Source organism: Telopea speciosissima, chromosome 5, assembly GCF_018873765.1.
Source record: "Telopea speciosissima isolate NSW1024214 ecotype Mountain lineage chromosome 5, Tspe_v1, whole genome shotgun sequence".
Lineage (NCBI taxonomy): Eukaryota > Viridiplantae > Streptophyta > Magnoliopsida > Proteales > Proteaceae > Telopea > Telopea speciosissima.
The window spans coordinates 18,319,244-18,442,773 of NC_057920.1; the positions used below are offsets into that span (position 1 = coordinate 18,319,244).

The 123,530-nt window shown below is 40.1% G+C and overlaps 3 protein-coding genes, 1 non-coding gene and 1 pseudogene across 5 annotated transcripts; 2 read left to right on the forward strand and 3 right to left on the reverse strand.

The window, feature by feature from the left end:
* Positions 1-9,441: 9,441 nt before the first annotated feature.
* Positions 9,442-11,683, forward strand: LOC122660943 (NEP1-interacting protein 1-like). 2 transcript variants are annotated; one of them, XM_043856207.1, is made up of 5 exons: positions 9,442-9,797; positions 10,480-10,658; positions 10,878-10,961; positions 11,056-11,223; positions 11,343-11,683. In XM_043856207.1, the coding sequence occupies exons 1-5, from the start codon at positions 9,563-9,565 to the stop codon at positions 11,463-11,465; spliced, it is 789 nt and encodes a 262-aa protein (XP_043712142.1). In that variant the 5' UTR covers positions 9,442-9,562; the 3' UTR covers positions 11,466-11,683. The 2 variants fall into 2 exon arrangements, with proteins under 2 accessions (XP_043712142.1, XP_043712143.1); XM_043856208.1 differs by having other exon boundaries at positions 11,056-11,217; positions 11,337-11,683.
* A 7,426-nt stretch (positions 11,684-19,109) lies between these two features.
* On the reverse strand, positions 19,110-32,957 carry LOC122662036 (V-type proton ATPase subunit B 2). Its single transcript, XM_043857585.1, has 15 exons — positions 32,915-32,957; positions 31,982-32,046; positions 27,252-27,307; positions 27,053-27,151; positions 24,271-24,330; positions 23,492-23,603; positions 23,178-23,386; positions 22,567-22,695; positions 22,279-22,416; positions 21,163-21,313; positions 20,987-21,069; positions 20,325-20,372; positions 20,139-20,192; positions 19,838-19,921; positions 19,110-19,647 (listed from the first exon to the last, which is right to left on the reverse strand). The coding sequence occupies exons 2-15, from the start codon at positions 32,037-32,039 to the stop codon at positions 19,462-19,464; spliced, it is 1,467 nt and encodes a 488-aa protein (XP_043713520.1). The 5' UTR covers positions 32,040-32,046; positions 32,915-32,957; the 3' UTR covers positions 19,110-19,461.
* Positions 32,958-43,273: 10,316 nt separating this feature from the next.
* TRNAL-CAA lies at positions 43,274-43,357 on the forward strand. The gene has a single exon. It is a non-coding gene; the product is annotated as a tRNA-Leu (tRNA).
* Positions 43,358-44,117: 760 nt separating this feature from the next.
* LOC122661656 (probable nucleoredoxin 2) lies at positions 44,118-67,227 on the reverse strand. The gene is made up of 3 exons (XM_043857129.1): positions 67,032-67,227; positions 45,260-45,754; positions 44,118-44,940 (listed from the first exon to the last, which is right to left on the reverse strand). The coding sequence occupies exons 1-3, from the start codon at positions 67,206-67,208 to the stop codon at positions 44,314-44,316; spliced, it is 1,299 nt and encodes a 432-aa protein (XP_043713064.1). The 5' UTR covers positions 67,209-67,227; the 3' UTR covers positions 44,118-44,313.
* Positions 67,228-95,151: 27,924 nt separating this feature from the next.
* Positions 95,152-105,535, reverse strand: LOC122662407 (annotated as a pseudogene).
* Between the last annotated feature and the right edge of the window lie 17,995 nt (positions 105,536-123,530).

The window sequence follows — 123,530 nt, forward strand, 5'->3', positions numbered from 1 at the left end:
CATTGGTCAGAAGACACCCCTACCCCCCTGAAATTATGATCGTGCCACTTTCGGCTGAGTTCAAGCCACCTCCCTTCGACTTGTATGACGGAACCACTGACCCGATGGATCACATCAACTATTTCAATACGATGATGACCATGTACGGGGGAATAGAAATCATCTCCTGCCGAGCTTTCCCTTTGTCTCTTAAAGGCGCGACGACCTCGTGGTTCTCTTGGTTGCCACCGAACTCCATAACAAGCTTCGCTCAGTTCTGCCGAGCCTTCGTCAAGCATTTTCAGAGCAGTATGAAGCACAAAAAGACGACGGTCAACCTCCTGAGAGTGAAGCAAAGGCTTGACGAGTCGATTCGAGCATTCGTGTCACGTTTTAACAAGGAATCTTTGGACATCAAGGATTTGGATGAGGCTATGGCACACACAGCGATGAGCAATGGTCTTACAGATATGGACCTCATTAAGGACTTGGCTTGGAAACCAACCAAGAACATGGCTAAACTCTTAGAGAGGTGCAACAAGTTCACCAATATGGCAGAGGTGCTCCAGGCATGGAAGGCGAGTGAAGGCAAGATCGAGAAGAAAAGGCCAACAAGCGATGATCGCAGATATGAAAAGCGGACCAAGACTGACCGTCGAGCGAAGAAGACAGACCGAGCTCAGAGCCCTGAGTACTCTCCCCTGAATACCTCATAGAAGGAGATTCTAATGCAAATTCAAGACGACGGGGACATTCGCCGGTCTCGATCGATGCAAGTTGGGTCATCTCGGAACCCCAACAAGTACTGTCAATTCCATAAAGACATAGGTCACAATACCGAAGACTGCTACCAGTTGAAAAGAGAGATTGAAGAGCTGATCAAAGTGGGACACCTGAAGTGGTACGTGAAAGGGAGCCGAGGTGGTATGTGAAAGGGAGCCAAGATGAGCGTGGAGGCCGACAATCAGAAGACCGTGACAAGAAGAAGGCCGAGCCGAAGGGTCGAACACGATGAAAGTAAAGCCTGAGCCAAAAAGAAAGATGATGGAGCCGGGCTGAGCAATGACAAAGGAGCACCTATATACACCATCTTTGGAGGACCCAGACAAGAATCCACCCGGAAACCCAGGGCAAACGCTCGGTTCATCACAATCACGGAGATATCGAGTAAAAGGCCGAAGTCTGAGGCAACGATCTCCTTTATCGAGGTTGACCTTGAAGGTATAAGTTTACCTCATGATGATGCTTTGGTAGTGCAGGTGGAGATCACAAGGAGACCGATTCACAGGGTATTGATCGACAAGGGAGCATCAGTGGATCTCATGTCACTCGACGCGTATCGACAGTTTAGCTTCTGCGATGATGCACTCAAGCCTGAAGGAACCTCCCTCCACGAATTCTTAGGAGCCTCAACGACGATTAAAGGGTCGATAGACCTACTGGTTATGTTTAGATAAGCCCCATGTCAAACGACAATCCAAGTAAAATTCATGGTGGTGCCGTCGGTGGCTTGGTTGCTCATTACTTACCGCCCTCCAAGCCATCATCTCACCGATGCATATAAAGATGAAGTTTTCCACCGAGAATAGGATAGGAGAAGTCCGAGGTGACCAAAAGAATGCTCAGAAATGTTACGCAATATTTGTCAAGCAAAACAAAGGAAATGTCCGAGGAATGGCCATGTGCCTCGAACACCTCCCTGAAGACCAATAAGATGAGCTCACAGAGAGGCGTGGGATGCCTGTGGAAGACCTCATCCCGTTCTCCTTTAGTGATGAAGATCCTGCTCAGACGGTACAGCTTGAATCATTGTTGAGCGAGGAATAAAGCAATCGGCTCAGAAATTTCTTGAAGATGAACAGCGATGTCTTCGCTTGGTTGACCATCGACATGCCCGGTATACTGAGGCACATAACCGAGCATCGACTCCACGTGGATCCGAGCTGAAAGCCTATCCAACAAAAGAGAGGAAATTATGCCCTCAATCGGCAAGCTGCGATCAAAGAAGAGGTAGAGAAGCTTCGACCATCAGGGTTCATCCGAGAGGAAAAATTCCCAACTTGGCTGGCGAACGTCGTAATGGTTCCCAAGCCAAATGGGAAATAGAGAATGTGCGTCGACTACACCAACCTCAACAAGGCATGCCCGAAAGATGAGTATCCGCTACCTTGGATTGACCTGTTGATAGACGTCACCGCTCAGCATGAGATGCTGAGCTTCATGGATGCGTACTCCGGATATAACCAAATCCTAATGCATGAAGAGGATGAGACTTACACGGCCTTCCAAACCGACCAAGAAATTTTTTGCTACAAGGTCATGCCTTTCGGATTGAAGAACGTTAGAGCGCGTACCAACAAATGGTGAACCACATGTTCCGCGAGTAAATTGATAGAAACATGGAAGTCTATGTGGATGACATGTTAGTGAAGAGCTTGAAGGCCGAGCATCACTTGGCCGACCTCGAGGAAGCCTTCGGAGTACTAAGGAAGAACCAAATGAAGCTGAATCCCGCCAAATTCGCTTTTGACGTAACTTCGGGAAAGTTCCTTGGCTTCATGGTTTTCATTCAGGGCATTGAGGCCAACCCAACAAAAATCAAGGCCATCCAAAAGATGAGCCCTCCGAAGATGATCCGAGAAGTACAAAGGCTGAACGGAAGAGTTGCGATGCTAGCACTGTTCATGTCAAGGTCGGGTGACAAATGCCTACCGTTCTTTAAAACTTTGAAGAACATTCGAACCCCGAAAGATTTTGTGTGGACGGACGAATGCCAATGAGCTTTTGAAGAATTGGAGAAGTACTTGGAGAATTCGCCTCTCCTCTCCCGACCCAAGCCTAAAGAAGAGCTCCAAATCTACCTAGCTGCAACCCCGGTGGCGATCAGTGCGGTACTAATAAGGGAGGAGGGTCGAGCACAAAAGCCCATATACTACATTAGCCACGTTCTCGTCGACGCCGAGATAAGATACTCTAAGTTCGAGAAAGCAGCGTTCACCCTTCTCACGGTCGCTAGAAAGCTAAGACCCTATTTTTAAGCTCATCCAATTACAGTGTTAACTGATCAACCCCTCAAGAAGATACTACACAAGCCGGATGTATCGGGTCGGTTGATCGCATAGACGGTGGAGCTGATGAGTACGATATATACTATCACCCGAGGACAGCGATAAAGGGGCAAGCCCTGGCCGATTTTGTCACCGAATGTACTATACCAGATCCCAGGATCTGAGGTGATGGATCAGTGGAAGAGGCCGAGGCCAAGGTCGAGCAGTCATGGACCATAAACGTAGATGGCTCAAGCAACCCCGTCGGAAGTGGAGCGGGACTAATCTTAGTCAGCCCCGAGGGGTTTCGCATTCAGTACGCCTTGAGATTTAAATTCCCAGCCTTCAATAATGAGGCTGAGTATGAAGCCCTCCTAGCCGTACTCCAAGTCAACAAGGCCATAGGCATCAACCGATTGAAAGTGCAAAGCGACTCATAGCTCATGGTCAACCAAGTAAACGGAGATTACTAGGCCAAGGATTAAATAATGACAGCCTACCTGAGCCGAGCCCGAGCACTGATCTCCGAGCTCAAGCATTTTGAGATGGTCCAAGGGCCAAAAGAAGATAATGTTGTAGCCGACTCCCTCTCAAAGCTGGCCTAAGCCGACTTCCCAAATCTGAGCCGATCAGTGTACATAGAAATTCTGGAAAAACCCTCTTTGCAAGAAGAAAGCGTCTTACACATTGAGGAAGACGGGCCGACCTGGATGGACCTAATCGTCAACTATCTGGAAAATGACCAACTCCCAAAAAACTGAGACGAGGCAAGAAAGGTCAAGATCTGAGCCGCAAAGTATACGATGATTGACGGGGTCTTATACAAGAGAGCTCTCTCGGCTCCCCTCCTCTGATGTCTAGGGCCGAAAGGGGTCGAGTACGCCATGGCGGAAGTACACGAAGGGATATGCGAAAGCCATATGGAAGGCCGAGCACTAACTTATAAGATACTTCGACAAGGATTCTACTGGCCGAGAATGCAAGAAGAGGCCATAAAGTACGTAAAGACGTGCAAAAAGTACCAACTGTTCGGACCCATTCCGAGCCGACCTGCAACGAAGCTGACCACGATGCTGAGCCCGATACCATTCGCCATGTGGGGGATGGATATTCTAGGAGATTTTGTCCCGACTTTCTGAAATCGAAAGTACTTGGTCGTAGCTATCAACTACTTCACTAAGTGGGTGGAGGTTGAGCCCTTGGCCACCATAACAGAAAAGAACATGGAGAAGTTTTTTTGAGACAAAATCATCTACCGATTCAGGCTACCCAAAGTGCTCATCATGGACAATGGAACTCAATTCAAAAACCTGGACTTTCGAGAATTTTGCAAGCACTTTTACATAGACTTCCGCCCGGTAGCAGTTGCTCATCCAAGAGCAAATGGACAAGTAGAAGCGTCCAACCGAACACTACTAGCGGGGATCAAGAGGAGGTTGGACGAAGCGAAAGGAAAATGGGTGGAAGAGCTACCAAGCGTGCTATGGGCATATCGGACTACGGTGAGAATGCCCACGGGAGAAAGTCCATTTCGGTTGGCATACGGAATCGAAGCGCCCACCCCCGTGGAAGTCAAAGCCTCGTCATATAGAGTGCTCAACTTTAATGAGAAGACCTATGAAGACGGACTAAGAGCAAATCTTGACTTCCTTGATGAAGTAAGAGAGAATGCTTTGCTTTGAAATACGGCATACCAGTAAAAGACGGCAAGATACTACAACTCGAGAGTAAAGGAAAGACACTTTCGCCAAGGAGACCACGTCTTTAAGAAGGTTAGCGCATCTCAGCCGAGACAACAAGGAAAGTTAGTACCCAACTGGGAATGACTGTACATAGTCTCCAAGCAAATTCACCCAGGGACGTATCTCTTGTAGACTCCGGGGGACAAGAAGATACCGAGGTCATGGAATTCTGAGAATTTGAAGAAATTTTTTCAGTAAAAATGACAAGTATTCAGTTCAGCTCAGCTCAGACCTTGCCTATTTGTGTTCATCTACGCCCACGGCCTCGGCCTCGGCCTCGACATTCATGTTAAGCTAAAATTCAATAAAATGTTGATTCTTCTCTACTCCCAAGTTTATTTTAAGCCTACAACATACCAAGTCATAAGACCAATCCTCATAGATTGGTCGACGCCGAAAATCGACCCTCATAGGTCGGCAACTAAGTCATAAGACCAATCATCATAGATTGGTCGACGCCGAAGACCGACCCCCATAGGTCGGCAACTAAGTCATAAGACCCATCCTCATAGATTGGACAACGCCGAAGACCGACCCTCATAGGTCGGCAACTAAGTCATAAGACCAATCCTCATAGATTGGCTGATACCGAAGATCGACCCTCATAGGACGGCAACCAAGTCATAAGACCAGTCCTCATAGATTGGTCGACGTCAAATATCGACCCTTATAGGTCGGCAACAAAGTCGTAAGGCCAACCCTCATAGGCTGGTTGACTCTAAAGACTAGCCCTCATAAGTTAACTATGACTAACGCTAAAGCCAAGCACGACGATCGAGCCGATGGCTAAAGTGAGAATGAAAAGTTAACCAAGGCATAGAGCTCGGCTGAAAGATTAGGCTCGGTGAAACGTTCCTACACTAAAGCCGAGCAATAGGACCGAGCCGACGTCTAGGTCTTAAATTTGCTAAGGCTTGGAGCTCGATCGAAGCAGTCAGACTAGGCATTCGATCTCGGCCTTCGGACGCGAGAATAGAGTCGTTAAAATGATAAAAGGAAACAACTGAACACAACACTTAGACAATTTGGAAGAAAGTAGTCATTTCATTAATTGAAAGCCGAAAAGCTCGGTACATTATGTACAAAAGCCGATGGATCGGCACACCAAAAAAAAAAAAAAAAAAACTATTCTTAAAACCCCCAGCACGGGGACATATACATCATGAACAGAAAAAGAAAAAAGGAGAAGCTTCAGAGAGCAGGGCCGTCAGCTGGATCCTTGGCGGGGTCCTCGACAAGGGGGCCCTTCGGGTCTACTGCGTGGGTGGACGGCTCAGCTGGCGGGATGACCTCGGTAGAGACGGCCTGGAGTACCTCAACCCCATCTCCTCGCCCAAGTCCTCGACCACAGTGGCTGCGTCCTCGTCAAACTGAGAGAGGTTGAGGTCAGGATAGGCTGCCTTGACCTCGGCCAACAGGTCGGCTCGACCCTCGTCATAGCCAGCCAAGTACGAAGGCTTCCTTAAACTGTGGCACAACTCATCAAAGTCCTTCGACTGAAGGTACTCCTCCACGGTCCCGGTCTGAGCATAGGCTAGGTCAGCCTCGGCTTTCTTCCTCTCCTGCTCGAGCTTGGCCTTCAAGGCCCGCACCTCCTTCTCATTTTGGACTCAGAGAGAATCCATTTCGTCACGAAGGGCCTTGAGGTCGGACTCAGCTTTCTCTCTCTTTGCCTCCTCCTCCCGACGCTGCTGGATGGCCTTCCGAGCCTCCTTCTCTGTCGTCTTGGTCTGAGCCTCGAGGGAGACGTTGTCCAAGATCGCGCCCTCGAGCCGAAGAGCAACCTTGACCGCCTTGGAGAAACCCTGAGACAAATGAGCAGAGCAGACATCAGAGCGCCGAACACGGAAAGCGAAATGGATAATTGCATAAAGAAGGAAAAACTCACCATAGCCACGTCCTGAAACAAAGTGGACAAGAGCTCGACATCACTCAGATCCGAGAGCATCGCCTTGTCGATAGGGAGGCGACCGGTGTCGAGCCACTCCTTGGCATGAGCGGCCAACGTCAGAGTCGAGTTCCCTTGAAAGAGACACCAGAGGGGTCGAATTGGGATGTTGCTCGCCGAGGCCCTCCCCAATGCCAACCCAACCATGCTTGGGCCCGTGGACACCCCAGGAGGGTTTGTGCCCATGACGTTGAAGGACAGCTTGGGGCGCTTGTCCCTCTTCGACGGGCTCAGATCGCCCTTCTCTCTCTTCTTCTCCTTCCTCGACGGGCTCAGCTCACCCTTATTTTTCTCAGCCTCAAGGCTGACCAACATGTCCTTAGGGCTTGGCACGACTGACGCCTTGCCCTGGCCTTCTTAGTCGCCTTCTTCCTCCTCTCCTCCGCGAGCTCGGCCTTCAACCGAGCCGAGTCGAGCTGGGGAACGTTGTCGACCACTACAAGAAAAAGAAGAGAAGTTAGACTACAAAAGGGAGAAAAATCACAAAGTGCTGAGCTCGGCTCGGACGTCCTACCTGGAGTCAACCTCCATAACTGGAAGAACTCCTCGTTCTAGAGCTGTAAAACTTCGAAGGGTGCCTGCAAAACAATTTGGTCGTACGAGGCCTGCTCGTACTCATTCAGAGGCGACACCCGATTGACGTAGATCAGCTTTATCTCCTTCCACTTGGTTCGGAAGGGACAGTCGGGGATGGTGGCAAAGAAAAACCTAGGTTTCCAGTGCTTGTTAGAGGTCGACACTTGGGCGAGGTACTTGTAGGAATTCATAGTCGAACACTTATGTGCTTGGCAGGTGAAATAGTACCAACCGTTGTCTCGCTATCTCTTCAAGTACTAGAGCCTAGCAAAAAGATTGACGGTGGCGGGCCGACCCATCCTAGCAAAGAAGACGTGGAAGCCGTACATGAGCAGCCACGTGTTCGGGGTCAGTTGACCCAAAGACAGGTGTTAAGGCCAACTATACATAACTGCAATGAGTTTCCATGATAAAACGTGACATATAGGCATATGGTTGCTCCATCTCCATCTATAAGATCATTGAGATATTCAAATCTTATTATCCAAACCAAGATTGAATTGGACTTCATTGATTTCATAAGGATCAATATGGAGTATCAAGGTTATGGGATGATTGATCGAGTCCCCCCTTTTTTTTTTTGAATGATTCATTGAGTGGTTTTGTTGATCGATTGTTCTTTATGATCATGACACATAATGGATTGAGATCTAGGTTGGATTTGGAACTCCCAAATAAATATAATCAATGGATAAATATTTGTAATAGTCAATACAATAAATTTGATGATGAGACTGCACACACTCATAACCTGTGGGTGTCAAATAAAAAATCGTTGGGAAGACATTGATCAAACGATTCAAAATGGTACATTCTTGTGCATTAAATGGACTTCTCATATTGCATATTGGGAAGAGTTCTTCGTATTTACACGTTTCATGTATGTTGAAAGTCTGAATATTTCTTTCTGTTCCAAATTCCCATCCAAGTGTAATAATAATCATAGACTGAAGCAAGTGAGTGAAGGAAAACTCGATCCTTGCATATTTATATTCATTTTTTTTTTTATACATTGCGTTTGTGATGTGTTTATTTTGATCATTGTACTCACGATATCAAAAATTGGGAATCAATTTTGATGAATTGGCTAATTTGGATCAAAATAGACTGTGATCAATTTCGATATGATTGAAAGATGAGGTCAAGAAAACGTTATAAAATCAAGCTGAAACCGAATCGAACTATTTAAATAAATGGTTCGATTATGATTTTAAAATTGAGACCGTTATATTATACCTCCAGAATCAGAATTTCTTGTTTCAGAGGATGAATCTATCAACCTTGATCAACCATTAACTAGTAATCCCACTGTGGGTGGATTTGGTCAGGGAGATGCCAGGGTCAGGTACCTAGCCAACCTTCATAATTAAATGCCATTATTGGATAATTCATGGGTAGAGCCAAAGGGTGTGAACTGTACTAGTTACCAATAATATTCATTAAAGATCGTTGAGCCACGCAGGTTCGCCGTAATAATTATGACCCATCCCTTTAGCCAATTTAGCTCTTAATATAGGATCATTCAAGTCAGGTTTCTTTGTTATTAAAACGGTTTAATCCAAATCATACCGTTTAAAGCCCTTAGATATACATAAGGATGCCAAATTAAACAGAAATTTTTTACCAAAACTGAATCATAAAATCGTTTAATATATGATTTGATTATGATTTTAAAATTGAGATCGTTTAATTAAACGATTTAATCAAAATCAAACTATTTAATTGAAACGGGACCGTTTAACACTCTTACCGAAAACCCTATAGTCATTTCATTTTCAAGAACCGGAGGATCTATAAATGGTGCTCCCATCTTTAACGTTCACATAAAATCTTTTTCTCACCTTCTCTCTCTCCCCATCCATGAAAACGAGTGATTTTGCTAAAGCACAAAAAACCGAAGGTTATTGGATTACTTGTGAACGACTAAGAGAGAGGTCGACCCCGTAAGGCAATCGAACTTGTCCAAAGAAGCTTCCTCTCTCTCTCTCTCTCTCTCTCTCTCTCTCTCGTGTCTTTGACAAAAAAAAAAACGAAGAAGAAAATTAAAAAGAGAGGTCACGATTTTCCTTTCCTACCAGTGTCTAAGAAGAAGAGAAGAAAGAGAGAGATTTGAACGGAAGGAGAAGCTTTAAATGCTAGTTGGGTTTTCTGATTTCTTCTTCAATCTTCTCTTAACGACTAAGTATCTCTCTCTTTGGGTTATTATATATATGGGTTCGATCAACAAATGCCTTTTATGAACCATATATTTGATTATTGGAGAAACAAAAATGGAGTTTTACCCCTACCCATCTCCTTCGCCTCACAGATCTTCCCCTTCGTCTCCTTCTTCTTCTTCTTCTTCCTCTTCTTCCTCTTCTTCTTCTCCTTCTTCTTCATCTCCGTCTTCTTCGTTATCATCATTTGGGATCTGGGTTGAAAGAGTAAGAGGGGTTTGTCGCTCTGTGGCTTCTGCGATTCTTAGCAACCTTCTTTCTGCAATTTTCACCTTCTTTTTCGCATTAGGTAAGCTCCGGTCTTTGATTATTTCTGCTAGGTTATTATTCTTTTTTTCTTCGTTGCTCGTCTGGCTTGTCATGAAAAGATAAATTTTAAGTGTCTATTGAAGTTAGAAACAGATAAACGAGACAGCCATTGTGATCTTTTGTTTAATTATGGCAAGATTTTGTATACAATAAATGCCGTAAAAATTTGGATGAGTTGGGTTTAAAATTTGGATCTTCCCTTTGTTTTCCATTGTGACTGTTATTGTTTCTTTTATTAAATTTTATGTGGATTCATGTATCAGTGGTGCACTGCAGTCTCTGAAACCCTCTGAAATTCTACAATTTCTTTCTCCTTTTGTTACAATTTTATAAGAAAAATGATCCTCCTAAGGAGCAAACCATCTGGGTATCCTTGAATTGTTGAATTTAACACATAACCGAGAGATATGGTGAAAAGCAGATTCCCAAATTAAGAAAGGGATTTTGGGTTTCCCCCATCCTCTATGGTCTGTGTAATTTTTTACTACTTGAAGCCAGATTTTGTCTGAGTAATCCTGTTTATAATGGTAGACTACTTCTAATATTAAGGGTCTAGCTACATATCCAAAAAAAAAATTAAGGGTCTAGCTTGGTGGAATGGAACAGTATTCTTAAGATTTGTAATAATGAAGTTGGTTCGCTCTGCTTCTGTTTGTTTGCAGTGGGTTCCTTGTTAGGAGCAGTGACCGGAGCTTTAATAGGTCAAGAAACTGAGAGTGGATTCTTCCGGGGAGCCGCGGTTGGTGCCATCTCTGGAGCTGTTTTCTCAATTGAGGTCTTTGAATCTTCTCTTCTTCTTTGGCAGTCTGACGATTCAGGAATTGGGTGTCTCCTCTACTTGGTGAGTAACTTTGCTGCTCAGACTCGTTGAAAGATAGAATAGCTGTTTATTTGTTTGTTTGCTGGATGTAATTAATTGCACTTCCAAGTAGTGATTCAACAGACATACAGTTACTAGTTCCCCAAAATCAATGGTAGAATCTTGAATTCATTCTTGAAACTCGATTTTTTCAGCAATTTCATAACTTGCACTGTATTAATATCTTAATTGGATTGCCAGATTGATGTTATTGCAAGCCTTCTGAGCGGAAGACTTGTTCGTGAGCGGATTGGCCCAGCAATGCTAAGTGCAGTTCAGAGTCAGGTAATTAAAAAGAAACCTTCAATTATGGCTGTTGAAATGGCAAAGAGATGTGCCTTGGTGGTTTGCTCACAAGTTGGATTTGTTTTTTTATCAGATGGGTTCTGGTGAAACTAGCTTTGAAGAAATCACAAGCATCTTCGAAACAGGTGGAACCAAAGGATTGTCAGGAGATTCAGTCGAGAAAATTCCAAAGGTCAAAATCACAAGCATGAACAATGAGGATGAATCTGGGGATAGGCTCTCCTGTTCAGTATGCCTTCAGGTATTAGCCTTTATACTTTGTTAACTAACCTAACCTGTCATCTTCTGAAGTACACCAATTGGATAAAATTACAAAAACTGGATCAGATATTCATGCTTGAAATTTCTTCCACTCTTCAGGATTTTCAGCTTGGGGAGACAGTTCGAAGTTTGCCTCACTGTCACCACATGTTCCATCTACCTTGCATCGATGAGTGGCTTGTCAGGCATGGTTCTTGCCCATTATGCAGAAGGGATATGTAATGCTCCTACGGTGAATTACAATATGAAGAGTTTCTGTATTTTTTTGTTTCATTTGTTTTGTATTCTTATGTAGGTTTACACTTATACAATTTTACCACTTCACCAACTTCATTGTAACATTACCACCTCAGTTTATAAGAAAGCTTCAGAATAGCAAACATGAACAACCACAGTTGTTGCCATATATGTGTAGATATTGTTATGTTCTTCCCATTTCACTGCCCTTTTTCTTCTACATTGAGAATTATATAAATACTTCTCTTATTTTCTGCTTTATGACTTTTAAAATTGGCCTTTCTATTCTTTACAAATTGCAATTGATAAACAAATGGATGATTAAGCTGAGAAGAAAAGACTTGGTAATTTAACACACTAATATCTCTAGCTATTACTTACTTAAAGAAGTTTAATCTTTAGATGGTGTATCTACCCTTTGATTCTTTCAATATACTCACACCAGAAGATTCAGTAAAGTGCTGGAATCATTGGATTTTATTTACATTGACTTAGTCATCAATGGTTTTTGGTTAGTGTTTCTTCTTAACCAAGATTTCAAGATTGCCAAAGACTAAATCTATTCAAATGTGGAATAACATGAAATGGTCCTTACTAGACTTTTAATAGGTTTACAAGTGAAGTTCCCATGAAATTTCTTAGAAATTATTTTGAAACCACAAACATGAGTGAACCTAATGGAGACTTTTATAAGTTGGTCTTCAGTTGTTTCTTAATCTGTTGTTTCCCTCTGCAAGTATGAATGGTATACACCCATGCTTACATGTCAATCTGTGTAAGCTCTCATTCATGGAAGTATGATGATATTTTATAGAGCCTTCTTAAGTTATAAATACTTGGAACGAACACAGCACATTTAAGTCATAGGTGGGATTACTTGGTCAGAGAAAACAGAGTAGATGGACTACTCCATCCATGTGTATTATTTACATATTTATGAAATGGTTGGATGAAGTCAATGAATGGCTATTAACAATATCAGAAAATATCTACCCTGAGAGGTCCCTACCACTTGTCTGAAACTCAAATCTGTCAATCCCCTTACCATTGGGATATCTAGAAAATAGTTTGGATTGACTTATATGTATAATTTGAGACTTAAATTATATACACTTCCATATATTTATATAGGGCAAGAGAACGCTAATGGTTAACCGGTCGTGTAGCCCTTGCACCAGGGGGGCCAATTAGAGCACGTGCAAGAGCATTTAAGTGAATGTGAATTTTTAATTTATTGGGGGTTGAGTGGTAATTTCGCACGGTCTTGTGTCTAGGCATAGGAACCACACGACCGGTTAATTTTTTTTTTTCCCATTTGCATAATTTCTCTGAATTTTCTAGCTGTCCATTTCTTTTTATTAAATTTTATTTCTCAAGAATATTGAAAGCTTTATTTTACCAGTTGGCCACTTCTATTTAGGATGAATCTTTTTGACTTGTGAACAGCTAGGGCTGCAACAGGGTCGGGTTGGGCCGGGCTTTATAGAATCCTAGCCCAACCCTGGGTCCCCATAGCTGGGCCCGGGCCCTACCCGACCCTAACTCAGGGCCAGAAAAATCCAACCCTGATCCGCCCTCAAGGTCGGGCCAGGCTGACTCTGATTGGCCCTGATCATGAGGAGGGAGAAGAAAATGCATGGGCTGGAATGGGTCGGAGAGAAAATTATCAATTTTACGTAAAATAACATTATAATAAAATGTATTATGTCACTTATTATCTTCATATATAATATATTATATAACAAAATGTAGGTGACTTTTAAAGTTTATAATATATATATTATATCAATAGATATTTTATAGTATAACTTAAAACAGGGTCGGGCCAAGTTGGGCCAGGATTAGCCTGAGGCCTCAAACCTGGCTGGACCCTACCTTGACTTAAGGCCAGAAATTTTAGACCCAGACCCACCCTCAGGGCCAAATATCTCAGCCCAAATCCTGTTCGGGTTCAGGGTGGGTTTGGGCCGACAGGGCCAAACTTGCACCCCTGCAGAACAGGTGACTTTGGGATTTATCTTTGTCCACAAAATTTTAAACCCATTAGTGATTTCAAGAATCAGGAATCAGTTAAGTGAATCGGTTGTGACGGATCCCAATGTGACCGATTCACGCAAAGAAAACCCTAGAATCGGTGGGTTGGAGATTTGAGGGGCGATTTTAGGATTCTTGAGACTAATTCTAGTTAATTCCGATCCGAACCCTGATTTGGCTGAAACTGATATTATCCCTGATTCCTTGTTTTAAAATGGTAACTCCATATGATCTGTCGTCACTGGACTAGATCAATATTGGTCTCTGCCAATCTCAATCCAGATGAACGTTTCGGTCAAGATTGGTTAGGTTGAACCCTGTTTTTTTTCATCAAAAAATTAGATTTTATTTACATTTTTACCCTGGTCAGCACCGATCCACCAATATGACATTGGCCAGGAATCGGTATCGATCTCCACCGATATCGATATGAATCGGTCAATCCGGATGCCTCAAACCTTGTCATTCAGGGACCAAGATCCTCTCTGGCCTCTGTTTAAGGGTGTCAAACGGTGCGGTTCTAGTTATTCGGTTCGGTTGCGATGCGGTTTACATTTTGATAAGGTGAAATCAAAACCGAACCAGATAGGAATCAGCCAAAATCAGAATCATTTTGCATACGGTTCGGTTTCATCGGTTTCCATCGGTTTTCGTTATCCGATTCACAGTCGGTTTACATGTGGTTTGTGTAGTGTCGTTTTGGAAATCAGTAATGAAGACAACCTTGGTTTTCAAGGCCTCCCTCACTCATCATATTTCCTATGCCTATGTGATAAAAATAAAAAACTTCTCTTCCTCACCCGTTATTTTCCTTTCCTATTCTCTGTTTTTTCCATTTTTTTTTCTTATCCACTCTCACATGATTAACAAACTAGTTCTTCTATTAAAAAGTAGAATTTTGTTAATTCATTTTAACATCATCCATAATTTTCAATTCATACTTGAACAAATATAATATATAGTTAACCCATGGCATTTTACTTATTTTATGTTTCATGCTGATGTAATAATTATATTTATTAAATTAATTATATGTTATTAATTAATCCAATTGATGCATGGGTTAGTATCAAAGTAAGAGGTATCGGTTTCTATTCCATTTTTTCCGGTTTCTTATTCGATTTAGAATCTCGTGGTTTTGCAGTGAAAATAAAAAACGAACCGGAAAGAGAACCTATAAAATCAAAACCGGATCATTTTCTGTGATGTGGTTCGGTTCGATCGTAAATGATCGGTTCCAGTTTCGATATTCGATTTCGATTCTATTTTGACATTCTTACCTCTGTTATGCCACCGGATATGCACCGTCGCCCCATCGGTACAACAAAGGATTTTAATATGTCATTCAGTGGTTCCCACATTTTTTTTATGGGTCAAGTTTTTAGCTCTTCGTTTGGTGGTAGAAAAAAGCTTGCAGAACCGGACAGGGAACACTCCCCATAAAGTAATGGGACAATATTTTCTGTCCGGGGTTGTACCCTACCCCTAGACTCCTGTATCTATCTCTTTCCTGTTTTTTTAAATGATCAATCTACCCTTTGGGAATGATTTTTTTTCAGGGACAATGGTTGGGCATTTTAAAAAACAAAAAATCAAAGTAGGCTACATTACCCGATAGGAAACACTCCCTTGTAAGTAATAAACAAATCATCTATTATTATTATGGCCAAATGTTCTCTGTGCTCGGAGACGTAGGTTGTGCCCAGATACATGAGAGTGGGTAAAATGACCATCCTGCCCCTAAATGGCAGACCCATATGTCTAGCAAAAACTGCAGCACACAGAACATCCGCCCTATTATTATTTGGTTTCAGGGCGAATAATTGAATATGAGAAAATTCGTGCTTTGTTGGGTCCCTATTGGTGTGAGATATTTTTTTGTTGTCGGGGCTATGAACACACCTGCACCCCTCATGTTTTTTTTGAGAAATGCTCCCACCTACTTAGTTTTCCTACATATTCTTTATTAATGATAGATATTTAATGAAAAAAAGAATGTTGATCAGTTGCGTGGTTTCTGTTCCCAAACATAAGAAAATTGATCGGACGCGTGGTTTCTCTACCTAAACATAGGATCATGCGAAATTATCGTTCAACCTCCAATGAATTAAAAATTTTCATTCAGTCAAATACTCCTACACGCTACATGACTTGACACAAATCTCTTGCCTATATTTAATTTAGAAGGCATTTTATTGTCATCAAAGCAATGAAGTGAGAAGTTGTAACCTTCTTTTGATTTTCTCTTATTTTATTTTTAAATTTTATTTAATGTAAGGATAAAAAATTAGTTTTCGAAATAATTTGAAAGTAATTTGGCACTATGTTATTATTAAAAAAATTTGCATATTTTTTTAGTAGACCATAGACATGAAATGAAAAGATTTATCCTCATTGAAAACAAGTATGGGCCACAATAAAAGAGCAAAAAAGTAAAATTATGTTTTTTTTTCACCAACTTTGATTACAACAAGATTTTTCCTATCTAATATGGATCGAGAAATTGTGAGGGTTATAGAGGCGGGATCCCATTATGATATGAGAACGTACGAGAATGGGTGTGAGCCGCCAAGTTGGCATCCACCATGAGTGGGTACCGCATGGTGGATGCCAATTTGGACGGCTCACACCGAACGTACGAGAATGGGAACCCAGCTCAAGGTTATACAGGATAACAAGACTATATTGATTGTGAGAAAAAGAGTGAAAGAAGAGATTATATAGCAAAACCATATTTAGAAGGCGTAAACTATATAAGAAAACATAAATCATAATAGTGGATCATTTTCTACTTTTTTCTACATAAATCATAGCGAAGGGTTTTTCTCACTTCTTGTCCCTTAATAAAGAACTAAACATTTTTAGAGGCATAAAAATTGCACGATCTCCCCCTGAGATGTCCCATTTACTTTTTGCAAAAGATACTTTTGTTTTCTGTTGGGCCACTTTAGAATATACCTTTACTTTTAGGCTATCCAGGCTATTTTAAACCTATTTCAAAATTTTTCGGGTCAACAAGTTAACATTAGTAAGAGTGAGTGTATTTTACTAAAAAATAAAAATACCCCTTTCAACCACAGAACCAAAATTTGCAGTCAGATGGGCATGAATGATCTTTATCCTCTCAGGTTCCTCACCTGATACAGTTCATTCGGCTCCTCTCATAAAAAGGTGGAAATGACCGCCTTACTCCCTGCCTGAACACACTGGTCAGGTGAGGTCCATCCCCCTCTTATTAGAAGCACTAGGGAACTGTACCGGATAAAGAACCTGAGAGGATTAATTTCCATGAAGGAAATACCCTCTTCTTCCCTTTACTTAGGCTCACCCTTATTGGGTACAAAAATAAGCTAGAGTAGATTTTTCTCTTCTATTGGTAGTAGAGTGCAATCTAAACTTACAAACTGGAAAATACATTTATTTTCCCAAGCTGACCGATCCATACTCATTAAATCTGTTTTGAGTTTTGTTCCTACTTATCTAATGTCTTGTTTCCTTTTGCCTAAGAATATTTAATTCAAATTGGATACTATTAATGCAAAATTTTGGCATGGTTAAAGTACCACCAAGAAGAAAATGACCTTAATCTCTTGAAAGGATTGTTGTAAGCCCCGATCACTAGGGTTCATAATGAAAGCCTCTTAATCTATCTGGGATTTACTAAAATACCCCTTCCTACCTCGAAAGGATATCTCAAGTTCAGATTTTAATCCCAAAAAAGGTTCTTAGTTTTGGAATGGTTGTTTTCAAATTCTTCCTTCAAGAAAACTTGCTTCTTTTTTTTTTTTTTTGATGAAAATGTAATCACACAAACCACACACCAATCCCAAAAGATTAACCAAAAACTTGCTTGTTGGACAATAGAATTTGGAACTTCAGTCAATATTTGGACTGACCCATGGTTACCTAAATGGTTGGAGGTCTATATTTGACCTGAGGGTGGATTTCCCTTCCCCTGTACCTAACGTTTCTGAGTTGATAAATGGTCGATATTGGAATCTTCCTCTTATTAATTCTCTTTTTTCCTCAATATATCTGAAATTTGATTTTAAAAATCTCTCTGGCTCTCTCTAAGCATGGTGATTTCACTTTTTGTTCCAACGCAAAGAATGAAATTTTGACCACCAGAATTCTTGCTCAATTTCTGACTTCACATCATCACTTACATAGTGGAACCATTACGGGTAATGATCCTTCTACCTGCAAATATATTTGGAAACTTGTCTGATCTTCGAAAGTTCATCCAAAGTTAAATTAATTTTTTTTGGAAACTTTGCATGAAGCATTGCTCACTAAGATAAACTGTGTTGGTTACTTTCAATTGAAGATTCTTGTGTTTTTTTGTGGTACACATAAAGAAACCATTTGGCATGTCTTGTTTTTTTTTTTTCTTGATCTTCCTCGCATACTGGTTTGAGTGGTTGTTCAAGTTCCACCTTCGGTTACTGGTTGCAGCAACCTATGCTGCCTATCTACTACCTCTTGCCCTAATTCATGAAGAAACGAAGCTAAACTAAGGCCACCTCTCATCTATACCCGGTTGAAAATATCGATTTCTATGTCCTTAATGGTAAACTTGACAAATATTATATTGAACAATTGACATCATTTGCATTCATATGTAAAGAGAGTTCCAAATGCGAACAGTATGAGGGGAATCTCCTATGCCACATCAATCACAACATGCAAAATAGTTACATAACACCAGACATTTGTGTAGAGACCATGTGACCAAGTAGGGATCTCTTGCCCCCCAAAATAATTAGGGAGTAAAGAGAAAGTGAGTAGAAAACCTACATAGTAAAGATGTGAGAGAATGTGGGAAAGCATGCACATTGTCGAAGCACGAAATTCTTTGGGGGCACAGTTAAGAAAATACTAACCAGAGAATGTCAATATGATTAACCGTCTAGTACAGATGTATGAGAATCTGGAAAAGCATCCCCACACTATGGAATCACAAACTCTGTAGGGTACAGTGAAGAAAAAAAGAACCACTCATAAATCTGTCTTCCAAACCACTATACCATCTCATAAATGTCAGTATGCCGACCAAGGGCCAAAGGCTGGCATCCCAACTCAAAGAAGGGCGGCCAGGGTGGGGGGTGAGAGGGGGAGGGAAATAACAGGATGTCAAGCCATCTGACTGGTGGGGGGGGGGGGGGGGAGGAGCCTCAGCCATGTTTGAGATACAAAATCCGAGCCCCGAGTTTTTTTACTGCAAGAGTAAGATCCCACAACAAACGTTCAACTCCACAACCTGCACTGAGTTGTGTTCCTGCCATAGTTCCCACGAAATTTCATCGTAGAAATTGCGACCATAAGGATCCCCACCAAAAAAGAAACCATTCATATGAGACAATGCTTGAACAGACACACACACACACCCACTCAATTTTCTCCAAGATGCTTTTTCTTGTCCCATTATTCATTCAACCCCAACAACGCTCCAAACCAGATGTCAGGTTTAGGTTACAGAAATAGAAAAGGAACTTGAAACAAATTCAAACACATGCCAAGGCAAATCAAACAGTCTGTAACTTCCCTAGTTCAAGGCCAAATACATGCTAGAGATTAAGAGAGGGATGGAGGTGGAAATACAGTACGACTTCTACATCATAAAATCCAATTATACCTTATACCTGACATTAGCCACTTTTAAGCCGTACCCATGTCTACCTGGGTAACACAAAAATAAATTGAAATACATATAGATATTACAGAAGCTTTATGGTTCTCAATAAAAGAATATCGACGGCTAGAACACCTAGACAAACAGCTTTAATGAAGGGCCATGAAGATAACCACACATTTATTTTTGCCGCACCCATTGAGCTATTCAGCCTAAGCAGGGAAAATATTCAAGGCAAAAGAACAAACTGAGAAGCTTGTGTTAAGCAATGGATTGAGCTACAAGACCGGGGCTTATGACCTTTGTTTGCTGTCCTCAATTAGCTGCATCTCGACTGTAGAACTGGTCTAGGGTCTTTGCTGGTATACGGTGAAGAAGCTCACGGGGGAATATACGAAGTAGTGTCCATGCCAAATCAAGTGATTGGAAAATATTGCGGGTGTCATAGGCTCCTTGGCTTACAAATTTCCTCTCGAACTTGTCCAGAAATTCAAGATAAAGCTGTTTATGCAATAGTCATATAGTTAACGATGCTTACAAACTAAAGAGGGATGATTCAGAGACAGAAAAAGGCTTTCATCTAGGCACAATGTAATACATGCATGTATTGTATGCGTATGTATGCATGTATATATATATATATATATATATATATATATAGAGAGAGAGAGAGAGAGAGAGAGAGAGAGACCAGGTCCTCAGACGAAAGCGCTTCTTCTCCAACCACAGCTTTCATTGCCTGAACATCCTTCCCAATAGCATAATTTGCATATAGCTGAACATAATGTATCACCAGCATAAGTAATGAGGTTTTGACTCTCACATGTACCACTATCAATCATGGCCAAAATAAATACTGCAGTCAGTTTCGAGTTTCACTTAAAATTTGTATAAGACATGAGCCAAATGGGTCAAATTTATCAAATATATCAAATTGGGAGGTAAGTCATAAGAATGCAGGATTTGTACCGGTATTAATTACTCATGCATACCTGGTTGGACACATCTGCATGATCTCGGCGAGTCATCCCCTCACCAATGGCACTCTGCAGGATATATCAAGGCACATTCCAACAAAAAAATCACTTTATTTCACCCTTCTTTAAATGACTAGGCATCCCACTAGTCAACCGAGAGTGCAAAGTAAATCCAAGTTTCATCCAATACAAAACACTCACCTTCATTAATCGTGATAGAGAAGGAAGAACGTTGATTGGAGGGTATATCTGTTCAATAAAGAAAATAAAACAGTGTTCAGTTCTCAAATTAATTATTATCCTTTACAAAAAATACCTAAGAGGCAGAAAAAGCGTAAAACAGTAATAGATAGCACAGCAAGTGCCTGGGCCAATGCTGAATCAACCCAGCTCAACTCAAAGCCGCTACCAATATTGCATACTTTCTCTGTTCCATTTTCCTCTTCTTTTTTTAATTTTGTTTTGGGTTCATCACTATACCACTTTGCGTAGTCAACTAACCTGCACAATTAGATCTATTCCATCCACTTAAACATTGAGAATTTCCTCCTTTTATTTATTTTTTTCTTTCTTTATCTTTTTTACCCATGCTAAATCACATGGAACACGGACAAGTAGGGTGGGCAAGTTTGTAGAGTGTATTCAGTTAAAAATGTTTGGTCCAGGCAGCAGGAAATCAGCTGGTTTTGCAGTGGGCAAATGGCCGATGCAAATGAACCTGTAATCTGGTCAGTGCTTTCAGCCCCACCCTTGATTGCCAACATGCTTGACTGAAACATTCCTCCATCCTTGAGTAGTGGTTAGAATATTTTTCTCCAGTACTCTGGATGATACGAAATAAATTCTGAGTATATAACACCTACCTGTCGATTGTGGAGCTGTCTGTCAATGTATATCTGCCCCTCAGTAATGTACCCTGTAAGGTCCGGAGTGGGGTGTGTGATATCTGGCCAGCACAAAAACTTGGCAATGGTTAGTGACTGAGTACCCCATCACTCACTGAAGCAATTATAACAGTACCGATCTAATGTTAACATACCATCATTAGGCATAGTTAAAATAGGGATTTGAGTGATGGAGCCTTTCCTTCCTTCAATACGGCCAGCACGTTCGTAGATTGTGGCCAGATCAGTGTACATATATCCAGGATAACCACGTCTTCCTGGCACTTCCTCTCGTGCAGCAGACACCTGTAGCCAAAATCAATGACTTGCTTGTAAAGTAGTGGTGGAGGCATAAAAAAATTGCTAAGGACTTGCTTGGGAGTCCATGAAGACCTTGAAACTTGTTAAATATTAAAACATCTTTGCAATTTTGTGAATAGTTTGCAAACTTTCTACATCTCTATAGGCTTGGATCTCACAAGATAAAGATAATGAGACATTTTGATGTTATTGTTTCGTTGTTTGGTAAGTCTGCCATTAGAACACAACCACATAGCATTATGTGTGTGTGTAGTTAATGTGTGATATATAGCAAAATTAAATGAATGGTTTAAGCTCATACTACATACTTCCGCATTTTATATGAGAATACAAGACATTTTTGCATTATATATGAGCATATGAGACATTACAAAGTCTGAGGAAGGGAATCCACCAACTCACATGTAGCTCATCCAAGCCCACAATAAGTTTCACATCCAAATTCAAAATCATGAGTGCATGGGGGCCACTGAGAACCTCAAATCAAAACTAAAAGACAATGGATGAATAGTAAGTAAATTGGGTAAACTCATACTCCACTGATACTGTAACTCTCCTTTGCCTCCAACTTACAGGGGGCATAAAATGTGCAAATCTATACAGTAATATACTTATACGGGAAAAAAAAAGAAACATGTTAGGCATAGCAACTTAACAGGACTCCAGAAGGAATACCAAAACAGTTAACAAGTTTCTGGCTGGATCGCAATTCACAACAAGCGAATACAATAATACCAATCTACCATAACTCAGCAATCATCTTCTCATACTCAAACCAAAACACACGAACACACCGGTTGGGGGGGGGGGGGGGGAGGGGAAGAGGAAGTCAATAAGAAGAAGCTAGATGCGAGGGATTGTAGAAGTTACTGCTGCCAACTTCACCCAGATCAGATGAGACTCAGAGAAAATAGTAGGGAACTGATTAGAAAAAATAGAGGATTTATTACCTCACGAAGCGCATCCGCATACGAACTCATATCTGTCAGTATAACAAGAACATGCTTTCCACATTCATAAGCCAAATATTCTGCAGTGGTGAGAGCAATTCGAGGAGTAATAATGCGTTCAATGGTGGGGTCATTGGCCTGTGTAAAAGCATATCAGAAATACCATCAATGAAACCAGACTTGAATATCAAAATGTACCATAAAACTCTATTTAAACAGAATGACCATAAAAATTTTATAAAAAAAATTGTACAAAAACAAAGTTTCAGATAAATTTGATGGAGGTACCAGGTTTAGGAAAAGGGTCACTCTCTCCATGGATCCATTTTCCTCAAAATCACGTTTGAAAAACTGTGCTGTTTCCATGTTTACTCCCATAGCCGCAAATACAATAGCAAAATTGTCCTCTTCCCCACCCTGTTGCATGCAAAAGGTCAGATAGCAGAATAATATTACAGTGACTTTTAATGCTCTAAAAAAGAAATAATATAACAAATCGGACAATCAACAAAGATCCTTAACTCCAATATGGAAACAAGGAAAATATTGCTGAACATATACAAAGAAGTTATCTTTTCCAACCTCACAATTAGTCCCAAACCAATTAGCAGTCGTACAACTGATTTAAAATTCCAAATTGACCCGAGGACTTAACCCACGTATCAATATAAACCATCACACTTCAGAATATTAACGAAACTAGTTTAATTTGTGGTCCCCATCATCCAATGACAGACAAATTGGTTGACAAACATTTTAAATTACTCTTACGTTTTCTATGAAATGAGCTCCCATAAAAACCCTGGTAAAAATGAAATTGAATTGCCATATTCATTTAATGTCAAGGATATCAAAAAGCTAATTACACCTAATTTTGTAGTATTGGTAGGCCAATATACCTCAATGAGACTTTCGGACTTCTCCAACCTCTTTACAAGACCAGCCTGACGACAGATCTGAGCAGCTATTTCATTATGTGGAAGACCAGCAGCAGAGAAAAGAGGAATCTTTTGTCCTCGAGCAATAGAGTTCATGACATCAATTGTAGAAATCCCAGTCTGAATCATCTCTTCTGGATAGGTTCTTTCACTGGGATTGATAGAACTCCCTGAAAGAGACAAAACAAGTGTTTACAGAACAGAAATGACACTGTTACAAACCTAAAAGCTAATTAGTGATGATCACGAAATAACATCTCCCTGAATTGACTCACCAGAAATATCTAAATAAGCCTCGGGCAAGATAGGAGGGCCATTATCAATAGGTTTTCCCGATCCATTAAAAATCCGCCCAAGCATATCCATTGAGACAGGAGTTTTCAAAACCTGAAAAGATGAAAATGTGAGAATACAAGGAAAATAGAAAAACGACTGAAGTTCTTTTTTCTCTTTTCCTTAGGGAGTGGTGGGATTAATTACTTTGTCCTGGGGGTCCAAAATGCCTGAGGCTAACAGCTGAGTTTGATATTAAAAGTTGGAACATATATAAAAACCATTGACAGCTACTGGAGAAGTTTCCACTCCAATCTTCCATCAGAAAATGAGACATTAAAAAATAAATTAACCAGATGATCTAGCAAAGTAAGGGGCATTAAACCAAGGATTTGTTTTGGGTCTAGCATTCCTAAAGGATATTAACATTACTTGCAGTTGTGGTTATCCTTTATTCTCTAGGTAGTCATGGCAGGTGGTCATGGGCGGCTGTTTGCCAGGAGCACCTGGGTATGTCATATCATTCTTCTTCTATTAAGTTATTCATTTATTGGATGAAAATAAATATTGAACTCCTACCCAAGATACTGAGAACATATTGAAATTTCCATGTCAGTTCTGTATCAAATGTTAGCAGATTGCAATGTTGTCTCAACAGCAATCCAACTGCATTGATTTTTTATTGGCATGTTTGCTATAAATAATTTTAGGAGAGCAAGGAAAGGTTAGTCTACACAACCCTGATACACTAGAGTTCAATCAGAGGAAGATCAAAAGGTACCTCCCCTGTGAATTGCACCGTTGTGTATTTGTTGTCAATTCCAGAAGTTCCTTCAAAAACCTGCCAAAATAACAAAAGATGAACAAAGCATATAGTTGAAAAAATGCGTCCACTAGGAAAACCTAATGATATCAATGACAGTCTATTTGAGGGTAAATAAGGTTTTAGTTAAATGTAGTACATAGGATGGGCCAGGCCCATTTAGAACCCATATGGATTGGAATCTGGATTCAATTTCCATTAACATGCTCTAAGTAAACCTAGTTCCATATCCAAGACAAAATCCACATGGGTCTTAAATATTAATTGGATTTGGATAGAGGTTTGCATTATTCGACTCTAAAAGTTAGATCATCAGTGGTTGAAAAGTCCTAGTAAGCATAGGATAAGTCTATATCTATCAATCAATTGCAGAATCTGAACTTCAGGACAAACAATGGTTATTGCTCATATTAACAGTAGAAATTGATGCATAATACAAACCCAGATCCATAGGCTTGAGGCACAAAATTAGAGATCAGAGTTGGTAAACAAAGGAACTTTAAACACTGGACTGACCTGTATTCCAGCAACAAGGAAACAAGAAGAAGATAGGAGAAGAGGGAGATATGACCAGGGGAATCACCACCAACCCTACTACTGTTGAATCGCTACAACAGGCTTGCTGAATCACCACAGCAACAGTAGAATTGCATCACCACAAAACTCATGCAAGCAAAAGCTTATTGAATAGTAAACCATGGGACTGTTTACGCATAATCCTTTATTTATAAAATTTTTTTTTTATAAGAGATCAATCATACTCCAAACATGAAAGATGGAGTTGTAACTGATCTAAACAAGGAATTAATAAAACCCAATCAAAACAGAAAACTCCCCTAACCGTACGACAAGAGGAAGAGTTTTAATTGTCCTAAAACTCTATTAAACAAAGATAAGATAGTGTCCCATTGAAGTGGAACTCATAAAGGCAATCCCAACTAATACAAAGACTGAAATAACGAAGAATTAAATAATATACTTCCTAAAAGTGTCCCACAATGGAAGAACTATTCCTTGTTCAAGTTTGAACCAGAACCACAAGGCTGATTATGGCTGACTTAACTCAGTTTCAGTTACTGAGTTGACTCTTGCGTTTTAACTCAGCTAAGCTACTGAGTTGACTCTGGTTCTTCTTCCTTATTTGGCACTTCTTTAAGTACCTTTGATCTGCATCACGTACATATGCAGGTCTTAAGCATCAAAGGTCCAGATCCAAGTCCAAATAAGATATGAACAGCCCAACCCAGATACAACCTGAATGGTTAATGAATTTGATAATAAGATCCAAACCCAATAAAAAGGGACATAGGCCAGAGCAGATCCCAGATCTGAACCCCATATCATGTCATAGTCAAATGCTCCCACCCAAGAAACAGTGAAAGGCCTCTTATATGAGCGTAAATAAGGCGTGTATGCCTTCGGGGCCTTCAGGCCAACCTGAAGCTTAAGATTCACAATTGCACAATCTCAACAAAAGAAATGTTGGCAGCCATATTTTTTTCCCATTTTGGATATTGGAGGCAATATGCTCCATATTCACATCACAATATTAAGACTTAAAAGTATCATTTAGAAAAATTAAATCATTTGGGAAATCCTCATTGATTGTGTGTTTCCTTTTACAATAATTCATTTCATCTTTAATTTTTTTGTATTCACATGAATGTGGCATGTACTTTACATCTTTTATAAAAAAAGTTAAAAGGGTGCAACACAAGGACTTCCCAGGAGGTCGTTGCATTTACCTTACATGTTTATTCAGTCATAAAAAATCTCTGCTCAGGAGGCTTAACATCAAGTTTTAGGCATATGGAGCATCTCATGTAATGCCTAATGTTTTTGAAACATTTATCTGTGATAGTTCCTTTTTGAAAAGGATACTTTCATGTTCAAATTTTGCAAGGCATCATCAAGGATAATGCCAGGCACATTTCATATAATGCAATCCCACAACCAAAATACCTCCTCCATCTAATTACAGGGCAATATAAATATTTTAGTTTGTATCATTAACAACACATTAAATAGGTTTGCACATAAAAGAGAACATTAGACTATAAAGAAGAACGCACCAGTCAAAAAAATCAGAATTTGGCTCTTAGCATACATATATAGATATTATTTCAGTAAAAATAAGTGAAATATTAGTTCCCCAAACCCCCCCCCAAAAAAAAAAAAAAAAAAAGGAAAAAGCTTCCAATATAAGAATGAATGGGAGATGTTACTATGGGCCATACAATGAGGAAACAGAAAGAAAACCAAAGAGCCTCAAAGCAAGATCCGGAGTAATATTTAGACTAGTAACGGAAGTACTTGTCTCTTAGGCTGATGCTCTGCCCACTATAAAAAATCCATGAAAAAAGGATAAATGTAGATTGATTGATTGAAGGTACATATCAACATGTCAACTCTGAAAAGGTTACACTGGAGAAGGTCCCAGGCATGCCAATAACCAAAGAGAATTACAGCTTATGAGTGAATTTCATCTCAAAAGATGTAACAACTGACGAACCTATGAGATAGAGTTGTGTCATTGCTGGGCAATGTAGGATTCTAGGAAAATATTCAGATAAGAAATTACTAATAACATGCACAGGTGCAAAGAAGAACAAGCAAAAGTAATTCCCCTCTAGATTAGATGCATTTGCGAAAACCATGTTTGAAGGCCCTCTGCACACAAGAACCTATTGGAGATTCAAAAATATGAGTAAATATACGAGGCAGCAAACAGCATGACAACCTGAACAACAGCTTTCTCTCCATCTACTTCTAGAACTTGACCCCTCCTGGTTGTTCCATCTCCCAAACGAATATTGACAATCTCCTGGTATTTGGGACCCTGAAACAGTTGAAAAATTATTACTTCCAGAAAAATATTACTATGGCTGTGACAAGAAAACAACTTAAGAAACAAACTGAAGGTCAGGATAACAATTTACCTTAACTTTCTCTAAGATAACCAGTGGCCCTGCAACTCCAGAGACAGTCCTATACTCTGCAAGATTAGCATAAAGGAATCAGTTTCAGTTCAATATTTTATAGACCCTTGAGGCGTAAATTGTGAGTTCAGGTGGCAATAAGCAAAGAGATAATGGTTGATTATTCAGCTGAGAGATAATGGTAGATTATTGAAGTAGTTATGCACATGGTTGCTTAGGGATATTTATGTAATTTACTTTTAAAATTTTATCTTGTTGGAGTAGATAACATAGGGAAGTTGATTTCAGAGTCAGTTTTAGAGTTTGATAAGGAAACCTCTTTCTTTGTTTCTTGTCCTTGTATATGTAAACACTCACCGAGAGAGAAGATTGGAATTTTTTGAATACAAGTTTTTATTGATGCTAGTTGCTCCCGTTGGAGGCCATCCTGCTATTCTACCTGATACGTCTCTCTCTGGTAATTCTTCTCAATCCTTCGCCTCAGGTCAATTCTCATTAATTCTTCCATTGTTCTTATGTCCTTTATTATCTTCTTCCTTTCCCTTAAGCTTCTACTTGTTCCTGGTATTCTGGATCCTATTCTCCTTTACTCTGGTTTTGGCGGCAATTGTAGTCGTACGGTCGTACCTCGATATCTTTTGTTCCTAGCCCTCTCAACTTGAGTATTGGCATATTGAAGACACTCCCTAGCTCGGTCAATATGTTGCATGATTCGTAAGAACCTTAGCCCAGTTCAGACTTCAGACCTGCATTGGAATTGTCTGTCTGAAACAAACTCAGCAATTTAATACCAATTCCTCCCTTCCTATTTTGGGTGTCCAGTGGTTGGATACACGAGGCTTGAGTGACTTCTTAGTCTGAAACATAGTTATCAAGGTGTCGCCATGGCATCCAGGCTCCTTGGACGCCTTGGGCGCCTTGCCGCCATGGCGGTGTCATATTGATTTTTGACTCTCTAAAACGCCATGGTCGCCTTCCCGCCTTGATAACTATGGTCTGAAATCTCTGGTTAACCGATGTTCATATGGATGAGTTTTCCTCACTTAAAATCGCATCATTCTTACGCTGGATGTGCTTGGTCGAAGGTTGAAGACAGCCTTCCCTTCGTAATTACATTTAAAGCCCTCTTTTCCTTGATGGACTAAACTGCGCTTGTCTTTTAAAAATCGTTCCTACCTTATCCCTAGGACGCATTAAATTCCTTATTGATCTTTTTATTAATTACTATTTAGCCCCAGGTCCAATTTGCTTATAAAATAGGGTCCTCATATTATGCTGAAAAATTACGAAATTGCCCCAGGTCCTATTGCTTACAAAATAGGGTCCTCATATTATGTTGTGTATTACAAAATTGCCACTATCAATGTAATTTGAGATATTTATCACTTTTGTGGGTACCTATAATCAAGGTTTTGAAGCCTGGGTTGCATCAATTATTCAATTGGGGCCCAACAGAGTTCAACCAGGATTTTGATTAGCCAACCCTTACATCTGCATAAAAGGTTGATTGGATGTTTAATCAAGTTGGGTTATAACATGGACAACATGGACCAGAACAGAGCCAAGCCGGTTGCTGGGTGATGTAGATAAGTCACTTAGGGCTTATTTTAGTGGAAATAAGCTTTGGGTTGGGTTATATATGTATAGGGACTTTGATCCCATGGGTTTACTTTGTAATTGGCCAATTTAACGAGCCTAAAATATGGGTAGAAAGTAGGAAAACGGGATTTACTTCATTAGTTTAGTTAAAAGTCCTATTTTGAGTCTGTTTTCTTTATTATTTCACTTTCTTAGTCAATTTAGGTTACCTTATTAGTTAAGGATAGGGTTAGGCCTTTCCTTTTTAGTGTCTAAATCTATTTTTGAGTCTTCTATATAAGTTTGTAAGGGAAGCCAGCATTGTAGACGATTTGATTAATGAAATATTGGCTTTAGCCTTTGTGAAAATCCTGAGATAGGGTGGGTGAGATGCCCAGGCTGAGATAGCCAACCCCACCTTTCCCCATCCCCTTCCATCGGTCCTTGATTCCAAACCCTAGTTTTGTTAAATTGAGTTCAATAGTGCTACAAGCTTCTAGGAGTTTCTTTACATCTACAATATCATTCAACTGCACCTCCAATGGCTTCAACAGGTTACTAATTTTGCGATACATTTCTTATCCATCCATAGGTGCTATATTGGATTTGAATTAGATTTCAGATCAATCTATATTGATTGACTTGTGGGATTCTTTCTTTGGTTGTCTTTTGAGATCTCATCATTCTTCTCCAACCAATTTTGAGATCCCATTGCTCTCTTTCTTGTTCTTTGGAATTTTTTTTTATCATTTGAGTTCCCATTGTTCTCTTGGTTTCCTCATATAATTTCTTGTTTATTGGAGAAACTTCGATTTGATCCTGCCTGGGATTAGACCTATTCAGCCTCTAGTCTTCCATTATTTGGTATCAGAGCTATGGGTAAACCACCAAGTACTAACCCTACAGGTGACCAAATAACTCTTCAACAACTGGCTTATATGGTCAAAGGTTTAACTGATGAGATGAAGTTGATGAAGCAACAAATAAATACAATGTCTCAGCAGTGTAATGCAAAAAGATTCACTCCACCGTTAGATGATGGTCACTACGCAAAATTCTGCCCGCAAAGAGGGAAGACGTCTAGTGATCACAGCCATTGAATCTATTCCGGAGATGGTGTGTGGACTGTGAACCCCAGCTTGGAGGTGAATGGGCTGTTAATGCTGCCCTTAAAGGAGAAGGGTGTGAAGACACCCTTGATGATAACACTGACATCTATGAGATTAATGTTGAAGTTCCAACAAATTTTGTCATCATGGAAGAGCCAGTCCTTCATGTTTCGAAAGTCAAGGCGTTCATTGAAGAGTTTGAAACAGAGAAGGTTGCAGACACAACTGCAGAAGACCCCATGGACATGACTGTTGATTTCGAAGGTGAGCACATAGAGTTCGTCATGCCACCAAAGTTATTTGAAGAGAAAGCTCCATGCCTTGTAGATTAAATTCCTAACATCCATGAGCTGTCTGAGTACTATTATGGGTTGAAGATAGATGTTCATCACATAGTTGATTACTCCATTTTGCAAAATTTGAGGACGAATTTTTTCAAGTAGGGGAGAATTGATGTAGATAAGTTACTTGGGGCTTATTTAGTGGAAATAAGCTTTGGGTTGGGTCATATATGAATTAAGACTTTGATCCCATGGGTTCACTTTGTAATTGGCCAATTTAATGAGCCTAAAATATGGGTGGAAAGTAAAAAAAGGGGATTTACTTTATTAGTTTAGTTAGAGTCCTATTTGGAGTCTGTTTTCTTTATTATTTCACTTTCTTAGTCAATTTAGGTTACCTTATTAGTTAAGGATAGGGTTAAGCCTTTTCTTTTTAGTGTCCAAGTCTACTTTCGAGTCTACTATATAAGTTTGTAAGGGAGGCCAGCATTGTAGACGAATATGATTAATGAAATATTGGCTTATGCTTTTGTGAAAATCCTGAGATAGAATGTGTGAGATGCTCCGGCTGAGATAGCCAATCCCACCTTTCGCCATCCTCTTCCATCGGTTCTTGATTCCAAACCCTAGTACTATTAAATTGAGTTCAAGAGTGCTACAAGCTTCTGGGAGTTCCTTTACATCTACAATATCATTCAACTGCAGCTCCATTGGCCTCAACAGGTTATTAATTTTGTGATACATTTCTTATATATCCATAGGTGCTATATTGGATTTGAATCAGATTTCAGATCAATCTATATTGATTGACTTGTGGGATTCTTTCTTTTGGTTGTCTTTTGAGATCTCATCATTCTTCTCCAACCAATTTTGAGATCTCATTTTCTCTTTGGGATCCCATTGCTCTCTTTCTTGTTCTTTGGAATTTTTTTATCATTTGAGTTCCCATTGCTCTATTTGATCTTGCATGGGATTGGACCTATTCAGGTTCTAGTCTTACATTACTGGGTCATGCCATAACTAACAAAAGCTACAGTGTAGCTGAACCGTGCATCTACTTCATACTGCTAAAAGTGTGATAAAATTTAGTTATGGGTATTTTGAAGAAATATAATTACGACACTGAACAACAAGACAGAATTCTTTGATCAATTCACTTGCTTAAATCATTCGAATCTATTCAATGCTGCAACTGCAAGACATATTCAAATTTCACTATAGGGCGCGTAGAGAAAATATTGCACTGAGCCACTGATAAGTAAACACAGAGATACAATAGAAGTTCAGTGGACAAGTCTTCCACATAAAAAGCTTGACATGACCTTGATTGAAGCCACATAGAGGGATAATGTGGCCATTCAAGACCATGTGGATTGGCCCATGTCAAGCCAGGCAACTCAACTGTGTGGCCAACCATGTATTAGACATTTTGCCTAGTAACTTCAGCCATCAAAATATTGAATATTTTAGGTCAAAGAGAGCCAAACATATAGAAGGCAAAACAATCATAACGGCAAGCTGATTTAAGTTCTACCAAAGCTAAACAATGCAACGGGGAAAAAATAAATTGGCAAAAGTATATAAACTTCAAACTGTAGTGTATCAGATTTATACATATAAAGAAATGCATAATCAATGCAACCTACAAGAATCTCAAAATTTTTCTTTTTTTCTTTATTTTTGGGTAAGACAAGAATCTCATTTCATGTGTCACAAACCTTGTGAACCTGAAACAAAGAAGTTGAGATAACGAAAAACTTACCCATGCCAATCTCCAGCTGTCTCTCCTCCATGTCAGAATTCTTTTGTGACACACCCATCTTTAAGCTGGTAAAACATGGAATATTCACCCATTAGTACAAGAACGGGGACTGAACACACACACACACACACAGCCATAACATAGACAATGCATGACAACTTCAGCAAATTAATGGAATGCTATAATCCAAGGGGCAAAAAGGAGAGGATAAAACTACGGCACGGTTACTAATTCTGCGCAATTCTTCAATTTTAAGACAAATAAATTCTTCCTGAAAAGGTCAAGCTAAACCAACCGGTTTGGGCTAACATTTTGAAGATAATAAAAGCATAAGTGACAGAATATGAATTTCAGACCTTCATTTCTTGCTCAAAAAAGTTCGATTAACTCGATCAAAACTTAAAAGGCGAGAGTTTTACTTGTATCGCACGGTTAAGGGAAAACCAATCACCGAATACGGGTAACTTTAAATGAATTATTTAGACACAGAACAAAAAACCAAAAAAAAAAAACGATTATTCTGAACTAGCTTCCTCACCAAGATCACACATTGAAAATCGAAAAGAAAAAATGAAGCGAAACCAATACTTTTTACAGTGATGAATCGACTTCACGACCGAATTTTAACCCTAATCTTCTCAAAACTTCTGAATATCATTCTCCTCTATTAAGTATAAACAGCTTAGCGAGGATTGGTACTGAAAAGTAGTCGCAGAGACACGTGTAGGACAGGGGATACCAAATTCAACTACTTGTTAGAATGAAAAGAAGCTTCGAAATGATCCGGTCTTTATTCCCAACTATTCGGAAGTTCTGATTCAGATACAGAATCAATCGAATAGTACAAATGCGTCAGAAATGAATGATTCAGATAGGAACAGAAAGTTTTCAAGGTTAAGCGTAACCAGGAAAGAGATCCGAGAATGAACTTACCTTTGATCTCTGTGTTAGATCCAGAGAGAGAGAGAGAGAGAGGTGGAGAGACAAAGAGAGCTAGAAATTTGATAAAGACGAAAAAAATATAAACGGAAATTTTCTACCAGTCCTTGTTTAACATGTATTTACTCAAAATGCCTTGAAACTAAAAGCTTCTATTATGATTCCCCACAAACCAAATTTTCACCTCTCTTTCTTTCCTATTAACTCTAAATCTCTAAATTACCCTTGCTCCCCTCCCCTCCCCTCCTCTCCCACAGCCCCTCTGGTGGCACCCCAATCTAAGGGTGTCAGTTTTGGACCAGAATCAAGAACCGGATCAGAACTGGCCCTCTAAGAACTGGAATTGAAATCGAAACCGGCCCACCCAATAGCTTATTGATCCGATTCCGGATCTACCGATAAGTTATTGGTCCTGTTCCAAATCTACCAATTAGGAATTGTTGTAACCGGTAGAACCGGAACAAATTCACATCCTAACCCTATATATTATATAATTCTTAAGACTCAAGGTCACGAGATCTTTCAATTTTGGCTGATACCACTAGTCTCATGTACTATTTTACCAATGATTTGGTTGTAAATTTAAAGGTCCATTTGGGAATGCTAATTTAAAAACATACCTTAAAATAATCCTAACTAATGAGAGCGATGGTGTTTCTAATTCTTAATTAGTACAAAACATAAGTAATATAGACTAGTTCTATGATTTGAAGAAAAAAATGAAGCATATCTCGTGATTAGAATTAGTGTCTTATTATAATATGGACTTGGTTTTCATGCACAGTCATGTATAAGAGGAATCTTTTACACTGGTTTTTAGTAACCGTTAGATTCAAGGGTTTTAATCTGAACCGTCCAAGGATAAAGTATGGTAGATACTCCTTTTATACGGTTACATTTTCAAATACATGTAAAAGACTGCCTTTTGTATTTATCAATAATGATTAAAATAAATGAAACTTTCTTTTTTTTTTGTGAGAAAAAAATGAAACAACTTTCGTTCTCTGCAACTCCCTTTTCTCTTGCCAAAATAAACTTTTCTTTCTTCCTCTCCCGCAAAATACGGCCATTTCTTCACCTCAATCGATCATGAGTTTTTTCACCCTTTTTTCTCTCATCTCACTGCTAGCCTGGATACTCTATCTCGTACTATCTTCTTGTTCTCTACAATTCTCATGGATTCATTGCTTAGGGCTTTATCATGGATTCACGATACAGGTAAGCTATCAAAGAGCAATACGGAGTGGAGAATGACAGCCTATCCTCATCCGGGTTTTTTCTCTCTTGTTCCCTCATCTTGCGGTTCTCTATCTCTCACTTCGATCAGCTGGTAACTCTCTCTCTCATTATTGCCATCGATGGTAGAGGAGAGCAAGGGTGGGTGGGATTCAAGATACAGACTTGTAATAGAGGTTGGGTGCTATTTGCATGGGAGATGGGTTCTGGGAGCGGGAGCGCAAGGGTTTGCAGCAGAGGGTGTGAGGCGCTTCGGCAATACGGGTTCCAGGAGGGCTTTCGGGAGGGGCTTTCGGCAACAAGGGTTTACAGAAGGTTTTGCACACGGTGGAGTTTCAGATGCTGGCGGTGGGGGAAAGTGCTTGGTGGTGCTAATGGTGGCTTGCGGGGTGAATTGGTGACACAATGACGATGGTTGTTGGGTTTTGATGATGAAGGTAGCAAGGAGAGTGTGGGGTTGCAGCGATGGAGCCTAATGCGATGCACAGGGGTTGCAGCGGCTGTTGGTGATAGGCTGGCAGTGATGCACAACGGCTGGGTATGGGTTGCGTGGGTACAAGGGTTGGGTTGCAGGGTAATGCACAGCGGCAGGTGCTTGCGGGTTGCAGATAACTAAAAATGGAAGTTCGTTTCGGGTTTTTTTTTTTGGGGGTAAAAGTTTAGTTTTCTTTTTAATCATTATTGATAAGTCTTTTACACATATTGGAAAATGTAACTATATAGGAGAAGTATCCATACTTTATCCTTGCACGGTTCAAATTAAAACCCTTGAATTTGATGGTTACTAAAAACCAGTGTAAAAGACTTGGATAATCGGAAATCTAAATTCGATCCGCATCCGTATCCGTTTAGGGGCATTCGTATTCATTTAGAGATATCCGAAAAAATATCCAAATACTCCGATAAAAATCCGAATCCAAATACTTAATTATAAAAAATTAAGTAAATAACGATCTTTGGGGTTTTTAAAGATTCAACAGGTTCTAGAATATGAGGAAAAATGAATCATGATCTAAAACTATGGATTGAGAGTGAATTGTATCCACTAGGGGGAGGAAGGTTTGGGTACACAAGGCAGAGGTGTAAACGGATGGTCGAAAATTCGAATTCGATCCGCTTCCGAATCCATCCTAATCCGTTTAAAGGTATCCGTATTCGGCCAAGAAATATCCGAATCCAATTACATCCGATCCGTATCCAAGCCGAATCCGATCCGTTTACAGGCCTAAATTGTCAATCATGTATGAAACTTTTTTCCTTATAATATTATTAAATATATGTAGCATGTGTTATGATTTTTTTTTATTTTTTAATTTGGACTACTTGGAACTGACGCACCCATTAGTTAATGGTCCTGAAACTCAAGTTTGGCACCGATTAACTTATTGGTTCAGTTCTGCTCCTGACACCTTGGGATTAGAACCGTTAAAAAACCAGAGTGATAGCCCAGAACTGGACCAATTGACACCCCTACCCCAATCCTACAGCGTCTCTACACCATCTCCTTCACCTTCTACCCGGCCACCATCTCTAAACTCCGCCTTCCCCTCTATTATGAGCCACTCCCTTTGCAACTCCTACCCCGCCCCACTCCCTCTCTATAACCCCTGTTCCACACCCTCTATGCAGCTCCTGCCATATCCCCCCTTTACATCAATCTAACCAAACCCTCTAAGGGTAAGATTTGGAATTAGTCCCATCACTGAAAAGAGCTGATGTTTCTCCACTTCATAGTTCATACAATCTTCAAGTTTTCAACTCATCTGTCATCTTTAAATATTAGAGGGTTATTTTTTTTTTTTTTTTCCTGCATTGAAAGTTTGAAACCGGTATATATAAAAAAAAAACTTTATTTGCAAATAAAGGAAGTATTGGCCTTAAAAAAGGAATTCCTCTTCAATTTGGCTCTAGGAGAGAAAGATGCGGGCAATTGACTATGTATGTCGTGGGATCATTATCACCTCCAATTCCTACCCGCTCCAATTCCCTTTAATTCCCTCCAATCCCTCACATATGAGTGGAAATGATACCCTACCCATTGCCCAAACACACTGCCGAAGGTGGGGTAGGGTGGTCATTTCTGCTCCTATGTGAGGGATTGGAGGGAATTGGAGGGGGCAACGAATTGGAGGTAATAAAAATTCGTATGTCGTGCTCACAATAATTGTGTTGTGTGTTAGCAAAACAACAAATAAAAATTTTCTTCATTAGAGTTCTTATATTTTTCTTTTTATTCTTTTTAATTGGTGTTGATATATATGGATCCAATGTTACAAGGATGTGATGATTCAATTCTTCTAAAAGACTTTGTTGTAGGTCATGTTAGAAAACTGAGATAAAAAAAAAGGAAGAGGACAAAGAGATGGCCTGAGTAGAACGAGGTCGTTCTGTCCTTAAGACAGTATTTGCACCCTATTACTACAATGGATTGCAACAAACCTACCTCTCAAGATAAAACAGGCTAAACTGATTACTGGTTGCAGAGACAGTAATCACATGAAACTATCAGAGCAAATTGTTATATCAGAGTGACTGAACTCGTGGGCTATATGTGGGTTTAGACTTGGCTGTTCATATGGGTACAACCATTGAGCTCATATGACTGTTCGGATGGGTCACCCCCTCCCTATTAGACCAGCCACCTATTCAACGGTCGGATCGTGCAAAGTGCAAAGTGCGTCATCAAAGCACCACATTGCACCTCACGTACGCGCTCAAACGGTCACCATCCGTGCTCGCAAGTGCACCATACAATCTTTTCTAAACATAACATGTGATAATAGATCACAAACATATATAAGTCAAAAGATTTCCTTCTCCATAACCGATGTAGGACTAAAGTCCCACACCATTATTTAGAAAATTCCAATAGGTCAGAATGAAATGGCGGTGAGGGATTGCAAAGGAGGATTGGGTTGCACAGAGGGGCTGGCTCGTGGTAGAGGGAAAGGTAGGGGTGAGAGATGGTGGTGGGGCAAAGGGTTGGGGGAGATACCAAACAGAGGTTATAGGCAGTGGGGTGCCACTGGAGGGGCTGCGGAAAGGAAGGGAAGAGGACTAGGGGTAATTTAACGATTTACAAATAGAAAGGGAGAAAGAGGTGAAAATTTGTTTTTCTTGGGGAATTTGAAAAGAATTTTTGAGTAGGGGAGTTGTAGTAAATATAAGACAAGTATAAGGGAGTGATAAAAAATTTTCTAAATATATATAAAAAAAAAAAAAGGGGACATTTTATATCTATTGAAGATAAGTGCCAGCTTAGCTCTTGGTAAGCAATTAGTTAGGATCCTAACAGGTCATGGGATCAATTTTCCTACTTCAATAGGTATATGGGAATTTTTTATTGACGGTGTCAAATAATTTGTAACCTTACATTTTTGCTTTTTAATATAATAAATTAGTTTTTAATGAGGATAATAATATAATTTCCCATGTATACCCAAAGAACGTGTACAAAAATGACATCTTTTGATAATGACTTGATTATATTCATTTTCAAATTATTTTTGAAAACTCTTTTGCACCTCTATCTTATAAAACTTTTGAGAATAAGACAAGGGGCAATTAAAGAGCATCGAGTTCCTCTCTAGGGAGCCTAGCCCATGGGGCATCCAACGGCTAGGTTGTGTCACACACATCCGACTGTTGACTGGCATGCATCGAAATGTGTGTGGCACACCTCAGCCGTTGGATGCCCCCTTGGCACTCCCTGGAGAGGAGCCGGATCCATTAAAAGAAGGTGTCAAGTTCCTTTTTTTTTCTTTTTGCTGCTACAATGCCCACTTGAGGGCCGGATTAGATAGTTGGGTTAAGGTTTTAAAAAACCCAGCCCAACCCGACCCTGTTTCACCCCTCTGTGTTGAAGTATACCTCCCAACATCTCACCTGTTTCAATTGAGCTACTGTCTCCTCAATTCTAACCCATCTTCGCAACAATCAAGGTGGGAATTATAAAGTTGAATTGCGACGCCTCTATGCAACTTGATAGCTCTATTGGGGGTATTGGTTTCATTCTTAGAGATAGTTTTGGAGCACAACTTTCAGCTATTTTAGAAAAAATGTTTTTCATATCTACCATGGTGGGTGAAGATTTGGCGGTACGGGCAGACTTACTCTATACTCAATCTTTGGGGTTGGACCAAATTCAGGTGGAATCTGATAATTCAGAGGTTATAGCATCTCTCAATAGGGTGATCAGTGATTATACTCGTCTTCAGATTGCTCCCATTATCCATGACATTGTTCGGATAACAGCATTTTTTGTGTCTGTTCATTCTCTTGTATTTCCAGGACGAGCAATGGTATTGCTGATAGCATGGCCAAGAAGGCCCTGTCAATCTCGTATAAGACAGAATGGTCAAATTCCACTCCTTAGCTCCATGAGCTTTGTGTTCAAGAAGCTTTAGGTTGCTCACGAGTTTATTCTCAATAAATCATTTTATTACAAAAAAAAAAAAAAAAAAAAACTTCCAAAGTCTAGAGGGTAGCCATCATGTCATTTGGTCACAGGGATTTGGAGAAGCCAGATTCGATCTTTTAATTCTACATGTGTATGTTTTAACCTTAAGGTTCAAGAAGGCTTATGTAGACTTTGATCCCATGTAATGCATTGTTCAAGGAACTGGAATCAACAATGGCATTGGCCTCCGTCAATTCCTATCCCATTTAGATCAGAATTGGCCGGAGTCAACCTATATTCTGAAAAGTTGAATTGGAAAAAAAGAAAAAAAGAAGAAGCAAATATTCCCTAAAAAACTGTAACTTTTTTGGAATTTTTTATTCAAAACTTGAGTTTCTTGCAACAAGAGGTAAGTTTTATTGATTTCCTGCTATTTTATCAACCGAGACTAATACAATTCTTTTTGCAAAGTGTGACTTTTACAATTCTTTTTGCAAGCTGCGTGTATTGTATGAAAAGAAGTTGGAGTCATGGAGACTCGCTCCCATGCCGGATTCACGCTTGTCTACTCTTTTTTCTGCGTTAGATAGTTTTAATGGACAATAGCAAGGTAGGGTTTGGGGAGCTTTCATTGTGTGGTCGTTGTTGTTGTTATCATTATTATTAGGGAAGACTTTCTCTGTCTTGGAACGTGACCCCTATGTCACTGTACATGCCTATTGGAGAGAGCATAGAAACATCAACAAGGGTAGCATTTCCGCTTTTCATGGGGAGGGGGCAGGGTGGTTGTTTAGCCCCCTCTTGTGTCTGGGTGCAGTGTGCACACTCCTGGACAAAGTTCTTTTTCCCTTATTATTATTAGGAGAAATGGTTTCTGTGGGAGAGTGTGGCCTCTACATCCAGACACAGAAGGGGCAAAATTGCCGCATCATAATTCTACATAAAACAACTAGAATGGAGGTAAGTTAAAAGTTATATGGCTTGTGCAAATCTTGAAATCTTTAATGTACAATTTCCCCTCATTCCCACTCTTATAATCAATAATTCAAGCTTAGGGATGCTATTTCCCTTCCCCCTCTCCCTTTGGGTAGCATATAGGTTTTTTTAATTTATTGACCATGCTCGACAGGGGTGTCAATTCTAGGCAAGGCCCGGCCAGCCTGATTATTAAATGTGTCGGGTTTAGATCGGTTGTTCCCAGTTTGGGTCCTTGCCCGACAGGCACCTGATCGGACCGACCGATTACGAGCCCGCTTAAGCCCGATCCTTGGCCTAGTACTGTCATGTGTTTCTTCACATGTTTCGTCTCTGAGTCCAATTTCCGTCAAATGACCCAACCTCCCTAGCTCTTCCACCGTCAGTGCTCCCTTTCCTCTTGCCGAGACTCTTTTTCTTCTCGATGAATTCCTTGATTTAGTAGCCCTAGCCCATCCTCCCAGGCTCCCATTATTGTTTTTCGGATCCGGTAATCCTCCTTTAGTAGTCATTTCTAGTTTCGGTCAATTGAATCTGATTGAGCTTGCTTTGCCTATTTCATAGGACTCGGCTCCTGTCCAGCATCCTGCCCTGGCTGCATGTGCAGCGCCAGACACAGTGAGGCGTGAAAAGACCGCATCACCCTTGCCCGAGCGCCTTGCCCGAGCAGGAGTGAGGTAGTCTTTTCACGCCTCACCAAGTCCCGGCAGGGTGCTGGACAGAATCCTTTTCTTATTTCATAACCTTGCCCAATAGTTTAGTACCCAGTGGGCTTAGTCCTAAAAAGCTCATAAAAGTAAGACCATATTATTTTGCTGCAAGACTATAAGAAACCAAAATCGTTAGGTCAGTGTTTGTCTTTACATCTCCAAGAACCCTACCCCCTTAGTGATTGTTGGAAAACCAGGATTTCTGATTTAACTCGTCTTTCAGAAAAACTTGGTGACTCAGTCTTGTCAAACCCAGTCAAGGTGAGTCATGTTTTTTTATTTTATTTTTAATACAATATAAATTAGTAAAAATCAGATAATACAGAAAAATATGGAAAAAAATCAGAAACAAACCAAGGAATAATATATCAATGCATTTTGAGTTTTTACCATTGAATAAGAGAAGGGAGTCGAGGAGTTGAGGGTTTCTAATTGTTTTAAAATACGGATTCACTATTTTACTCAACTTAGTTTCTAAGTGAATCAGCTTTATGGTTTTTTAAAAAATGACTAAACTCGCCGAGTTTGTCATGACTTGAGTAAAAATACCAAGTCTTATTTGGCTCGGACGATTTATGATTTAATCTTGTCATTTTTACACTGACCTAGTCTATATGACTCTTGACTAGGTTTTCCAGAATTTTGACTCAACTTGGGTGACTCATCCCAGTCAAAACCTGGTTTTCCAACTATACTTCCAAATACACTCATGGGTTTCTGGAAAAGGAAAGTAAAAAGTTAAGCGAAATCCATCATCTACAATTACATCTCACTTGTTAATCAAGACAGTGAACAAGAATTTCTTAACAGTAATGGACAAGAACACAGGGTATTAGAGAGAGAGAGAGAGAGAGAGAGAGAGAGAGAGAGAGAGTAGTGTCTTCAAATAATATTATATACTGCATAACTGGTTTGTAAGAGCCCGTTTAGAGTTAAGCGGTTCAGTAGCCTGCCTTAGGCTTGATTTCAGTACGTTTAATCTGAAAATAGGTAGCCCAATTAAAGACCGAATACTGACCGACCGAAATAAAATAGGACCAGCTAGGCTTGACCGGGCCCGATCGGTTAAAACCCTTACTTTACACACATTGCAAAGAGAAAGTACCGGGGGTTAATTACAGTAAAGGTACTAACATTTAGAGTATCTACATTTAAGATATTTAAAGTTTTAAAATCTACACTTGCCTCTTGCCTATCCGGCCGACACATGTTACTAATCCATTCATCTATATATCAATGAAACCAAAACCAACCAGGATGAACATAAATGTAAAAAACTTGGTAATTGTTGTGTCGGACATGGGTGTCAATCGGTACGGTATCTGGTATTCGGTATGGTACATTTTACATTAACCTCATACCAATACTATATTGTATCTATTCAGTATATTTTGGTATAGGTATTTGGTATGGTATCGATATAGTATGGTTCATTTTTACCATTTTGTCCATATCGATACTATATCGAATATCGACTCGGTACAAGTATCGTATACCGATATCATACCGAATTTATTCGATATGGTATAATTGATACGGTTTTGGTGTCAGTATACGGTATGCGGTATGAGTTGACACCCTTACCTGATGGTGCAAAGAGTCACCACAGATAATACAACTTATGAATATCAAAACTTCCACATCTCATCATATAAAAGACAACACCGAACAATATATACAATTAAGATGAACCAACGATCCATTCAAAATTCAAATCAGTAGTCACATGGAGAAGTAGTCAAGAAAAAACGTACCACTAGTCGCATGGAGATAGTTAGGGGTGTAAATGAATAGTCGAAATCTGTTTCCGAATCCGTGTCCATATCCGTTTAGCACAATCTGAATTCGTCCGAAAACTAAACAGACGGATAGACAATTGCTATCCAAAAAGCTATATTTACATGTAAACGGATAAAATATCCGATCTATATCCGTGTTCGTATCCATTTAGCACTATCGGAATCCGTCTAAAAGCTAATTGGATGCGGATGCGGATGCGGATATAGCACTATTCGAGTCGAATCCGATCCGTTTACATCCCTAGAGATAGTAGATAGAGTGTTGAGAGTGGCATTACATTCTACCTCTAGTAGTTCTAGGAGCCCACTCTTGTAGAGCTCCACAACACTACGTCAATACCCACATCGATGGGATGACGATGACACTGACAATCATCCATACCATGAACCATGATATTAGTTTGGTGGGGTTAGTGTTGTATGTATAATTTAAGATTTCTTTACATTATATGCCTTTTTCTATTTTATGGTACACTTTTAACAAGTTGGATACTTGGTGACAAACATAAGTTGGACTCTAATTGTTGTTGTATATCACACGTTGATAGCCGATGTTGTGTGGGCTTAGAAGCTAACCAATTTGAGGGTATTTTGTACTTGTGGGATGACATACATTGTAACTCGTAATATAATTATTTTTGTAGTTGTGACCCCAAGTTATGGAATGAATGGATGATATTCTATATTGTTGAATGTTGATCGCTTCTTTTTATTTTTGCTAATTTTACAAGTTACTCTTTTGTTAAATTAGATATTGTATGTATGTAACTTTATGTCCTACTTCTTATATATATTTTTTATATTTTAAAACTATTTTTTAAAGATTTTTTTTTACATTGTATTGTAAATTTTCTTGTATATCTGAAGTTAGATTTTCCTTCATAAAAAAAAGAAGTTAAATGAATCTCTTATTTCAATTTATGAAGGAAAATCTAACTTCTTTTTTTTCGTAAAAGGAAAATCTAACTTAGGAATCAAATAAGTTGTTGTATAACTTTTGATGTGTTTAGCTTTTGTGTATGTTACCCTTGGCTTATAATGTATTAAGATTGTTTGTATTCTTCCCCTTGGCTTTTAATGTATTATCATATTTTGTATTCTTCCTCTTGCGTTTTAATATATTATCATATTTTATATATAAAAAGTGTCAGGATGGCCGAGTGGTCTAAGGCGCCAGACTCAAGTTCTGGTCCTCTTGTGTTTAATATATTATCATATTTTGTATATAAAAAGTGTCAGGATGGCCGAGTGGTCTAAGGCGCCAGACTCAAGTTCTGGTCCTCGTGAGAGGGCGTGGGTTCAAATCCCACTTCTGACAAATTTGATTTAATTAAATTTGCTTTTGCTGAAGGGACCTAAATGGGACTTTCCTCTTAATTTTTTGCCCACTTTTATGGAGTGTGCTCTAACTATGTGGCAGCAATGAGGGCGCTCTTTGATGGAGTTCATTACTGTATCTCTTTGGGTATCACAAGGTTTGTTGTTTAATCTCAGATTCTAAAGATATTGTGCAAACTACCCTTGAGGGGGAAAAAAGCTCATTGGAAATCATGTTACTGGTGGATCGCGTTGTTGAAGCTCCTGCAATCAGTGTCTATTTCTATTCGACATTCATTGAGGAAAGCCAATAGTAGGGTGGTTGTTGCCTGTGTGAATTTTGCTGTTGTCAATCGCTCAAATTTGTGCTTCACGGGGTACACCTCTTTTCTAGATTCAATCAAGATAGCGATAAAGGATGATGATTCTCGAATTCCTTTCATTAGATCAAAATAGTTTGGTTATGTGACTGGCCTATAAAGCCCTTTTCCCTTTTGTCTTGTATCTAGGATGGGTGATAACTAGTTTAGTTCAATCTTCGGATGGCGGGTTCGGGGTATGGCGTGTTATATTCCCCCCCTCCCCCCCGGTTATATCATCCTTTTGATGGTTGTTTTGTCTCTCTGGTTTGGGATCCATCCCTTGTTAAGCCATCCTAGCTGTTGTAATCTTTCTTTCTTTTTTTTTAAGATAAATTTTCCGTTCACAAATTTTTTTTTTTTCTGTTCTTGATCAGCCATGAAACTATCAAGCTTGGTGGATTAATTCAAGCAACAACATACTAAAGACGTTTGATTTACATCAAAAACAAACGAAGCCCAAGTACAAGCCAGAAAGTGTCTATGAGTATCAGTGCGTTTTTGTGTTTATAACTAACTATATATCTCTATCATCTGCTAATTACAATCACCAACCCCATAATGGAAATAGGACAGGGACCACAATGGTTCATTTGGTTCACCCACTGGGTCCAGGGTTCACTGCCCTTACACATTTTGGGTGAACCTCGTAGCCACACTCAATGCACTGATACGCCCATCCTGAACCTTGTTCATCACAGTCACAACATATAAAAGGCCCTCCACCAGTGCTCTGAGACACTAGTGTGAGCTCATGATGATGTCCTTCATGGAACTCAAAGGCTGGAAGGTTCTTTGCTTCCTCATCCATTTGCTTCTCTAGCAACTCCAATTGAGCCTCTGTGAATGGGTATGCCTTCTCTTGGTACAAGTTTATAAGGTTCCTTCCATGCCTAGTGAGGGTCTTTCCATCAGGACCTAAAATTGCCAATGAAGGGATCCCTTGCACATCAAAGTACCTTGTGAGTGTCTTGATAGTTGGATCTCCAAATGGCAATGCTAACCATGGCATGGATTCAAAGTATGAGTCAAAAGAGTCTTGATCGTGATCACTGGACACAAGTACTATTTCAAAGTCTTCATCTTTCTCTTTCTCTTCCACCAACATTTGCTTTATCTTCTGGTAGATAGAGATCAGTTTGGGAGTGAACTTGAGACCTGGAAGGCACCACTGAGCTGAGAAGTAGAGTCCAATGGTCTTGCCTACCAATGATGCAACAGGTACCTGTACATGTCAAAAGGCATCCATCAACCACTTTGCTACCAAGACAATCCAAACAATGGTAACCTATTGCCCCAACAGTGTACATAGAGGTCTGCCTCCCCTGCCTCCCCTTTATGGATGGCCTATATTGTAGATAAGAGTTTCAGAAAATCCTGTTCATCTCACCCAAAAACTGAATCAACCCAGCCAAGATAGTAGGACTCAATACAAATCATGTAAATCAACTCAACAAAGTTCCACCCCATCCCCAGCAGCAGAGACCAAGTGAACTGATAAAATGTCAAAATTAGTATTATTATCATCACTAAGGTGGACTGACCTGTTTAGGTAAAGGGTGTCCCAAAAGGAAGTCTCTAGTTTGGTTTGTTAATAAGTTGATTAGGGTCTGGCTCTCATGCTTCTCCCTCAATTCCTTCTCCAGCTCCTCCAATCTCTGTTTAGTGAATGGGAAGGCTCGGGCACCAAAGCGGTAAATGATTTCAACACCTTCATGTAATGGTCCAGCATCTTCATTATCTTTAGGTTGGAAAATAATCAAGCATGGAATACCTTCAACATTAAACCTTTGGTTCAAGGCCTTCTTTGTTGCCAAATCTGAGAATGGAATGGCAAGCCATGGCATGCAAGCTCGGTAGTTGTCAAAGGCATAAGCATCTTCATCAGATGAGACAAAGACTATCTCAAAACTGACCCCTTGACCCTTCAATTGCTCATAGACATTTGCTAGGACAGGCGTGAAGTTCCGACATGATGGGTACCAGTTAGCTGAGAAGTAAAGGCCTACAACCTTACCTTCAAGCTCTGATATTTTTACCTGCAATTAAAATAAAATAGAAGGGAAATGTGGTCATGTTATTAAAAGAAAGCATTGGTAAACCATTGGTAATTCTACTAAATTAGGTTATGTTTCATGTAAGAATTCACTGAGAAAAGCACACACTTCTGGTTTTCAAGAATAAACAAAATTCAGTTCGGGCAGATGAGTTTTTCCATATAAGATGATTCAGATTTCAGACCACTGTAAAAATTCTTTAGGAAAATGTTCAAATTTAAAGTTTCAACAGAAAAAAATATAATATATGTATTGGACTAGTTGAAATCAAAAGAATTAAGAACATAAGGAGTTTATTGTTAAACCCGCAATACACATTGATTAAGAAGTGTCCCATCTAGAATATAACCTATCCTCCTCAACACAAACCCCCCCTCCCCCACCAAAAAAAAAAAAAAAAACCAACTAATTGTATTAGTAGCAATTCATTTCAATGAGCTGTTTTTTATGATCTTGTTGGACAGTTTGAGTTGGCAGAGAACTTAACACTTAGCTTTATTGGTAGAATTAGCACACTGTCACTTGTGCTCTTCTTGATCTAGTTTAGAAAACTGGAAAACCATTTTCAGTAAAATTAGGTGTTAAATTGCTTCTGATATACGCTATAAATAAATAGATGAAAGGATATGGATCATGAGATAAAGAGAGCAAAAAGATTCTATTGTACTAATTCTTTGGAAAATGACATACCCTGAACATTTCCTAAGTTATCTTTTGGAAAAACAAGCTTATGTGAATCAAGTATTAACTATAATAGACAATTTTGGAGGTGTACCCATGTCTCATTTACAGTTAACTGAAGTTCTATTTAACATTTCACATATACAAATGGAGATTTTATTTGGTGAGGGGTGGGGGAATGGAAGAAGGAAACAAAAAGAGCAATACCTTTTTTCCTTAATTTTTGGGGTTAGGCAAAAAGGAATTGTGTATCAGATTAAGAAAAGAGAATAGGGGATCACATATTTACAGATGGGCATATCTATATCCCCTCTGTGCATATGGAGATGACAGGGGGAGATCAGGTGAGCCGCTGTTCACAAATAGAACCTGGTCTTATTCTCTATTTTGCCATATGTACACATCGAGCATTATTCAGTATGAACTTGCATAATAAAATTAGTTTATATCTTAAAACTAAAATGAGCTAGGCATATAAATACCCTCCCAAAAAAAAAAAACTGAGATATGCTCTTCATCTATACCCACACCATATTGCATCCTTACTCCAATGATTATGATCTGCTGAGGTGCATATAATTGCACATTTTCTTTTCTCCCCCTCCTCTTGTTGGTTATTAATTATGTCTTGTATTCTTCAATGGCCCACATAGTTATTATTAGGCTTGTATATGTTACGGTTGGGTTTTGGGTCTATTACATGTATAGGGGTAAAATTGTAATTGTGTGGACATAATGTTTTTCAAGGTTTCCTATATATTTTCTTTATGGGGAAAACTCTAGACACAAGCAAGGGAGATCACACTGTGAGGTGGAGAGTGGTGTAGAGTGTTTTTCTGCCTTAGTGAATGCTCTTTGGTTCTCTCAAGTAGTTGTAGACATTCGTGTCGAAATACGTTAAATCCACATGTTCTTGTATAACTGTCTACTTGGTTTCTACCTCATGGTTGTGCATTTGTTCCCAACAAGTGATATCAGAGTGGAGAGTGGTGCAAAGTGACTTTCTGGCTTAGTGAAAAACTCTTTGGTTCTCTCAAGTAGTTGTAGGCATTCGTGTTAAAATACGTTAAACCCACATGTTGTCTACTTGGTTTCTACCTCATGGTTGTGCATTTGTTTCCAACAAGTGCTATCAGAGTGAGGTTTAACAAATCGTTGCAAATGGTGTGTGGAGATTTGGGGACAAGCAGTGCATAAGGAGAGTGGAAGAATTTTTAACATGTTAGTTTTTTTCTTCACGGAAGTGCGTGGATCACTTTCCCTTTAATGAAAATGGAAATTGGCTAAGATTTTTGAAAGCAGAAAAAAAATTTAAGTGTGGTTCCTTCACTTACTCTCCTGTGCATAGGGGGGAAAAGAAAGGGGCATAAAACCCTAGGGAAGTGGTTGTGCAAGAGTGCATGGGCAGAGAGATTTGTATGGCAGGGGTGAGAAAATTGTTTTTCAAAAGACAACCACCTTGCTGGAGGAAGGAAAGGGTGGCGTACGGAGTTACCTTGTGATTTGTGCGCAGAGTGAAGGAGGAGAGAGGGAGTTGTGTTTGTGTGTAAGAATGAAATTAAAAATAAGGCCTTGCAGCTCTAGGTACATAAAAGAAAGAAGGAAAGCAAAATGGTGTACAACATCTATCTACAGTAAGAGAAAGTGCACCAAATATAAAAAGGAAAGCAGAAAAAGGTGGTACAACATCTACCTAAGGTAGGAGAAAGAGGAAAAAAAGTGGATGTATAGTATACCCTGGGAGAGAGAAAAAAGAAGGGTTGGATGGAGTTCGAGGCGTAAAGAGAGTGTTCACAGGTGGATTTTGGTAATATCAAGGTTTTTTGAAGTGGATGGTGTGACTCAGACAGATTCTACTTTGTTGGTATAGATTATGTAAGTTCGTGCAAAATTAATGGTGACCAAGATTGATCAGGTTCATTGAGGTTGATGCCAGGTAGGAAGGGTACAAATCGGGTAAATCGGATGATGATGAAGGGTTCAAGCTTCTCCATAGAACACTTCAATGGCCATAATGACTACACGGTGTGGCAAAAACGGGTGAAAAAAATATTCTTATGTGGGAGGAGACAGTCAAGGTTCTCAAAAAGAAGTCAGACAAGCCAAATAAGATAAGTAGCAAGAGTTGAGGGATCTAGCGAATAACACGATGTAATTGTATCTTGCAGATAACTCTTCTTGAAGTCATCAGGTTGGCGGATCTGGAGGAAGTCTTGGCAAAGTTGAAGAGCAGATACAAGTCCAAGTTGTTAACAAATCAACTGATTTTTAAGAAAGAGTTATATGACCTTCGGTTGTCAGAGGGAATGAAATTTGAGATGCATTTGAATGAGTTCAATAGGATATTGAAGGAATTGTCCGTTCTAGATGTAAAGATCCAAGAGGAGGACAGGACACTTCTCCTGTTGGCTTCACTACTTTTAATTTGATCATATTGTGATTAGATTTTTGTTCGGGAAGGATACTATCAAAGTTGACGAAGTTAGTGTTGCTTTGTTGATGAATACGATATCAAAAAAACATAATGGTGAAAAAACATCAAAGAAAGGTAGTGCTTTGGTTATAGGTGGTGGTCATGATAGTGGCACGCCAAATGAGAGACTGTAGGAGTCCGTCAAGAATATGGGTTGCTCTAAGTTGAAAGGTCTCAAACTAATTTATTATTTTTCCGAAGAGGAAGGTCATTTAAAGAGAAATAGTCCAAAGCGTATAGAGGACAATAAGGAGAATGAAGAAAAATCATCTAATGCTAATATTGCAGATGGGTCTTGGAGTGATGGAAATATATATTTTTTCTCACTACTTTAGGCACAGAAACTTAACTTTGGATTTTAAATTCTGGTTTTGTTTCATAAGTGCTCAGTTAGGGATTAGTTTGCTACACATCACGCATGTGAAAATGGAATGGTCAAAATGGTACATTATGTTGAAAACAAGATTGTCGAGACTAGGATTATATAGATTCATATGTTTGATGGGATTGTAAGAACTTTGACCAAGGTTAGAGATGTGTTGAATTTAAAAAAAAATATGATTTCATTGGGAACACTTGCTTCGAGAGGTTTTAGAAGCTCATTTGAAGGTGGAGTTAAGGTTTCTAGAGGGACCATGGCAGTGATGTAGGAACAGATGGTTGAGAATCGATACAAACTTGCAGGTAGTGTTGATATAGCTAGAGCAACCGTTGGAATTCAGGCAAGATGTAAGGCGGAGGACAAAATCTACAAACATTTCAGGCTATGAACAAATGTAGATTTAAAAAGAAGTGAGTCTCTTTCGCTTTGGATCTTATAAATGGAAGATTGCAACAATAGGAAAGGTGCCACATCACATCATGTGAAAGTGAGTTATGCAGGGCTCCCAGAGAAGGTGTGGCCCATGTTGAATTTGGTGTGGCGGTCTAGATTGTCACTCTATTCCATACCCTCACTTGCTACCAATGACTTGAGCCTAAGACAACTCTAAGGGATTTTTGTACCAAAAAATTATCAGTTTACCCCCCTAAAACTACTTTAATACCCAAACACTATCGGAATGAATTGATTGTCTCTTGATAGCATATTTCCATATGACATTAAAGCATGTCCTAAAATTTGGTGCAAATCTGATATTGTTTGGCCATCATTTCATCAAACCCTAATTATGCGGGCCCTGCCTGCTTTGGGACCCCTGGCCAAATCTATGGTGGATCCTTGCATCATTGATTAGAATATTCAAAATGCTTTCTGTTGATGTGAGGATAGTCAAAATCTGATAGTCCGATCTCCTACAAGTCTGGTGTAAAGACGATTACACTACGAGTCAACTGGCTTCAGACACAAATTTGGTTGTGTTGCTGGCAGAATCTACGATTGATATTTATATCATTGGAAAGTAGCCTCAAAATTCTTTCAAATGATATAAAACAGTGAAATTGGACGATCACGTCTCTCAGAATTAGTCCCGTAAGATGACCGAAAACATGATAGCACCTAGGACCCTAAGAGGGCCTGACCTAGAACTAATGAGGGAGTGCCATGTGGAACCATTGTTAGTAAGTTCGGTTACAACAATAATACGGGAACAGATACTCACGGCAATTAATCAGACCATACGGTAAAAATATAGTTTCAAAAATCTGGTGCAATAAAATGTGTACGGCAATGATACGGTACATTTTTTAATACGGTTGCTCTGTAAAAGTCTAGGAGCAAAATACCGGTTTATCCTAGTAAAAATCAAGGAGCAAACTGATTTTTTGCAACTAAATTCTAATCTCTCATGCCTTCATGAACACTTAAAACTAATATGGCTTTCCAATTTCAAATCATTTCTCATTCTTTTGGATCAAGAGGAGGAGCTTCAGATTAATAAAACTCCTACGGTAGTGGGAACCTAGTGCATTGGGTATGCTTTTTTTTGTTTTTTTGGATTGGAGATCAACTGATAAGGTAAGCAAGGGATTTTGGAGATCTAAAACACCTACTAGAGCTAAATAGGCTGCATTCATTTCTACAAGTCAAGAACCAATCCACTTCTTAATAACTATACTACATAACCAAATCATTGGATGCAAACTGATGCGACTTGGAAGAGCCAAGGTAGGTTGTTACACCCGCACCCTGATTTATTATTTAATAATGTTTTCTCTCTCGTGTGACGTGTAGATGCTGCTGCCGTGTATGCTGGTGAACTGTTTTCACTTATGGTCAAACCTAGCCACAAGATCATTGACCACATCATGGGCCTGCCTGTGGAAGAGAGGTTCCTTAACCGGCAGTGGGGAAGATTTATTGATGGTGATTTCGTCGATCATCCTCCCAGCACGAGTCCACAAAGTGAAGAGTACCGAAAGGCATTTCCCGTGTCCCCACAGTTAGATACCTCATTTGACGATGAAATTAGTATCGCGATTGGGAAGTTATTCGGGATCACGAAGGACACGTCGTGACGGCCGAGGGGTAAGACTTTAACCTTGTGAATGATACTGAGCCTTACTCTAGTTGACCTTGGAGTGTGGGTCAAAGCCCGACCCTTTGCCCCTATGTTTATGCCCTTACAGCCTCAATGGACGCAAAAGCGCACTCATAAGCACTGCATCCGCCCTCGCTGTTTTGGGTTTTTGTGTGTTTTCTTTGTGTGGGACCCACACCCCATACGTCGGGCACTTTAGTTTAGTCTTTTGGACGAGGTTGGCTTCATCCTTGTCTTTCCTTGGTTTATAGGTTGCCATTAGGTGGACCCATTGGCTAAACAAGCCTTTTAATGAGTTTCAACTCATTAAGCCTCAGACCTAACAGACCTTAAGGGGGGGCAAATTAGTCTTAAAACCAAGACTTAACTCTCAAGCCTCATTACTTCTCTACCTACCCAATATGTTAGAGGCTTGGAACATTGAAGGCATTGGTGGAGGGAAACTTGAAGGGGTTTTGAGAGGCTGTGGAGGTGGAGGTCACCGTTTGATCCATCTTTAAGGTAGGCATCTTCACCTTCCTCTCTCTCTCTTCTCTGTTGAAACCTTGGGAATCCCTTGGGATCAATTTCGATGTTGGGGTTTCCCTTGGGAGCTCAACAATATCTAGTTAATGCTCCTTTAGGCTTAAATCCCTTTCACCTTAATGCATTCATGGCTTTGATTGACCCCTATGCTGTTCAATCATTGAAAACCTAGCTTAGGTTGGGAAGAACCTTGGGAATGGACCTAAATCCCCCAAATCTCCTTATCTTTGTGTAGGACTTCATGTATTGGACCTCCAACGAAGGTTTGAGCTCACCTCCCCAACCCCAAGACCCTAATGGATCTATGAATGAAGGACTAGAGGTGATGCTCTTTGCTGTTGTTCAAAGGAAGGGCAGCGGACGAACGACCGGACTCACTGTAGTGTATCCGTTCGTTAGTCCGTTCAGCCTATTATGGCTTTCCTCTTGGGTGGAGTTACGAGCGGACCCACCTATGTGAATCCGCCCGAAACCCAGAATCCTTAAGTTGCTCTCGGGCATGTCTTAGGGTTGGAACGGATCTACGAGCGGACTCATGTTCCGCGTCTGCCCGTGAGTCCGTTCCATATATTTTCAGGGCATGACCTGGGCGGATCCACGATCGGATTCACCTGTCTGGCTCCGTTCCTTTATCCGTTCCTGCTGTCTTAGCCCAAATCGCAATTATTTGTTGGGATCTTTTGTGGGACCCACCTATATGCTCCTAACACTACTTTCACGCATTCTCAGACCTTGGAATCTATACAGGAGTGCATGCACTTGACCAAACTTCACCAAACAACAAACAAACAATCGGTGAGTGGGTTTTGGGTGATGTTTGGGATTGATATATATATACAGTTGTAGGAATGCATTATCTAGATTGATATATTGATCTCTGTGCTTGCATTCATTCTTGCTATGTTGCATCTTGCATATAAAACTTATGGATATGAATTGATGAGATATGAGCATGATGTTTTATATTATGATATTGGGTTACGGTGCCGGTTACACTGGTACCAGAACCCCGTGACTGTTATAAATACAATATTTACTTGCTTGCCATCCTGGTCTGTATCCGCCGTGCCGTGCTAGTACTCGGGTACTAGATGGAATGAGACGTTGATGCACCCGGAATACCTCTCGGGATAATAGAAATGCATGTAGTATATCTGTGGTTAGGGTTTATACTCCCTTATGCTACGACCCTTGCCAACAGGGGTTCATATGTTGGATAGTCGAAGCACCTGAGGTCTGTGGAGGTGGGAGAGGCCAGGTCAGGGGTAGTAACGACTATCGGGGTCTACCATTGGGTGGTCATGATGGCTTCTATCGGTGCAGGTCCCTTGTGATAATTGAGGTTTCACTGGGGCTATAGGATAAGTGACCCTCAGTGTCTCCCGAGTTATCATAGTAGTATATACCATGACTTAGATTGCTTGCTAGGTGGAAAATATGAATTTAACATTTCATGCATCATGGACTATGTGTGATCGTATATATGTGCACTCCCCTTTCCCCTCACTGGCTCAGTGGAACTAACCCCCTGTGTACACAACTTTTTAGACTTTGATGCAGGTGATAGTTACTTGGCTAGTCTGGATGTGCAGTCGGCGGATTATGATGGTATTGGGACAGAGGAACCTAAGTAAGTGTTGGAGGAACACGGCAATGGTTGCCCCTGTGATGATTGTGCTTATGGGCACTGACACTTTCAGGGATACTTCCCTAACTTTTGATTCTTTTGGGGTATTGTGCCGGTTATAGACTCTTTCTGTAATAACTTATTATAGTTTTGAGAAGTTATGTCATGGTCAGCTGACGTCAGTACTACTATTATATTATCACTTAGATGGCTGAACATACTGTAACTGCTTATGTAATTAATGCTTTCGCTCATTATGACTCTGATAAATATTGGAATTATATTCTTTTTTACTCAATGTATTTATTGGGTGGGCCTTTGGGTGATGACCATGTGCTAGGACACTGTGTCGTTGATCCTGGTAGGTATTGGGGTGACGTGTGCATCCCAATCACCCTCTTGATTGTGCTTGTGGCATAAGCTCGGGATAGGGGCGTGACAGCATGGTATTAGAGCGTGATGCTCTGCACTAGACATAATTCACCAAGGCCTCTTGATTTACTTTACACAATAGGGTCTAAATTAAAAGCTTTAACAGGCATAATTGGAATGTGTGCAGAACATAGGAAGAGGACTAGTTAGGGAGCAACACGGAAACATAGCACATAATAGGAACAACATGAGAGTTAAAGAGTTATATATATATATATATATATATATTAATCGAGTTTGCTACACTCCAGCCGATCTTGCTTTAACCTCCTGAGGAGGCAAGCAAGCTACAAAGGACTTAAACAGAAAGTTCCAAAATTTCAGTCGGTAGAACTATAATTATATGATCAAAAAAAGGGAAAGAGAAAAGCTAAAATAAAGGAAAGAACAACTAAACAGCAAAATAAAAATATTATTCATACTTTCCACAGACCATAAAAGAACTGAGCTTATGAGAAGCCCACAGACACTCCATCGGATTTGGGGTCTAATCCCCCATTCCACCATCATTGTCCTCCTCGTCATCACCACCTTCATAGTAGAGGTATGCATTGATATCGTGGATGTCCTTTTCCATTCTCTCCAAGCGATGGTTGTACGAAGTGAATTGCCCATGGACACCTGTAAAACCCTCTAACATGTCTGAATTGAGCCGAGTCATGTTAAGGTTCATCTGATTCAGGGTACTCAGAATTGCACCCATCTCTGAGGTTTCGGAACTGGAGGCATCAGTAGCATACCGTATGGGACCCTCTTCCTCATCATCCTCACTGGCCTCTGCACCTGCACCTGCACCTGCACCTGCACCTCCACCACCTATTGGAACCACTGGCTCCCCATCGCTATTAGTGGTGACTACAATCCTCATGCGAGCCAGGGAGTTCTTCCTAAATGATTCTTTAAAACTTTCGCATGGTGGCTCATCACTCAGATCAACCTGAAAGTACTTGAAGATGCGGGTTAGAAGCCTCCCGTAAGGAAGGGTTTTCTCAATCTTGAATTTGAAGAGTACTTGCTCCATGTGCTTGATGATGACAAAAGGGAGACTTAACTGCTGTCCTCGGTAAAGACAATACCCCAAGGTGGCAAACATGAGAGAAGGCTCGGTGCTATGTCCTTTCACTGGCACTAGGTTTGATTTGACTATCATAGTTAAAATCCTTTGAGAGTAGCCAAACTTGGCTAGATTCACCCGACTGTCATGCCTATCATTAGTCATGGTCTTATACAGGTGTTCATACTCCGCCAAAGACATGCAGGACAAGGGATCTCTGGCAGGCGGGTGATACACTCGAGCACCCATAGAACTGATCCTTAAGATAACCCCCAACTCCACCTCATTAAAGGTAATGTGGACTGCCTTCATAAAGGAACTGATCTTGTGCATTTCCATGTTTTCTTGCTCCACAGTCAGGTTGGCATAGAAATGCCCAATTAGCTTGGAGTAGTAGTGTCGGGGTAGAACCAACATGCTGGACCACCCTAGGTACTCAAACCTTGGCCCTACCTTAAAGGCCGCTAGTTCTTCGACGATGGCATCCCTTCCTGTCTCCATTTGTCGTTCCCGCAGTGTTTGGGCGTATAAGACTTCAGCCTCTGCGGACACGAATAGATTGGCATCGAATGATACCGGGGCTGGAACCGATGCTGGTGCTGTGGCAACTACGGGAGCCCTATTACTCCCTGTCTTGGGAGCCATTCCTTCTCGCCTACATAATTTACGCATAAAATAAACAAGGAACAAATGTGAGTGAGAGACCACGCCAATGTTAATGAAATAGAGGGATTTAAAGGCAATGTATGCAAATGCATCCAAGAATTTAGATAATTTCTTCTCAAAGACAAAATAGGACAATCTTCCCAATTTCCATAGGGACAACAACAACACTCAAAGGAAAGATCAAATTACTATTACAATAAACCTATTTAAGGTGGGAGAATAGGTGTTATACCCCATGTGTTAAAACCAAACCATTAAAACAAATGGGAGAATTCGATCTTAGCAAGGGTATGGCTAACCCTAGCCCAAATCGATGGGGGTGAACATAGTTGGACATGTTCACAAATAGAGTAATGGTAAAGAGAACTAGAAAATGATGTCTCCAAATATTCTTAAACGATCTAACACAATGAAGAAGAATGAGGGAGAAGAACTTGAATAAAACCCTAGAATAGAAACTCAAGCAATCCAAGGAATCCAATGGTTGAGGAAAAATTCATACCTTGAGGTTGGAAGATTGAGATTTGAAGTAGCGGAAGCCAAATCCACGATTTTAGGGACAAGAAATGTGGGGCGGATGAAGCTTGGACACCCTTGCTCTGTTCTCCCGCACCTAACCAACTCTCCCAAAATATGAAACTGAATGGAGCGGTATTTGTTTTGTTAAAATCTGTCGAGCGGACGCATGAACGGACTCACTAATCGTAAATCCGCTTATGGAACCGCTGAGCCTACAGACTCTGACCTTTCGTCTTCTGTACTGGGCGAACGAACGAACGAAATCACAATATAAGGATCTGCCCGTTAATCCGTTCGACCCCTTTCCTCTCGGCCTGTAAGCACCCTGAGAACGGATGTAAGTCCATCCGGTTTAAATATTCGAACGGACTCACTACCAGACTCAAAGGAGTTAATCCGCTAGTGGATCTGCTTATGTTCTAAAGGGTCATTGGCCAATGGTTTTTGGCTCAACCTTCTTCTTAGGACTCTTGTTGCCTCCGTGTGTTGGGACACACATTTTTGTGTGCAATTATGTGCTCTTTCTCTATATTGTGCTTATTCCTTCTTTCTTGTGCTAACATGTGAGGCATCTAATGGAATTAGGTGCTAAAACATGGTCAATACTCGCAATCGAAATCGTTCCCCTCCTAGGGATGATGCCGGTGATGTTTTCGATGAAGGTTTTCCTGTACCTCCTTCGGTGAACACTAATGCCGATGTCGCAGCGCTCTTAGGAAATATTCTTCGTGATATACGGAGAGAACATCGGGATTCCCAAAATGAGCAGCGCACTTTTATGCGTGATGTGGCTGCCCAGCTTCAAAATGCTGGTAGGGAAGGACCAAGATTACCACCTCAAGTGCACGGAGTCCCAAATCCCCCAGCTAATGTCACTCCCATCATTCCTCCTCTTGGACCGGCTGCTAATAAAGTTCCTGCAGCACAAGTAAACCAAGATCCACCTCCCCCTCCTCCGGCTGCCTTACCTGTCAGAAATGTGGTACTGGAATGGGTAGATGCCTCCAAACTCTCCGAGAGATTTCAAAAGCATCATCCTCCCACTTTTTACAAGTTGATCCATGACTCAATGTTCCCAGCTACTTGGCTCTAGGATCTCGAGAGAATCTTTGAAGCACTGCCGTGCAATGATCTCGAGAAGATTCGATGTGCTACTCTCCAACTCCGAGGTGACGCTGATGTATGGTGGCGTTCCTCAAAAGATCATTTCTAGGCTAAATATCCCAATGCTACTTGGAATCAATTTAAGGACACTTTTCTCGAGAACTACTTTCCAAGAAACTTCTGAGAAAAGAAGGAAATTGAATTCATGAACCTTAGTCAAGGATCCAAATCGGTCCTTGAATACCAACAACTCTTCGAGGAGTATTTCTATTTTGCTCCGATCCATTTGAAGACTGAGGATGTGAAGGCAAGAAGGTTTGAAAGGGGACTTAGAGCCAGTCTGAGTACTGTAGTGGTGTTGCACAAGTACCCCACCTATGCAGAGGTGGTTGAAGCTGCTAAGTTGATAGAAGATCAGCAGAGGGAGAATTATCGGGCTATCCAGGCAGGCAAGAGGCCAATGCCTTCTCATGACTCTAGGGGACCTAGTAAGTTCCAAAGAAGAGGGTCTTATACCAATATGGCCCCGATTCAATCCCGTAGACCTGATTCGGCTCAAGTGCCTAAATCTGTACCTGCTTCTCATTATGGGGCATAGACTCTTATATGTTACAACTGTAAGGAGTCTGGTCATATGGCCAAGGATTGTCCATAATTAAGGCAATCGGGTGCATGGCCGGTTGTGACTTCTAAACCACCCCTGGCAAGAACTGCTACTCGCGCACTTGTTCCTCCTCTAGTGAGCAAGACTCAGGGGCGAGTCTATTCTGTTACTCATGAGGAAGCCCAATCTGACCCTGGTGTTATCACAGGTACTACACTCAACCATCTTAATTAAGTTCAGTTTACTCTATCTTTGGCTATTCAGTGTTTATCAAGTATGATTTCTGTGTGCTCCTTACCTGCTTATGTGTTATTTGATTCGGGGGTGTCACACTCCTTTGAATCCCCCTCCTTTGTCGAGAAGTTACCTATTGAATCGATCATACTGGAGCAAAAGTTGATGGTTAGTACACCAACTGGAAGCAAAGTTGAGCTTGATCGATCGTTTCACTCTTGCCCTGTTTGAGTAAGTGACCACGGGCTTGAGGCCAGTTTGATCATCCTAGACATGAAAGATTTTGACGTAATTCTGGGAATGTATTGGTTATCCACACACGGAGCTAGCCTGATTTGTGCAGAAAGGAAGATACTCTTCTGGACAGGAGAGGATAATGAGTTTGTATTCAAGGGCAACAAAAGTAAGAAGCCTAAGAACCCAATCATATCGGCTCTCCAGGTCCAGAAGCTCTTAGCACAAGGTAGTTAATGTTACTTAGCCTCGGTAGTGGACACTGAAGCTAAGGTTACACCGATGGAAGAGATAAGCGTGCTAAGAGATTTCCCAGATGTCTTTCCAGAAGACCTCACACGGTTACCACCGGATAGAGAGACAGAATTTATGATTGACCTGATGCCCGGAGCTACTTCAGTATCAAAGGCACCGTATAGAATGACCCCATCTGAACTGAAAGAACTTCAGGGATAGCTTAATGACCTACTGAAGAAGGGTTTTATTAGGCCAAGTGTTTCCCCATAGGGCGGGCCTATTTTATTTGTGAAGAAGAAGGACAGTAGCATGCGTTTATGTATTGACTACCGTGAACTCAACAAGCTGACAATCAAGAATCGGTACCCGTTGCCTAGGATCGATGATTTATTTGATCAATTACAAGGTGCTAGGGTATTCTCTAAAATCTTCGCTCAGGGTATTACCAGCTGAAGATCAGAGATAGTGACATTAGCAAGACCGCGTTTAGATCGCGATATGGTCATTATAAATTCATGGTTATGTCTTTTGGGCTAACTAATGCCCCGATAGCTTTTATAGAGTTGATGAACAGGGTGTTTCATGATGTATTGGACAAATACGTTATTGTATTTATTGATGACATCCTGGTTTACTCAAAGAGCGAAGAAGAGCATGCTGACCATCTTCGATTTGTGCTTCAACGCTTGAGAGAAAAGCAGTTGTATGCTAAGTGCAGCAAGTGCGAGTTCTGGTTACAACAAGTGGCTTTTCTAGGTCATTTGGTATCTGCGAAGCGTATTGAAGTTGAGCTCGGTAAGGTACAGTCAGTAGTTGACTGGGAGACACCTAAGAATGTAGCAGATATTCACAGTTTTCTTGGTCTGGCTGGTTACTATAGGAGATTCATCAAGAACTTTTCAAAAATCTCTGCTCCAATGACTCGATTGACCCGAAAGGAAGTGAAATTCGAGTGGTCGGATGAATGTGAAAAGAATTTCTAGGACCTGAAGCAACGACTGATTTTAGCTCCAGTGCTTATCATACCAAATGATACTGGGGGAATGGTAGTCTATTGTGATGTGTCGAAAATGGGACTTGGATGTGTGTTAATGCAAGGTGATAAAGTGGTGGCCTACGCTTCTCATCAGTTAAAGGAATATGAAAAAAATTACCCAACTCATGATTTAGAGTTGGCGGCTGTGGTCTTTGCTCTGAAGATCTAGAGACACTATCTGTATGGAGAGAAAAGTGAGATCTACAACGATTATAAAAGCCTCAAATATTTCTTTACTCAGAAGGAACTTAATATGAGACAGAGGAACTGGTTAGAACTCATGAAGGACCATGACTCCACCATTCATTACCACCTGGGTAAAGCAAATGTTGTAGCAGACGCTCTCAGTCGAAAATCCCAAACCTTATCTATTGTATCCTTAGCTGTCAGCAAAGAGCTTGTAGAAGAAGCTAGAAGGTTGGGTTTGGAATTATTAGTAGAGGGTGTTATCCTATCCTTGGTAGCTTTGTCGGTGCAATCAACCTTGGTTGAAAAGATTAAGGCAGCTTAAGCTTCAGATGAACATTGTAAAGAGATCATTGAAGCTATCCAAGGTAACAAGCAACGTGATCTGGACTTCACATTGTCAGATGGCGGCGTTCTTATGTTTAGAGGTCGTCTATGTGTCCCCAAGGACGATCAGCTAAGAAAGGAAGTGTTGGCAGACGTATATGAATCTCCCTACTTGATTTACTCAGGTAGTACTAAAATGTATAGGGACCTAAAAGGACATTACTGGTGGAGTGGAATGAAGAGGGATGTAGCTGAATATGTAGCTCCGTGTCTCACTTGTCAGCAAGTGAAGGCAGATAGGCAACGTCCCCACGGCCTGTTACAGTCATTGCTTGTGCCAGAATGGAAATGGGAGCATGTTACTATGGACTTCGTCACAGGATTACCCCGTACGCCTAGGGGCGTTGATGCTATATGGATCATTGTGGATAGGTTGACAAAGACAGCTCACTTCATCCCCGTCAAAGTCACCTATTCTATGGATAAGTTGGCCTGCTTGTACATTGATAATGTGGTTTGCCTACATGGAGTTCCAATTAGCATTATCTCAGATCGGGATTCCAGGTTCACTTTCAAATTCTGAGGCAGATTCCAGAGATATATGGGTAACCTGTTGAGCTTTAGCATTGCCTTCCATCCACAGACCGACGGTCAGTCGGAAAGAACAATACAAACATTAGAAGACATGCTTCGAGCTTGTGCTATTGATATGCAGGGCAGCTGGGATGTGCACATCTTGCTTATCGAGTTCGCCTATAACAACAGTTACCAAGCTACTATTGGGATGGCACCCTTTGAAGCACAGTATGGGAAGAAGTGTCGTACTCCATTATATTGGGATGAAGTAGGTGAGCGACGCATTCTTGGGTCGGAGCTAATCCAAGCAACCTGTGAAAAAGTAGATTTGATCCGTGAAAGAATTAAAGCTGCCCAGTCTAGGTAGAAGGGCTATGCAGATCAAAGGCAAAAGGATCTGGAGTTCCTTGTTGGTGACAAAGTATTTCTCAAAGTGTCGCCTACAAAAGGTGTGATGCGGTTCAGCAAGAAGGGCAAATTAAGCCCGAGTTATATCGCGCCTTACGAGATTCTTACGAAGGTTGTACCAATGGCTTATCGGTTAGCACTTCCACCATCTCTCGACGATGTACACGATGTCTTCCACATGTCTATGTTGCGGAAGTATGTACATGACCCCAGTCATATCCTGTCTCAGGAGCCACCAGAGCTGGCGGCAGATATGTCTTATAAAGAACAGCCTGAGAAGATATTGGACAGTAAGGTGGTGAATCTCCGCAATTGACCTATTCATTATGTGAAGGTGAAGTGGTGCAACCACAAGGAAGAAGAAGCCTCCTGGGAAGCCGAGGTGGAGATGCGAGTAAAGTACCCTTCCCTTGGATTCCTGTAAGGTATGACAATTTTGAGGATGAAATTCTTGTAAGGTGGGGAGGATGTTACACCCGTGCCCAGATTTATTATTTAATAATGTTTTCTCTCTCGTGTGACGTGTAGATTCTACTGTCGTGTATGCTGGCAAACTGTTTTTACTTGTGGTCAAACCTAGCCACAAGATCATTAACCACATCATGGGCCTGCCTGTGGAAGAGAGGTTCCTTAACCGGCACTGGGGAAGATTTATTGATGGTGATTTCGTCTATCATCCTCCCAGCACGAGTCCACAAAGTGAGGAGTACCAAAAGACATTTCCTGTGTCCCCACAGTTAGATACCTCCTTTGGCGATGAAATTAGTATCACAATCGGGAAGTTATTCGAGATCACGAAGGACACGTCGACACGGCCGAGGAGTAAGACTTTAACCTTGTGAATGATACTGAGCCTTACTCTAGTTAACCTTGGAGTGTGGGTCAAAGCTCGACCCTTTCCCCTTTTTGCCCTTACAGCAGCAACGGACGCACAAGCGGACTCATCAGCACTGCTTCCGCCTGTGCTGTCACGGGTTTTTGTGGGTTTTCCTTATGTGGGACCCACACCCCATACCTCGGGCACTTTAGTTTAGTATTTTGGACGAGGTTGGCCTCATCCTTGTCTTTCCTTGATTTATAGGTTGCCATTGGGTGGACCCATTGGCTAAACAAGCCTTTTAATGAGTTTCAACTCATTAAGTTTCAACTCATTAAGCCTCAGACCAAACAGACCTTAAGGGTGGGGAGATTAGTCTTAAAACCAAGACTTAACTCTCAAGCCTCATTACTTCTCTACCTACCCAATACGTTAGAGGCTTGGAGCATTGAAGGCATTGGTGGAGGGAAACTTGAAGGGGTTTTGAGAGGCTATGGAGGTGGAGGTCACCGTTTGATCCATCTTTGAGGTAGGCATCTTCACCTTCCTCTCTCTCTCTTCTCTTTTGAAACCTTGGGAATCCCTTGGGATCAATTTCGATGTTGGGGTTTCCCTTGGGAGCTCAACAATATCTAGTTAATGCTCCTTTAGACTTAAATCCATTTCACCTTAATGCATTCATGGCTTTAATTGACCCCTATGCTGTTCAATCATTGAAAACCTAGCTTAGGTTGGGAAGAACCTTGGGAATGGACCTAAATCCCCCAAATCCCCTTATCTTTGTGTAGGACTTCATGTATTTGACCTCCAACGAAGGTCTGAGCTCGCCTCCCCAACCCCAAGACCTTAATGGATCTATGAATGAAGGGCTGGAGGTGATGCTCTTCGCAGCTGTTCAAAGGAAGGGCAGCGAACGAACGACCGGACTCACGGTCGTGTATCCGTTCGTTAGTCCGTTCAGCCTATTAAGGCTTTCCTCTTGGGCGGAGTTACGAGCGGACCCACCTAAGTGAATCCACCCGAAACCCAGAATCCTTAAGTTGCTCTCTGGCGTGTCTCAGGGTTGGAACGGATCTACGAGCGGACTCACGTTCCGTATCCTCCTGTGAGTCCGTTCCATATATTTTCAGGGCATGACCTGGGCAAATCCACGGCCGGATTCACCTGTCTGGCTCCGTTCCTTCATCCGTTCCTGTTGTCTTGGCCCAAATCGTAATTATTTGTTGGGATCTTTTGTGGGACGCACCTATATGCTCCTAACACTACTTTCACGCATTCTCAGACCTTGAAATCTATACGGGAGTGCGTGCACTTGACCAAACTTCACCAAACAACAAACAAACAATCGGTGAGTGGGCATTGGGTGATGTTTGGGATTGATATATATATAGTTGTAGGAATGCATTATCTAGATTGATATATTGGTCTCTGTGCTTGCATTCATTCTTGCTATGTTGCATCTTGCATAAAAACTTATGGATATGAATTGATGAGATGTGAGCATGATGTTTTATATTGTGATATTGGGTTACGGTGCCGGTTACACTGGTATCGGAACCCTATGACTGTTATAAATATAATATTTACTTGCTTGCCATCCTGGTTTGTATGCGCTATGCCGTGCTAGTACCCGGGTACTAGATGGAATGGGATGTTGATGCACCGAGAATACCTCTCGGGATGATAGAAATGCATGTAGTATATCTGTAGTTAGGGTTTGTACTCCCTTATACTACGACCCCTGCCAACAGGGGTTCATGTGTTGGATAGTCGGAGCACCTGAGGTCTGTAGAGGTGGGAGAGGCTAGGTCAGGGGTAGTAACGGCTATCGGGGTCTGCCACTGACTGGGTGGTCATGATGGCTTCTACCGGCGCAGATCCCTTGTGATAATTGAGGTTTCACTGGGGCTATAGGATAAGTGACCCTCAGTGTCTCCCGAGTTATCATAGTAGCATACGCCATGACTTAGATTGCTTGCTAGGTGAAAAATATGAATTTAACATTTCATACATCATGGACTATGTGTGATCGTATGTATGTGCACTCCCCTTTCCCCTCACTGGCTCAGTGGAGCTAACCCATTGTGTACACAACTTTTTAGATTTTGATGCAGGTGATGGTTACTTGGCTGGTCTGGATGTGCAATCTGCGGATTATGATGGTATTGGGACAGAGGAACCTGAGTACGTGTCGGAGGAGCACGGCGATGGTTGCCCCTGTGATGATTGTGCTTATGGGCACTAACACTTTCAGGGATACTTCTCTAACTTTTGATTCTTTTGGGGTATTGTGCCCATTATAAACTCTTTCTGTAATAACTTAGTATAGTTTTGAGTAGTTATGTCATGGTTAGCTGACGTCAGTACTACTATTATATTATCACTTAGATGGCTAACATAATGTAACTGCTTATGCAATTAATGCTTCCGCTCATTATGACTCTGACAAATATTGGAATTGTATTTTTTTTTACTCAATGTATTTATTGGGTGGGCCCTTGGGTGATTACCATGCGCTAGGACACTGTGTCGTTGATCCTGGTAGGTGTTGGGGTGATGTGTGCATCCCAATCACCCTCTTAAATGTGCTTGTGGCATAAGCTCAGGATAGGGGCATGACATAGGTATTGGTGAAAGCCAATAAATATCCACCATTATCATGGATCAGGCACTAGGGTCAAAATCCAGAGGTTTTTTTTTTTGGGTAAAAGAATCCAGAAAGTTATAGCTAGCACTTGAATGACCTAACAACCTATGTTCTCTGTCACGGTGAGTCCATGTTTGGTTTCAAAATTCTAATAGGACTATAGTAGAACCTGAGATCAAGAGGATCGGATTGTTTGTTATGTGCGATGGAAGTCCAAACCTTGTTGAACTCTCGGTATTCTCTAGTACAATTTTGGAACAAGCTCTTACAATTCCTTAGGATGCTACACTCTTAGGGAATACCAGATCGAGAAGGAATGAAGGAGTTTGATTCAATTAGGAAGTTAGGATTCCATGTTTGTGCGTATCCTCCAATAAGAAATGATAAAAACATGAAGCAACAACAACTAACACAAATAAATAAATAAATAAATAAATAAAAACCTTGGTTCGTAAAGAATTGCAAATCTATATAAATCTTATCAACACAAACACAGACGCGAGAGAGAGAGAGAAAGAAGAATGAAAGATACCTGGATTTGATGGATATGGACTAGAACTAGAGTCTTCTAGGTTGATTAGAGAACCAGAGTGCTTTCTCTGATGGTGAGAGTAGTTGGTTTGCTAGAACTAGTCTTCGGGTTTCAAGTTTGGGGGTTTACTCACTGGCTTATGGGCTTTTAGGTTTTAGGTTTTTTTTAAAAAAATTTGTATAATTAAAAACTCATAAATTTGTATTAATACACGATTAATATGACAATTAATACGTGTATAGTACGGTGTTTCTTCAAGTTCACATATAAAATTAGACTATTTGATAAAATACGATAATAGTCAGCTTATTGATTCATACGGTCGGATACACGTAATAATTCAACAATTAATATGCGAACTTACTAACTATGCGTGGAACCCCATACACTATTCAAATGGAGGAGCCGCTGACCCTCTAGCAGCTCCTTAAATGGAGGATCTGGAGGATCTGAGGGCTCCCCCATTTTTCTCTCTCCTCTTACTTCTCTTAGGTGAATGAGGGATTCGTGCTGAACCATGTTAAATCCTCATGTACTTGTGTGAGTGTTTACTTGGTTTTTTCTTCACGGCGAACCACATTAAATCCAATGTGATTCTTTAGTTGTTTGGGTGGGGGTTGTTTAGAATGTTGTATGGGAAAATTGTTCATTCTTTAACAAAAATGTTGACCCCACAAATCTGTGAGCCACACAATCTAATAATCTCATCTTGGTAAAATTATCTATAGTTTTATCCCTTAACCCCAACAACCGCCCCCTCCCCCCCCCCCCCCAACACACAAAAAAAAAAAAAATTTACGATGTTTTCGGATAAAATCATTAGCAACCTGCGAGCTTGTTTATGTAAGGCTAACAAAACCATTTCTTAAATCCTTTTTAATGTTTGGTAATGATTTTGATTCCAAATTCACTAGAAATAACTAAAGAATCACATACGAAGTGCTTTCTTGTAGAATTAATCCTGAGCATCAGAATACTCAACCCAAGGATAGTCATTTTAGATCTATCCTGGAATCCGACTCTATGGCTTAAAGTTCCTAGTATTCTACTTTTGAAAACAAATATCCACTCAGAGAAGTCAAGGAAATTTAATGAGATTAAAATTAGAGGGTGGGTGGGACTGGAATTGAAACCTGAAAGAGATGTACCACTATCCTAGCTCTATACATTTGTGATTAGAGAGGACCACATTTCACATCACTCGGCACTTACTTGATTCCAAAGCGACACCACTGTAAGTTCCGTAAGACAAATTACCAGCAAAAGAAAAGGAATTGTAACTTGGGATGATAAAAGATTAGTAGGAAAGAAAACAAGGAAAAAAAGAATGGTGGAAGAACATAATAGAGTCTTAACAAGCAATTTATCTAGTTCTTATAGTTTCCAGTTCTTACAAGAGTTGGGTTTGTTGGTCTGGGCTACCAGTTCAGTTTATGCAGAAACATCTTACCACATATATAATAAGTATCCATAGCTATGACAAAATTTCTTTTGCAGAAACAAGAAAGTAGAGAAAGTTGAAGATATATATATGATTTTTTTAAGATATTTTTTTCCCTGTTCTAAAGAAAGAAAGGGAGAGGGGTTAATCATTTTAAAAGGTTAACGTTGGATTTTTTTTGCTCATAGAATAAGACTGAAAGATTATTCAATCAACCACCATCTCCATAAGGCCCAGATACATAAAAAATTAAAAAAAAAATCATCCCAACTAAAAAATTCTAGGAGCTTGGGATAACTGAAGAAAACTAATAAACTTGAAATTATAAAGATAAGAATTGAAGAAAACTTTCTTTTAAAAGCTCTAATACAAAACACGCAAACCAGAAAACCATTCTAGAGAGAGAGACAGAGAGAGACCTGGTTTCCAGTAGGAGAGAGCAGAAAATCACGATCTTTGGAGGCCAAGAGAGACGAAAATCTAGAGATGGGGAGATGGTTTGAAGCACCATTCATTACCCAGAACTCATCTTCTTCATTGCTGCCCTCAACATTGTTGTTCTTCAACCTCAATCCATTCTCCTCCTCCTTCCTCATCTCTCTCTCTCTCTTTCTCTTTCTCGATAGAGAAATTGAGAAATTGAGAAATTGTTTCACATTTTCTTTATCAAGGCTTTTATCTACCCTTATTCATTCTTACACGGCTAGCAATCACACCATGCACTACACTTCCCCCTTCTCTCTCTCTCTCTCTCTCTCTCTCTCTCTCATACAACAAGGGAACACAAAAATTCCCTCCTCTCTTAAAGCATTAAAGAGAAGACAGAGAATGATTCTCGAGAATTGACACTATCGTGTTTGAAAATTGAATCTAATGTTGAAAGAATTGATGGGACCCATCTGATCAGAGATGGAACAATTATAACCGTCAGATATTTTTGAATAAAGGGTAAATATGTAAAATTACACCAGAAAGAAACATCTTATTAGTAATCTCAAAAAAGGACACGAGTCACGAGATATACCACCGGAGACATTTAAAAGAGAGGGAGAGAGAGAGTACTAATAAAGTCCCGATAAAAGAGACGTAAGGTAAATGAACGACACGTAAAAAGGTTGGAGGGACAAGTGTCACGTTTTAATTTCCTTTTTTCGAGTTTCGTAGTTGTTGGTTTCCTTCTTTCAATGTCTCGACTCTCAAATTCACCCTTTCACATCTTCAATTATTCCAAAAGCGAAAACAAAAAAAAACAAAAAAAAAAGTAATAATGAAGGCAAAAATTTTAGCTTATGGGTCCCACCACCAACGACAACTTTAGAATCACATACAACCGTTAAGATATCAACACGTAACGTTGTGGTATCGAAATTAGGAGTAAATGATAGGGATGTAAACGGATCGGATTCGGATCGGATACGGATCGGATGTGAACGGAACCGGATATTCCCTGGTCGAATACGGATACCTCTAAATGGATTCGGATGCGGATCGGATTCAAATTTTCGACCATCCATTTACATCTCTGCCTTGTGTAACCCGGACCTTCCTCCCCCTAGCGGATACAATTCACTCTCAATCCATATCTCTTAGATCATGATTCTCTTTTCATCATATTCTAGAATTTATTTAATCTTCAAAAACCCTTGAAATCATTATTTACTTAATTTTTTATTATTAAGTATTTAAATTTTTTTTCGGACGGATTTTAATCGGAGTATTCGGATTATTTTCCGGATATCTCTAAACGAATACGGATGCCTCTAAACGAATACGGATGCGAATTCGGATTCGGATTTCGGTTATCCATTTACACCCCTAGTAAATGGTAACAGACTAACAGTAGTGGTGGGGACTTAGGGGACTTCTCAATGGGTCCCACTTCTCTCTCTCTCTCTCTCTCTCTCTCTCCTCTTTAATGGGCTGGAAACTAGGAAGTCCCGTGATCAGGAAGGCTGCCTTGGCTATTTTGTCAAGATCTTTACACGTGTCCCAATCAAATTCAGATGGGTTACAACGCATGCTGGCCAGTAATTTCTAGGTAGTACTCTTCATCACCTGCTGTGATGTGACGGCATCTTCTCTTTCTGTCCCTCTCTCTGTCCCTGCGGCGCAGACTCTGAGTCATGGACCTGTTGACCTGTATTTCCTTTTTTTTGATAAGAATAATGAGAATCCTGACCATTGAGACGTAAATGATGGATGGATCTCGACGATAATCCAACGGTGTGTGTTCCTGCAGGCTGATGCTGCGACATCATTATTTGAATAATCTCCATGAGTCTCAAATCATCAAATGACACATGAGAAATTTGTTTGGTCTAACGTCTCATCTTATTTTCTAGTTTTTTCAAAAAATAAAATAAATAAATAAATAAAGGAAGAATGTTCTTTGTGCCAAGAGCGTAGGAGAGAACATCAGTCCATAAATAAATAAGAGATTACTATCTGGTCGTGTAGCTTCGACTAAGGGGCCAATGAGAATGCCAGCAAGAGCATTATCATGGATTGGGTTTTTTGATTTCACATGAGACGTGATTGTACATTCGCATGCTGATGTGTTTGGGCGTCAATAGGTAGTGTGTTTTTTCTTAAGCAAAATAAATAAAAGAAAAAGTGCCCTATTTGGTTGTGTGGCTCATTGCTCATGTACACTGACATGGGAGTATACAAAAGTATCATTCTACGATTCATGAAATCAAAAGTTACGTCTATGTTGATGTCATTGTGTCCACTGTCATTGGCCCATGCTGGTCAGCTAGGGCAAGCATTACACACTCAGACAACGATCTCTTGCCCTCTCTCATCTTTTAAATAGGATAGGATCCTTCTCTATCATGGTTGAGGTATCGATATTGTTTCGCCCGATAAAGTTTTGCTAGTCACCAATCCCAATATCATGCCAATACCACGTATTGGTTGAGATATGTATAAAGGGTAAAATAGTCAAAAATCCTTTTTTTAAAGGAAAATCAGGGGTAAATTTGTCGGGTATGATCGATCCATGCTAATACCATGCATTAAAAACCATGGTTCTAAGTATTGATATCAGATCGTTAAACGATTCGTACAAGTTTTGCACCTTGTCAATCCCGATATCATGCCTATACCGTATCAATGACATGGTACAAGAAAAAGGATAAATCAATGAAAAACCAATTTTTAAAGAAGAATCAATGGCAAATTTATTCAACACAGCCTATCCTGACCGATACCGTATGGGTTTCGAGATGACCAATATCCGTTCAAAACCATGCTAAAAACATGATATCTATCAAAGGTGCAGTGAAAGAGAGGGAGAAATAATTACGGAGGAGAAAGTAAGCACGTGGTTTCCTAGCGTTCATATACATGACTTAAAGCAGGATCTCTGTTTTCCCCCATCAGGATTCAAGAGGAGTGTTGATAAGTGATGATGACTAAAGCACTACATAACTGTGCAATAGAGTTGACTTCATTAGATTATGTCCCACACTCTCTGCTGTATATGACCATCGTATATTCTGATGTGCATACAATGTTTTCTTTTCCATGAGTGTAGAGATATCTACTTGGTCACATGGTCTCTACACAAGCGTCTGGGCTAATGCGTGAGCATATTTGGGTGGGATCTTTATCCCCTCTAGTTTCCAATTAGGCCCAGTGCCTCTAATAAAGGGAGGGTATAATGACCACCCTACCCCTATCCGAACACTCTACCGAGGTGGGGTCCACCCCCCTATTAGAGGTGCTGGGAAACAAGGCCCAACAGGGAACTGGAGGAGATAATATTCCCACCTGAGTGTCTTACATCCCACAAACTCTCTCATCTTTAAACACTCTACACTGTACTCTTACTAAACGAGAAACCAGATTTTCTCCAACATGTCTAGCGTTTATTTACAGATGGGCAGCATGTTGGGATGCATGTTTGATGCGCTCAGCCATCGGATGCATGCTAAAGAGGATTCAGGTCCACTAAATAGTCGCCCACTCTGCACTATACTTTGAAGAATTGGTCATTGGATCGGCCTATAGTTTTAGTGCATGGTATCAGATCAGGCATTAGATTGGGTATTGGCCAACTCGGAAACTAATATGGTATCAGATCGATATCGACATAATCAAATTGGTATCGGTTAAAATGCTAAGTCAACATACCTTTTTGGACTCAAATATTGGATGGTATCAATCAGAAAGAAAAAAAAAAATAAAATATATATATATATATATATATATATTATAAAAAGTAAAAAATCCCATAAAATGATAAATAAGAATATTTGTAAAAAAAACTATAAAATCAATGGGTGAAACATTAAACAAAATATAAAATATTATAATAAGTTTGTAAAAAAATATAAAAATGGGTTTAAATTCCAAAACAATCCAGTCAATATAAAAATTAAATTATGTTAAAATAAAAAATAAATTTTTTATTAAATACAATGTACAATATCATATCTTGGGTAGGGATATTCAAAAATTTGTATTCAATCCGTGTTCGTATCCATTTAGAAGAATCTGAATCCGTCCAAAAATCATTCGCATACGAATATGATAATTCCCCTATCCGATCGATTATTATCCGATTCGTTTGGCAACCCGACGGTAATAAAATGTCTGAAATACATCTTTGTGTCCGTCTATCCGATTAATTTACATTATTGGATTTTGTTTTCTTATTTTTATAATTTTATAAGTTAAGATAATGTGATTCTTATACTAGATTTTCTATATATATTGTTTTATGCATTGTGATACATGGAATCACATATTTATCAAAATAAATGCAAGATAAATTCAAAATAAAAAAAAAAAGTAAGAAAATCAAAGACTAAGAAGAGTAGAAGAAAGGGTAGTTGCTGCACTCTCAAGTCTCATCCCTAACCCTCATCAACAAAACGATAAAGATTAAGATGTCAATATATAGTTGAAAATTCGTATTCTATCCATATTCATATCCATTTAGGAGAATCTATATTCTAAAAATCACTATCCGAAAATTATCCGAATCCATCCGAATATAATTAGATATGAATAAGATAATGCCACTATCCGATAGAATTCGATCCGTTGGCAAGAGAAGATTAGAAGATTGCAAGCAAGATCGCAAAAAAAAAAAAAAAAAAAAAGAAAAAAGCATTGTTATATTCTGTTTTAAGGGTTTTTTTTAATGAAAAAAAGAAGGCTGCTTGGTCGCGTTCCCTACACCCACACACATGGGTGGCCAAATGACCATCCTACCCCCCATATTGGATGCTTGGATATGTACTCCCATTGGTTCCCATGCTTTTTATAATATCTATTTTATTAAGGCAAAATAGGAAGCCACTACGCTGGTTTTAAAGTAGGTATCCTGATTTTTTGGTACATAGAGAATCATGAAATCATGGAAGACCTTGTTTTTAGGAACGAATGTGGTATATCGATTCTAAAATCAGGTATGTATGAGCAGATTTCTAGGTGGGTATCGTAGGAACTAAAGATACCATGTTACAAAGCTGATACCAAACTTGATCCGTGCAACCGCACCAGTAGCAGTCAGGTATCCGGATCAACAAGGTGCAAAACTGGTACAGATTGCTCGGATTGGGCGATCATATACCGATACTTAGAACCATGGATCTGCCGGATCGAGCGATTCATAATGGTATCAATGGAGATTGATACCAATTCTTGATCGATAGGATACCAATCCAGAGGTATTGACCAAGGGTAAAAATGTAAATAAAACCATTTTAAAATTAAAATTTAGTGGTAAAATTGTCCAAAATGGATCGATCCGGATCGATATCATATTAGCATGCTCTACACTCTTCGTGGTAGCAAACTAACGATCCCTCTTTTTTGAAATTAAAATACTAAAATGGGAGAGGTTTCTAAAATTATAAGCTGTACAGATAAGCGATGGAATGGTATTGTACATTGTGGGTAATGAGGTAATTTCATGTGAGGAGTAAAAAAATAGTGTACCTTACAATAGTGGCTCAAAGAACATTTTCTTAATAAAGTGTTGTCTAGTCGATTGGCTTGTGCACCCATTTTGGCTTGTGCATCCATATACAAGAGCATGCGAAATTATCACCACATTCCCTATGAAATAAAAAATCTCATTCATGTTGATGCCCTTAGATGCACAATCATTGGGCCCCATGTTGGTACAAGAGCAGACAACAATATCTTGTCCTAAAATTAAACCCGACATTTCTACCGTAGGGAAATGTAAAGATAATATAAATTGACCACATGTCAGATTTTAGGTTTATTTGCAATTGTATGTCTTCACATGTATGTCTTGATATCCATACATTCTCTTAATAATTTGTGCATCATTTTGGTAGTCATGAATTTCTCAATGCTTAATTACCACTTGGAAAATTTCTTTTATTTTCTTGGTAAGAAGAAGCTTTATTGAAAAGGGCAAGAGGAGCTCAAGGCATCCTCATTACATACATCAAGAAGCCACAAAGACCATCAAATAAAAGACACCATGCCTAGAGTTTGAACTCCATGTAGACTTTCTGAGCATTGGAGAATACATCCTCTGGAGTGAGCTCTTTACGATTGAAGATCAACTCGTTTCTTGCGAGCCACAGAGACCAGCAAACAAAAGACACCATGCCTAGAGTTTCACTGCTACTCTTCTTAGAGGTAAAACCAAGCTGATCCCATGCTTGCAGTAGGTTGTCGAACCGAGGAGGGACATTACTTGGGACGGTGAAGGATAGCTCACTACCAAACCATGTGGCTCTAGCAAAAGGGGAATCTAAGAGAATGTGATCGCAAGACTCCACCTCTGCACCACACCTAGGATAACTTTGGTAAATGGGAATGTTTCGTTTTTTGAGATTTTCACCAGTAGCAAGGCCTTGAGCACAACATTTCCAAATGAATGATCTAATTTTGGAAAGAGTCTTGTAGTTCCATATATATATAAGCTTCCATACCTTTGGAGGGATATCTTGCCATTCATGTCTGCGGGAAAATGAAGCCTTGGTTTTAGCTTGAGTGTCCCTTTGGTTGGAGAGGAAGTGATAAGCTTTTTTCACAGAGAAGATCCCATTATGGACTCCCCCCAGACGAGACAGTCTTCTCTAGGAATTAGGTTGAGCCTGTTTTCAATTGGAAATTTTCAATAGCTAGAAACTTGAAATGTGGTAAGGGACCTCATGATTTATAAGTCAACCAAATTTGAGGCCCGTCTAACCAATCACGTGATAGATATTTTGTGTCGGTAGACGGAAAATTATCACCTCCAGTTTGCTGACCGCCCAGTTCCCCAATTCCTCTAATAGGGGGATGGTGGACCCCACCCGGGTAGGGTGTTTGGGCATGGGTAGAGAGGTCATTTCAGCCCCCCCTTTGTTAGAGGAACTGGGGAACTGGGCCGGTCAGCAAACTGGAGGTGATAAAGATCCATCTAGAGACACTTAAACACGTCAAACAACAAAACTTCTATAAATAATCAAATTATTTTGACAAATCGCCTCTAAATATTAGTAGGCTAATAAGACTTGGTCCGAGTTTTCCTTTCACCATGGTGAAGAGATAATCTCTTAATCCATTGGTTCTGGTGGTTCTGGAATATAGTCAAGGGCATTTGGACGTCGTACAATAGAGGTGGCAAAGGAAATAATAACACTTCAATGACTAGATTCTCTTCACCCACATTGAATAAAAACTGTCATAAGAATTTGATATCTATTGTGATCTATCTTCCTTCTTCACAATCATATATTTTTTACAAATTATCACAAAATTTAAGTTTTTGAAAAGTATCATTGGATAAGAGATGCCACAAGCCCTCACAAAATCTAACTTTTTTTTTTTAATTACCCAAAAAAAAATTCTAAGTTTTTTCTTTTCCGGGGCAAGGAGTTAATTCATTAACTCTGCCAACAAAGGAAGCCCTATGTCACGCCCCCATCCCGTTGGAGGAATAAACTAATGATAAAGGGGTGACTAGGACGATACGTGTCGTCCCATAAGACTACCAGAATCACGATTTGCAGTGTCCCAACGCACAGTCTTAGTCTAAAAGAACATACCATAAGATTCAGAGTACAAAAGGCAAGGAATATTCCATTTCCAACGATCATAAAATAAGCGGAAGCGTTTGTAGTAATTACCTCATGTTCATACGGTTAAAAGATACATAAATAGTTTGGATGGATATCCCGAATGACCATAGCATAACTACCCCAAAACAAGTATAGCAATAAATGTTTATACAAGGCTCGCGGCCCCAAAAAGACAAAAAGAAGGGAACACGTCCCATGTATCAATACGGCCCGTAGGCGCAGCGTCACAAGGACACCCATCACCGTGCTCCTCGATCACGGCCTCGGGGTCCTCGTCCGATATCATCGTACTCCGAGGCGAACCTCGAGTCCTGCAAAATAAGCATCTCCTGCAGCCTCACCTAAAAAGGTGTGCACAAGAGGGGTTAGCTCCACCGAGCCAGTGAGAGAGAAAAGGGGATGCACAATCACACAATCACAAATAGTCCATGGTGCATGCCATTATTAATTCATTTACCACCTAACACACAATGCTAAGTCAATGGGTATATGCTACTGCAATAATTCGGGAAGACACTGTGGATCCTTCCATTCTCACCACAATGCAACCTCAATTATTACCATGGAGCCCGCGCCGGTCGTAGTCATCACCACCCAGAGGCAGACCCCGATAACCATTACTACCCCTGGCCTGGCCTCTCTAACTCTCCACAGCAAGGTGCTCTGGCTACCCAACACCTAAACCCCTGTTGGTAAGGGTCGTAGCATAGGGAACTGAGCCTAACCACAGATATACTACATGAATCCTATCGTGTTGAGAGGTACATCCGGGTGTGTCAACGTCCCATTCCATCTAACACCCGGGTACCAGCACAACACGGCGCATACAGACAAGAATGAGATGCAATATACAATTCCACGTAATTCGGGGGTTCCGGTGCCAGTACTTCCTGGCACCGTAACCCAACACAGATCCATATCATCCTAATCAATTATCAGCATCAAATAAGAATAAATGCAAGTATGAAATCATGCTTGAATGATAATGTCATAATATAATTCATAAATGCATGAATAAACAATAGTAAGCAAGCTCAAACAGTCACCCAAACCCACTCACCGTTTACTTGAATTAGGAATTTGATTAAGTGTAACGATTCCCGCACGAGATCACCCCCTAGCACAAGTGTTGGCGCCTACGGAAGTGAATAAGAGTATGAGAGAGTGTAGGAGAGGCCTCAATGAAAAGCCCCGCAGTTTGCATAAGTCATAGGCCTTGAAAACCATGTCGGAGGCAACGTCGGACTCAGCAGGCTTGCCTCCGACCTTGCCTCCGACCTTTTCTGCAGGCTCAGACCACATCGGAGGCAACATCGGAGGCACACAGACTTGCCTCCGATGCAACCCAAGTGCGATTTCAAGGTCTTAAAAGCCCAGGGTTGTCCCATTTGGTTCTCTAAGCCTCAAGGGACTAGGGAGGGGGGTGTCTTGGAGTCTATTTGGGTCTTAGAAACACCCAACACCTAAAGATCTAAGGGGGGTTTAAAGGAGCCAACAACTCCGAGTCCAGATTTGGGGTTCCTAGGTGGTTGGAACCTTAGGTCGAGAGACCCAGTTGGAGATCCCAAGGGATGTAGGGAAAGTAGGATAGCATCCTACAAGGGGAAACCAAACATGGTTCAAGCTACCCCTTTGGGTTTCAAAAGGAAAAAACCCCAACTTGGGGCTGCAACCAACGAACCACCCAAGCTCAAACGAGCAAGGGGGAGGAGAGAAAAAAAGGGGGAAAAGGGCACTTGGCTCACCTGGTTTGAGGTACACTCGAGGTGCCCTCTTTAAAGCTCCAAACTCAGCAGCCGTTTCCTTCTTCTTCTTCCCTTCCTTCTCCTTGCTAGCCCTCTCTCCTCATAACTCCCTTCTCAAGCACGGTTAGGTTAGGTTAGGTAGAAATGAGCCAAGACTAATGAATAGTCCTACCCACCTCTCTCTTATAGAAAACCACTATTAATGGTCTATAAGGATAAGGCCTCATAAGTGCACCCTAGGGTCTATTTGGGTAGGGTCAAACATGGCAGGGCACCAATAGCACCTTAGCCACAGGGTCTCACTCACAAGGGTCCTTGTCAGCAGCATTGGATGCAAGGTCGGAGGCAGCCAGTAACCTTGCATCCGATATGAGTGGGAAGGTGGTTCCCACCATAAGGGGTCAGGGCCTTTGGGCCACACTTCGAGGGCTTTGAGGGGGCAGTAAACACACAACAAAAATTTGGTCAACCACTTACCCCTGTCACGTCAAGGTGCAACCTCTGTGATCCCGAAGAGTTTTCCCACCGCGACGCTAAGTTCGTCACCAAGTGAAGTGTCTAAGTAGGGCGATACGGGGTGTGCTGCCCGATACTCCTCACTCTTGGGACTGGTACTTGGAGGGTAGTCGATGAAGTCACCGTCGATGAATTTTCCCCACTCCCGATTGAGGAATCTTTCCTCGACTGGCAAACCCGTGTCGAAGTCAACAATCTTGTAGCTTGGTTTGACCACCATTGTGAACAGCTCACCGGCATACATGGCAGCACCCTCTACACGTCACAAGGATAAAAGAAAGAAAAATATTAGGGTACCGGGTGCGGGTATAACATTCTCCCCACCTTACAAAAATTTCGTCCTCGAAATTTGCATACCTTGTAGGTAACCCAGAGAAGGGTACTTTGCCCACATCTCGACTTCAGCTTCCCAAGATGCTTCTTCTTCCGGGTGATTGCACCATTTTACCTTCACATAGTGGATAGGTCGGTTGCGAAGGTGAATAATCTTGTTGTCCAGAATCCTTTCAGGCTGCTCCTTGTAAGACATGTCGGCTGCAAGCTCCGGTGGTTCTTGTGATAGAACATGACTTGGGTCATGAACGTACTTCCGTAACATTGACACATGGAATACGTCATGTACCCCTTCCAAGGATGGAGGGAGCGCTAACCGATAAGCCACTGGTCCAATTCGTGCCAGGATTTCATATGGTCCGATAAACCTCGGACTCAGTTTACCCTTCTTACTGAAACGCATCACCCCTTTAGCAGGTGATACCTTGAGAAACACCTTGTCGCCGACTGTAAATTCCAAATCCTTTCGCCTCAAATCAGCATAACCCTTCTGTCTAGATTGGGCTGCCCTGATTCGTTCACGAATTAAGTTCACCTTCTCACATGTCGCCTGGATCAGCTCGGGGCCAAGGATTTGCCGTTCACCTACCTCATCCCAATACAAGGGTGTTCGGCACTTCTTTCCATATTGTGCTTCAAACGGTGCCATACCAATGGTAGCCTGGTAACTATTATTATAAGCAAACTCGATGAGTGAGATATGCTCATCCCAGCTGCCTTGCATGTCAATGGCACAGGCCCGGAGCATATCTTCTAAAGTCTGTATGGTCCTCTCTGATTGCCCGTCTGTTTGGGGGTGGAAGGCCGTACTAAAATTCAGCAATGTGCCCATGGCCTTCTGGAACCCACCCCAGAACTTGGATGTAAACCTAGGGTCACGGTCGGAGATGATACTAACTGGGACTCCATGCAGGCGAATCACATTATCAATGTATAAACGGGCCAGCTTATCCATCTTGTAGGAGACTTTCATAGGGATGAAGTGGGCTGTTTTTGTCAATCGATCAACAACAACCCATATGGCATCAGCACCCCTAGGGGTACGAGGTAACCCAGTTACGAAATCCATAGTAATATTCTCCCATTTCCATTCAGGGACGGGCAATAGATGTAAGAGGCCATGGGGTCACTGCCTGTCTGCCTTTACTTGCTGACAAGTGAGACATCTTGCTACAAACTCAGCCACGTCCCTCTTCATTCCGCTCCACCAATAGTTTCCTTTCAAATCCCTATACATTTTTGTGCTACCTGGGTGGATTGAATAAGGGGAGTCGTGGGCTTCTGCTAGAACTACCCTTCTCAACTGAGCATCACTAGGAACACATAGCCGGTCTCTAAACATGAGGACACCACCCTCTGTCAATGTAAAGTCCAGATCTCGCTGTGTGTCTCCTCGGATCGCCTCAATAATTTCTTGAAATTTTAAATCAGAAGTCTGAGCTGACTGTATCCTCTCCACCAGCGTTGATTGGACTGATATGGCTGCCAAAGATAGAGTAACACCCTCCACTAGTAACTCCAAATCCATCTTTCTTGCTTCCTCAATCAGTTTCCCGCTAACAGCCAAGGATGCCAAAGATAGGGCTTGGGATTTCCGGCTTAGCGCATCTGCCACCACGTTTGCCTTACCCGGGTGATAATGAATGGTGCAGTCATAATCCTTCATTAGCTCCAACCATCGCCTCTGTCTCATATTAAGCTCCTTTTGTGTGAATAAGTACTTGAGACTCTTGTGATCACTGTAGATCTCGCTCTTCTCACCATACAGATAGTGTCTCCAGATCTTCAGAGCAAAGACCACAGCTGCAAGCTCCAAGTCATGGGTTGGGTAGTTCTTCTCATAATCCTTCAGTTGTCGAGAAGCATAAGCAACCACCTTCCCATCTTGCATCAGAACGCATCCAAGGCCCATCTTCGATGCATCATCGTAAACTACCATTCCCCAAGCACGTTAGGAATGGTGAGTACCGAGCGGAAACCAACCTCGCTTCAGTCCTTGAAAACTCTCCTCACACTCATCCGACCACTCGAACTTCACTCCCTTCCGGGCGAGTCATAGGAGCTGAAATTTTTGAGAAGTTCTCTATAAACCTCCTATAGTAGCCAGCTAGGCCCAAGAAACTGCGGATATCTGCCACACTCTTGGGAGTCTCCCAGTCAACTACCGACTTGACCTTGCCTGGGTCCACTTCAATCCCCTTGGCAGAGACGAGGTGCCCAAGGAATGCCACCTGCTCTAGCCAAAAGTCACACTTCATCGAACTTGGCATATAGTTGCTTCTCCTCAGCGTGTAGTACTAGGCGGAGGTGATCTCGCATGCTCTTCTTCACTCTTGGAGTATATCAAGATGTCATCAATAAAGACAATGACATATTTATCCAGGACATCATGAAAAACCCGGTTCATCAACTCCATGAAGGCGGCCGGGGCATTAGTCAACCCGAATGACATCACTAAGAATTCATAATGACCATAGCGGGATCTAAATGCTGTCTTGCTGATGTCGCTGTCCCTGATTTTCAATTGATGGTACCCCGATCGAAGGTCAACCTTTGAAAACACCTTGGCACCTTGTAACTGATCGAACAAGTCATCAATCCTAGGTAGAGGGTATCTGTTCTTGATCGTAAGCTTGTTGAGCTCACGGTAGTCGATGCACAACCTCATACTACCGTCCTTCTTCTTCACAAATAAGACCGGTGCTCCCCAAGGAGATACACTAGGTCTAATAAAACCCTTCTTCAACAGATCTCGAAGCTGTTCTTGCAGCTCCTTCAATTCCATTGGTTCCATCCTGTAGGGAGCCTTAGATACTGGGGCTGCACCCGGTGCCAGGTCTATCATAAACTCCGTCTCACGGTCCGGTGGCAACTGTGTCAGATCTTCTGGGAAGACATCCGAAAAGTCCCTTACCACACTTATCTCATCCATAGGCTTAATCTTAGCTTGAGTATCCACCACAGAGGCTAGGTAACCTTGGCATCCTTCATCTAATAACTTCTGGACTTGAAGGGCAGAAATGATAGCCTTCTTGGGTTTCTCCCGTTGAATACCCTTGAAAGTAAATTCTATACCCTCTTCTGGTTTGAACAGGATCTTCCTCTCTACGCATATTAGATTGGCACCCTGAGTGGACAGCCAATCCATACCCAAGATCACGTCGAAATCCTTCATATCCAACACTATCAAACTTGCCGTTAACCCGCGATCACATACACGTACTGGGCAAGGAGCATAAACCGTGTTGAGTTCAATCTTACTACCCGTTGGTGTACTAACCATCAGATTCTGGGCCATTGGCTTTGGTTTGATCGGTAACTTCTTAGCAAAAGAGGGGGAGACAAACGAATGCGTCGCCCCCGAATCAAACAACACATACGCTGGTTGGGAACAAACAGAAATCATACCTGTGATGACACCTGGATCCGCATAGGCTTCCTCATTAGTGACTGAGTACACACGCCCTTGAGTCTTGTTGGCTGTAGGGGGAAGGGGAGGGCGAACGGTTATCTTTGCTTGAGGTGCCTTAGAAGACACAGTTGGCCAAGAGTTGCCCTGACGGGCACGGGGGCAGTCTCTAATCATATGCCCGACCTCGTTGCAGTTATAGCACGTAAGAGTCTGAGTGCCATAATGAGGGGCTGCAGCTGTCTTGGGTGCCTTGGCTGCATCAAGTTTGCGGTACTGAGTCGGAGAGGTGGTAGAGTAGGATCCCCTCTGAAACTTACCGGGACCCTTAAAACCGGAAGGACTCATGGGCCTTTTGCCAGCTTGTACAGCCCTGTAATTCTCCCTCTGCTGGTCTTCGATGACCTTAGCGGCTTGCACCACTTCAGCATAAGTGGGGTACTTGTGTAGCACCACCGAAGTGCTAATACTGTGCCTCAAACCTCTCTCGAACTTTCTTGCTTTGACATCCTCGGCCTTCATGTGCTCCGGGGCAAAATAGAAGAGATCCTCGAACGCTTGTTGGTAATCAAGGACAGACTTGGGTCCTTGACTTAAGGTCGAGAACTCCATCTCCTTCTTGTCACGAAAGTTCCGAGGGAAGTAGTTCTCAAAGAAGGCCTCAGTAAATTGTGCCCAAGTAGCATTAGGGTATTTGGCCCAAAAGTTCTCCTTGGACGAACGCCACCAAGCATCGGCGTCGCCTCGGAGTTGGAACACGACACACCTTATCTTGTCTAGGTCATTGCATTGTAGAACCTCAAAGATCCTCTCAAGGTCCCTGATCCAAGTCGCCGGAAATAAGGAGTCATGAGGCATCTTATAGAAGGTCGGGGGGCGGTGCTTCTGAAATTTCTCGGACAACTTGGAGGCATCGGCCCAAGCTGGGGCCGCATTTTGGGCTAGGGGAACATCAGCAGCAGGAGCCGGAGGAGGGGGAACCACATGTACCGGAGGGGGCACTTGTTGCCTTTCCCTACTAATGTCCCTGAGCTGATCGGCCATGTTCTGCATGAAGAGGCGTTGTTCCCCTCTGCGCTTCCCTATGCTCTTCTTGCATGGCTCGAAGCATATTACTCAACAGTGCGGCGGCATCCGCACTATTGGTGACCGGAGGGGGCACCGGTAAAGCCGCACTCGACGCGTCCCCACTAATGTCTCTCGGAGGGGAAGGGTTCCCATTCGAGCGAGTGTTAACCATGACGAGCACCTGCTCAAATTTGGGATTTCCACGCACCGTTAGCACAAGCTAAACAAAAGAAAAGAAAACAAGACATCTCATCAATGATGCGTCCACAAGTCAACCCTAAAGTATGTTGGAGAAGTCAACATTAAAGGATAAGGAAGATTTGAAAAGAAAAACACCAGAAAATCAACCCAAAAACAGATTCTGGGCGGGTCGGAGGCAACATCGGAGGCAGTCACCCTGAGTCCGACCTTGGGTCCGACCCAGCCTGAAGCCCCAGCCTGAAATTCTGGCCATGTAGGAGTCAACATCGGAGGCAACATCAGATGCCTCCAACCTTGAGTCCAATGACCCGCGAGGTTTAGTCATCAAAAAAAAAAAATTTTTATTTTTATTTTTTTCTCTTTTCTTTTCTTTTCTTTTCCTTTGGGGCTTGGTTTAAACTAGCCCGCGCCTCTTCCTCTTCATCCTATCTCCTTCTTCCTTGGCTCGGAGGCGACTTAGGGCTGCGTCCGATCTTGGTTCTCCTTCCTGGCTTGAGGATTTGAGCTCCAAATCTCGGTTTCCACCAACAAGACACTTGTAGGTATGCTTCCTTTTTCCTCAAAACCTGAAATTTCCAGAAATTTTTTTTTTTTCTCCTCCTTCCAAAACCCTAAATCTCGTCTTCTCCTACCTGGCTTTTTTTTTTTTTTTTGATAATAACCCAACAAGGTTGTTGTTTACTTGGGTCTCACATGGTATGGGGTCGGTTGCACAACCCCACAACCTCTTAGCTGCCCCATCCACGATTTCAGACAGGGCTGGAAAGCCACGCCCAGAAATTGCAGAAAATTTTTTTTTTTTTTTTTTTTTTTCTGGTTTGGGCAAAAATGTGAGAGGGCTTTAGTAAAACTACTGCTGCTCTCTCTCTTGTTTGTTTATGGGCCAAGGTATTGAAGCATCCACTTAGGAAATTGGTCATTCACTCACACTCGGCCACGACCCTGCAGATATTTTTTTTTTTTTTATAAAGAGGAACCATGGAATGGTTTCTGTATATGCTTAGGCCCTAAAGGCTATTGATGTTCTCTGTTTGAAATGCCCATAACCCCTCCTTTCATGAGCTTGGTAATGAGATTGCTTCACTATTTTTTTTTTTTTTTTTTTTTTTTTTTTTTTTGTCTTGGTTGCTTGAAGTTTCACAGTGTTTTAAATTTGCCCCAATTGCTGTATTATGTATTTGGGCATTTGATTGAGCATGAGAGTGTGATATGGGGAATAATCCCATATCTACAGCAAGCTCTGTTATTGTATGTTGATGAAGTTGCAACTCATTGGGTTTGGGGAAAGTAACCCAAATGTGAGACAATCCAAATGTTTCAGTCTATAATGTTGTTTATCCCCCTTTTTTTTTTTTTGAATTGGTTCAATGTAGTGGTCTCACGTAATGGCTCTTGTGTGTAGGTCCTTGCACATCATGCCTCCAAGATTGAGGAAGACTAGAAATGCCCCTGCTCCAGCAATTGCGCACGCAGCTTTTGACCCTGTATGGTTTCAGTCCCTAGAAGCCCAAACCCTATACCGGCAGCACCTCCGGATGAGGGAGATCCTAGAGGGCAGAGACATTGCGGTTAGTGAGCTCGAGGCATATAAGGTGAGGGCCAGGTTCGAGGCATTGGGGTGGAGTGCCATGCTCGATCTCCCTCAGTTCTATTATCCCCGGTTGGTGCGGCATTTCTACGCCAACTTGAGGATTGAACGGGAAGACACTCCACACTGTCGGATCTACAGTTATGTGAAAGGGGTGGAGATATCCTTTGATTCTCGGCAGCTGAGTGAGATCATCGGAGTGTCCATTGGTGGGGTCTTGACTTACCACCAGTCCCATGATGATGCGAACGATTTTCTTAGTGCAAAGGGGCGGGAGGAGCTCTTTCTTGACCTCACGAGCGGGGCCCACCATAAGAGGGTACCGGAGACTCTCTACGGCAAGTCCCAACGGATTCTCAGCCGTCTCGTGTCAACCAACGTATCGCCAAAAGGAGGGCATTGCACGAGCCTCCTATCCTTGTGAGTTACTTCGCCAATCGCCTCTACAAATCCAAGCCCGTGTGTCTTCCCTTTGCCATCTTGCGGACCATGGCTTACCCGTTGGCCTACCTAAAGAAGAAGGCTCAATTGCCCTATGGACGACTCCTTACGAAGATCTTTGTGCGGTTTGGGGTGAAACTAGAGAATGAGCCGAAGCTGATGTCTGATGACCCCCGCTTGACCATCGATCTCTTGGCCGTATGGGTGTCAAGACTGACACTTACAGCGACGGGGAACCTCTTCCTCCTATGTTGATTGGTGGTACCAGCACCCCTCGCCCCCATGGCATCGATGTGGCATCCTCTTCTTCAGCACCTACTCCTCCCATAAGCGACATCGACAGGATCCTTGCTGCGATGGGACAGTTACGAGTAGACATGACCCAGGGTTTCGCAGACATTCATGAACAACTTGCCAGGGCGGACCAACGCTATGATAGGTTGGAGAAGGAGGTTCACGACATTAACGCCTATCTATATTACGAGGGTGATGATGAGGACGAGCACGGGGGTGGCAGTGATGCGATGGAGGACTAGGCTTCATCACATCAATCCCATCAATCCCATCATTGACTAAGTTAATAGTTTCAGCCTTTACTTTCTTTGGACAGAAGTAGACATTTAAGTATGCAGTTATAGGTTGTAGTAATTCTCTTTGGTGATGTAAGTACTACTGCAGTTGATGTCAGGAACAAATGGTTTTAGGGAACATGCATGTATATATATTTAAATTTTTTTTTTTATTTTTTTTTATTTATTTATTTTTTTTTCCACAGTTGCCCTTATCATTTGATATTATGTTTCTCTTGGAGGTTTTTGATAGACTGTGTTGGTGCAGAGCATGAGGCTCTGATACCATGTTGTCACGCCCCCATCCCGTTTGAGGAATAAACTAATGATAAAGGGGTGACTAGGACGATACGTGTCGTCCCATAAGACTACCAGAATCACGATTTGCAGTGTCCCAACGCACAGTCTTAGTCTAAAAGAACATACCATAAGATTCAGAGTACAAAAGGCAAGGAATATTCCATTTCCAACGATCATAAAATAAGCGGAAGCGTTTGTAGTAATTACCTCATGTTCATACGGTTAAAAGATACATAAATAGTTTGGATGGATATCCCGAATGACCATAGCATAACTACCCCAAAACAAGTATAGCAATAAATGTTTATACAAGGCTCGCGGCCCCAAAAAGACAAAAGAAGGGAACACGTCCCATGTATCAATACGGCCCGTAGGCGCAGTCGTCACAAGGACACCCATCACCGTGCTCCTCGATCACGGCCTCAGGGTCCTCTGTACCGATATCATCGTACTCCGAGGCCTGAACCTCGAGTCCTGCAAAATAAGCATCTCCTGCAGCCTCACCTAAAAAGGTGTGCACAAGAGGGGTTAGCTCCACCGAGCCAGTGAGAGAGAAAAGGGGATGCACAATCACACAATCACAAATAGTCCATGGTGCATGCCATTATTAATTCATTTACCACCTAACACACAATGCTAAGTCAATGGGTATATGCTACTGCAATAATTCGGGAAGACACTGTGGATCCTTCCATTCTCACCACAATGCAACCTCAATTATTACCATGGAGCCCGCGCCGGTCGTAGTCATCACCACCCAGAGGCAGACCCCGATAACCATTACTACCCCTGGCCTGGCCTCTCTAACTCTCCACGGCGCAGGTGCTGCGCTACCCAACACCTAAACCCCTGTTGGTAAGGGTCGTAGCATAGGGAACTGAGCCTAACCACGGATATACTACATGAATCCTATCGTGTTGAGAGGTACATCGGGTGTGTCAACGTCCCATTCCATCTAACACCCGGGTACCAGCACAACACGGCGCATACAGACAAGAATGAGATGCGATATACAATTCCACGTAATTCGGGGGTTCCGGTGCCAGCACTTCCTGGCACCGTAACCCAACACAGATCCATATCATCCTAATCAATTATCAGCATCAAATAAGAATAAATGCAAGTATGAAATCATGCTTGAATGATAATGTCATAATATAATTCATAAATGCATGAATAAACAATAGTAAGCAAGCTCAAACAGTCACCCAAACCCACTCACCGTTTACTTGAATTAGGAATTTGATTAAGTGTAACGATTCCCGCACGAGATCACCCCCTAGCACAAGTGTTGGCGCCTACGGAAGTGAATAAGAGTATGAGAGAGTGTAGGAGAGGCCTCAATGAAAAGCCCCGCAGTTTGCATAAGTCATAGGCCTTGAAAACCATGTCGGAGGCAACGTCGGACTCAGCAGGCTTGCCTCCGACCTTGCCTCCGACCTTTTCTGCAGGCTCAGACCACATCGGAGGCAACATCGGAGGCACACAGACTTGCCTCCGATGCAACCCAAGTGCGATTTCAAGGTCTTAAAAGCCCAGGGTTGTCCCATTTGGTTCTCTAAGCCTCAAGGGACTAGGGAGGGGGTGTCTTGGAGTCTATTTGGGTCTTAGAAACACCCAACACCTAAAGATCTAAGGGGGTTTAAAGGAGCCAACAACTCCGAGTCCGATTTGGGGTTCCTAGGTGGTTGGAACCTTAGGTCGAGAGACCCAGCTTGGAGATCCCAAGGGATGTAGGGAAAGTAGGATAGCATCCTACAAGGGGAAACCAAACATGGTTCAAGCTACCCCTTTGGGTTTCAAAAGAAAAACCCCAACTTGGGGCTGCAACCAACGAACCACCCAAGCTCAAACGAGCAAGGGGGAGGAGAGAAAAAAGGGGGAAAAGGGCACTTGGCTCACCTGGTTTGAGGTACACTCGAGGTGCCCTCTTTAAAGCTCCAAACTCAGCAGCCGTTTCCTTCTTCTTCTTCCCTTCCTTCTCCTTGCTAGCCCTCTCTCCTCATAACTCCCTTCTCAAGCACGGTTAGGTTAGGTTAGGTAGAAATGAGCCAAGACTAATGAATAGTCCTACCCACCTCTCTCTTATAGAAAACCACTATTAATGGTCTATAAGGATAAGGCCTCATAAGTGCACCTAGGGTCTATTTGGGTAGGGTCAAACATGGCAGGGCACCAATAGCACCTTAGCCACAGGGTCTCACTCACAAGGGTCCTTGTCAGCAGCATTGGATGCAAGGTCGGAGGCAGCCAGTAACCTTGCATCCGATATGAGTGGGAAGGTGGTTCCCACCATAAGGGGTCAGGGCCTTTGGGCCACACTTCGAGGGCTTTGAGGGGGCAGTAAACACACAACAAAAATTTGGTCAACCACTTACCCCTGTCACGTCAAGGTGCAACCTCTGTGATCCCGAAGAGTTTTCCCACCGCGACGCTAAGTTTGTCACCAAGTGAAGTGTCTAAGTAGGGCGATACGGGGTGTACTGCCCGATACTCCTCACTCTTGGGACTGGTACTTGGAGGGTAGTCGATGAAGTCACCGTCGATGAATTTTCCCCACTCCCGATTGAGGAATCTTTCCTCGACTGGCAAACCCGTGTCGAAGTCAACAATCTTGTAGCTTGGTTTGACCACCATTGTGAACAGCTCACCGGCATACATGGCAGCACCCTCTACACGTCACAAGGATAAAAGAAAGAAAAATATTAGGGTACCGGATGCGGGTATAACACCCTAAGTTTATCTTCTACAAGGATTGAGAGGATATGCTTGGGAGGGAAGATTCCCCATTCCCCAATTGGTAAGGTTTGATCAATTATCATCAACATCATCTTTTGCAAGCAAGTAGAGGATAAGGCAGGTGGTTGATTTCTTTGAGCATGATGGAAGATTAAAATTAAACCTAGGAGTCATGAGATCAGAGTTGATTTATTAGTGTTGGAAATGTGTCCAAATCTGGAATTTTTAATTAAAATTATTTTCATTTTTCACATACACAAAGAGAAAAGTTGGTTCCCACTGTTAAATGGTCTGTTATTTGTAAGTCGAAAAAATTGGGTAGGTTGAATCTAAAATGATCCTATCACATAAATCGAGCCTTGTTAACTGAAAAGCATTGCAACCTCTCCACCCTTTTAATTTTCTTTGGGGTAAACTTCAAGTCTATATTTTTATCATTGTGATTTCTTGCATGGTAAATGCCTGCCTCTTAGGGATGGAAATCTATTTTTCATGTTCGTGATCTTGTCGTTAGGTCTTTTATTCAAGTTGGCCATGGTTACTCTATCAATCCATAAATCCTCCTTCAGCAACTCCTTTTCTTCTTCTTCGTTAAGCACCATTACGTTATTGACTTCTCTTACTTCCAATGGAAGCTTCCATGGCAAGACTTTGGAGGCTTCCAGATCAATTAGAAGTTATCATATCTATCTGAATCCAATTTTTTTCCTGTACGGTTTCTTGACCGGTGCGGTTCCCTAGTTCCTCTCACAAGAGAAGGGTGGACCCCACCTGGGCAGACTGTTCGGTCAGGTACTCTGGGTAGGTCTCACTCCCCTCTTGTGAGAGGAACTAGGGAGCCGCACCGGTCAGGAACCGTAGACGATAATCATCCTATCTGAATCTCCTTTTCAAACTCTTGACCAAGTTCAGTACAGTCGGTTAATCCTATATGGGATATGGCAACAAATCTGGCATCTCCATACTATTTCAAAGGTCAGATTGTTTCTTTGGAAGTTGTTTCTTGACAGGGTCCCACATCGGGCATAGTTGTTTGTTTTTCTTCGAATAATTCGCAAATTAACATTTAGCTCAAATACAAATTTTTCCCAAAGATCCAGAAAAAAATCGCGATTTTAAAACTCAAATGAATTATTTGGTCGAATCTGAATTATACCAATAATTCAGCTTTAATTAAGAAACTTTTAAAAAATATTTTAAATTGAGAGAAAAATGTTTTTGTAATTTAACTAATGGTAATCTCCCACTTAGGAATTACCCATTGGAATTTTTTTTTATTAAAAACAAATAAATATTTTAATTAAAAGGACTCTCCCACATTGAGAGATGTTGGTTGGGTACTCACCTAACTAACATCTATTATTTTATGTAATAAGTTTAATTGTAAGTTGGTACCACCCCTATCTACAAGGGTTGCCTCCCTTCTGTTTTTTCATGTATGTCCAATGTAAGACCATGACCATTCTTATTTATAGAGGTTGCGATCCCTCTATTGTTTGATGTTTATCCAATGTGAGACTATACTACTATGTTGTAACATTACCTAACCTTTTTTTTCTAGTAATGATTTCCCACAAAAGACTAGTTAAATAACCTTATCTTTTTTTCGATCTTTTAGCAAAGTCCACGAAACCATCTGCTAACAATTCAATATGAGTTTTAAATGAAACTCTACTTAGGCTATAAGATCATCTAGCTCTCTTTGACTAAGTTGAGAGTTGGGTCCATTTTATGACATAGGAATCTAAATCTATCTAGGATGGACTCCATATTAGACAAATTTTTTTTAGGGTAAACCTTTTTTTTTTATGAAAGAAAGAAAAAATTGTATTAAGATGGCAAATAAGTACAGTTGTCATCTACCCAAGGTACATTTGTAGTCAAAGTTTGTTGAGCTAGGGATTTAAACCAGCTTAAAAGAGAAGTATCCATCAGATGTTTGAACAAAATGCCTTCAGAACGATCCAAGATCTGCAGAAAATATTCCAACATTTCAAAAGGCCAAGTAGAACGGATGGAGTTGGAAGAAGTCCAGGTAGCGCCTTGTTAGAGCATCAAACTTCTTTCAACCTCAAACCTCTCGATTTAGCCGAATCAAAACCGTTGAGAATGGCTAATAATTCTGGTTCCATTTCATGGTTGCTTGTAATCCTTCCTGTGTTTAACAAAATGAATTTGCCATCTAACAAAATGCCAAAACTCCATCCTAAACAGCCTATGTCCGTGGAATCAAGCCTTGCGCATAACAAAATAGGAAAGTCCATAGTAGGTAAATGAAGCCTAGGAGTAACATGCACATCCTGATTATTATAAGATATAGTATTGGGCTTAACAGAGGTTGGGGGCAGTATGAAGGTCTTTCATCCAAAGTTCAATCCTCTTTAACACAATTAGAGGATGAGGTTTAATAGAGCATAACACATAATTGTTCCTGGAAATCCAAATAAAATAATAAGTTATAATAAAAATGGAAAAACCTTAAATATTTGTTTTTTGGGTAAAATACCTAGACATTGAGTACACCTAAAATTCAGCTTGAACCATTAAAAACAATTACATCTTTTGTGGAGATGTAATTATTGTTATGGTTTTATGTATTTTTTTTCCATTATTTATAATAATTTTTTTTGCATGGATGATTGTATTATGTGGATTAAATGTTATGATTTTGTATTTTTATTATGCTTTGTGATTAATGAAATAAATTTTTAACCAAAAAAAAATTTAATGAAATAAATATTATTCTAATTTTTACATCACTTGTGTATCATGCACATATTATAATTGATTGATAATGTGATACATATACTACATATATTAAAAATAACATCCGATTTTTTTTGGTAAATGCATAATTTCTGAATCTGAATCTGAACTTTATTTTGCCCATTTTTTTTATCGAATTTTTTTTCTTCTGAATCATTAAATTAACCAAATGAATTATTCCGAATAATTCTCTGTACGAATAATTCTCGAATCTAAATTTGCTATTTATGCGTCTGGGTCTCTTGACGAATTGGGGCTTCAATATCTCCAATCACTACCCATATTGTTTATATTCCCCTATCTCCACAGATCATCTATTCCTTGATTGCATAATTGCTAGAGCAACTTGGTCTAATTCTGCATGATAACACTTATGTTTATGGGCCATGTTTCTATTATCATAAATGACTTTGTATTTCTGGACAAAAAAAAGTGTTTGGTAACGGATAATAATTTATATTTCTGAGCCAGAAAATAAATAAAAACGCGTTTGTTATGCACAATAATTTTTGCTTCTAGAACTTTTATAAATTTCAAATATTGAATACCCAAACATTTGGTGGTGGTGGTGGAGGCGATGATGGCAGTGGAGGTGGTGGCGATGGTGATGGTGGTGGCAGTGGATATAGGCCAATCAATCTTACACATAAGTCAAGAATGGGCCTTTCTTAGAGAGAGAAAAAAAAAACCAAATTGTTACTGCCGCTTGAAATGAACGAGAAACTACATGATTCCAAAGAGGATGCCACATGAGTAATTTCACGAAGAATTGGTGCAATAGAAAGTGGAGGAGACACACGATCACTAACAAGATAAGTAATCATATCTCTATTATCTGATTCGATAATAATGTGATCCAAACAATCTTCAATAGCCTTTAGAAGACTCGTCCAAATTGCCAATGCTTATCCAATTAAAATATAAAGAAATATCATCGACTCAAAAGATATGAATATCGGCTTGCCATCATGGTTCCGGAAAAAAAATTCCAAACCTCCAATAAGATTGCCAAGTTGTTGAGATGCATCACAATTCAACTTTAAGAAACCTTCTAGTGGAGCAAATCAATAGTATGGAACTTTCCAATTTTGTGGAGTTACTAATTGTACATTTTGAAGGTGGCGATAGATTCGATTCGATGCAATATCTAATGGTAGATATTTTCATTACATTTCTCTCTCACATTACCAACATCCACAATGGACCTTGCAACCATGGAAAAAAAATCACCATCATGAATTAAATGCATTGTTTATAACTAGGAGAGTGTTTATTTTGAAAAATTGTTATCAGATTAATATGTTCATCGAAGAACCCTGCTCTGATACCACTTGATGATAGTGGCGGAAGCGATTCGATAGAATATCTATCTCAAAAATTTTATTGAGGATCCTAATGAAAATATCCAATAAATTTAACAATGAGGATTCGAAGTTACTTGGAATACACAAGTGGCATGTTCCTCCAAAGGAATGCAACACTCGAACACGATCTCCATCAAATGCTCCATCTTCAATGGTTGAATCCCAAGCTTGAAGAAGAAAAAATCTCTTTTTCTCTCTTCAATCAATTTCTCTAAATTGTGTTGTTATTTTGAAATAAGGGTTTCAGCCATAACTTCTCTTAAATAGAAAAGCTGAGTTAGAAGATTACAATCTAACGGACTAAATCATGCCAAGTGGTATGGCCCTAAAGGATAGTTGTTACAACTTGACATATTTTTTACCTGAACCCTAACCCGAATGCAAATGTAGGTCCAGAACCCGAGGTCATAGCACAGTGTACGTTATGGAATGTCGGTTGGGTGTTCGAGCGGGTAGAAGAGGATGGAATCCTTACGTCAATACGACATCTACCGATAAAACGTTGGATACCTCCCCCATACTGTTGTGGAATCCACAAACGAATGTACAATTCGTGGTAAGTGATCCTAACTTATGCGTCTAAATACCAAAAAGTCAATGATAGAAGATGTAGCAAAATAAGAAAACAAATTTTACCGGGCCCGCATTAAAATGTATTGAGATCTTGGATTTTAGAACTTTTATAAATTTCAAATATTGAATACCCAAACATTTGGTGGTGGTGGAGGCGGTGATGGCAGTGGAGGTGGTGGTGATGGTGATGGTGGTGTTGGTGGTGGTGGCAGTGTATATAGGTCAATCAGTCTTACACATACGTCAAGAATGGGCCTTTCTTAGAGAGAAAAAAAAGCCAAATTGTTACCGCCGCTTGAAATGAATGAGAAACTACATGATTCCAAAGAGGATGTCACACGAGTAACTTCATGAAGAATTGGTGCCATAGAAAGTGGAGGAGACATACGATCACGAACAAGATAAGTAATCATATCTCTATTATCTGATTCAATAATAATGTGATCCAAACAATCTTCAATAGCCTGTAGAAGACTTGTCCAAATTGCCAATGCTTCTCCAATTAAAATATAAGGAAATATCATCGGCTCAAAAGATATGAATATCGGCTTGCCATCATGGTTCCGGAAAAAAAATCCCAAACCTCCAATAGGATTGCCAAGTTGTAGAGATGCATCACAATTCAGCTTTAAGAAACCTTCTGGTGGAGCAAATCAATAGTATGGAACTTTCCAATTTTGTGGAGTTACCAATTGTACATTTTGAAGGTGGCGACAAATTCGATTTGATACAATATCAAATGGTAGATATTTTTATTACATTTTCTCCCTCACATTACCAACATCCACAATGGACCTTGCAACCATAGAAAAAAAATCATCATCATGAATTAAATGCATTGTTTATAACTAGGAGAGTGTTTATTTTGAAAAATTGTTATCAGATTAATGTGTTCATTGAAGAACCCCGCTCTGATACCACTTGATGATAGTGGCGGAAGCAATTCGATAGAATATGTATCGCAAAAATTTTATTGAGGATCTTAATGAAAATATCCAATAAATTTAACAATGAGGATTCAAAGTTACTTGGAATACACAAGTGGCATGTTCCTCCAAAGGAATGCAACACTCAAACACGATCTCCGTCAAATGCTCCCTCTTCAATGGTTGAATCCCAAGCTTGAAGAAGAAAAAATCTCTTTTTTTCTCTTCAATCAATCTCTCTAAATTGTGTTGTTATTTTGCAACAAGGGTTTCAGCCATAACTTCTCTTAAATAGAAAAGCTGAGTTAGAAGATTACAATCTAACGAACTAAATCATGCCACGTGGTATGGTCCTAAAGGGTAGCCTTTAAACTGTCCTTAATGGCCCTAAAGGGCGACGCTACAAAATGTGTAACATAAAAACCCATAGTGGTAGATTTTTTCATTGCACTTTCTCCCTCACACTACCAACATCCACAATGGACCTTGTAACCATGGAATAAAAATCACTGCTATGAATTAAATCCATTGATAGCTTATAACTAGGAAGTGTCATAACCAATGACTGGAGCTAGTAATAGTTGAAACACTTTTTAAATATAATAATAAAAATAAACACTTTTTGTAAACTCTTTACAAAAGCAATTACCAGGCCCTGGATTTCGACTAGTCACAATCTGACAATTCTCTCTCTTGGATGTTCTCTCTAAACGGACAATGAAAACCTTATTAAGTGTCACACTCATTACCATTCATATCATGTACGTCGAAAGACCGGTGTATAGTCAATCCTGTCGACAAATATCAACCATTGACACACTACAAACGCTCAAAATACAAATGTAATAGCAATTGCCTCTCAGGTACCAAAAAAAAAAAAAAGAATACTAGAAATTCTTATTGCCATACACAACTAGCTGTGAACTATCAAATTTTTCTATGGATCAGTATTCAACACATTAAAGTGTCTATATTTATATTTCCAACCAATCCCCATTGAAGATTGGTTGGAAATATAAATATGACAACCCTAAAACAGATTGTTCAAGTTTGCCCATAATTGAGAACAAGTAACAATATAATTGAACAGTTGCACAAGTGAGAACAATTATAACAAACACATAATAAAATTATAATTAATGAATTAATTTGATCTCATTAAATTGGGTTTGACGGACACACATCAAATGTCAAAATATCCAACACATTCTCTGGCTAAGAGGATGGATTATAGGCAAAAATAAACTTATTAATTCTATTGAATTCTTTTTTGAGATTGTTGAATAACATCTATTGGAGGCCAGTTATGTTTCTTCATATCAAAATCATTGCGAGCATGCCAAATATACCCATTACCAACTGATAAAACTGCATAAAGATATTGTTTCATGGTGAACTACCTTACCATGGACTCCAAGAGCTGGCCAAGCATGAATCCATTGGTGAATACTAGGAATCCTGTGTTTCTTTGCCAGTGAATATTCCTACAAGTTACTAAAGACTAAGTCTTCATTTGATCTTCATATCTCCTAGTTCTCCACCATTGAATTTCGTTAAAGTCTTTATATCCAAGGAAGACACAGTAGGGGATGCAACATAGCATACCACTCGTATTCTTCATAGCTACCATGGTTTGAGGTATCGGTATTGGATCGCCTGTATCAAGTGATTCGTATTAGTATCACTAGCCACTGATCCTGATACCTGGCCAATCCCTTATCAATGGAACGGTATGAATCAGGCGTAAAACTGTCAATAACCTGATTCTTAAGCCACCAATTTTAGGTGTACAGAGCAGTTTGAGAATACATGACTAAATGGATACCATGTACATATTTTGGCAGCATGATTAAATTCCAAACAATGCTTATGTTCCCCTTGTTCGTGTTTCTTCTCCCTTCTGTTTTATACCGATAAAAGTACGTAGAAGACAATCCAGGGACCTCAAGATGACAAATTAAGGAGTGAAAGCCAATTTTGCAATGGCCTAAGACTACTTGTAGGGGTAGACAGCTGTGCTACTGCAGGAAATAATCTGGCAGGGGAAGTTGAGCTCTTAGTTCGTATATAGATCTGTTGAGGCTCCGAAGAACCTCAGTATGAGGCTCGTCTTCCTCCACAGCTTTTATCTTTGCAAAGCTGCCCTCCTCCAGGTGATCCACCACCCTGTTTGCAGCTTCCAGTCCAGTGACATAAGCTTTCTCCTGCACCCAAAATATACATTTAGTATGCTTTAGTTTCGCCCCTGAGTATTACAATCAGCAGAAATGTAACTTCTACATAGACTGGAAAACTGTTGCTGTAGCCTGCGCCCATGATCCATGCCGAGTAATAATCCAGTCCCCAGCCATGAACAAGTTAGGGAAAGAAGTAGAACCACGCATCATGAATGTGTATGAGCCTAGTGATAAAACAGAACAACATATTCACAAGGAATAAGTTTGTCAATCTTATACCTTCAAGAAAGGGGGGAAAGAAGGGAAGGGAGAAGAGAAAAAGTTTGTCAATCTTATACCTTCAAGAAGTCAATGGTGCATACTAGAATATTAGTTTGTGAAAACAACTAAACTCATTCTACACTTGTAGTTACAGCTAGATTTGATCATCCATACAATAATGTGTTAACGCAAACACCAAGAAACACGAAGAAAACAAAACAGATTATGCAAGAATGACACAGATTTAATGTGGTTCACACACCAATGTGATGTGCTACATCCATGGGCAAAGCTGAAGATGATTCACTATGTGATGGAAGAAAATACAATGGAGATCTCTCAAAAACACCCAAAACTTGCAGCAAGAACTCTCCCCAAAAAACCCTAACTCGAAAATCCCCAAATCTCATTTCTTACTCTTGCTTACACAAGACAATAAAACAAATAAATACTCCTCCAAGTCAGGTCGATCAATCGGGTCGGCCCTCCGCTACCATCACAGACCTCACAAAATTTCACCTTTGGGTCGCCACCAAAAATATCGGAGCTGGGCAAACTTCGAAACGGGTACAAGAATTCAAGACACACATAACATAATGCAATACATGACATTAGATGATATCTTGCCTAAGTAAGCCTGATTGTTGATCCAGGAGAGATCCTAAACAAATCCCATCAAGAAACAGGGTGACAATCCCCGATTTATCCTTGCAGAGTGGTAAAATCCTATCTTCTTATCAATAGAACAGGCTCATTCCTATCTATATTTCTCCCAGAGTCTATTTAAAGTGTCTCAAAACATCAAAAACACCAAACTTAGGCTACTAAAATGCAACACACCCAACATTTGGAGGATTGATCAAAAGCATTCAATTAAATAAAGATTCTTAAATGGACTATAATCATTAGTCATCTTTTAACAAGTTTGTGTAACCCTGGTAATCATGAATTCTTTGTTAAGTTTTCATGTTGACTTCATTATTATTCATGAAAAAAAAAAAAAAATGTAATATACTTGACTTGACAAAAAATAATTAACATAGTGACAACAATATCATCAAATTATTGGAATAATAAAAGGGTGTATCCAGTGCAGGAGGCTCCCGCCACTGCGGGGTCTAGGGAGGGTCATAATGTATGCAACCTTACCCCTACTTTCGCAGAGAGACTGTTTTCAAACTCAAACCCGTGACCACTTGGTCACAAAGGAGCAACCTTTACTGTTGCACCAACCCATGACTATTTATCCCATTTATTTATTGGGATAATAAATAAGGGAATGGTAGCAAATTATGAGGAGTAATTTTCAAAGTCTACCAAAAGTCCAAAATGGATTATAGACCTGAAAAATCTGAAGCCTTTTTTCCATTTTCTTTTTTCAGGGGGTGAATAATTGAATTGTATTTTTATACGCAGTAACCAAAGTAAAGGAGAATGAAACAATCCCTCCAATAGGCCATCACTCTATAACACATCATGGCTCTAGTCACAACCATAGTTTGAGCACCCCCCCCCCCCCTCCCTCCAAAAAGATGATGGAACATGGCACAATATTACCACTTCAATCAGGGAAAGGTTTAGTAAAGGAAGCCATATTGTCCCAAAAGACTTATTTTAGGAAAATGGCCCATGAAAGTGGTAGTGTAAAGTTCGTATCGTCCAAATCAAGGAGGATAAGAGCAATTTGTTCAGAATCAACATCATGTATCTCCACATGTAATGCACAGCACTTAAGATTGATCATATTCTCAATTCATTACTACTTAGAATATTACCTGGAAAAAAATGACTCAAGGATTTAGGAAATCTGCTAACTTTTCCCTCGACCACATTAGCATCCTTGAAGTCTTTAATACACTGAGAAAGGTAAGAAAACACTTTTGCAACTATCTGCTCATCTTTCAGTGGCAGCAACTCATTGGCATGATACTGCACACAAAATAAATTTGAAATAATCCCATTCAATTTTCAGTATATTGAAATAAAATTTCTATAATCAGCAAATGAAAGGATGGAGAACTCACAAAATTAGCTTCAATGACTGTACTGGGTTCGGCTTTATACTCATCATAAATGGCATTTAAATCAAAGAAAGTCCACCCAAATGAATCATCAAAACCAAAGCAAACATTGCTTGCCTTGGGAATGTTAACCTGGACGTATGTGCAGTTAATATTATGGAACTTTCCTAGTTACAGAAAAGCAAAGAATAAGTTTTTTTACTAGAATGCTTCACCCATTACCAAAATGCAGGGTGACCACAAACCCTGCATGTATGAAAAATTTAAGCCAAGGGCATATTCAAGAATCCTTAGAACTAGAAAAGAAGAGCTTAGCAATGTAATATACCTTCCTATCAAGCCGCAGTCTAACAGTGAGGACGCAATGCTAGCCAAGTTCAGAGCCTTCAAAAACTCCTCCCTTGTTCGTAGTGCTGAGCTACAGAGAATGGAACTCCCAATGGAACAGGAAAACAACATGAGACAAATGAAGAGCTCAAATGCTGACTTTAACCAATGAAATGGAGACAATAATACTATTTATTTGGCACATTAAGTTTATTCTGGTTAAGTGAATGGCGGAAACTAGAGAATGGAGTGCTCAGGTCAATTTTGTGTTGGATGGATCAGCTGCTGCAGGCAAATCACAGAAAAGGGTTTATTTTAGTCAAAATAAATTTTGGGCTTGTGGTACCATGGGTTTTCACTACAATGGGCTTCTTCAATGGGTGTAAATAATGGGTAGGAAATAGGAAGAGTCTAGTTTCTATTTCTGTGTTTCCTAATAGAAGTAGGACAACTTAAAAGCTACAAATAGAATCCAACCATGATGCAAAAATTAAATAAATATCTTTCAAATTGGAGAAATATAAATAAAGATCAATTTTCCTTTTCTTCTATTTAGTCTCTTAAGAGTTTCTATTTTCTGTTCTATAGTCCCACATAAGAGAGTGGACTTAAATATGTAAACTACTAAGACAAGGAACCTGTTCATAACAATTTCCTGAAGGATGGATATTCCAACAGCCAATATTATTGCATCAGCCTCATAACTCTCTTTCCCACAAACTACTTCTGAAATGCATCCAGTTTCCTCATTTACAGAGAAATCTGTCACCATGCTCCCCTCCAGAAATTCACAACCTTTATCTCTCATGAAGTCCATCCATGGCATGAAAATTTTTTCTTGAACAGTCCCATGACACCAAACAACATCAAAATCTTTCTACAGGGATCCCAACAGACAGTTTTAATGGTCCACACTATACAAGGAAGCACAAAACAAACTAAAAAGAAAAAAAAAATTACGGTATGGAACATATATTTTAATCAACAAACTATTGAACCTGGTGAGGTAGGATGAAATAGTATAGCATTCCCAGTGTTGCGGCTGCACTGCATTGCTCTGCTGGAGCAAATAATCCAACTTGAACCATTTGGATTAAAAGCATCTTGATATAGGCTCTGTGAGCACCCAAACTGTTTAAAAAGCTCCCTTGCAGTCACTACAAATTAAAAAGATCTTCATACGACCCTAAAGCATTACTCAACAGAAGCAATTCAATAAATATAACAAGTGAGCCTGGGATACTTCTTACTTGAATCATATTTTCTCCAGGCTGTGTTGGTATTGTCAAAGTCAATAACTGCATGGATTAATTGGACAAGTCAATTTGCAGTTTTTCTTTTCCAAAGATCACATATCTAGAAGACTAGAGGAAACTACAATAGGTCTCACAAATAAATATGTCAGGGTTTAGAATAAAGGGAATAGGGTAGCTTTGGATAGTTAGGGCAGCACTATATATTGCTTTTCTATCAAATAAGGGGGTGGAGACTACTACTTTTGCACACCCCCCCCCCCCGAAAAAAAAATAAATAAATAAATAAATAACAAAACGCAAAAAACTTGCGCATGGCCTTTTGAACAGATGAGATAAGGCAGCTGCTCTGCCTAAATTCTGGAGAAAACCAACTCCATTTCAACCCTTTCTTCAGGCAACCAGAAACATAATCAATTTAACACCCACTGTGCTGTGCACTCCATCACCCATTTTTTCTCATTCTATTGACCTTTTTTTTATAATTATTATTAATTTTTATAGACAAAAAAAGGGAATTGTCATGCCTATATGATGAGTACACCATACACATCCACCCTGCAAGTTTCAGCAAACCTGTTTTTTAATAAAAAAAAATGAAAAAGAAGAAGGTTAAGGATTGGATGAATCCACCACATATCCCACACCCAAAAGTTTCTGTTCTTGTGTTCCATATGAGTATTTAAATAAAGGATAGAGGATTCATAGAATTCAGCCACATAAAAATCTCATTTTGCCTCCATTTTTCAGTTAAAGAGTTCTAAGACTTTGACAGACAGCATTATGAAGGAAAAGTCTAACAAATGGTCCGGCAAAAAAATGACAGGAACATGACCAACTAGAACTTCAGCTCTACCATGGCAATTCAGACCAGCTGCATTGTCCATCCATTTGACTGAATATATATATTTTATGTATGAATGGACCATTTCTTTAAAACGGTCTTGTGAGTTCAATAGTGTTGATTAATAACACCAATGTATGTGGCATCAAATAGTTGAATCTGCTAGACCATGTCAATGCTGGCTAACAAGCTACTGTGTCTGAACAATCAAATATGTTTATACCTGCAGCCATGAGAGGAAATGATGTCAGTCGATCCACCAGGGAGAGGCGAAGGAACTACACAACATGGGGTAAGAATAATCATATTGGCGGGTAAACTGCAAGATCCTATAGGTTGTGTGAAAGACCATGAAGCAACAAGGTTATGAGACATACTTGAGTGTAAATCAAGGTCCCCAAAGGAGTCGGCAATCGGGGGAAATCTTGGAATATAGGATATTCAACCTTCATGATAGAGATTTTAACACGATTTGCATGTTGATGTGCTGATTTTGTAATCTTAATGTTATAAGCAAAAGTCCATTTGGATGCACATATAGACTTCATTGAAAATTAGAAATTTGAAATTGCACATAGCAAGGGAATTCAGTGCACAAACACATCAGCAACGAGTAATTTAAAAAAAAAAACAATAATATAAATCATCCCATCTTTTGACCCATGTTAATTTACACAAGCTCATTTTGCCACTAGAGCCCAAGACTTTTATCCAAAACTACCCACAATAAACTCATTCAAAATTAAATGATTCATGCTTTGAAGAAGGCTAGTCACCTGAGGAAGAAAACCCCAATTTCAGACATGTTATCAATAATGTACTAAAATTCCAAGAGATGAATAAAATTAGCCCAAGTAAAGGGGGCACATAACAGACCAAGGATTAAAGAAGCAATTTCATCATTTTACTTGTTTGACGCAAAAATCAACTATATTGAAGCAGTAGTTCGCAAGTAAATTTTGAACCAAACTAAAACTAAGTCAGTGGTAGTTTTATGTGTTAAGAAGACTACCCTATCCATCAGTCCCCCTTGATATGAGTCATTCAGTATCACGGAAATTGTATGGCAAGCCCAGGGCACCGTTGATGGCAGTCATTGCAGACAAAGGGCGGTCCATGGATGAAGGCAGTCTTATAAAAAAAAGCGTACCCATTGCACAAGGCTCCCGCCACTGTGGGGTCTGGGGAGGGTCATAATGTATGCAACCTTACCCCTGCTTTCGCATAGAGGCTGTTTCCATAAAGCAGTCTTCTTATAACTACTCCATAATGAAATTGTAATGGGAAGATAGTAAGTTCCAAACCTACTAAAACTCAATACCCAGAGAAGCTGTTCCACTAAACAACATTTGAAACCTTTTGACAGAATCCAGTGACATATAATTTTAAGTGTTCTATTGCTGCAGTAACATTCATTACCTCCAACCCTTCTGGGGAGTACTAATGTAGTCCTAGAATAGGAATTAATCCCACTAGGAACCAAGTAGAACCAAGCTTAGGGTAAGTCTGCTGTTTAGGGCTGATTAGGGGCTGTTTTAGGGCAAAATTAGGGTTTAGGATGGGAATTTGGGAATGGGGTTTCAAGGGTTTTAATCTGTAGGTTTAGAGGGTCATTATGGTATAAAAATATCTGGATTTGAATAAGTTTTAATTTCCTGCAGAAATTAGGGTTAGGTTTTGGGTTTTGTAAATAAGTTAAACAACTAAAATTATGGTTTAAAGGAGGATTTAGGGGCAGGGGTTAAGGTCGACTGTTAGAGGGGCTAGGGGGAAGATTCGGTTGCAATATGGAAGGTTTCTGATGGCTGAATGTGTCCCAGCAGAAAATTAGGGTTTTTAGGGTCAATGGAGAAGAGGGATCTTAGGGTTTGGATGGACAGAATGGGCAGCAGCTAGGGTCGAGTGGAGATGGTGATGAGGGGAAGTTATGGTCCAAATCTGATCAGATTCCAATGGAGGAGCAGATCTGAATCAGAGTTTAGAGTCTTCTAGGGTTTATGAAAATAGGACAGAAGAGAAAAGGGATCGATTGGGGAAGGAAAGAAAGGATAAAACAGAAAATTAAAACCCAAACTTACACTGGATTCCTCCGGCAGCAGCTTGGATTGTTGAAGGATGAAACCACCTTCGAAATAGGGATCCTCCCAGCCGTCACGGCGTAAGGAATCGCAGGATTCCACCCACCCTTCCACCTTGATAAGCCCACAAGGATGCACACACTCTTGGAGAGCAACAATGGCAGCCAACAAGCAAAAGCTTTTTTCATTAATCAAATTCGTGTTCACGGCTTTGCCCCCTTACAACCTTATATAAAATACTCAAAAATAGACTTTTACTCTAAAAAGGAAAGCCCTAACCCAATTCCTAATCTATTAGGTAACTTAAACTGACTAGGAAACTAAAATAGACTCAAAATAGAGTCCTAATGACTTAAAAACAACTTAAACTACTTAAAATAAAGAAGATTCCCTACTAGCCAATAGAATATAAGAACCTCTTAGCCAATAGGATCACTTCACTTAAATTAGACCAATTGAACCAATTGGATGCAACCAATTTAAACCGGTTCCATTAAAAACATAAAAATAGACTAAATATTGGGCTAATCCCGTATGTAACCAATGTACCCCTCTTTTAGGCCCATAAAAGTGGCCTATTACATAGAAAACCCATGGGATCAAAGGCCCAACATACATATAACCCAACCCTAGACTCATGTCTAAGGAAATAAGCCTATTTCGGTGACGAATCTGCATCAACTCTCCCCAACTTGAAAAAATTCGTCCTCGAATTTTGCAGTGATGAGGGGGAAACAACATATGCATAGCAGCTTCAACCATTCCCAAACAAAATTCTGGTGATGCAGGAACATTAGGGATGAAATCTTCAAGGCGTGGAGCTTTCTCTTCAAAGACCCATGGTGGCATAACAAACTCTATGTGTTCGCTTTCTGAATCAGCAGCAACTGTCAATGTCTCGTCCATAGAGTCTTCAGCGTTAGCAACCTTCTCATCTAATGCATGAGACACAAGCTTCACCTCTTCAAGAACAACATCTTGAAGGTCCTTGCCTTCCTGTGGAGTATTCTCAACCACCTCTTCATCTTCTGCTGTTTCTGCTTTGTCTTCCTTGATTTCTTCGACATTGACCACTTCAGTAGGGTCTTCTACATGTTGACTGTCCATCTTTGAAGCTATAGGGGCTGTCACGTTCTTTTCATCACAATTATCTGCCACTTCAGATTTATTTTCAACTTCCTTTGGCAACGAAAATATGTGTTCTCTATACCTGTCTGTGTCTTCTCTGGAACCTCTGAGTCTATCCCTGTAATCTCTGGCAGGGGTTACTCTTTGTTCTCCCAATCGTTGCAACCTATCCAAGATGGCTTCATATGCAGCCCTTTGTTCAGCAGCAAATTTATGGAACAATTCCAACATAGCAGCCATAGGATCTGCTGATGGACTTACTACTTGATTACCATGCTGTTCCATGGCTTTGATACCAAAATAATGTAGTCCTAGAATAGGAATTAATCCCAGTAGGAACCAAGTAGAACCAAGCTTAGGGTAAGTCTGCTGTTTAGGGCTGATTAGGGGCTGTTTTAGGGCAAAATTAGGGTTTAGGATGGGAATTTGGGAATGGGGTTTCAAGGGTTTTAATCTGCAGGTTTAGAGGGTCATTATGGTATAAAAATATCTGGATTTGAATAAGTTTTAATTTCCTGCAGAGGGTTAGGTTTTGGGTTTTGTAAATAAGGTAAACAACTAAAATTATGGTTTAAAGTAGGATTTAGGGGCAGGGGTTAAGGTCGACTGTTAGAGGGGCTAGGGGGAAGATTCGATTGCAATATGGAAGGTTTCTGATGGCTGAATGTGTCCCAGCAGAAAATTAGGGTTTTTAGGGTCAATGGAGAAGAGGGATCTTAGGGTTTGGATGGACAGAATGGGCAGCAGCTAGGGTCGAGTGGAGATGGTGATGAGGGGAAGTTATGGTCCAAATCGATCGATTCCAATGGAGGAGCAGATCTGAATCGAGTTTAGAGTCTTCTAGGGTTTATGAAAATAGGAAAGAGAAAAGGGATCGATTGGGGAAGGAAAGAAAGGATAAAAAGAAAATTAAAACCCAAACTTACACTGATTCCTCCCAGTAGCTTGGATTGTTGAAGGATGAAACCACCTTCGAAATAGGGATCCTCCCAGCCGTCACTGCGTAAGGAGTCGCAGGATTCCACCCACCCTTCCACCTTGATAAGCCCACAAGGATGCACACACTCTTGGAGAGCAACAATGGCAGCCAATAAGCAAAAGCTTTTTTCATTAATCAAATTCGTGTTTAAGGCTTTGCCCTTTTACAACCTTATATAAAAGACTCAAAAATAGACTTTTACTCTAAAAAGGAAAGTCCTAACCCAATTCCTAACCTATTAGGTAACTTAAACTGACTAGAAAACTAAAATAGACTCAAAATAGAGTCCTAATGACTTAAAAACAACTTAAACTACTTAAAATAAAGAAGATTCCCTACTAGCCAATAGGATATAAGAACCTTTTAGCCAATAGGATTACTTCACTTAAATTAGACCAATTGAACCAATTGGATGCAACCAATTTAAACCGGTTCCATTAAAAACATAAACATAGACTAAATATTGGGCTAATCCCGTATGTAACCAATGTACCCCTCTTTTAGGCCATAAAAGTGATCTATTACATAGAAAACCCATAGGATCAAAGGCCCAACATATATATAACCCAATCCTAGACTTATTTCTAAGGAAATAAGCCCATTTCGGTGACGAATCTACATCAAGTACTGTGCAGAACTTGTCCAATTAGTAAAAGGTTTGATACCAACCTCATCAACAAGTGAAAATATATTGCCGTAGGGGTACCAGAAACCTGAAGGAAAAGAAGAAAAAGAAAAGCTAATAGGCTCTTCGAGTTACTAATAGATAGATAGTACTCCCTACCATGGATGATTCCGCCATCCCCGAAAGTATTGGGTTTGTTCGTCGACCCGCAAATTTTATCAGGTGCAAGTACAGTAACATTGAAACCCTGAAATCAAATCCGCAAACCATCACATCACCATTTCAGAATTGAAATTAGACAAACACAACTCTTTTCTTTCTGGGTTTTTGGGTTCCGACAAAGATAAACAACCCCTGAAATCCCAGGTACAGAGAGTTGTAAAGAGAGTGTGGGAAACCTGTTTGCAGAGGTAATGAGCAGCCCCTAAGGCAGACCAATCAGAGCCGACGATCACACCTGTCTTTCTGTTCTTCTTCTGTTCTCCATTATTGTGCAGGACATATGCTGCCATACAGGAAAACCCAACTCGAGTTCCGTATGTGAAGCAAGAATTGACCATACAACAGGATCCCATTCTTCTCCACAGAAACACAGGACACAACGGCTATTCATCCTCTCGTTCCTTGGTTTATTAAAGACACAGAGAGAGAGAGAGAGAAAGAGAGAGGAAATGTAGAAAACAGCTAGAGAGATCTTTAGCGCCAAGCGATGTCGAGTAGGGCCCTGTCCTTAGCTGGTGAAGACAACAATGGAGATCACCGGGCCCGATTATTAAACGTGCCGGGTTCAATTCCTGGCCTGGCAGGTCTGATCGAATCTTTCCGGTTAAAGCTCAGTATGTTTAGTAATCGGGCGGTCCACGTGAAAGGTCTTAACCCACTGGGCACCTGATCGAACTGATCGATTCCAAACCCGACCTAGCCTGACCCATTTAAGATTGCTTGAAATTTCTATTTTATCCTAAGATATATTTTCTAATGATTAAGTTAATTGCATGAGTAGTTGAGGGCAAAACTAGAATGAAAGAAATAAATAGAGGAACAGTAACAAGAATGAAGAACTGTTGATGGCACAAGAAATCTGATCGGTTAAATTAATTATACTAGAATTGACGGTGAAAGATCAATTTACAGAGTAGGTTTTAGTCTTTCTTGACAAACACAGTGGGAGTGCATTTGTTTCACTGTATAACTTTATAAGAGAGAGTAGGAGTCCAGTTTGGTCAGTTTCCTTTGGTAGAGTTGGTGAGATCTTAGTGGGAGGATCGATGTCAATTTGAAAAGGGCATTCACAAGCTCTTCTTTTTAAAGCTTCATGGTATGGAGTATGGGTTGTGATCCTAAAAAGGGAAGAAAATTCTTGCTGAATGCTGATTTGAATCATCCTATTAGCCCGGTTAAGGCACGTTTAGAATTAAATAGGGCTATGGCCCGATTAAGGCCCAGTGCTAATATCCCGAAACCAACCGAGTCTGTCCAGGCCTGGCCCGATTAGCTAAACAGGTGGTCACGGTGTAAGCCTTGAGAATGGAGAAGCCCGATTAGACCCAGTTGAGACCGATTGAGCCGAACCAGTTGACACCCCTAACGCAAGAAGGTATCATCGTCTTTATCGGTCATCTGCAAAACTGCTATGATACCGATACGGTATCCACACGGATCAGCCGTAGTGGACAAATTTGCCCTTGATTCTTCTTTAAAAAAAGGGCTTTTGACTATTTTACCTCTTGTTCGTATCGTTTCACCAATACGGTATCAACACAATATTGGGATATGCTTACCAAAACCGATACGTCAATCCGATACAGTTACCTCGAATCATGATGGGAAGTGAAATTTTCAAAACTAGTAAATCATTACTCATATATGGTTATGTCACTAACTTCAAATCATTTCTTTTTCGATTTGTGTTTTTTTATATTTTTGGTGTTAGAATTTAACCCACTAAGGGAGACCCACAAGGGGCCCACTAGGGTTAGACCCACAAAGGTAAATTTCACATTACTTTGCATCTAAATCCCTTGGATTTTCGTACTAAAAAAAATCTCTTGAATTTGAAAGGTAAAATTAAATAATATAATTAATAAATATGATAAAAAAATTTAAATATTTAATACAATCATATTAGGTAATAATTACAAAAATTTCCATTTTAGGATTAAAAATTTTAATTTTCCTTCCCTTTAATTTCCATTGCAATCAAATGGAACCTTAATTCTTTTACTCATCACCCGGAGGTTCAGTTACTAAGTTTGGCCTATGACTATCGGTCGGATCCAGGCCATATGTCATATGCTTATAGGACTCCCCCACCTCCATCCAAAAAAAAAAAAAAAAAAAAAAAAGTTAAACTGAATTTGGCTCGACCTTAATTCTTTATGTCATATGGTTGAAGTTTCTATTACTTGAGTGGTTTCTTCCCCTATGTGATCCAGCCGAACCATGGGCTCCATCACCCCCAATAGCCCTCCATATGACCCAATCCTACCAGCTGTGAAAGAACTTGAGTGGCTTGTCATTTACTACCAATCTCAGGAATCGGTAAGGCATGCTAGCAAACTAAGTGGGCAAGGCATGGAAAGAAGGTCATGACCGAATCTATGGTTGATGGACAAGGAACTACAATAGATACGGATAGTAACCAGAAAATCATCTCAAAGCATTTTTTCTATCGTTTGGACCCATGGAGCGAGGCTAGGGTTTATTAGTTTCACGGGGAGCCATGAGGTTGAATAGTTGGAACTGTCAAGGCCGGGATGGAGAACCTTCGGTTAGTTCAACCATTACGAAATGGTCTTACATACTTGAAGCAATAAAAGAGGTGAACATCATAATTAAATTAGATAGGGGCTTGGCCAATCAGGAGTGGAGATGATGTTGTTCGACAACATATATTGCGGTGTTCGTTTGACCGGTGTTTTGCTTGGATCATAATCCTCTTCTCGTAGATATAGAGGGAGGTAAGTCATGTGGACCCAGACCCTTTCAATTTGAGGCGGCTTAGTTGTGCCACTCGGGCTGTGGAGAGATCATCTCTCAGTCTAGTCGCTTCCTACCCAGTACCCACCCCTTGAACCCCCTCCCCTTATTAAAAAATCCAAAAAATTCCAAACAGCTCTGAGGAATTAGTGGAACCAAAAAGTTTTTTTTTTTTTTTTTTTTTTTTTTTGTGTCACATTCAGGGGAATTTTAAAGCTTTAAAAGTCAAGATTGAGAATATTCAAGGTCAACTTCCCATTGAGTATTGTCAAGACTCAAGAGGCGGTTAACTATATCACCAGGCATAGACATTGAAATTTGCCAAACCCCCCTGATGATGACGACAATCGGATGCCAATGAACACCAATTTCTTTCTCTCTCTCTCTCTCTCTCTCTCTCTCTCTCAAAATAAGGGTCTGTCTTATCACCATCACCACAAAACACCCTAAACTGACCAATGGAGACATGCCATACCATCAAAACAACCCAAAATCTGTGGTAGGACCTTGCGGCTCTACCCACTGCCGTAGGGGTTCCTGTGACACTATAGATAATTCATTGTCCTTGACCTACTCCCTTGGCCTTGTTTGATTTAACTTTTTTTTGGTCTACCTAGCTAAATGTCCAATCGGACTTAATTAACTACAACTACAACAACCTAGGGAATTTTTATCCTCTCAATTACACTGTCCGTATTTGATCGCCAAGTATATCTAATAGAGGGAGGTGGATTCCATCTTAGGCAGTGTGTTCGAACAGGGGATAGGATAGTCATTTCTATCTCCTCTGTTAGATGTACTTGAGTCAAGTACGAGCAGTGTAATTGAGAGGATAAAGATCCCTAGGCTAGGGAGGGGTGGGTGGGGTTGAGGAAGAGGGTGCCTTATGGCACAAGGTGAAGAGTGAAGACAGGAGAGTTGAACCTATGACCTCCTAGGAGCCTGCACTTTACCAGTAAAGCACCAACCAATTGAGCAAGCAATTGTCTTCCTGTTTAATTTCAATAAACCTACTTGTGCATCTCAACGGGCATGTAAGAAGTTGAAACCCTACTATATCTTCTTATTATTGGTTCTAGAATAAGTATTTTCTTAGTATAAGACCAATTCACAAGACTCATCGAAAGATTATTAAAACTGAAAATTAGCCATCTTTGCATTATTTTGGGTACAAAGAACTACAGAAGTAGGAGTCATAATCTGACTCTGCAATTTGTTTTTCAAATCATGTTGAAATTATATTTATAATGTCATTGTATTTTTTATTCAATTTCAAGCTATACGTACTATTGAATTTTGAGGATTGGGATTTTTTTTAAAAAAAAGTAATTATTCATTGGGGAAATGTTCTTTGTACTGGAGGGGTAGGATCCGCCCAGACACATGGGGGTGGGGTGAAATGACCACCCCAACCCCCTAAATGGCCTCAATGATCGCTAGACCTTGCTCTATATGTCTGGGCGCAGCCTGTGCCCCCATGCACTCCATGGCAGAGAACAACGCCCCTTATTTATTTTAGCTTTTTTGGCAAAAGATATTTATTGTGAAATTGACTTTTATTATAGTTATTTTTTGGGTAATTTACACATACCACCCCTGAGGTTTGACGAAAGGATGATTTTACCCCCCAGTTTTGGAAAATTCTGCGTGCCCCCTTGAAATTTACAAACGGTAACAAATAAACCCATTCCGTCAGTTTATGACTAACACTGTTAAAATCAAAAGGTAAAGTGACAAAAATTCCCCTCCAAGAAAAAAAAAAACTGCAACTCATCTTTCCCAAATCGATTGGGGAAGATGAGTTACAGTATCCCCATCGATTGCTCCTTCCATGGCTTCTAATGGAACGTCTCCGGTGACCTAAAATTTTTGCAAATATGCTAAAATCTATTTGAAGCATCATATTCCACCCAGAGTTGCGGATATTTAGAACCTAGGAGTTTGTTCCTCTACTTTCACAGTTCTTAACTACATTAGGAATGGTGATCTTTCTTGAAAACCCATTTCGTTTCCCTGCTTATTTTTATTCCCCCCTCCCCTTGAGCTTCTCTCGTCTCTTTCCTTGCACTCTGTTTTTCCCCATTTACTATGTAAAGTCATTTTCATAACCCAGGAGTTTGTTCCTCTATTTTCACAGTGATTTCGGTGGCGTTTCGTATGCCATCGCCCTTGCTGACATGCACGAGTGTAAAGGCAAAATAGAGCATAAAAGACTCAAAGCCGAGAGCCAGAATCGAAACCCTAAAATACTTATCGTTGAAGACTAGTCCAGATCACCATTTTGCTGCTTCATGCATGTTCTCTTCTCTTACTTTGTTGTTCGTTCTCTGTTTGTATGTGTTCTCTCTAATCTCTGTATTTGGGCATTCAAAGAAATTGTATTTAGAGAAATCATAACATTCCTAATGAATTCATTTTTAGATGTTTTTCTTGCAAAGATAGGATATGAGATGAATTGAAAAGTTTCACCGTAACTTGTTATGGTGAAATTTAGAAAATTTGAATATCATCATTTCTGGATTTGGTTTCATAGGGAAAGCTTTCGGAAAACCAATAATTCTGATTATCTGGTAGAAGACCGGAAAGGGTTTGAGACGTGAAAGAACATGACACCTGAGGTAACGATGAATTTAGCATACGAAATAATTTTGCTCAAAGAAGAGGAGAAAATGGAGGTAGAGAAACCACACAAAATCGATGGGGATACCTGTAACTCATCTTCCCCAAATCGAGTTGTAGGTTTTTTTTTCTTCTTGAAGGGGCATTTTTGTCACTTTATCTTTTGATTTTAACGGTGTTAGTTATAAACTGACGAAATGGATTTATTTGTTATCGTTTGTAAACCTCAGGGGGGTACGCAGAATTTTTCAAAAGTGGGGGATAAAATTATCCTTTCGTCAGACCTCAGGGGTGGTATGTATAAATTACCCTTATTTTTTTGGTCAATGGTTATTGACTCTTTCTTTTTCCACCTACTGTGACGAAAGAAAGCAAAAAAACTCAGCTTCTTGCAGGTCCCAATAAGCAGGTACTTATAATTAAATATCTAATAATTAATTTAAATTAGTGACCCTGCTAAACGCAGGAGCCTTGTGCACTAGGTACGGCCTTTATTTTTTGAAAAAAGATTGTAATAAGAAAAGGTTCCAACTCCGATTAGGAATAAGACTACCTTTGAGTCAATATAAGACAAGCAAGCCAGGGAGAAAGTGAGCAAAGTTTTTCTCTTTATTTTTGTTTTCGTTCATCAAGATATTATTGTAGTTTTTTTTTTTTTTTTTACTTGGAAGCAGCATTGTGGAAGCATAAGAAAGGTAATAAAAAAGACATGGATATCAGTGGGATAAACAAATTCCCAACCCAAGAATGGGCATTGCAACTTTTGAATAACAAGTTCTTCCAAGGAAGTAGGACAAGAACAATGGATTATCTATAGGGGACCTTATTTATCCAAACTGGTATGGAATGGTCACAGACTCACAGGGCTATACGTGGTACGGGGCCAAGCCTTGTGGTTGACCCTCAGCGTCACAGTACATATCCGTGCATCCGTGGTGCCGTGGGATTTGTGGAAGAAAAAGTACACTTCCTTAGTGCCACGGACTTCCAGGGGTCCCCTATAAATATACCTTTCACACTTCCCAAGACACGGTCCCTTGCTTTGGAACCCCCCCCCCCCCCCCCAATTCCATGTCACTTTTTGTTGTCTCCAGACGGCTCCAAACCTCTTTTTGCATCCCAATACTCCAGAGTCTTCGATAAACCTTCGAGAATCGGTGCCCTTCACCCGCCTCCACCTGATCCAGGAGATTTTATTTATATATATATATTCATTTGTATTAGTGTAAAACTGTAAATAGTAAAGTGCCTGTGCAAGTAATATGTAATGGAATTAGTGTAATATTTAATCCAATATTAGCTATACATATTAATATAGGATATGTCATATTGGAAGAATATTCAAACTATAGCATCTAGTAAGAATATTGGTCCAATTGGGTGAGGTGGGTTTTTAATACTTTTTCACCTTCGTAACTTTATCTTTTATCTAGAATCTGATTAGATTATATAGAATCAAATCTAACCTTGTCAACATCGTGGTTCGATCTCATTTTATGGGTCCTGGGCCCTCATCCTAGGCGACGATTCATTTTTATTATGTATATCCCCTAAACACCCTATCGCCAAGGGACTTGAGCGGACCCCGAAAAAGGAGAATTCCCACTTGAAGAGAAATTGATTAAGGAGGAGATATTATGACATAAAAAATCTAAAATAGTTAAGATTCAATGGGGGTATAAGTACCCTCCTTTCTTCCATGCCTCTACGGGCCAACATCGGCAATGTAATTATAATACCAAACTCGATATCTGTGAGAGAATGAACCCATAACAAATAGGGAGGGTGTTCACCGAATTACTCAATCACTTTAATGGAGCTGTCTCTTCTCAAGGCGTGGGCATAGACTAACTGAACTAGTCATTGTCCTCTAGCCACTTGGTGGTTTCTGATGAGTTGAACGAAGCGCTTTGTAGGACACCACCATGGAGGAGGCTACGGCCGCTGTCTTGGTTATGGGTCCCCTCAAGTCGTCCGAGCCCGTTGGATTTCCCCTCTGTTTTACAAGAAATTCTAGAACATTACAAAGGAGGACCTATATCGGTTTGTTACTATTTTTTTTCCGACAAGGATTATGCCTAGAGATTTGAAATGCATTCTTATATGGCTTTTGCCGAATGTTCTAGCCCCAGAGCTCGCAGAATATTTTTGGCCGATCAACCTATGCAGTATAGCGGTCAAGGTGATATCTAAATTCTTTGATGATAGATTGAAAAATGATTTACATAACATTATTTGTCCTTATCAATTGGTCTTTGTTCCTGATTAGTTGATCCTTAATAATATTTTTATTGTTCATGAATTATTTCATTATAATAAGAATCATAAAAAGAGCAAAGAGAAATTTTTAGAACTCAAGTTAAACATGTGAAAAACATTTGATCGAATGGAATGACCCTTTATTAGAGAGACCCTCCTAAAATTGGGCTTTTGCAATCGTTGAGTGGAGCTTATTATGGAATGTGTATCTTCTAGTTTCATATTCTCTGCTTGTTAATGGAGCGGAGAGGGGGTCCTCCTCCCCATCTCAGGGTATTCGGAAAGGAGATCGCCTATCCCCTTTTTTCTTTATCTTGTGCTCAGAGGTTCTTAGCTCCATTATTAATGTTGTTGATAGGAATAAGGGGTTGTAAATTCTCCTTTTCTTTAGGAGAGTGGATCACAATGAATTTAAAACAGATGTAATTATGAATCTAACCATAACGAACCGTACCAAGCTTGCTAAGTGGAGTATTGTTAGCCCCCCCCAAGGGATACCATAAAAGCCACCCTTGCCGGCTGACTGATTACGGGGAGCGCATGGTTCCAAATCATGTTTGGTTATGGTACCTGCCCTCTAAATAATATGGGGAGCCTTTTAGCACGTAGTGCTCACACCCCTAGATCTTCACGACACCTCCACCATAGTGCAAATTGGGAGCAGTTCGAAAAAGCTATGCCCACTTAAAAATTAGAAATTTGAGAAACTACATAAAAGGTACTCACACCAGAAATCAAACCCCCAGTCTCACTTAAAATAGGGCCGGATTCAGCCGGAGGCCTCAATCCTATCCCAACCCTACCCTGTCTTAGCATCAGAAATTTTCAACCACAACCCACATTCAAGGATAAGAGGGTATTTCAACCGAGGCCCTATTTAGGCTCAGGGCGAACTAGGCCTGGTTCGGATCAACAGTGCCAAACTTTCACCCCAAACATTTTGTTCTTCTTTCTAACAAAGTAACAATACCGTGATTCAAGTGACACTCAACTGTGACAATGTCGAGTTGTTAAACCACCTCCACGGTTTTGATTTTTTGCCATTAAGCCGTGATTTTGGCCCACGGTTTTGGAAGGGTTTTTATCAAAAGCGATTATTGCTTGGGGTTTACGATTGCTTTTACAGGTTTTTAATGAAATGGGTCATTTCAGTGCTTTTACGTGTCAAGGTTTAACTCGCGTTGGTTCCTCTGTAGTGCGACACAACATGGCTGGTATCCTATTACCATGTCATCCTCTCACATGGTGCACATGGCCGCTGTAATTGTCGCATCATATACGACACCGTACTGTAACAAAAGGAGATAACGATTCCAGAGGTGCGTGACACAGTGTGTAGCGCACCCATCACCACCATATGTGTCGCTGTGTCCCAATGCTTTTTGACTTTCATGTGTTGCTTGGCTCTTCAAATGTAAAGTCCTTTCGTCTTCCTCTTTCTTTATCTTCTATGGTATTCCTCTGATAACCCTTCAGAAAAACTAAAATTACTTCTTCTCCAATTGTTCAAAAAGATTGAATAGGGTTTAATGATTTATTGCAGAACCTTAAAGCAAGCTTAAATCGGTGATGTGTTTTTCCTATCAAAACCGCTTTCTGTTTTTCCCCCTTCAAAAGCATTTAAAAAAAAAAAATTCTAAATCCATTATTAACAAATACATTCATGATTCATCCCTTTGCATGTACTTCTTACCCAACAAAAACCCTAATCTAAAAACAAAGATTCAATTAAATTAAAGAAAACTTTCACACAATACTCTGATCATGATCAGGGTTGAAGATCTCATCAGGATGCATAATAGCCCTACAGAGAGGGCAAATACGATTCTGTGAAAGCCAAGTATCAGCACAGTGAAGATGAAAACCATGATTACAACCAGGAAGCAATCGCCCAATCTGACCATTCTCGATCTCATCAAGACAAACAGCACACTCTGTACCCGTCAATTTATCAGTTTTGGGAAGTTTCTGCAATTCCTCAACCGATAACCCTTTCTTCTGCTGCGACTTCTCTGGTGAATATGCTACAGATGCATTCCTTGAAGCAGACCATAAGAGAACCAAGTATACCAGGAACACTACGCCCATCCCTACACACGGCAACAACAGAGCAGAAACGATTGGAGGTATCATTCTTTTATGGGTTTAGGGTTTTTTTAGAGGTTTTTGATCTCAAAAAGAGTTCAAAGGCTCTTAACCCTTCTAAGGAGGAGTTGGAGGTTGGAGAAGGGAAGAGTTCACAGTTATGAGCAGCATTGCAGTAATGGTAGAGAAGGGAACTGAGAGTGAGTGGAGAGAAAATGAAAGGTTTATAAAGAGAGAGAGAGAGAGAGAGAGATGGAATGTGGAAATCGTGAATCGGATGGATACGAGTTTATCGGTGATTCCAACGGATTTTATTTATTTATTTATTTTATTTAAATTAACTCCGCCGCTTTCACAGTTTCACTCTATTTTATGTTTTTATTTTTATCAAACGCATAAGATTTTTAGATTTTCACTCTGTGTTTGAGGTGTGAGAGAGCTGGCAATGGCACCAATCTCTTCCTTGACAAGCACGACGCTTCCATATTATCCCCAATTTGGATCCTCAATTACTCGTTCGGGCAGTGGGTATCGTAGTCATTGTATCTTATCTATGTGAGAAAACACGTTGATAAGACGGGCAACATATAGTAGAGGATCGGAATCCATCCCTTTGTTCTTTGTTTCCATTTTTTTTCCACATTGACAATGGAGGATAATAAATTGTTACAGCTAGTAAGCAACTTTTTCAATGGTTTGGTTTGGTTTGGTTTGGTTTGGTTTTGATTTGATTGTGATGTTATAGGTAAGAATTGAAATCGAAATTGAAATTGAAACAAATATTATTTGGTTTTAATTTTTTCAAACAAAAACTTATTATTATTCGGTTATTCAGTTTTTATTTAATTTTGGTTATCTGGTTTAATTTCGATTTAGTTATCGGTTTGAATTGGTTTTATAAAATTATGTAATAGTTTTGAGAAAAATGAAATTTACAAAATCATTGGGGTTGCCTTCAATGGTTAATAATTTAACATAAGACCCATTTTTTATGTACACATTCATGCCTTACAACCACTGGATGTGGCATGTGGGGAGGGGGGAGAAGTGTAATTACGCATCTCTCTCTCTCTCTCTCTCTCTCTCATATCTAACGATTGAAAGCAACGATTGAAAGCACAACCCATGTACATAGACACCCATGCATAAAAGTATAAAACCTTTTACCTTTAACATATTCAAAATCATGTAAGCACACCAAAAATCTAAGGCTATAGTTGGTGTGATTTATATTTCAATTTAGGATTGATTCCTTGAAATAATCAACAAATTGATTTTTGGTTAAGAAATTGAAATTGACTTGGTTGTTTCAATATGAAATATTTCAAGAATAAAAAAAATCAATTTGGTAATTCAATTTCTAAAAATTGATTCTCTAAATTTCTTTGGGAAGAGTGGTGGCGGCGGAAGCAGTGTGGGGCAAGGCTGGGAAGGGGGTGGTGGTGTAGGGGTAGTGATGGTGTTGATGATGTCGAAGGTGGTGGCGGTGGTAGTGGCAGTAGTGAGGTAGTGGTGGCGAGAGTTGGTAAAAGACTATTTGGTTGACCTAAGAATAGTATGTAGAAGACTATTTGGTTGACCTTTTTTCAATCCAAATTGGAGTGGTATGGCTATGTCACTATTGTCAAATTGTAAATGCCATATAATGCAATGCATGCATAAATAGTTTTCTATTCTATTAGTATTAGAATTAGATAATAGAATTCAAATTGAATTATAAATAAAAATATAAATATAAATATAAATAATAAATAATAATATAACTTAACTTTAAGTCTTAACTAGAGTAGGTTCTATTAGAAGTATCGAAATATTGAAAAGATTTGCACGATGTCTCATCTACAAAAATTCAGATTGTGGCATCCATAAACTGGATTGATTCTTTATTTTATTTCTTCTGATTTTGAAAGAATTGATATGTACTAGACGGAAGAGAAGCTCTGAATCAATAGAATTGATTCTTCATATTCAAAAAAATCATCAAGTCATACCAAATCAGGCCTAAATCTATAGAAATCAAATAGATACAATGTATAAACTTCTTTTTGATAAAGATATAATGTAAAAACTTTAAAGCATTCTAAACTAACAGATTAAAAACATTTCTCCCTTCCTTTATTTCTCCTTTTCAAGGTGCTTTTGTTATGGACCGTCATCAAATCTCTGATAATATAATCATTTCCTAGGAAATTTTCCATTACTTTAACCATAAAAAAGGAAAGGGTGATTGGGTTGCTATAAAGATTGATATGTCTAAGGCCTACGACCGTATGGAATGGTCCTTCATTTTCGCAATTTTCAAATTTCTTGGGTTTGGGCAACAATGGTGTGATTTAATTTTGAGTATTTTCTCTTCCACAACTTACTCTGTTAAGCTTGATGGGACCCCATTTGGGTTCTTTAAGGGGACCAGAGGTATAAGACAAGGTTGCCCTTTGAGTCCTTATTTGTTCATCACTAGTATGGAGGTTCTTTCCCGCTTGATTGCGGCTTATAAAGAGCTCAATCTCTTCAAAGGTATTCAGGTTGCTAGAGGTGCCCCCGAGATTACTCATCTTCTTTCTGCTGATGATATCTTCATTTTTTGCAGAGCGACCTCTGAAGATTTACTTACTAGTAAGGCCATTTTGGATCTCTTTTCTGATCTTTCAGGCCAGAAAATTAATTTCACAAAAAGTGGTGTGCACTTTAGCAGGAATGTCTCCCAGATTGGGAAAATTCAGTTGAGTAGGATTTTGGGAATTCATGAGATGCAGCCTGACTCCTCCTACTTAGGAACTAAACTACCTAAGAGATCCAAGTCTAAACAACTTATTTCGCTGGTGCATAGAATTTCTTCTAGACTATCTTTGTGGAAATCTAATTATGTTTCTTTTGCAGGGCGTGGTGTTCTTATTAAATTTGTTTTAAATTCTTTACCTGCTTATCTAATGAGTTGCTTTTACTTTCCTAAATCTATTTGTAAGCAAATCGAGCTATAACTTTTAGTCTGGTGGAACTAATTTGCATAAAATGTTATAATAAATTGATCCGAATAAGGACAAAATCCCAAAAGCCAGGATCTCTATAGGGCGTTCAAGAACACAATCAAATAAATAATAGAAAATGGAGATAGAACCACCAACCTTGTTTCACATCTATAGTGATGATGATTGCAGCGAAAAATAAAGAACAAAGATCTAGGTGCTTTCCCTCTATTTCCAAAGTAACTGGCCTGATGAGAATACCGTATGCGCAGGGACGATAAACATTGAATATTTCCCTCTCTTTCCAGAATGCACTCCTCAATAGTGATTGAGAATAATTAGTTGTTATGGGTAGAGGGGGGACCTAGCTCTCCTTATATAGTAATTTCTATAGGGTCTGACTCATCACATCCCCAATAGGAATCTATCTGCCCACATTAAAGCCAGTCCACATAGGATTCCTAATATAACTCAATGACCCCCTTAATTAGACCAATACCATAATTAACCTGAGTTTTATTTTATTTAATATTAGTCCATATTAGGGAATATAGAATTATATTTCAAATATAATTCTAATATAAAAAACATTCTCTGGTCTCTTGGAAAGCTTTGAGTGTTCCCACTCATCTTGGGGGCCTTGGTTTTCCCCATGCCCGTACCAAGAACCTGGCCCTCCTTCTCAAAGTGGGATGGCGGCTGATCTTTGAGAATAATTCGATTTGCGCTAGGGTCTTGAAAGCTAAGTACTTTTCCTAGACTTCACTATTTGACTTTGCAACTCGACTAATAAAAGGCTCTTGGTGTTGGAACAGTATCTCCAAGGTCATTCGACCCCTCCAATCTTTCTGCTTTCGCAAGATTGGTAATGGCAAGGATACCTATTTTTGGAGTGACCCATAGATTCCTTCAATTCCAAGGTTCACAATTAAACCTGGCTTTTCTCAAAGAGTTTATCCTAAGAAGGTTAATCTTTTTTTAGTCAACCAACCTTGGAATGTGGACCTCCTTAGAGATGCTTCCCCATCTCTGTTGAACTTGATTCTTAATATTCCTTGTTCGGAGTCCCCTGACTCTTGGTGGTGCACGCTAGCTAGGGATGGTTGCTTTAAAACCAAATTAGCGGCTTCCTTTATTTCTACCAATACTTTAATTGACTTTTCTTCTATCGTTTGATGGAATTATTTTTGGAAACTCAAAATTCTTCCTACGCTTAAACTTTTCTTCTAGTGTGTATTACATGCAGGGATTCTGGTTAAGGATTTTATTTCGAAATGGACTCAGATCGATCCCACTTGTGCTCTCTGTGGCACTTGAATGAGACCCTCTGGCATATCTTCCTCTCTTGTGACTGGGTTAAGCACATTTAGGTAGCTGGTCCTTTGGGTCTGAGGACTGAATTCATTTCATTTCCTTCTCTTAGACATTTTTGCATCTCTGCCTTGCTGGACCGACAACTTGACAAGCTCTCTTTAATTTGATTTTTTTTTCTATTTTTTTATTACTTGTTATGTTATTTGGCAAGCTCGAAACAATTTTCTATTTAATTCTGTGCGACCCAACCCTAGTCAGATTCTTCGTCGAATAAACCAGTGGTTATTGGAGTTAAAGATTACCCCACCCCTCTCTTTTAATTCTAATATTGTGTCTCCTCGTTTGGATTACTCGGATTTTACTAACCATGATTCTTTGTCTAGTTTTGATTTACCCATATTAGATTTTCCTGTTTTGTTATGCGCAGGGTTTGATTGCAAAGTTTTAGGTAAGCCTGACTGGGTCTTTGGTTTTTTGGTTGATGGAAAACTTCTGTTTCTGACTGCTGGTCAAAGTAAAAACAACCATTTTTTGGAACTTGAGCTGACTGGAATTCTCAACGGACTAGATTTTGCTGCCTTGAGAGGTTTGAAGCTGAAAGAAGTTTGGTGCTCTAATGAAATGCTACCAGGACTTCTTCCAACTCCATCCCTTTCCCCATGGCCCCTTGAAGTCTTAAGCTATTTTTTGAAGATATCCGCCAAATCGAATGACATCTCCTTTAAGTTAATTACTAATCTTCTTCTTGTTAATTGGTTTAGGTGTTTTTTAGCTTCTGCCCCCCATACCCCTTGTTGTATAGACTCTTGTATATCGGTATCTTTTAACTAATTTAAATCTTTTCCTTTTTCCATTTAAAAAAAACAAAAAAAGCATTCTAAACTATTAAACAAAACCATTCTGCGGAAGTCCAACAAATCTGAAAGATTTCAAACGCTACAATCATCTCAATTCTTAACTCACAATTGAGTTTTTACTATTAGGATGTGATGGTTTTGGATTGGTCCAACTAAGATTAATTTCGATTTATATTTGGTTTATTACCTTTCAATTTATTCGGTTTCTATTTGGTTTTACAATTTTAGTTAGTTTATTATTTTTAACCGGTTTGGAAATCGACTTGTTTCAATTCACAGTCGAAATCGAACAAAAATGTTTCAATTCGATTTGATTCTACTTTAAATAATCGTTTCAATTCTGATTTTTAGTTTCGGTCCACTTTTGACACCCTTCGATTCAAGGGAGAGCTCTATCCCTAAGGATGTATTCTGTTCAGTTTTAGTAAGATTCTATGGAGTGTTGGTGTGATCTGGATCTGGACCAAGTCTCGTCTCGATTATGAAAATCGGTATTCTTAATGAACTTATTCCGTTCTAAAATATCAATATTATATTATATTAATATACTATAATGGGAAGCAGTTATCTATCTGGGAGTGTGGCCTATGCCAGCACCCCCATGTGTCTATCTCTCTCCTCCTCAAAACAAGGGGGTAGAGGTGTCTTTTCATATGGGGAGGAGAGAGATAGACTCATGGGAGTGTTGGCGTAGGCCACATTCCCGGACAGAGTTTTTTTTCCCTACTATAATATATTAATAATATATTTTATTAATAAACTGTAATATATTGGTTATTGAAATCGGTTCTAAGCTGGATCCGGAAAGTAATTAAGTCCCGCCTCAATTCTGTTCCTCAATTTCGAATTGAAATCAAATTCGATTCATTTCGGTTTGATTCTGATTCTAGTTATTCAGTATGGATCCGATTTCGGTTTTTGGTTCAGGTTCCAATTTGACATTTGTTTTTGAGATATATCTGAAAACGACGACACTATATCCAATATGGATGATACGATAGTGATACTTAGAACCATGATTTCTAGATTTGAATCCCCAATTCATATATTCATTATCTCCTTCTTACTCAAGCTTCAGTCTTTCACCACACACAAACACACATCGGTCGTTCTCACTTTCACGCAGAGAGGGTTTGGGTTTTCCTTTTTCATGGTAGTTTATGTTGTAGGTATCTACTAAGTTTTAGAGCAATGCCCTCTGGCTCTTTCTAAACAGATTTTGTCTTCAGCTATGTATGCAGGAAACTAACTAGTCAGCAGCATGGTTTGAGGAATCGGTATCGGATCTATCAATTCACATTGGTATCAGCCATCGATATTAATTCTTGGCCAATCCCATTTCCATTGATCTGTACAGACGAGTGTAAAAATAAAAAATTCAAAATTCAAAATTTCAAAGAAAATAAGGATAAATTTGTCCAATCCAGACCGATACAAATCGAATCGATTGGTATCGGTCATTCCGAAATGACAGATATCAATACTGATTACTAAAACCATGGTCAGCAGACTTACTGGCCAAGTTCCATTGGAATTATCCAATGTATCCATGGGATCAAGGTAACAGCCGAATCCATATCATATCGATATCGATGGTGATTGATACAGCCATGAGCCAACGGATACCCATAATCTTGAATGTATCCAATGCATGGATTGAGGTATCGGTCGGGGGTTGATACGGTATCGATCGAGGCCGATCAGCCAATAAGGAATTCCAGATCACAAGTACTTTGGTTTTGGTGGATTTTTTTTTTTATCAACAATTCACAAAAAACTGTTTTGTATATTATTTCTAAGATTGTTACATTTTTATTATAAGTTTGTTTGTTATGTTGTCCATTATTTCATTAAATTAGGTACTTTCACCTCTCTTTTTTTCTTCATATTTTCTGAATTTTTTAAAGAATTTTAAGATTTTTTTTAAATTTTTTTTAATTGATCCAGGCCGATACGGGGATTGATCCGATGTGGCTATGTTGCAGTAGTTCCTGTTACCAATACCCTAGCAACCATGTCACTCTCTTTAAGTAGAGTAACCTAGCTATTAACAATAATAATAATAAAATATAAAAACAATAATTATAATTATAATAGGGAAAAAGAATGCTAAACCAATTGTTTTTTGTTGTGTTTTTTAATGCTCAGACATAGGATTGGATGTCTTTACCGTTCATCCCCTAGCTAACTCGAAAATCTCATTCCAACTTTAACAAAAATTCGTTCTTATTTTGACATGTGAAGCCTATGTGAAGACGGACTCACATAGACAAAAATAAAGGCAAAAGTGAAGAAAAATTCATTCTTCTGATTACTATTTTTTATGGCGACAAGTGATTAATAGAAAACTATTCATGTCAAGAATTCAAGAATTTTCTTTTTCGCGCATTTAAGTCACTGTTCATAAAGTATCATTGTAGCAGCACTATGCAGAAGACAATACACTATTCATTGAATATTTTTTTTATTGTGAATAGTTTCAAATACTGATTTTTAGTTTTCTATTTAGCTCATTCTTGTAACAAGTTCTTTGGGATTCAGATAAGTTCTTTTAGTTTCGGACAAGACTCCATTGAATTCTCTTTCTTTCTTTCTTATGTTTTTGGGTTTCCTTATGTAAAATCCTTTTGTAATTCCGTGTTTGTAAGTGGTATCAGAGTTTTTGCCCCCTACGTGCGCTCTCATTGGCCCCCTGTGTTGGTGCAGACGCTACCCAACCAAACAGCAATATCTTGCACAATAGGGGTTATCTAAATGATACATGTATATTTAGAATCTCTAACCTTCTTTTGATTGCCTCTTGCATTATTTCCAAAAAAAAATTAAACTAGCGTGAAAAAATGTCTTCAAAATATTGTGAAAGTATACCGACATTGTCTCATATACTTTTCAAAATGATATGACAATATCTCATTCTTAATGAGAGAACTAAAATGTAAGCAAAGAGAATGTTACCTGGTCACATGTGGTGCGCAGCCTTGTGCCCAAGAACAGGGCCACGCAAAATAACCATTGTGCCCCCCGAGATTTCCGCCTTTTCATGGGGTGCGATGATCATTTTATGTGGCCATATGTATAGGTGCAAGGGCCGCATCCACACTCGACCAAGTAGCGTTCTTTCTCCAAAAAAGGTATTGTATTGGAAAGGAGAAAAATAGAGGTAAAAATTATGCCAAATTATCACAGTGTGAACAGGACATTCATCACAGATAACCAACAATTTTCATAAACCTTCTTCTTTCTGGGCCTCACTTCCTTCATCGCTACTTTCTTTGTGGGCTTCACCATCCATAGTCCCTTCTGGACTAAGGTCAACTATCAAATGAATATCCTCACTCTTTGGCACGAAGGGAAAAGGCCTACTAGGGGCCTAGAGGTAGATAGGGCCCCTACCCCAGCTACACTCACGTGATCAGTGTCCACCCTTGCATCTGCAGGCGTAATGTTACTCTCATTATTTGAATCTGGAGAGGTCAAGGGAGAGGAAGGGTTGGCATTGATCAACAGAGATGCAGAGCTTGCAAGGAAAGGTTTTGGGGGCAGACCAA

Excerpts from the sequence above, each read along its gene's own strand:
- LOC122661656 (XM_043857129.1), bottom strand. The coding sequence starts at position 67,208 with ATGAGGAAGGAGGAGGAGAATGGATTGAGGTTGAAGAACAACAATGTT. Across the intron at positions 45,755-67,031 it reads TCTCTCCTACTGGAAACCAG|GTAAAAATATCAGAGCTTGA; the intron begins GTCTCTCTCTGT and ends TTTTAATTGCAG. Across the intron at positions 44,941-45,259 it reads GACACCCTTTACCTAAACAG|GTACCTGTTGCATCATTGGT; the intron begins GTCAGTCCACCT and ends TGACATGTACAG.
- LOC122660943 (XM_043856207.1), top strand. The coding sequence starts at position 9,563 with ATGGAGTTTTACCCCTACCCATCTCCTTCGCCTCACAGATCTTCCCCT. Across the intron at positions 10,659-10,877 it reads TTGGGTGTCTCCTCTACTTG|ATTGATGTTATTGCAAGCCT; the intron begins GTGAGTAACTTT and ends TTGGATTGCCAG. Across the intron at positions 10,962-11,055 it reads TAAGTGCAGTTCAGAGTCAG|ATGGGTTCTGGTGAAACTAG; the intron begins GTAATTAAAAAG and ends TTTTTTTATCAG.
- LOC122662036 (XM_043857585.1), bottom strand. The coding sequence starts at position 32,039 with ATGGGTGTGTCACAAAAGAATTCTGACATGGAGGAGAGACAGCTGGAG. Across the intron at positions 27,152-27,251 it reads TTATCTTAGAGAAAGTTAAG|GGTCCCAAATACCAGGAGAT; the intron begins GTAAATTGTTAT and ends CAACTGTTTCAG. Across the intron at positions 19,648-19,837 it reads CGCTTTCGTCTGAGGACCTG|CTTTATCTTGAATTTCTGGA; the intron begins GTCTCTCTCTCT and ends TTGCATAAACAG.